Source organism: Oryctolagus cuniculus, chromosome 10 (assembly GCF_051225735.1).
Source record: "Oryctolagus cuniculus isolate XC-2025 breed Fujian yellow rabbit chromosome 10, ASM5122573v1, whole genome shotgun sequence".
NCBI lineage: Eukaryota > Metazoa > Chordata > Mammalia > Lagomorpha > Leporidae > Oryctolagus > Oryctolagus cuniculus.
In genome coordinates this window covers 37,432,165-37,576,343 of record NC_142876.1, presented here as the reverse complement: position 1 = coordinate 37,576,343, position 144,179 = coordinate 37,432,165, and the positions used below count along the sequence as shown (strand labels likewise).

At 37.8% G+C, this 144,179-nt stretch overlaps 1 long non-coding RNA gene across 1 annotated transcript; it reads left to right on the top strand.

Moving 5' to 3' along the window:
* The first annotated feature begins 30,538 nt into the window (after positions 1–30,538).
* Positions 30,539–120,829, top strand: LOC149123737 (uncharacterized). Its single transcript, XR_016215131.1, has 3 exons — positions 30,539–30,944; positions 32,763–32,804; positions 120,238–120,829. It is a non-coding gene; the product is annotated as an uncharacterized LOC149123737 (long non-coding RNA).
* The last annotated feature ends 23,350 nt before the right edge of the window (positions 120,830–144,179 follow it).

The window sequence follows — 144,179 nt, the reverse complement described above, 5'->3', positions numbered from 1 at the left end:
ATCCCCTTGCTTATGTAGCATTAAGCATAACTCTGGGTCTAATGCCATAAAACTTCCACAATTTTAGGATGCAAGGCTTCCGTTCTTTGCCCCACACATTACCCTGACTCTATGAGGCTGGTAGTGAAATCATCCAGCCTCGTTAATGATTTTTAATAGTAATATTTGGAGTGTTCTTGCTATCTATTCAGAAAGAATTCTGAATATCAAATTGAATAAACCAGGAGATATGGCAAGTTTTTAAGCATTTATTCAGTGAGAAGAGTAGACAGAAAAGTGAGGGCTTTATTTAGGGGAGAAAGAAGTCTAGAAGCATAAGCTGGGTCCATACCAAGCAGAGAGCAGGCTGGGAATCACAGGGAGCAAAGCACGTGGGCAGGAAAGCAGAGGCAGAGAGCGGAAGCCAATAGGCTGTATACCAAAAGGACAACAAGGGGAGGCCCACTGTGCTCCAGGTTTTTTATTCACTCCCAAGGGGAGTGGTTACAAAGTCTGATAGGCAGGTGGGTGTACAGGTGAGGTAGGAGCATGAGATCATGAAAGGGGCAGCCTGAAGGCATAGTCTCAGCTCACAGATCTAATCGGTTTAATCCTATCTGCCTGCCTACATCAGGAGGACTGCAGAGGAGCACTGTGCAGAGTATGCTATCTGCAGGAGTGGGGAAGGGAAAGGAATCAAGGTAGCTTCCCATCCCCAAGCTCAGAACTTGCTCAGAACTCAGTCATCTCTTCAGGTTGAAATAAAATTCAGTGGACTACTATGGAATTCCTTCTCAGCTAAAACTACAAGTGGCAGATTCTGTGGTTATTTCTTCCTACCTTGGCGTGGTAATGTTATAGGGAAAAAGGCAATAAAGGAAAGCAAGCTTAGTTTTTGTCTTGTTAGAAGAAAAAAAAAATTTAAGATTTAGTTATTTGAAAGTCAGAGTTACATGGGGTGGGGGTGGGGTGGTCTTCCATCTGCTGGTTTACTCCACAGTTGGCCACAGTGACCGGAGTGTGCCTATCAGAAGCCAAGAGCCAGGAGTTTCTTCTGGGTCTCACATGCAGGTACAGAGACCCAAGGACTTGGGACATCGTCTACTGCTTTCCCAGGCCATACAGAGAGCTGGATCAGAAAGTGGAGCAGCAGGGACTTGAACCTACCCCGATATGGAATGCTAGCACTGCAAGTGGTATCTTTACCCGCTATGCCACAGTGCCAGCCTCAAAAGAAAAATTTTTATACAGACAAGGCAGTGAGCAAAGCAAGATTTAAGTTTGAAATCTCCTGCAGCAGCAGTCAAGAGGGGTGCTCCAAGAGAAGAACACCAGAGAAACTGTGACTGTGGAGTCTTTTAGGTACAATTTTGGGAAAAAACAGAATAGCAGCTATCAATCAATTGGAGGGTGGGTATAAAACCCATCAAAAGGCCAGAATTGTAGTACTGTCTAGGTTGCTCATGATAAAATGAAAAAAACACCATCAGAAGAGTGTGATTGGTAACTTCTCTGTTGTATTCTCATGATAAACTAAAAACTCAGAGGGGTTGGAGCCGCAGCTCAACAGGCTAATCCTCCGCCTAGTGGCGCCGGCACACCCGGTTCTAGTCCCGGTCAGGGTGCCAGATTCTGTCCCAGTTGCCACTCTTCCAGGCCAGCTCTCTGCTGTGGCCAGGGAGTACAGTGGAGGATGGCCCAAGTACTTGGGCCCTGCACCCCATGGGAGACCAGGAGAAGCACCTGGCTCCTGCCATCGGATCAGCGCGGTGCGCCGGCCACAGTGCGCTGGCCGCGGTGGCCATTGGAGGGTGAACCAACAGCAAAGGAAGACCTTTCTCTGTCTCTCTCGCTCTCACTGTCCACTCTGTCTGTCAAAAGAAAGAAAGAAAGGAAGAAAGAAAGGAAGGAAGGAAGGAAGGAAGGAAGGAAGGAAGGAAGGACGAACTCAGAGGGGTGGAATCAATACTTCCTTGTTATTCTTGATAAAACTGAAAATCCAGAGGAGTGGGATTAGTACTTTTATCTTGCTAAAGGAAAATCTGGGGAAGAATCATACATTTCAAATCCTCTTAAAGAGACTTTCTCTTTCCTCATTCCCACAGAGACCCACCCTAAATGCATATTAGGCCATCTACAACCTCGTATAAGATGGCAGCTCACAGCTGGCAGCTGGCTGTGCCTCATGGCTGGCTGCAACAGTGTCTCTGTCTCTTTCCTCTTTTCCCAAGAAGTCTTTGTGGGTTTTTTTTCCCCACTTTGCTGAAAATTTCTGTCAGTCAGACCTCTAGAAACATAGTCCTCCTTTTGTTCTTTTCACATCCTGTAGCAGCTTAAGTTGTGGCTGAATAGGAAACTAAAAATTTTAGTTATTGCATGAAAGTGAATAGAAAAAAAGGAATAGTGGACTGTTAAAATGCTGAAGAGTAAAAATGTGTTTAGCAACCATGGAATTTAAAAGTTGTCTTCACGCTTCTAGATTATCAAGGTATTCTGAAACGTGAAATTGTGATAGATAATATACAGCAAGAACATAGGAAAGCAGAGACGAAATTAGGCAAAGACTTAAAATTGCAAACTTTTCTAGGACTGAAAAGATATGAGTTTGACAAATGAAAAAGCTAACCAAATAATTAATGTGATTTTTTTAAAAAAAAAGACCACCCATAGAAATATGGTGAAATTTCTTTCTCTCTGTCTCTCTCTTTCACTGTCTAACTCTGCCTGTCAAAAAAAAAAAAAAAAAAAGAAATATGGTGAAATTTAAAAACCACAAAGATAAAGAAAACCTTCTTATCATATCTTAAAGGAATAAGAAAGTATAAAGGATTTCAAACAAGCAACCTTGTTTGACCTCAGATTTTCATCAGTAATAGTAGGTGCAAAAATCCTGGTTCTCCTGTTTCTCAAGGAAAACTATATTGAATATTATTATTAATTTTAGACGACAAAATTAAGACATTTTCATTTTTTTAGGACATGGATGTTTTATCATCCATAACTCAAGTCTGGAAGAATTACCAGTGCATACTTTCCAAGTAGTTATAATAAATGAACCGTAGAGAAGGAAATGTAGTTTGAGAAACAGCAGTGAGCAAAGAAATCAATAAAATGTATTGCTAAGTCCAAATGAGCATTGATTACAAAATATTAACCTGAAACTAAAATCACATGATATTGATGTTAAATAACATCACTAAACATGTAACAGAGAATGATTCACTAACGAATAGTTATTTACAGTTTTTTTTCATTTATTTTTTATTGTTTTTTAAAGGAAACGGTTTATTGGTGGGGGAAACCCAGCAGACCAGATGGAAGAGGTGAAGAAGGGAAAGGGAGTATAAGGGAAAGAGATCAAGAGAGAGAAAGAAAGAGAGGGAAAGAGAACCATGTGTTCAGGAAAGGGTCCTGTTAAACCTTTGCTGGGGGGCCAGAAGGGAAGTATAAGCAGCAAATCCCATTAGGGTGCAGGTGGAGCTGACACCTGTGTTTGGGCCATGTGGTCACCTGGCTTCCAGCAATGGCAGTGGGGTCTAGCACCTAAGATGGTGTCTGGGGTGTAGATCACACTATAGATAAGATTGTGTCATTTTACTAACATTTCCCCACTTTTGTTTTTTATAAAGCAGGAGTTGTATGGGATTACATTAGCCCAAAAGTCCAGGAGGGACAGAGGGATGATGCTTTGTCTTCAGAGCCACTTTCTGCTGACATGGGGTGATGAGGTACTCTCTGTTGGCATGGGGCAATCTCTCAAGCTGCTGTTTCCTGGGTGGGGAACCGAGTATATTCCTGTAGCAGCATTTGGTTGACCATATGGTTGGTGAAGGCCTTGGTTCATTCCATTATCACCTCCTGTAAACATTTAAACAGACACTGTAGTATCAAATGGTGTGAATAGCAACCAATGATTCTAAGAGCGGCATTAACCAAGTATTGAGAGGATTTCATAGAGGAGAGGAAATGAGGGAGGTCTCTGGACCCTTGTGAAGACTGTTTGATGGTTGTGGTTTAAAGCTGATCCCAACCAAGACTGGGAGAAAGGCCACTCATCTTTTGCAGGTGAAGAGGTTTATCTGTAGAGAAATTCTGAACAATCATACAACATTAAGTGGTGGAGAGGACCATCAATACACACAGGTTGGGGGTAGAGCCATTGATGTTAGAGTAGAGGCTATGATTACAAAGGAATGAGGCTCCGAATGGGTTAAGCAGGGTCTAGAACAAAGGACAGAGTCATTATTGGAGGACCTAAGAAAGCTGCTGCCTAAACAAGAATAAGTTTTCCAATTGAGAGCAAATGGAACCTGACAGAAGGGGCCTGATAATAATCAGAATGACTTTAAGGCCTTGCCAATTTTGAGACCCAGAATTATCTTTCTCTTCACATGGGGTACATCCTAAGGGAAGTGTGAACCTCCTTGGGGAAGGCACCCGGTAGACTTCCACTACCTAGCTGGCCTGGGAGGAGAGCTGGCCAGGTAAATGCAGGTGGCATCTCTGACAGAAAAATTACAGTTCTCCCTGCAATGTTGCTGACCCTACTTAGCCATCCCCTCAGCAGCAGTGGTTACTTTGAAAGCTGGATTGAGTGAAGGACTTTTCAGCTTGAAGCCAGTGAGGTCTGTGGCTCTGATCTGAAGTCCATGGACACCAGTGCAGTTCCATTTCCAGTGACCCAACTCTTGGCTGATAGAGCTGCCAGAGCTCTTCATAAGCTGACTTCTGCTGAAGCCCTGGCTTTCCACATTGAAAACCAATATAGTAGACTGGGCTGTTGGGTCTCTTTGATGGCAGATCACTGTGTAAAGCAGCCATTAGTTGGCCTGCCACCTATCTTTACATTGCTTCTGATGCCTAGCTTTCTTTTCCTCTTCACTTATTCTTTATTCATACTCTTGATTTTTTTTTTCATTTTATCATTCTCTGGGCATGGAATTATATGGAGACATTATTTCCCAGAAATGCCAGTGTCTGTATCATCCCACTATATTATTTCAGCTTAACTTACTCTCATTTAATTGTATTGTAACATCACATAGATTATAAGCTCCTAAATAGTAGAGAATTTAACAATTTATTAATTTAACAGATGCAGTAATAACAAGCATTTTGAAGGTGTTTGTTAGATAATTAAAGGAAACGATGTAGTTTTCTGTGCTGGCTTGTGTAGCTGACAACATGGGCTTAGGTATAAGATGAGGCTAACGAAAGACATACAAGCAAATCATTTTTTTTACAAAATAATCTGTCTCTATAGTGCTAAAGAAAATAAAAGCATGACAACTCCAAAAAACTCCACTATCTTTATTGATCTGTCTCTACTGGTTGGAAAACATTGTGAGGAGACAAATGGGTTAATAGGCAATCAGTGGAAATTGGTGTGCAGAAGTGCCTAGCTGCCCATTCCTTGGGAGCTTCCAATCTTACCATGAGAATAGCAAGGGAGTGGTGACTCCACCCCTCTGAACTCTCAGCTTACCATAAAACAAGTTAGGCATCCCACACTTGTGATGGCCAGACAGGGTAAAATATTGCAAATCAGTTCTTTTGATGGGTTTTGTCCCAACCCTGTAACTGAATGTCAATCTGATTGTCAAGATTTTTTCTCCAAAATTGTACTTAAAAAGCTCCACTACTACCAGCTCCTTCTGGTTTTTTTCCTCTCTTGGAGCCCCCTCCATGCCACTCTGGCTGGAGGTCTCTGACTAATAAACCATGCTTTCAAACCTTCAAATCTTGCTTTTCTCTTTGTCTTGTATACTTGGAAATTCTTCTTCCATGTGAGACAAAGAACTGAATAATATTTTCTCTGCTGCCATTTCACCGGTAATAATATCACCTATTGCACAGATTTACACACAAAAATCAAGACCTTGTGAAATATCACAGCTATTATAAAAAGGTTCTTGAATCTCACTTGCACTATAGTCACCTGAAAATACCTGATTTGGGATATATACCTCTTTTTACAAAACTAATGACGAGAAACACGTAGAAAGATCCCAGAACCACATTATGAGTCAAAGAGGGAAAGAGATACTACTGGAAAAAAGATGTTGTCTAGCTGTAGATGAAAATGTACACCATCTAGGTGGCTATCACTAAGAAATGGTAATATGTAAAACTTTGCTATGAAGCAATGGTGTGAACATAAGTACATTCTAGAAAGTAATAGTGGGGTAAGAATAGGAAGAGAACCTCTATCAAAAATAGCTTAGGAAGTAAATAGAATTAAACACACACATACACGAGAGAGAGAGAGAGAGAGAGAGAGAGAGAGAGATGGGGGGAAACAGAAATACTAACAAAAGAAATAATCACAAATGAAATAAAATAAGATCCCTAGGAATAAAAATGAAAAAGAAAAATGAAGTACAAATAAAATAAAGGGTTGAGACTGGTGTTGTGGCACAGCTGGTTAAGCTGCTGCTGGAGATGCCAGCATCTCATACTGTACTACTAGCTTGAGACCTAGCTACTCCACTTCTGATCCAGCTTCCTGCTAAAGCACGTCAGAAGTAGAGGATAGCCCAGGTACTTGGCCCCATGCACCCAATGGAGTTCTGGGTTTCTGACTTCTGCCTGGCTAAGTTCTAGCTGTTGCAGTCATTTGGGGAGTGAACCAAGAAATGGAATATCTCTCTCTTTCTCTATGACTCTCCTTTCTCTCTGTAACTCTGCCTTTCAAATAAACTAACAAATTTATTTTAAAACAGATATAGGGGCTGCTGTTGTGTTGTAGCAGATAAAGCGACCACCTGTGATGCTGACTTCTCATAGGGTACTGGTTCTGGTCCTGGTTGCTTCATTACTGATCCAATTCCTTGCTGATGTGCCTGGGAAATTAGAGGATTGTAAGACTACTACAAAACACACCAAACACCGGAGTTAAAGGAAAGGTTTATTGTTTGGTGGGGAAAATTTGACAGGCTGAAGGGAGAGGGCAAAAGAGGGTGAGAAAAGAAAAGGATCGAGAGAGAGAGAGAGAGAATGAGAGCATGTGCGTGGGAAGCAGGGACTGTTATACCTTTGCAGGGGGTAGGCCAGTGGGAGCAACAAATCCCATTAGGGTGGGGAATGAGCTGATGCTTGTGGTTGGGCCATTTGGTCACCTGACATCTAGTGAGCCAGGATTGGCTTGGGACTGAAGCTTACTGTGCAAGATGACAACAGGGGCCAGAGCTTAAGATGGCTTCTGGGACTTAGATGGTGCCATAGATAAGACTGCAGCATTTTACTAACAAGGATGGCCTAAGTGGTAACGAGCTCTCTCTCTTCCCTTCTGCCTTTGAAACACATTAAAAATAAATATATAAGCATTTTACAAAGCAAACAAACAAAAAGACCAGAGCCAATCAAGATTTGACTAAAGAAATTCAGCAACAGTATTTCAGTATGTGATATCTACATTTAGCTCTAGACCTGTGGTTAAAATAAATAGCAAAACTAAGTGATGGGACAGAACACAAACACTTTATGACAGAGGACATAGAAATTATACAAATTCTACAAGTTGGGAAAATAAAAGGCAAAACAGTTGGAAGATAGAATCAAAATTATGGAAATACAGAACTAAAATACAAAAGTAGCTACTTATAAAGAAAGTTAAATGAGACAGATTTGTAGATAGTGGACCCCCAATAGATGTCTAACACTTTGAGACTGTTACAGAGATAATAAAACAAAGATATAATAGTACTCAAATATCAGAATTACAAACGCACAAACCAAACCTTTTTCTTAAGTTAAATAAAGCATTGGAAACCATTTAAAAAGGATTTAAAAAGGTATATTAAGTCCATCTGGGGGTCATTGTAGCACGGTGGGTTAAACTGCCACTGGTAACACCAGAATCCCATCTGGGTACTGGTTTGAGTAGCAGCTTTACCGCTTTTGATCCAGTTCCTCATTAATGTGCCTGGAAAGGAAGCAGAAGATGGTGCAAGTACTTGGACCCCTGCTATTTACATGGGAGGCCATGGTGAAGCTCATGGCTCTTGGCTTTGTCCTGGCCCAGCCCCAGCCACTGCAACCATTTGGGGAGTGAACCAAGTAAATCAAAGTCTCTCTCTCTATCTCCCCCCGCCACCTTCTCTTTCTGTCTGCAACTCTGCCTTCAAATAAATAAAATCATTAAAAAAATAAGTTCATGTATGTATTTCATATCAATAAATTTAAATTGATTTAAATAACTTTATAAAAAATTATTTTAGCTGTGATTTGATGTGAAAGCAAGACAGTGAAAATGCTATCTATCAGAACATATGGGATGCGTTTAGAGCAGTGATCAGAGGAAAATTCATAGCATTAAATGCTTTTACCAGTAAAAATTAAAAAATGGGAAAAAACACATAAATTCTCAGCTCAGAAAACAAAGCAAGCACCAAGAAAGCTCAAGTGAAAATAGTGGATGTAAAAGAATAAACTAAAGAGGAGAATAGAGAAACAACTCTAATGAATACATTAAAATCCTGTTTTGATGGGGAAAGGACTATAAATTTAACAAATTCACAAACCGATAACTATTTAAGAAATAGAGAAGTAAGCAAAAGTAAACAAACAAAATAAGACATAACAAGGAGGAGATAACCTATGAAGCAAATAGATATTTATGAATCACAACAGATGAAATGGTGGTCAGGAAAAACACACATGATATGTGAATAAGCAAATGTTACAGACAGGAAAAATGCTGCTATATATGACAAATATACATCTGGAAACAAGCTTAAGGAAGGCTACTCTCCTTCAGGAGTTTGTTTTTTCTGAAATATACATTTATAAATGTATATTAATTAGGGAAGCAGTCACACACTTACATCTAATACACACACTATAATCAATACTAGTTTATACTCTCATCTGAGTTTGGAATGTCTACTTGACCCTGTACATGTTGCATGGTATCCTCACATCCCCCTTCACCTTTAATACTGTGAGATGAATGAACACAGACAATTGCGGTACAGACCTATTGAAGAATGGGATGCATTCACCTTGCAAATATGCAAACCATTAATGACCACTTATGTGAAATTCCCCAAAGGCTGTTCATTAAGCCCAAATCAGGCTTCCTGCTGTGGCTCCTCTGAAAGAGATGACAGGCCACTGTGTCCTAGAAATGGGACTCCCACTGGGAGTGAAGGACATTCAAACTGACTCTATACCCTCCAGGTAGGTGTCCCATAAAAGGCCCCATGAGGGAGCATGACTTTCACATCTGAGTGGTATGAATATATTTGTCATTCCCATGTTACTCAGCCTACAGCAGTCCAATTACCTCTTTCTAAAACCACTGTATTTTACTGAAGGTCATTAATATTTGATGAAAAGCTATTGGCCGAAATGAAGGTATCCTTGAATACAACTAATAATTATTAAAGCATTACTAATATTTACTGAGCACTTACTGTGTGCCAGATACTCTAAATATTTTATTTGCATTATCTCATTCAATCTTCACAAGTTTCATAAAGAAATTGAAAGACAATTCATATGTGTCTGTTTCATGTTGTTACATTGTTGACAAATGTTTATCCCAAAGAATATTCAGAATCATCAGAAATTCGATTTGTGATTCAAAGCACCATCTTGGTGATGATTTTTTTCCCCAATGTTTCATATTATCATAATTAAAGGTGTTGCATGAAATTTGGAAAGTGATTGTAGGGACCTGTGATTATACTGAGCACATATTACAGGTTATGGAATAAGGTTATGTGTTTCCAAAAAGGTGAATATTTGACAATGTGTATCCCATATTCAACAAAACAATTATGACTCTCTATCTCTTCTTCTGGTATTAAAAGTAGCTTTGTTTACTAATGTCAAATGCCTACTGTACAAGAAGTGTAGACAAAACAATCTTTCCAGCTCTAACTCCAAGGATAACAGGAGAATAAAGCCTCCTTGGCTGCTGATTTGTGAATTTGCATGATTCAAATTAAAAGGTAAAACAGGGAGGGAGTATTTCATGTCTGATATGTATAAAAGGAAAGATATAAGAGATAAGTTGAAACTTTTAATCTCCTTAGTATTGAAAAGATATTTCCCTGTTATTTCTCATAGAGGTTTTTATCTCCCATATAGGCTGGCACTGTATATAGATGTACCTTAGGTTAGTGAAATCTCTAACACATTACACCTTATATTTGACTATTATTTTGTTTGTAGTTTTATCCAGTAGTCAATAAATCCATATTTTGAAGGTTACACATGCATAAACATTTTGTTTTTAAAAAAGAGCCATTGCTTATTCTGCAAAGGAGACAGAAAAATGGTATTCAAGAACTTAAGTGCACACAAATAGAGCACATAAGAACTTCCCAATGTTGATTGGCCTTAACTCTAAAATGATAGTGCCTGCAGAGGTCCTAAAGCTGACAAAGTCTTTGTGTAGATTGAGTCAAAATGATAGGGCAAGGGTAGACATCTCACTGCTTGATATTTAAGTGATTTGTTTGACTGGAAACCCATATTTCACAATATAATAAAGTAGAAACAGTGTATGGTTAAAGTCTGGCATTCCTCATTACATCTATGTGACTTGCGGAAATCTTTCTGAGGCTCAATAACTTTCTGTATAAGGAAAAAAAAAAGATAACCAACATTACCTGGCATTGTAGGAATTAAGTAAGCTCATATTTTTATTGTATTTAACACAATGTTTAAGCAGCTCTATATTTAAAAATCATTAACAAGGTTTTACCAGGTTCTTTCTAAAACACTAGTGAAGCTTGGGGAAAAAATCTTAATTCCTAGCCACTAGGAAAATACGCCATTAGTGTAAAACTTTAGCTTGGAGTTGTGTTGATGTCTTTGGCTTTGCTAAACTAAGCAATTCATGTACATCCCATTTCATGCCACAAGGACATGGCATGTCTAGTAGTGCTTCGTGTACATCTACAGCATCAACATCATTGTACAAATCCCTCTTCTCATTTATAAAGTATCTCACTCCATGAATGTTTATACCTATCTTCCTTAATTTTGCAGTTTTCTGGTCATTCAAGTCTACTATTCAGTGGTAGAAAAAAGCAGAATATACATCACTTTTAATCTTTTCAGTTACTACAGCTAATACATAATGATTAGTGGTGAAACTCACCAAAATGCAAAGTCTGATTCAGAAAGGATAAAGTTGTTGACCGAGATTCTGTAGTTAATATCAATCTCCCTAGTCCAAGGATCACATCTCAACTGTAAATCAGGATTGTTAAACTTGTGTGTGTGTGTATGTGAAGATCAAGGCAATAAATATTTTAGCCTTTATTGTAACTACTCTGCCATTGTATCACACAGATATCCATAGGCAATACACAACCAAGTGAATGTATTTCAGTAAAATTTTGACACTGAAATTTGAATTTCATGGAGTTTTACATACAAAGGAATAATAATTTTCTTTGGATTTATTCAAATATTTAAATATATAATGACTACTCAGGTTGTAGGTCATACAAAAATATAAAGTGGATCAGAAATGGCCTGAAAGCTGAATTTGTCAACAGCTGATCTATACATAAGTCTTCTCCTATAACCAACTAGTTGCACACTATTGCAATATCAAAGACATTCTGTACCTCTTGATTGAAAAAGTAAAAAAAAAAAATAGTTGATATTTCAGAAAGAGAACTTTTTTTTTTTTCTACATTTATGGGAGGGAGAGAAGGAGGGAGGGAAGAGAGAGAAAGAGAGAGAGGGAGAAAGAGAAAGAGAGAGAGACTGAGCCTGGTCAAAGTTGAGAGCAGGGAACTCAGTGTATATTTCACCTGGAAGGCAAGGTTGCAACTATAATAAGCCATTACCTACTGAATCCCAAGGTGTGCATTAGCAGGAAATTGGAATAGGGAGTGTAGTCAAAACTTGAAGTCATGCATTCCAATATGGGCATCTTAAACTGAGTCTTGACCAAAAGGCCAAATGCCTACTCCAAAAGAGAATCTTCCTTCGCAGCTCCTGAACTGAGTCTGCTGCCCTAAAAGTGGGTTTCCCTCATTCTACTTCAGAAGCAGAGTGAACAGGGACACCTGTTTATTCAAGCATCTTAGACTTATTAGTGGTTAAATTGCTCCTACCAAGGTTAGAATTCACTTTGCCACTCATTTGGGGAAAAGCTAGGCTGTCATATCTTTTGCTGAGTCTCTCGTAACATCTCAGCCTGAAATTATTAAAAATCTCACTAGTTAGACAAATTTCTCTCAATGGCATCATTTAATTTTCCATCTCCAAATGCCAATGGACTCAGAAGTAATTCACCAAACAAATCTATTTTAGAAAAGCACTTCTCTAACATTTGCAGTGATTTATCCCCATCAGCACAGAAAAAATATGTGTGTGCCCAGGGCTCTGGGATCTAGACAGAACTGGCTGCAGAAAGTGTGAAATTTCTTTGAAGTATCTCTTTTTATCTTATAAAATCATGCATATTTTGCATTTTATTCCAGTATGTGTTAGTGTTTGTTGTAGTCATAAAATGTTGAAAATTACTTCTCAGTTCATTTAAAAAAATTTTTATGGTAAAAATTGCAAGCCCCAGGAAATTGATATATGTTTCCTCTATCAATAGACATACTCACTCTGACACATCTGTGTGGACACACCAGTGTGAGAAGTTTGAACTCAGGAGGACTCACCAATTTCCCTGGGCTGGATGACTGGGACATCAGCTAGATACCATGTGCATAATTCTTCTAGTTTCTGCCTGCCACCTCCTCAATATGATATATGAGCATATGCATCACAAAGTGCATGTAAAGATGTCCTAATTTATTATTTAACATTGTATCAAATTACCTTGTCTTGATTTTCACTTGAATTTCATTTTCTCTGTTTATATTAGGAATAAGCTAATTCTTTGTCTTCAAATCAAATAGTGATGGTATATCTTTAATGCAGTTAATAACCATACATATGTTAAGTATATATATATAAAATGGATCAGAAAAAAATGATTGTGTCAACAACCCTAATCCTAGTCTGTACTATGATGCCATATGTCTTTAATTTCTCTTGTGCTGTACTTTATTGAAAAAGTATACTCAAAGTTGCACAGATTGCTTTTAATGCTTTGCTAGTTAATGTATTTTATTGTGTATCTGAACTTAAAATTGGTGGCCTGATGATATTTCCATTGGTTTTTTATCCTCCTGCTCACATCAATCCTCCACTCAAATCACTGAAGTCCTGTAAATGTGAAAATCAAGAGCAGCCCCATCATGTGACTAGTTTTCAGGTTTCAAAGATTTTAAGTGAAGAGCTTTTATAAAAAGAACAGAATGAGTTTGCTTTCTAATAGGATGATTGTTTAAGGCAATTTATATAAATGTTTAAACATTCTTAATTGGCATAAAGATATATATCACTACCCTACTATGCTGGTCCTGGCAGTGTTCAAAGACTTCCCTTTTGAATGACTACCAGAAACAACAGAAAGGAAACAAGAAAAAAAGGTGACAATTTATTACTAATGAGTGATAGTTTTCTTAGACTGTGTAATTAAAAAGTAGTAGCTAGGTGTTTTAGATAGATTATTTAGTAATGATTTCCATTCCACCTTCTATGGGAAGCATCATTGTGGTTCATGCATTATTAGACACAGGTAGAACTGGGTAGAAAATAAGGCAGCAGTTTGATAATTTCAGTTGTATTCACGGAGTGAGGGCTATTTCACATTTTGCACCAATTTGTTTTATCTAAAAATAGAACATCTTTTTTTTCTATTGCCAGAATTATCTTTGTTAAATATTATTTTTGCAAAGGGACTTACATATTTAAAACCTGTCCCATGTAGAATTTAGTTTGTGAAAATTTACCTTGTAGTCTATCTGTGATATGTGCTGTACTGAAGGAACACCTTGATAAAAAGTAAACAAATCACATAAAATCTTCTCATCACCTACAACGTAAAATTCATAGTTTAGGTTTCTAGTCCATGTGTAATCTGATCTGAATCCTCCTTAATCAGGATCATACCCAACACTCCACTTAGTAACATGTTCTAATGGCATTAGTAATGTAGTTTCCCTAATTTGGATATAAATTTTGAAGTAACAATAAGGAGACTGATGGTGGTATCAAATGAGAGAGTGTTTATTAAAAGGTCCTACTATACTTTTGGTTGAATACTGTAATCAATACACAATTCTTCTTAAGTGCTGAAACTTAACTGAAAAGTGATCACTGTTAAATATAAGAGTGGGAATAAGAGAAGGAAGAGATGTGCAATTCGCGACATGCTCAAGCTGACTTACCTCAAACGGTAGTTAGAAACATACCAAGGGATTCCAATTCAATCCCATCAAGGTGGCATGTACCAATGCCATCTCACTAGTCCCAGTGATCAATTTTTGTTCACAATTGATCATAATGATAGGACTAAGAACCAAAGGGATCACATAAACAAGAATAGTGTCTGCAAATACTAGCTGATAGGATAAAAAAGGGAGAGAACGATCCAACATGGGAAGTGAGATACACAGCAGACCCATAGAATGGCAGATGTCCTAAACAGCACTCTGGCCTCAGAATCAGCCCTTAAGGCATGCAAATCTGGCTGAAAAGCCCATGAGAGTATTTCAGGCATGGAAAGCCAAGGGAAAAAAAAAAAAAACATAGATGAAAGATCTCCACGAGTGAGATCCCAGTGGAAAGAATGGGTCATCAAAGAAGGAGGTACCTTTCTCTGAAGGGAGGAGAGAACTTCCACTTTGACCATGGCCTTGTCTAAATATGATCAGAGTCAGTGAACTCAGAGGGCTTCCATAGCCTTGGCAGCTCATGACAAGAGCCTAGGGTGATTACTGATGCCATAAACAAGAGTGTCAATTTGTTAAGTCAACAACAGGAGTCACTGTGCACTTACTCCTCATGTAGGATCTTTGTCCTTAGTGTGCTGTACATTGAGATTTAATGCTATAACTAGTACTCAAACAGTATTTTTCACTTTATGTTTCTGTGTGGGAGCAAACTGTTGAAATCTTGACTTAATGTATGCTCAACTGATCTTCTGTATATAAAGAGAATCGAAAATGAATCTTGATGTGAATGGAAGGGGAGAGGGAGTAGGAAAGGGGAGGGTAGCGGGTGGGAGGGACGTTATGGGGGGGAAGCCATTGTAATCCATAAATTGTACTTTGGAAATTTATATTCATTAAATAAAAGTTAAAAGGTCCTACTAGATGGGGCCAGCACTGTGGTACAGTGGTAAAGTACCACCTGCAGTGCTAGCATATCATATGGACCCTGGTTCTAGTCCCAGCTGGAGTAGCAAACCCACCTTCATCATCCCCATAGGCTAAGTTCTAGGATGTGAGTTGACCACAAGTCAATTTATTCTTCTGAAAATGATGCCTTTTCACTATCCCACAGATATGGATTAGAAGAGTGCTTATGATAAACTCCCGTCACATAAATTTCTGTCTCAGAGTTGGCTTCACAAAGAATTACCATCTACAACAATTGGAGTAAAGGAATCCAAGAAAATAGAGTGTAAAATAGAAGTCTATTGAAGAGTCACTCACCAATTTGCTAGCAGTAAGGGCCTGCTCATCACTGATGGTCTCCATCACATAGTAGCAGGACTATTGTCAAGTCTTTCAATGGTTCCAAAAGAGAATGATGTAGAGATGGAAAGAAATGCATAGTACAGAGTGACACATCTTGCCTCTGATAATTGGAGAAGAGATAATCAAATAAGCACATAGAATTTATTTTTTTTAAAGATTTATTTATTTATTTGAAAGGAAGAGTTACAAAAAGGCAGAGAGGGAGAGAGTGTGTTCCATCCTCTGGTTCACTCCCAAATGGCCATAATGGCCAGAGCTGGGCCAATCCAAAACTGGAGCCAGGAGCTTCTTCCTGGTCTCCCACATGGGCGCAGGGTCCCAAGAACTTGGACCAACTTTGACTGCTTTCCCAGTCACATTAGCAGGGAGCTGGATAAGGAGTGGGGCAACAGGGACCTGAACCAGTATCCATGTGAGATGCTGGCAGTGCAGGTGGCTGCTTTACCAGCTACGCCACAGCGCCGGACCCAAACACGATAGAATTTAAATGCTGCTATTGAACTATGGATGATCTGGTAAAAAATCAGTTCAAGAGAGCAGTTATTAACCATGAAAGGCTAAGTGGAAATTAAGAAGGTTTCCTTGGTAGGATATAAGGACTCATCTGCAAACACAGGAACAAATGTGGGATCCAGGCTCAGATCTTAAGCACAATTATAACAGAGATCAACCAAGGATAATTTTACACTCCATGAATGTCTGATATGACAAAGTCAAATCCTAAATGAAAAGAAGAAATGAGAAACAGGCATCGGTGCATCTATATTGATAAATTCATAAATCTATGCATTTCCAGGTGCCCTTGAATCATCTGACTACAAAATTGATGCAGGCCTCTCGATAATGGTTAGTGTCCTTACTTGCTTTCCCTCCATCATTTTTTCTTGAAAAGCAAGGCATGAAACACATTCTCAGGACTTATCCCACTTCCCTACTGGTCACTAGAGTAGTAATCGGAAAATTGTAATTGGTGGATATATCCAGTTTGACACATATTTTATATTGTGGAAGGAATTTGGAGAAATTTATAATTTTTTCTCTTTTCCTTGTGACAATATATCATGTACCTGAGCAAAGATACCACGTGAACACAGCAGCTACATTTGAGAAGACTACTTTATTGAGTACAGAGTAGTCTAATATCCTCCTCTAGCGTACCTCTGGTTGCTGTAGGAACCAGACTATGCAGTGACACTGCAGACTATGCACTTACACTGGTTGAAGTATGGTGTCCATTCTTCTAGAAACCCAACCTCTCTCTCATTCAATAGGTTCTAGATTTGAAAATGGAATCAAGTTCAGAAATAGACATAGGATCATGATATTTTTTATTAGGTGACACCCCTCAACTTGGTGACTGTCCAGTCAATTTATTTGTATAAATTGTTCTTAATAATATGTCTATAATGCTGCTAGCAAAGCCATGTTATATTAAACTATGAGCTTTTTGCTGATCTGCAGCAAGGTCCCTCCCTCTGGTCTGAGTCACCGCATCTATCTTGCTGCTCATTGCAATGGTTGTATCCACACAAGCCTGATTTCTTTTTCCCTTGAAAGCAGCACAACTATTAGGATATGCCTTAATTTCATTTTTGAAGCAACTTTGATCAATGTATCAACAATTTTATCAATCCAACCATGCATCTATTTACATGTTTTGCCAAAACAAACTTTTATGATAATATTAGTATTATTCTTTTGATTTATTTTAGGCTGGCATTGCTGTTTTTACCTGCTACTGATATGCAAATTGTATGTTAATTTTATTCTTGCCTTTAGATCTGACACTGAGAGTTTGAATGTTTTATGGTCTGTTTTTGTTCTTCAAAAAGCCCATCTGTACCTATACAGATTTTTCATAACAGGTGAGGCAATGCCCTTAGAATTAGGCATTTATAACACATAATTTATCACACAGAACTTGATCATATTGGCCATTGTCATAATTACAAAACTTTTCCTGACAGCTTATAAAGGGTTTAAAAAATCATAATTCCTTTAGTGGTTGCCAGTTACTTTTGGATATTCATATAAATGTTTCTACTTCATTGATACAGAGTTCCCAATTCTGTAACTCTTTACTTTTTAGCTTTGTAAACAATTAAACTGTATTATAAGGTTTTAATAATTTTGTAAGGCACTGATTGCTAAACAATATATATGCACATGTAGATAGACACATTTAAATAAAAGCTATATTAAAATATTCACCAATAATATATACAAGAAGTGTCATTGTAAATACTTAACTAAAATCTATGTAAATTTAACAATTCTGTTTTTGTTTTCTTTCCTAGGGATGCAGACCTGGTCTCTGAAGGCTCAGCCAACCCTTCAAAGGCTAAGACAATCTTTTCAGTAACTGCAAGATACTAACACTCCATATCTTTTAATGAATGAAAACATTCTTTTAAATTAAACTTCAGATCCAAGTACCAGTGATGTGTTTCAGGCAACTCAAATAAGTTTACAAGAACCAATCACTGAAGAATTTTCAGGAATTTTATATGTTGATTTATAACAATTCATTATTAAAAATTACAATTTGATATATAAAAATTAAGTAAACTATTCTATAAATATAGCAAATACTCACAATATGTTACTTTCATATTTCTTTTCTACATTTTATATTGCTTATGCTCTTATGTTTATTATATATTGTAGTAGGTATAATACTGCTAATTTCTTCTATACTAGGTGGTTCATTCAATATCCTTTTTTATTCTCATATGTTTATTTAAATAATTATGTTTGAAAGATATGTTTATTATCATTTATAAAATTATTTTTACGTTTTCTACTTGATTAATAAGTGACTTATGAAATCTTTATTATTTATTTAGCTTATATAGTTTGATCTTGAACAATTTCTCACAGTTTTATAGACCTATAAAAATCACTGATTTATTAGGAAACATTGAGTTTCTATTTAGTTAATAATATCTATATTTAATGAATGTTTTTTAGGTACCTTGTTAAGCTACTTGGACTGTATGCATTATGATACTTACTTTACAGACTGAACTATGGCTAAGAAAGTTTATACAAGTTGTCTAAGATGATAAAATCTGTAGCAGTGCTAGGTTTCAAAATCAGGGATGTTTCACCGAGAGGTTTATTTTTTCCATCCCTCTCTCCTACTGTGTCCTTTTATTTCTTTGAGTTATGTCTATAGAAAAAAAACAGTGAAAATATTGCCAGAGTAATGTGAAATTTTCAGATCATATTTGTGCCTTTTGGCATTTTAGGTCTCATCCAAGCAAAATTAAAATGTCACTCATTTTCAAGGTCACCCATCATTGTAGATATTTGTCATTGTCATGAACTGTTTAACCTGGAGTAGGTCCAGAACTGAACCTTAAAGTTATCTTCCAAAAGATAGATATCCTGGACTAAAACAAGGAAATTGGGGACAGGGTGAGAGGACACTCAAAGTAATGAAATATAGAGTCATTAACACTTCAGCAAAGTAACATAAACTGACAAGCACAGAAGGAAAAAAACTTCACTTACATTCCATTCTGTTGTGTTTGGTACAGCAGGGAAGAAAGGAAACTAAGGGCAATGCAGAAGGGCTGGCAAATTTGAAACAAATTAAAGGCAATAACCTTAAATATAGTGATAATAGGTCTGTGGGATTCACCACTGTAGGACATCTTTAAATCAAATAAAAATGTTGGACTCTGGAGTGGATAATTTAATGACCAATAACCTTGCTGGTTTTTGGCTGAAGAAGACACACAACAGCTCATAGACCTGATCTGATCAGCCCAAGGGCAAGGAGAATTTAATTTTCCCATGAACCAGATAAAGTATTCATCAGAATAACTAGAGCTTGTTTTCCCATATTATGAAGACATACTTTTATCCTGAATTCTTAGCTCAGGTATTAAACATTACTTTGCAATGGGCCCCATAGGAAGTGAAAGAATGGTATTAAGGTAAAAGATAACTTTAATTTCCTTTTCCAGTGGTGGAGGTAAATTGCATTGAACCATTGTACTACCATCTTCCAGTTAACAAAATTTACTAAATAACTGGCTCAAGGGTAAAATTCCAGTTGGTGACCTTAAGAAGATGATTATTTTATATACCAAGTACATATATAGATACAGGCTTATGTACACAGAAACAGTTTATTGTTTTTATTACTTTATTTACCTCATGGATCCTTCCATCATAATACATAAAAATACATATTTTTAAAGTCTTCTTAGTATTTCATTATACAAATAAAATATGTGTATTAATAAAAATTAGATATCTACAGTTATAATCTGGTTGAGGATACTGAGTACTCATTTTCCTTTGTTTATCCAATGATAACAAACATTATTATATGTACAACTCTGTATACACACACTGGTATATTTGTATACAAATTCCTTTGAATGGAATTACTAGGTTCAAGGGAATATGTGTGTTCTTCACTGATAGATGTTGCACACTGTCCTGTAAGGTGATTATACCAAACTGCATTCCCACTAACAGAAATGAAGATGCCTATTCCTCAACCTCCAAAATAACTTTTTTAGTATTTGTTATTCTGATTACTCAAAATTGAGGGTGATTACATTTTCCATTTGGCTGATATTTAATAGTGTGCATCTGAATATTCATTTTTTTAAAAAGATATATTTATTTGAAAGGCAGAGCGAGAGAGAGAGAGAGAGAGATCATCTGCTTATTCACTTCCCAAATAGCCATAATGGCAGGGTTGGACCAGACCAAATTCAGGAGCTTCCTCTGGGTTTCACTTGTGGGTGCAGGGACCCAAGCATTAGGTCATCCTCTAGTTTCCCAGGTGCATTAACAGAGAGCTGGATCAGAAGACGAGCAGCTGGGACTTGAACCGAACTAGTACCTATATGGGATACTAGGGTTGTGCATGCCTCAAAATCTAATTTTTTAAAAAAACTTTTTCTGTGTTGCCAAACCATTCAAAGTCTTTTTTTTCTATTTTGTAAAAATATTTATCTTATATATTTGTAAAAATTATCTCAAGATGGGTCAAGATAAATCCTGATACTATGAAGCTCCTGGGGAAAAAAAATGTAGGGGGAAACACTTGAAAACATTGATGTAAGTGATGCCTTCTTGGTTAAGATCTTAAAAGCACAGGCAACAAAAATCAACTGAAGCTTCTGCCCAGCGAAAGAAAATAATTAATCAAGTGAAACTACACTCAACACAATAAGAAAAAAATAATTTGCAAGGTACTTATCTAATAAAGGATTAATATCCAGAATATATCAGCAACTCAAAAGCTCAACCAATCAAGTTAAGAAATGTCAAAGAACCTCAAAAGACAGTTCTCAAAAGAACAAATACAAATGGCTAGCACATATATGAATAAAAAAAGGCTCAGTATCACTAGCCATCAGGTGAATACAAATCAAAACCACAATGAGATATCACATCACCCCTGTCAGGATGGCTACTGCCCAAAAGACTGAGTAACAAATACTGGTGAAAACATGGGGAAAGGGAAATACTTATACACTGTTGCTGAGAATGCAAATTAGTCCAGCCACTGTGAAAAACAGTAGTGGGTTTTCTTTAAAAAAAATGGAGTTGCCATATGATCCAACAATGCCACTACTGAGATATATGGGTACAATATAGTATCAAACAGACACCTACACCACCATATTTATAACAACACTGTTCAGAATTGTGATGGAATGAGAAGGCTGTGCCAAGATGGCACTGGTGACCGAGTGTCAGTTACTCAGGAAATGGTGGTGGAACTCACCTGGTAAAGGAGCCTGCCTAGCAACAGGCAGTGATTGGTTACGGTATAAACTACCCCTTGATCAGATTGGCTACCTCGGCTAAATAAGCTGCTGCACAAACTATTGTTTGTTTATTGAAATAAACGAGTCTGCAAGCTGCGAGCCTCTGGCTCACTTTCACGTGACTCCCAGTGTCTGTGCCGTACTCTGAGCCTCTTGCCCCCACTGCACTTCTCGCAGAACGAATCCACAGCAACACACAACAGCCAAAATATAGAATCAAGCAAGGTGTCAATCATCAAATGAATGGATAAATAAAATGTTGTATGTGTATACAATGGACTATTATTCAACTATCAAAATAACAAAATTCTATCATTTGCATCAAAGTGGTTGCAACTGTTGAATGAAACAAACTGGACACAGAAAGACAAATACCACATGTTCTCCCATATATGTATTGGAGCTAAAATTAAAAACAAAAACAAATGAAGGAAAAAACCCTTCATGTATCATTTATCTCATAAATATATTGTTTTGTCAAACTTCATTTTAAATCTTTGTCAAGTTTTTAAGAATGATACACTATCACAAGCCGGCGCCGTGGCTCAATAGGCTAATCCTCCACCTTGCGGCGCCGGCACACCGGGTTCTAGTCCCGGTTGGGGCGCCGGATTCTGTCCCGGTTGCCCCTCTTCCAGGCCAGCTCTCTGCTATGGCCAGGGAGTGCAGTGGAGGATGGCCCAGGTGCTTGGGCCCTGCACCCCATGGGAGACCAGGAAAAGCACCTGGCTCCTGGCTCCTGCCATCGGATCAGCGCGGTGCGCCGGCTGCAGCGGCGGCCATTGGAGGGTGAACCAACGGCAAAAGGAAGACCTTTCTCTCTCTGTCTGTCTCTCTCACTGTCCACTCTGCCTGTCAAAAAAAATAAAAAAAAAAAAAAAAAAAAAAAAAAAGTAAAAAAAAGAATGATACACTATCATAGTTTTTTGTTTTTGTTTTTAAGATTTCTATATTTATTTGAAAGTCAGAGTTACACAAAGAGAGGAGAGGCAGAGAGAAAGAGAGAGGTCCTCTATCCTCTGGTTCATTTCCCAGTTGGCTGCAAAGGCCGGAGCTGTGCTGATCCAAAGCCAGGAACCAAGAGCTTCTTCTGAGTCTCCCACATGGGTGCAGGGGTCCAAGGACTTGAGCCATCCTCTACTGCTTTCCCAGCCCATGGCAGAGAACTGGATCAGAAGAAGGGCTGTTGGGACTTGGACCAGGGTCCATGTTGGATGCCGGCACTGCAAGCGCCAACCCTAATATTAGAGTTTTAATGACCTGTGATTATTTTAAAATTTAATGTAAATGAATGAAGTAGACATCATTTAATTTAATTATTATTTATAGCCTGCTGAACTATGGTCTTTTATTTTTTACGTGTTGAACTCTTTATTTAGTGGACAATTAAACTTTTGAATGTAATGTTAATCAGAAATGTTATTTCGGAACTAGCATTGTGGCTTAGCTGGTAAATCTGCCTCCTGAGATACCAGCAACCCATATGAATGCAGGTTCATGCACCAACTGCTCCACTTTCAATCCAGCCCCCTGCTAATGGCCTGGGAAAAGCAATGGCAGATGGCCCAAGTATCTGCCCCTGCCACCCACATTAGAGACCCGGATGAAGTTCTTGACTCCTGGCTTCGGCCTGACCCAGCGTTAGCCATTGAGGCCATCTGGAAAGTGAATCAGCAGATGAAGATTGCTTTCTCTGTGTGTCTCTCCCTCTCCCTCTGTATCTCTGGCTTTTGAAATAAAAAATTTAAAAAAATAAAAAATAAGCTTAAAAAAGTTATCTTAAAAATAAAATAAATAAAATTGAAAAAATTTTTAAGATTTATTATATTACCCCTACCTAGCCTTTCTAGGTAATAATTTTAACCTATGTATTTCCCAGATCTCTTAATATTATTATATATAATACATAAAATCTTCCAACCTACTGAGATAGACAATTAAAAATAAGCATTATTTGGCTCTGAGTTTTTCTCTTTCATTGCCATCACTTATCTGGTAGAGATGAGATAGATATAAGGATGTCAGCACCAAACACAAAGGAGAAAATAAATAGCAAATTTATTAATTGAGTCATGTATCCACAGGCTCATTCAACATATATTACCTGAATATTCACTAGGTGTGAGATTTTCACTAGGTTGATGGATAAATTTATTTTTATTAAATCATACTTAATATATTTCTAAGGAGTTCTTAATCACAGAAAATATAATCAAGAAAATTTGTACATGTTCAGCATTCCTATAGTTAATTAATGTTGTTTTCTCATTGTACCTAATGAGAAGGCATCAAGATGCTGGAAATAATTCAAAATAAAACCAGGGAATCATTTTTCTGAGAGATTATCACATAAAGTGAACGGTAAACAGCACAGGTGGTGTGGGCTTTGAGTTATGGAGACCTCTATATTTCTGCTTTGTTGTTCATATGCACAGTTTCCATTTTCAATCCCTCTATTGTCACAATACGGATGCTGGATCTCCAATCATCATATCTTCTACCAGACAGCAAACAGGAAAGGAGATGTGAAGAAGAGCTCATCTGCTTTCAAGGAATGCAATGCCTTTTAAGGAGTTTTCCTGAATGTATCTCCAAATGGTTGCCATTTTAAAAACTTTTCTGAAGATTTATATATTTATTTGAAAGCAGAATTACAGAGAGAGAAAGAGAAGTGGAGAGATAGAGTTATTGCATCCATTGGTTCACTCCCTAAATGGCCACAATGGCCAGGGCTGGGACAGGCAAAAGCCAGGAGCCAGGAGCTTCATCTGGTCTTCCGTGCGGGTGCAGGGGCCCAAGCACTTGGATCATCTTTTGCTGTTTTCCCAGGTACATTGGCAGGGAGCTTCACAAACTGAGATAATCAGGACTCCAAAGGGTACTTATATGGATGCTGGCGTTGTAGGCAACCTCTTAATCTGCTACCCCACAACGCTGGCCTCAGGTTGTCATTTTTATTCACTAGGTTATTAACAAAGAAATGTAAGGAAGTGAACTGTTACTGGTGATGTTATTTTTACTGGTTTTGCCTTGTCTTATTCTGAGTACATTGATAACAGAAAACAGAATGGAAACTATGAGGCCAACACTGCCGTACTCAGATTGCATAACCTGCTAGGAGGCAAGGTTTCGATTACTTTCTGCTGGAAAACACTAGCAGGAATGAGACTCTGTACCCTCTTCTCAAAGCTGATACACTTTGCTGAGTCCGCTGTAAAAAAGAAAGCAGAAAAATCTGAACTTCACACCAGGGCCTTTAGGAAACTGTATCCCTGGGTGTTCTCATGTCTCACCTCTTATCTCTCTCTCTATCCTTCCTCTAATGCTCAACAAAAACAAGACGCTAAGGCAAAGCTATTTGTCTTTGCTTTCTCTTTTTCTGATAACTGCAATAATTCAGATCTTATGAATGGAAGTAGTTTTCTCTCTCCTCTAACCTGAAATTTAATTCTTTCTAGTTAAATAAGCCAAATTCATATTTTAGCACATCATTTAAAATGCCCGTCCATTAAAAAGCTCTGATTAACATTTTAAGTATTATTTCAAAAAATTTAAACCTTTGGCCTTACTCTGGCTTAGGAGATTTTCCATGACTCCTTCTACCCACCTGGCCTTTTCCTCACTCTGGCCTCTCCTTAGCAGTTCCCCTTGTTTCCCTTGTCATATCCTCCAGAGTCTAGTCCATGCATGCCCCTGATGCACAAAGGAGAGGCAATGCCAGTAAGTCCTGGTGCAGCGTCTTTTCCAGGGCAAAATATTTCCTCTGTCCCTAGGGACTGCAGCACACATCAACACATTCTGATGTTGAGATGTGTCTTTCATGTTTGCATTACTGTATGTGTTTCACAATATTCATGGCCACACTCAGAAGAAGCCCTCATCAGTCTTTTGGACACACAATATGCTTTGAAAGGGATCTGTTAGCTGAATTCAACTTCTTTTTTCCTTCTATATATTTTCATTTGCCATCAAAAGTTCACCTTCTCATTGTGTCTTCCTCTCAATTTCTAACCAAAATTGTATTTGCGCCCAAACTCCCAATCTGATATTCTGTAGAGCTATGATGCATCTCCCACAGAGGTCACAACATCCACAATTGGCTGACTATTAGCATAATGTCTGGGATGGATCTGAATTATCAGCTCCTTTTTAACTGGATGATTTCCACTGGGTTTTATTTTCTGTTTGCTTGTTAATACAAATGCCCATAGGCAGTGGCCCCAGATCAAACGTATGGGCCTAATAGAATCTAAAAGTTCATGTTTAATTTTGAAAATCATACTCCCTTTAGATTCCTAGTATTGCCAAAATTCATCTGAAAAGCAGAAAATGTCATTTTTCCTTCCACCTTCAAAAGCAGCTGAACAAAATTTAAATACATCTGGTTATAACAAACAAGCTAGAAAGTGCACCACAATTGGGACAAGCTTGTGCCCAGATCCAATTTTTATGACTGAGTTAGAAAGCCCTTGAAAAATGGGGCTCGTGGTGCAATCCCTACTGGGGCATTAGCTGGAGCCTCTTTGGCAAGAAAGACTGAAGTAATAAGCATGAATGACATTTTCCCAAAACAGGTTAAATACCCCAATAGAAATCTAGATGAAATTACACTTAAAGGTTCTCCCAGGGAGCTTGAGTCAGTCTGAAAGCTTCTCTTTGCATATGAAGTCCCTGTGTAACCAATCACATGATAAAATTGTGGTTGCATGTGCATGTTTTTATGAGCATTAATGCCACAGCTCTTGGAGCTAAGTTAATGGAATAGTCGTTAATAAAAGTATTTTGCTTGTTTTCTTATTTGTTTGAAATATCTCCTCTAACTGTAAACTGAGATTATTTGCAGGATATTTCCTGAGTGGTCATTCTCTTCTTAAGACTACAACTTGGTCACAGCAGCCATGTTTCACTGGAGCATTTGATCAAGTTTCACATTTACTTTGAAGATGAATGATATCCCTGGAGTAATGGGGTAGGTTCAGTTTACTTTTTGATCTTTCAAAGGATTCACTATTGTTTGATCCTTATCTCAGACTACAATAGGCTTACAGGATAAATGATTATTCACAGATAAAATCCAATCATTTTGTCCCAAAATTTTTTGCCATATTTACATAAAAAAATGTGTTATAGATAGATCATCACTTTTAAACCCCATGTGTTAGGTATGGAGATTTGATATAAAACCATAGTTGAAAGATGAATGCTTGAGTCATTTTATCATAAACTTTGTATGCTACTATTTACTACTTGCATGACCTTAGGCAACTTACTTAAACTTTGTATCATAGTTTCTTCATCTATAAAATGATCTTAGAGATGACTGTATCATGAAAACTGTCTTTTTACTCTTTTCTAACAAAATCCTCTACTATAAATCAGTGAGTTACCTCAGACTTCCCAATAGTCCATGATTGAAATATATGAATTTTAGAGTATAAGCCTATGTTTTGTTTATGGTATTCCTCTTCCCAGGACTATATTCCCCCTGCTTCCCATTGCCCTCAGCCGCACCCTCTTATTTATAAAGCACATACTGTAAGAGCAGGCCTACTAATTGACTCTCTCCAACACTTTCCACCTGTATCCTATTGGTCATTTTTAAGTGTCTCTTTCCTACCTGTGGTCTCTTTTCCTTCCAGTTACTGATCATAAATTGTATTCATGTGTTGCGTAAATATTTATCTAACAGCCTCCTTAGAGAAGGGTATCTTTTTTTAAATTTTTTTATTTCTGTTTCTACAGTTAGCAGTATAAGTCTGTGCTTCAATCACATCTGTGAAGAAATCTTTAATGGACATTCAGAAGTATTCAGAATGTAGTGTTCTTGCCTGCCACCATGCAAAGGTCATTTGATGAAAATATGATATCTACCTTTATATGCTAATAAATTTTAGAGATGATCTGAGGTCAAGGATTATAGCAATCACATTTAAATTTTGTTTTATGGCCGGTGCCCTGGCTCAATAGGCTAATCCTCCGCCTTGCGGCTCTGGCACACCAGGTTCTAGTCCCGGTCGGGGTGCCGGATTCTGTCCCGGTTGCCCCTCTTCCAGTCCAGCTCTCTGCTGTGGCCAGGGAGTGCAGTGGAGGATGGCCCAAGTGCTTGGGCCCTGCACCCCATGGGAGACCAGGAGAAACACCTGGCTCCTGCCTTCGAATCAGTGCGATGCGCCGGCCGCAGCGTGCTGGCCGCGGCGGACATTGGAGGGTGAACCAATGGCAAAAGGAAGACCTTTCTCTCTGTCTCTCTCTCTCTCACTGTCCACTCTGCCTGTCAAAAAAGAAAATAAATAAATTTTGTTTTATTTCATAAACAAAGATAGACTATATCATTGTAGACTTTTCAATATGTGGTCGTTTTCTATTCTATGTCCTCATCAATTCAACATTCATATTTGGTGGGGTGTGTTATATATTAATGTTAGCCGTCGCAAAACACACCAAACACGAACACTGGAGTAAGGGAAAGGGTTTATTGGGGAACACCCAACAGACCGGAGTGAAGGGGTGGCGAAGGAAAAAGAGAGAGAGTATAAAAGAGAGAGACAGAGGAGAGAAGATAGAGTAGAGAGCAAGCCGAGAGAGGAGAGAGCACAGGAGGGAAGAGCCAAGAGGGAAGAACCAAGAGAGCAAGTGTTCAGGAACAGGCCCTTTTAAAACTTCGCCTGAGGGTGGGCAGGGAAGCAGGAGCAGTGAATCTCATTAGGATAGGGCTGGAGCCTCGCTCAGGTAGCTGGCCCATGCGGCCACCTGGCTAAAACTGCACCAGTTTCCTAACAGGGTAGTTCCATAATTTTATATCAATGGCTAATTGGAGCCTGGTGATCTAAATCAGTCTTACCTACCCATTTGTAACACCAATCCATATTTCAGTTCTCTACTATATGTGTTGGAGAGAATTGCCTTAAATGCTGTTAACACTAATCCATTTACCACTATGAATATCCCATACTTGGAAACTTTACTCTGTCTTGATTTCTACTGGACACTCCTTTATATTTCTATGATAATTTTTTGATCTAAATAAATATTCAGTGACTTCACTGAGGTTAATTCTTTTGTCTTTGACAATTTTTTCTTTTTCTTGAAATACGTTCACCCTTTGACTAAGTTTGTTCTGGTGTGTGGTCATTTCTATATGGCTAAGCATTGTGTCCATCTCCTGCAGCTAACATCATTTAGCACAGTTCTATGAATATCCCAAACACTTTTTATGTCCTTGGTGAGAAAATAAATGCAGCATCAAATTTTAGTTGCTGTACATTCCATCAAATAAAACTGTTTACTAAATGGCACTTTGCAATCTTCCAGGAAATTATAAAGTTCTTTGTGATATTTTGTCATTGGAATAGCAATACATATAGTTGGCATCAATAAAGAGAAGCAATTGTTTTCAGAATAATTTTAATTATAATTTTGATATAGTAATTCCTAGTAAATTACTATTCCATGTATGACATTGTTACTATGAACATTGTAAAACTAAAGTCTTTTATGAACAAGCTCTATTCAGAGCTATGTGGTATATATTTGTAGCTTATCTGGGATATTTCATGTCTCAAAAGTCTTTTTTCTTTTGAGATTTAAAAGTATTTATTAGAGTCAAAGGCCTCCAGCTGGAGTGCCATGGAGGGGGGCTTCCAAGAGAGGAAAAAGACCCAAAGGGACTGGTGGCAGTGGGCTTTTTATGTACAATTTTGAAGGAAAAAAACCTTGACAATCAGATTGGCATTCAGTTACCAGGTGGCAGGGACAAAAACCATCAAAAGGCCTCATTTACAATTCTCCATCCTGTCTGGCCTGATAAGGGTGGTGTAGGTAACTTGTTTTCACAATAAGCTGTGAGCTCAGGAAGAACTCCCTTGCTATTCTCATGGTAAATTTGGAGATTCTGAAAGAAGGGTGGCCTGTTTGTTCTTGCTAAAGGAAGCAAGTATTTTACACCTCAAATGCCATTGGAATCTCCTGACTGTTAACCCATCTGACTTCTCACATTCCCACCTCCCAGTGATTGAAACCCTAACATCTGCTAGGACGGACTGGACACTGGACGATGATGATCACTTTGGCTGCTTTGTGCAGAAAAGGGGTGTCTTTAGGAAAGGGAGTTAAGACATGGTTCCAGCAGGAGGTGCCTTCTTCAGGGGGATGCAGTGCTAGCTTGCAGAAAACTGCTTCCATTGTGAGACCTGAACCTGGATCAAGGTGTAACTATTTTAATTAGGCCTCCATCTTGTAACTTGGGCCTGACCAGGCCCTGAACCCTAAGCCAGAAGCTCCTAAAAGTAAATAAATGAACCCCCCTTACAATAAACTCTCCTAGCAATAGCCGATTAACAGATAACAGAGAGAAATACCTAGAGTTTCTGGTGTCTTCGCAGGGCAGATAAGGTGATTGATAGCTACCTGAGACCCTGCAGTTCGGCACGTACACCCCATCAACTCGGACCCTATGCTTCGGCCAATCAATTCAAAAGGCATCAACCCCAAAGCCATCCAACCACCTTTAGTAGGTCCGTTCCCGCCACTGGATGCACTAATCAATTCTAGGAGATGTCCTTTGAATTTCCCACGGGATGAGATGATTTGCTAAATGGTACCATGATGTATAGAATGTCTCTGAAAACCCTGTAAAAACCCTGTTAACTGAAGAGTCGGGGCTCTCAATTCAGACCTGCTGTGTTGGTGTTGAGAGACCAGGCCCAGACCAGCAATAAAACTCTCATGTGCTTTACAGCAGTATCGGCTCCTTGGTCTTTGGGGATGACTGAACTGGGCATAACACCATCAGAGGTTTCTTGTGCATATTTTAATTTTTTTTTATGTCTGGAGAAAATGAATCTAACAAGCAGTTTAAACTCACAGGATCTAAAACTGAGGATAGAGTCATTATTAGAGGCCCTAAGGAAAGTGTCTAAAGGATGAGCAACTTTTTAATTGAGAGGCATATACAAAGTGACAGAAAGGGCTTGAAAATAATCAGGTGGGCTTTAAGGCCTTGTCAGTTATGAGGCTCAGACCTATCTCTTCACATGTACATCATAAAGGAGGTATCCTGTTCACTTTCATTACCTAGTCTGTGGGGAGCAACTCGGACTAGACTAAGTTACTGGAATTAAGACTTATTCTATGCATCTGCTCTCCCACAATATGGCGCTGGGAGAGAAGAAAACAGCTTCTACACAGCTGCCTCCAGTTCAGCCAATAAACTGTAGGACTTGCTCCTGATTGGAGGAGAGCAGAGTGCTCGGCGTGTGGGCAGCCGAGTTAGGATTGGCGGAAGAGGACTGTAAAGGAGGAGAGAGATGGCATGCACCAGGAACATCTAAGGGGAACACCTGAGGGAACACCTGTGCAGCCCCCGAGAGAGCCGGCCGGCGGTGTGCCGCTCCCCTGCGGAAGTGGGGAAAGTGGCAGGGGGAACCGCCCTTCCACGGAGGTGGAAGGGACGGCAGCCAACCCGGGAAGAACCAGCAGCAAACCCGGGGAGGGCCGAGCAGACGAAAGAACAGCGCAGGGTTTTGTGTCGTTCCTCCATGAAGAGGGGGAGCGACACTAGTCGGCCTGGGAGGAGAGCTGGCTTGAAGAGAAGGTAGGTGGCATTTCTAAAAGGAAAACATTTATTAGTTGATATACAGTTCTGCCTGCAATGTTGTTGACCCTACTTGGTCATCCCCTCAACAGCAGTAACCACTTTGGAAGTTGGGGCGAGTGAAGCGCTTTTCAGCTCAGAGCTAACAAGGTCTGTGGCCTTGACCTGGAGCCCTTCGACTCCAGGACAGGTCCATTTCCAGTGACCCAACTCTTGGCTGGCATGGCTGCCAGGGCTCTTCATAAGCTGACTTCTGCTGAAGCCCTGACTTTCCACATCAAAAACCAATGCAGTGGACTGGCCTGATGGGTCTCTTTGTTGGCAGATCACTGTGTAAAGCAGCCATTAATTGGCATGCCACCTATCTTAAAAGTTTTTATATCATGTTAAAACATACCTTTAGATGACAAGATAGGTGCAGATCATAATGAAAAAATAAATCATAGTTTGTTAAAATACTAAAAATATGTCACCCTCAAATATAACACAATGTTTTCCTTTATTTTAACCTATAATATATCACTAATATCTCCACATAGTGTTCAATCTAGTGGAGGAAAAAATTGGAGGAGCAGGCATGGTTTCCTTAGTGAAAGACATTGTTAGGTAGGAAGTCAGATATTACCTTTTATGTGTGTGACAAAGGCCAAAGGAGTTGACATCTGCATCAGCATCTCAAAGTCATCCAGATAACCTTCCAAGTGCAGCCCAGTATCTGTACTTCAAACCCCCTGCCCCTTCTACCTGATAACCATCCTTCCTCTAAGGCCAGGGACGGACGCCAGCCAGGCTTCCCTCTGGTAATTTCAGGGGGAAAACTCAGAAAGGAATTTTTTGTATTGACATCCAAAAAGTCCTTTGTTCTAGAAGAAGAGGGGAAGGCAAGGCCCATCCCCTTAAAAGCCCCCGGCCTCAACTGGACTGCACACTCAGCCCTCTGCCTCTCTTCTGAGCCGCCTGCCTGGCCTGGCCAGGTGTATTCTCTCCACTCAACCACGTAAACGCGCTCTCCCCCAGTCTGAGCAACTGGGCACTCTCTCAGGTTCTGACTGGAGAGGTGCCCATCCGTTCTTACGGATGTCCCTGCCCTAATAAACCTTGCTATTTGCTTTCAACTACTTTCTCACACCTGAATTCTTTCTTGCACGAAGACAAGAACCCTAGCATTCTCCAGTAACACCATGATGCACTCAGTTTTTTCAGCGGCTTTATGAGACTGTTTAGGTGACCTTGGCTGAGGCATGCACCCTCTTTACCTGTCAGTGTCCTAACTCCTCCGTGTTCCTCACATTCTCTCTGATCTATTCTTCAGTTTAGACTCCTCCTCTGCTTTCATTTCTTTTTGTTTTTTCTTTAAAATACTTAAGGCAATGAAATATAATTGTTAAAAACTTGCATCCATGGCATTTACATAAAGATAAGAGCATTGATGTGAAGCACCATAGTCATTTTTTATGAATAAAACGGAACAACTGTAAGAATATTTGAGCAAAAAATAGAGTGACAAGAAAACATAAGTAAAATTGGGCAAATAGTATGATTTGGGGAATGATAGCAAAAAGAAAAAATGATCCTGACTACAAAAAGGACTCATTCCTTTTTGAGAATTTAAAATAGAAGAAGCAAGAAGAAGAATGTCGGCATGTATTCAGATCAAGAAACAAAGGGAGGGAAGATTTTGGAGTAAAGTTCCCTATTTAAAAGTTCAATTGGCTGTGAGTCATCCTGCAGTCACAATGAGCCTTTGTACTTACCAAGTGGCTTTTGTATAAAGTTCTCACAAAGCAGAGCTGCAAAGAATGCCTGTTCTCTTTTCAGATGGACTACAACTAAATCAGAGAGAAGGGAGACAGAATAGAGGTAGGCTTTTGAATACTTCATTATGTCATTTCAGTCACTTTTTTTAAACATACCATTCGATGCATAGATTCGAAGTTCAAAATTCAATGAATTTTGAAAGGTGGTCACACCCATATAACCCTTATTCCTATGAAGACAGAGAGCATTTTTTCTCATCCCAGAAAATACTTTTCACTATAGTCAATCTACATGCCTAGGACACAAACATTATTTTGATCCCCTTTTTTATTATAGATTAGTGCAGTCTCCTCTAGAACTTCATATAAATTAAGTCATATAAAATACTCATTCAATTTTCTGGCTTTTTCATTCACCATAATATTTTTCAAAAATTTTTTTTGCTTTTAGAATCATGTGAGATTTAAGAAAAAACTGTTGAGATAACAAAAACATTTCCAATATACTCCACAACGTTTCCCCTATTAATTCTTTACATTAGCATGATGCATTTGCTACAACTAATGAATCAATATTGACGTGTTTTTAAGTAAAACTTGTTCTTTATTGAGATTTCCTATTCTAAGATCTCATGCAGAGTTTGGCCTTATGTGTAGTCATTATGTCTTCTTATGCATCTCCTGGTTATAACAGTTTCTTAGGCTTTGTTTCTGATAGTCTTACAATATTTTTGTCTGAATATAGTTGGTCTCAAAAAATGAGTAGGAAGCTATTAAATAACCCTGCTTTTCTAAATGAACTTATATAATATTGATATTATTTCTTCAATAGATGATTAATAGAATTCAACACCATGTCATTGAGATCCTTGGTTTTCTTTGTGTAGACCATTTTATTATAAATTCAATTCTTAGTTATGTAAAGAGCTATTCAGATATCCTGTTTTTTCTTGGGTCTCAGGATTTGTGACTTCTTAAAACCTTTTTAAAAGATTTATTTTAGTAAAAAAAAAAAAGATTTATTTTATTTGAAAGTCAGAGTTACAGAGAGAAATGGAGAGGTAGACAAAGACCTTCCATCTTCTGGTTCACTCCCCAGATGGCTGCAAAGGCCAAGGCTGGGCCAGGTGGAAGCCAGGAAGCAAGAGCTTCTTCCAGGTCTCCCATGTGGGTAGCAGGGGCCCAAATGCATGGGCCATCCACTGCTTTTCCCAGGCCTTTAGCCGGGAGCTGGATCAGGAGTGGAGCAACTGGGACATGAACAGGTGCCCATATCAGCTGTCAGCATTGCACGCAGTGGCTTCACTTGCTAAGCTACAACACTGGCCCTGATTTGTGACTTTTAAGAAATAAATTCATTTTTTTCTATCCTATAGAATTTTTTGGAATAAAGTTAATGGATGCCTTATAATACTTTTAATTTCTGCTTAATCATGGTGATTTTTGTTGTTGTTGTTAAAGATTTATTTTATTTATTTGAAAGACAGAGTTACAGAGAGAGGTAGAGACAGAGAGAGAGAGCAAGATTTTTCATTCACAAATGGCCACAACAGCCAGAGCTATGCAAATCCGAAGTCAGGAGCCAGGAGCTTCCGTTTCTCCCACATGGGTATAGGGGCCCAAGGACTTGGACCATCCTCTGCTGCTTTTCCAGGAGCATTAGCAGGGAGCTGGATTGGAAGTGGAGCAATCCAGACTCAAACCGGCACCCATACGGAATGCTAGCACTGGAGGTTGAAGCTTTAACCTGCTGCATCACAGTGCCAGCCTCAGTAATATTTGTTTAATTACTAGTTTTGCTTATTTATATTTTCTCCATGTTTTTATTTGCTTACCCGTATGGGTAGTATTATTGCATTCTATTTGTTGTTATTTCTTTTCTTTATTGTTGGCATCTTTTTTTTCTTGTTTGTTTCCATCTATTGCTTAATCTGAATTTAGTTTCTTTTTCTACCTTCTTAATGTAGACAATCACATCTGTTGAGTCCAATCTTAATTTGATTCTCTTCTAATATAAACATTTGGTGGTATAAATGTTATTGTTTATATAGTTTACAAGTATACCCTGTGTATAGTTTTAACTATATCACACAAACTTTAGTATTGTTTTTTGCTACCATCTGTATAAATGTCCACTTAATTAAAATTTGAGTAATAGTATTATTTAATTCATTCAAATATTGAATTACTTTCTATCAATTTCTCAATAAATGTGTGAAAGTGTCCAATTATAGTTAAAAATTTTTACATTTCTCCCTTCAGCTAATTTTTGCTTATTTATTTTGAAATTTTGTTAGATACATGATATTTAAGATTGCTGTGTTACCTTGATTAACTGGTGTTTTTATTATATACTAATTTACTTTTTGTTATTCTCCTTATACAAAAATAGCTTTATTATTTATTAATGTAACTTCTCTACCTTTCTTATGATTGTGGCTTACATAGTTATTTTATTTCATATTTCTTATTTTCAATCTAGCTATGTCTTCAGATTCAAACTTAACTTTGAAAATTAACATATATTTCAATCTTACCTATTTATTTAGTCCAAAAAATCTTTCACTTTGATTTTTAATCTGTTTAATATAATTGTTAGTATGACTTTATTTAAAGATCATATTACAGTTGGTTTTCAATTTGTTCCATCATAGGTATACTTATAATAATTTTATACAGTTTGAAAATAAATTCAAAGCATGAAAGATAAGGAATCTGAAGTAGATGATGGTTGTTTTATTTAATGAAAATCTCTCTCTGGGCAGGTATTTGAAGTAGTAGTCAACATACCAGTGAAGAGTCCTGCATCCCAGATCAGAGTGGCTAGATTTAATTCTCAGTTTTCACCCTTCACTCTTGCTAATGCAAATTATGGAAGACACCAGTGATAGTTTAAGCCAATGAACTCCTACCATCCATCTGGGAGACCTGGACTGAGATCCTGGCTCCTGGCTTTGATCAAAGCCCAATCCAGACTGTTGTGGACATTTGGAGAATGAATCAGTAGATGAGAGCTAGGTCTCTCTCTCTTTTTCTCTCTCTTTCTCAAAACAAACACTTTTTTTGAAAATTAACTTTAATATTAAGATAAAAAATACAAAATAAGTTTCCTAACTTATCAATGTTCTGTGGATGTTTTGCTTATTTATTTTTTCTGTTCTGCAAAATAGCATTCATAATTTTTTGTCACTGGACATCTAGTAAAACGGAATGTCGTGTAAACCAGAGTTTTAGAATTCTAGGTTTATGACAGTGATTGAGCCAATTTTAAAACTTATGCAATTTAGGAGTCTAAAGTATCAAGTGCTATTATACATTTCAAATAATCTAATCAATAGTCAAGATTTCATGAAATCTAATTGCTATTGAGAGTCATATAAATATGAAATCTATTTCATATTATTACCAAATGCTATTTTGTTTGTATTTTTATAAAGTATGTTTTAACTTATGTTCCTTTCAAAGGAGAATATGAATTAGGGACTTTTGGGCTAGTATTTAATTTGAGAGTTGATCAAAGGAGTAGAAGAAGGGACTGTGAGGAAAATGGAAACACAATGCAAATGTGTGTTTTGAAATGATCACTATAAAACACAGAGTCTGGGAGTGCTTGTAAAATGCACAAAATGTCTCCCCAGATTTTGCCCCATTAGGAATAGGAAGTCGAAGCTTTTATATACCAACTGGTGAAGACTACATGAAAGAGATATGTTTGCACCTGCAGGCTGCTCCCAGAGCAAGTGGGCTCCCTCATTATAGAGAAATTTTGAAGGTAGAGGGCACCCATGGGTCTAAACATTCATAGCATAATGTAAATCCAAGCTGACTCAGTTTCAACTGAAATTGGAACTGGGACAAGATAGTCAACAATATACCAAATTTTAGGTCAACATAAAATTTGAGCTCAAAAGCTGGGAGTAAGACATTAATTGTATAAAAAATAAGACAAATGATTAAAAAACAATATTAGATTACAGTAAACAAATAAAACTAGGAAGTTTTTATTAAAAAAAAAAAGCAACCTGGAATTAGAATAAGGAAGAAAACCCTTTTACATGAGAACTTGCCCATTTAAAAAGGACTGAGCGATTCCACCATGGTTGTGAAAAAACTCACCCTGGCCAGAACCAACCAAACGTGGGTTCAAATTTGGAGAAAGCAACAGGAAACTTAGTTGTTCAATCTGGAAATAGATCAGCATAAATTGCCAAAGCACAAATAAATAAAAAAATAATAAAAGAGACAAGAAAGAAAAAATATAGTGAGTGGATTTGGGGTATTTTAGATGCAAATGGGAAGATTTTTTTTCCATTTCTAATTTACTTATTTTTAATATAAAACGAACAAATTTAATGTTGTTCATAGGTAGAATTCTTTATTTATTTATTTATTTATTTTTTTGGACAGGCAGAGTTAGACAGCGAGAGAGAGAGAAAGAGACAGAAAGAAAGGTCTTCCTTTTTCCGTTGGCTCACCCCCCAAGTGGCCGCTACAGCTGGCGCGTTGAGGTCGGTGTGCTGCGTGGATCTGAAGCCAGGAGCCAGGTGCTTCCTCCTGGTCTCCCATGCGGGTGCAGGGCCTAAGCACTTAGGCCATCCTCCACTGCCTTCCAGGGCACAGCAGAGAGCTAGACTGGAAGAGGAGCAACTGGGATGGGATCCGGCGCCCCAACCGGGACTAGAACCTGGGGTTCTGGCACCTCAGGCGGAGGATTAGCCTAATGAGCCGCAGCACCTGCCCATAGGTAGAATTCTAATATGATGATCCTTCCCTTTCTTCTTCCCTCTTTCTTTCTCTTCCCTTTTTCTGTAACATTGCCTTTCAAATAAATAAATATTTTTTAAAAATAGATCTATCGTAGAATAAATACATTTGTTATGAATATAAAGATACTTGTGGGGCCAGCGCTGTGTAGTAGATTGAGCCTCCATCTACTGTGCCAGCATCCCATATGGGTGCTGATTCCAATCCAGTGTGCTCCACTTCTAATCCAATTCCCTACTCATGACCTGGGAAAGCAGTGGAAGATGACCCAAGTGCTTGGGACCCTGCAGCCATGTAGGAGATCTGGATGAGGCTCTTGGCTCCTGGTTTTGACCTGGCCCAGCCCTGGCCAATGTAACCATTTGGAGAGTGAACCAGCAAATGGAAGATCTCTCTCTCTCTTTCTCTAACTCCCTTTGTCTGAACTCTGCCTCTCAAATAAATAATTTCTTTAAAACACAGATACATGAAATATATAACATATGGATTATATGTCATTATTAATAAGCAAAAGCATATATACATCCATACATAATTCAAATACATGTCTTGTGTCTTATACCAAATTTAAATTTGGTTTAGTTTAGGAATCAACAATTAAAATACCTGAAGCTAGATATTTCGTAAGATATGAAATAATTACTGTTTAATAAATTTTAGAAGATTGCTCACATTTTTTTAAAGATTTATTTATTTGAAAGTCAGAGTTACACAGAGAGGAGAGGCAGAGAGAGACAGATCTATCCACTGGTTCACTCCCCAATTGGCCACAACAGCAGGAGCTGCGCCAATCAGAAGCCAAGAGCCAGGAGCTTCTTCCCGGTCTCCCATGTGAATGCAGGGGCCCAAGGACTTGGGCCATCTTCCACTGCTTTCCCAGGCCATAGCAGAGAGCTGGATCAGAAGTGGAGCAGCCAGGACACAAACTGGCTCCCATATGGGATGCCAGTGCTTCAGGCCAGGGCATTAACCTGCTGTGCCAAAAGTGTAGGCCCCCAAGACTTCTCACATTATACTAAGCTACTCAATAATTCTCACCATTAGTAAAACGCAAATTATAAATTAGTGTGATTAAGTATTTTGTTGGTTTCCTTGAGTTTTGTTCACGGTGGAACTTGTAAATCTCCTGTACTGCGAGAGATCCATTTTCTTGTTAGATTAACATTAATCTTTGACTATATGGATCAACCCTTTCACTTGGATTGGGCATTAACTGAATATTGAGTATTAGCAACATTGATGCTGTGAGCACAGTGTTTCACTTCCTGTGGTTTGAATCATAGCCACTTGTCAATACACACTGCAACTTTATGAATTCTAAATAAATTCTCAGGAAAATATTTTACCTAGAAAACACTCATATAATGAAGTATACCTCTCTGGCTTCAAATGTAAATACAATTTTAATTGGAAAAAAGTGGTGTCCTTGGATAATTTAGTTGCTCTCTTGTCCTGTTCTCCACTGAGTGCAAAAATTCATAAAAATGAGCAGTTCTCAATGTTAACCCTGTAGAGGGTAAAACCATTGTAACATTTCACTGCCCTCTACAGGATGCAAATGTCAGTTGTTTGGGTGGAATTCTACTTATTGCATAGAATTAAAGCAGTGAAACCCTCAAGCAAGGGTCTAGAATTTAAAACAGCAGTGGCACAGATAAAAGGATGGAAGGAGGGATGTAAATTGAGTTTTCTGTAAAATTAATGAATTTGTGAAGACATACAGTACCCAGTAAGATTCCACCAAACAAAAAAAAAGCAGTAATAAAAATGCCACTGTATGATAAGATGGCAATAACATATGAGAGATTTTATGAAATTTCCCAGTGAGTAAATGAAAAAAAAGGGAAACAAGAAAAAATTAAGAGGAGAAAGTGAGGGAAACCATTTTTTGGAAATGAGTCAGTGTTATTGTTTGATCTCATTTCTATCTTCTTGTTTAATTTCACCTGATTGCTCAAATGAAATGTCTGCAAAATGATGGATTAATTAGAACAGACAATCTTCCATTCCTTCAGCGAAACAAAGAGTTTTATCTTTGAAGATCCCATCCATAGTCTTCACTCTGAACTATAGCAAGTTTTGAAAGTCATTTACATAATAGCTAACAAAAATGTACTCAGCAAAACACCAGGCTTTCTAAACACGGGAGATAATTATGTTGGAAGAATGATATTCCATTGCCATTTCCATTTTCAAGATATATTTATTCTTCCTGTACACAGCATAGAACAACCAAACACATGTTGACATGTACTGAATAGGTGTACACCACCAGAGTGACGACAAGGTATGGGAACCCGGGTCCTAAGGGCAGGGATGAGGGAACAACTAAAGTGGACCAAAAGCCAGCAAGGAAAAAAAAATACTGCATTCTATTCCTGGCATATATATACCACCTGAATGGTATTTTTCATTATATCCTGCATTGGGAACATTCTATTATTCCACTGGGAAGTCATAGCAGAAGAGATATAATTATCAGCAGAGTAATGGGGATGCTCTTGCTAATGGCCAGCTATTCAAATATCTCAATATAATCGTCTTGCCCAATCTCTCCCCATTGCATACTCTTCTGGAGAAACTCATCATTTTTTCCACTTACTCCAGCATAATGAATTCATTTTGCATTTTCTTTGTGAGAAATTAAGAGGAATCGCAATATAATGTGTTGACATTTGAAATTCTGCACAGAAAAGTTTAGGCTGGCAATTTAGTTTAATCGCAAGCTAGCAGGGAAAGGCTGTTTATTAAATTAGTTCCTTGTGTACAGAACACATATTTTCTTTGTGAACTTTGCCTTTGTACCTAGGTTTGGATTTTTTCCTCTATTCTGTGTAAGTTACAGTTTTCTCAAAAGAAAAAGTAATGTGCTCTAAACTGAAATATTATGTGTTTTGAGATTTGGAGGTGATGTTTTTGCAGTAAACCTGTTGACACTGAACATGAGCACTGACTGAGAGGTCCTTGTGAAAAAGGAAAAATTAAAATAAGCAAAAAGTTACCTTTAAGAAAAGTCACCAAAGAGCCTGTTTCTTTTTCTGTGGCATTAAACCACATTGTTGGCTGCTCTCATAGCAAAGATACTTCCTCCTTATTGGATTCAAGCTAGCCTGATCCTTTGCACAAATCTGAGTTTCAGTAGTTATTTGCATATGCTCTTCCTCATTTTTTCTATTTTTGAGTGTCCATTCATTTGCTCCAGTAAGACTTGCAAACTGCTTATAAAATTGCCTTTCCATTTTCTCTAGCGGATTTTTAGATATCTGGGCAGGTGATAATATGAACCAGTTATAAAAAGCTGTTGGAATCAATGACTTGGACGACAGTTTTTCTTTCCTCTTGGCCCCTACTAAAAATTTAATTAAGTTTCAACATTTGGGAGAGGAGGGGGAAGAGGGCAAATCTAGGTGTGAAGGTTTTGCCATCAGTTGAAGGGGATCAGGGTGAAGAAAAAGTGAGTGCCACATTTGATTGACTTCCTATTATATCTCACAGTCTTGTGCTCATTTGCTTTCTTCTAAAACATTTTCATATCCAAAGAAATATTGTGTGAACCTAAAAACCTAACATCTTATAAAGAAAATAATCATTGAGGAAATATCCATCTCTCTAAATTTCTCCCATCCTTTCTGACAAGCATCTAGATTTGAACCCCACCTGGGTTCATGTGAGGCTGGTAGGAATGGGGATTAGAGAAAGGCAATATAACTTGACTTGCAAGGCCAATAAAAGTCAACCTTAGAAACCAGTATGCATTCAGTATAATTACCTTGGACAATGTGAGAAGCAAAGCCCACCACACCTTTGTACCCAGTACCATGTGATATAACCCTACTTAGCATCTTGTGGCTGGTACCTGGTCACTGTTCACTTGTAATATCCTTAGGTGTAAAAATTATTTCAAACCACTTTGTGTTCTTGTTTAAAATTAGTCTTGGGGCACATGTTAGGCACAGATGTTAATTCATCACTTGGAACACCTGCACCCTATATCCGATTGTCTGATTTGAGTCCTAGCTACCCTTCTGACCCAGATTCTTGCTATTGCACAGCCTGGGATTCAGTGGTGATGGATCAAGTACTTGAGTCTCTGCCACTGTATGTGATACCTGGATGGAGTTTGTGGTTTCTGGCTTTGGCCTGGCTGTTCTGGCCATTTGTGTAGTGAACCAGCAAATGAAAGATCTCTGATTCTCATTCTCTTTCTTTCTCTGTCTCTCTGTCTCTCTCTCTCTCTCTGCCTTTCAAAGAAAGAGAAAATAAATAAATTTAAAAATTAAAAAGAAATTGGTCTAGGATTCTATATACTCATTTATCTTAAAGTTCTCTTCCAGTATTTTACATTAAAATTCTTGTGAATGCCACTGTTCTTTGATTCTCATTCTGTATATTATCACTGATAATAAAATCTACTTCTGTATTTCAGTGATCAAATAACTTTACTTCCTGGACTGGATTTGTGCTGTAGGAGGTGTCACACCTGTAACACCAGCATCCCATATGGGTGTAGGTTCATGTTCTGGTTGCTCCACTTCCTGCCAGCTCCCTGCTAATGGTCTGGGAAAAGCAATAGTACTTGGGCCCCTGCCATCCACGTAGGATGATCCAGAAGAAGCTCCCAGCTCTTGACTTTGGCCTGGCCCAGTCCTGGTCATTGTGGTCATTTTGAGAGTATACCATAGGATGGAAGCTCAGAATCTCTGTCTCTCCCTCTCTCTCTCTCTCTCTCTCTATAATTCCAACTTTCAAATAAATAAATAAAAACCAATAATTCAACTTTTATAACCATTCTGATATGGTACTGGCCATTTTGTTTGATGGTGTTTTCTTTGCCTAAAATATGGAATATTCTTTCAGAAACACAGTCATGTCTTTACATATATATATATATATAGCTTACATATATATATGTATATGCTTACATATATATATGTGTAAAAAAAAAAGTATAGTGTCTCAGTTTGTGCTTGGAGATCCTACAGAAGCTAACAGGAGGTAGAGAGGAAATACAGAGAAGCCCACCACAACTCTTCCAAAGTATGAATGTAAAACTGGTGTGATTGAGCTGCATTGATGTGTTCAAAGTACAATCCAGGGCCTGCTTTCAGTACTCACAGAGCAACTAAAGAAAGTAGGGGATAACGAAGTGATTTAAAGTGCATATGTTTAACAGCATGCTTAGAAAAAATGAAGTGTGATTTATATTAAGAAAGGCAGTATGTTATTTTTCCAATAACATTTTATTACAAGTCAATCACCTGAGCACTAGTTTATTTTTTTAAAAAGATTTATTTATTTATTTGAAAGTCAGCATTACAGAGAGAAAGGGAAAGACAGATCTTTCATGCAGTGGTTCACTCCCGAAATGATTGCAATGGCTGGTGCTAGGCCAGTCCAGTCAGAAACTAGAAATTTCATTCTGTCTCCCATTAACAGGGAGCTGGATCAGAAGTGGAGCCACTGGGAATTGAACTGGCATCCATGTGGGATGCCAGCATTGCAAGCAGCGGCTTAACCACATACACCAAATGCTGGCCCCACAGAGTACTAGTCTTTTTTTTTTTTTAAGATTTATTTATTTGCTTGAAAGAATTACACACAGAGAGAAGGAAAGGCAGAGAGGGAGAGGTCTTCCACCTGCTGGTTCATTCCCCAGTAGGCTGCAACGGCCCGACACAGGAGCCAGGAGCTTCTTCTGGGTCTCCCATGCGGGTGCAGGGGCACAAGGACTTGGGCCATCTTCCACTGCTTTTCCAGACCATTAGAAGAGAGCTGGGTAGGAAGTGGAACAGCCAAGACTCGAACTGGCACCCATATGGGATGCTGGAACTGCAGGCAGTGGCTTTACCCGATACGCCACAGCACCAGCCCCAGTACTTAAGTCTTAATCTAGTCCTAACTTTCTATGTAACCTTTAGGATAGGAATCATAAATGCCTTCATCTCAGTGAAAAAAATGAGAGTTTTACACTTGTTTTTGTGACTACCATTTCCAATTGCTCTTATTTTTGCATTTTTTAGGTTTATGTATTTGAAAGAGTTACAGAAAGAGTTAGAGAGAGAGAGAGAGGGCTTCCATCTGTTGACTCACTCCCCAAATGGACACAATGGCTGGAGCTGAGCTGATCAGAAGACAGGAGCCAGAAACAACTTCTGGGTCTCTCACATGGGTTGAGGGGCCCAAGGACTTGGGCCATCCTCTGCTGCTTTCCCAGGTGCATTAGCAGGGAGCTAATTCAGAAGTGGAGCAGCCAGGACTCAAACCAGCTCTTGTAAGGGATGCTGGTACTGTAAGCTGAGGCTTTAACTCGCTGTGCCAGAGCTCTGGCCCCCCATTTCCAATTAGGACAAGTAGACTTAAAATATCTGAAAGCCAAGGTGTCAATGGAAAATTGAAAAAAAAAAGCTATAGTAGTTTTATTTTAAGTTATTCATTTTTAAGAAAGTTTGGATACCAATTAAGAGGAGGTGATATAATTAACTGAGAAGAGCTTTGGTAAAGAAGTACAGCAAATAGGATCAAGCAATCCTTCCTTTGGATTCACTGAGTATATACTGCCTTAAATATTACACACTCACATTTCAGGATGCAAACATGCACAAATATTTAAACTGATTTCTCGCTTTAACAATCTGCTGAAAGAGCAGGTATAACTCTACAAAAATATGATGCAAAGAAGTGAAAAACAGTGTAGTTCCATGAGGAAGCACAACAGAATTTCGATAGTGACATACATTAAGCAGTCTTGTAGGAACAGCTGGTGTCTGACAAAGGTTTTAGAATTATTAGGGGTATTAAAATGAACACAAAACAGGGACTTGCTCAATTTGGATGTAGGATAGACAGGGCATTCTGTTATATATGTCATTTAGTGATTATGTATAGGCAGGCTCTCAAATACTTTGTTCAATAATAATGGGTATGTGAAGGACACATCGGAGACGTAACTGAGCACCTTAAAGGATTCTAGCATATTTTGAAAGAATAGATGACAATGAATACCAAACACCCTAAAGTTATAGCTCACCAAAAATAAAGGATCTGCCCAGACATCCAAAACAACAGACTTTCTTTTCCATAAGATTCTACTACAGAGCTGTTCTTTGTCATGCCATAAGATAGAGTTCTGTTACACTATTATGTAGATGTAGGTTCTTGAACAGGGCAATTATAGAGGAATATAGAGATTGATCTTAATATCAAGCACCTCATAACTTTGCAATCACAATTTCTCTATAATAGTTTCATTTTAAAATATTTATTTATTTATTTATTTTGAAAGAGTTACAGACATACAGAGAGAGACAGATTTTCCAATTGCTGGCTAATTCCCGTATGGGATCCATACGGGATGCTGACATCACAGGCGGTAGATTTACCCTCTATGCTTCAAAGCTGAACCTTATAATAATTTCATTATATATTCAGTTATGTCAACATAGTTTAATTATAAAAGCATATATTATTTATATATATGCATAAATCACATTTTTTCAATTTATTTATTTGAAAGGCAGAGTTAAAAGGGCCAGTGCTGCAGTGGAAAAGGTAGAGCTGCCACCTGTGGTACTGGCATCCCATATGGATATGGGTTCAAGTCCCTGCTGTTCCACTTCTGATCCTGCTCCCTGCTGTGAGCACCTATGAAAGCAGAGGAAATTGGCCCCTCCACCCAGGTGGGAGACCCGGAAGCAAATCCTGGCTCCTGGCTTCATATTGACCCAGTTCCGGCCGTAGCAGCCATTTGGGAAGTGAACAGCAGAAGGAAGACTTCTCTGTCTCTGTCTTTCCCTCTCTGTCTCTGTAACTCTGCCTTTCAAATAAGTAAATAAATATGTTTTTAAATAAATGTAGACTTACAGCAACAGAGAGAGAGAGAGAGAGAGAGAGAGGAAGAGAGAGAGAGAGAGATCTTCCATCTACTGGTTCACGCCCCTAATGATTGCAATGGCAAAGGCTGATCCAGGCCAAACTCAGGAGCCTGGAATTCCATCTGTGTCTCTCATGTGGGTTTCAGGGCCCCAGTCAAGTAAGCCATCTTTTGCTGCTTTCCCAGGCAGGTTAGCAGGGAGCTGGCTGGGTAATGAAGTACCCAGGACTGAAACTGGCATTCAAATGAAATGTGGATTTACAGCCCAAGGCTTAACCCACTCTACCACAGCACCTGCATCCACCATTGCATTGTTTTTTTTTTTTTTTTTTTTTTTTTTTTTTTTTGACAAGCAGAGTTAGACAGAGAGACACGGAGAGAAAGGTCTTCCTTCCATTGATTCACCCCCCAAATGGCCTCTATGGCCGGCACACTGCACCCATCCGAAGCCAGGAGCCAGGTGCTTCCTCCTGGTCTCCCATGCGGGTGCAGGGCCCAAGCACTTGGGCCATCCTCCACTGCCTTCCAGGCCACAGCAGAGAGCTGGACTGGAAGAGGAGCAACCAGGACAGAATCCGGCACCCCAACTGGGACTAGAAACTGGGGTGCCAGCACCACAGGTGGAGGATTAGCCTAGTGAGCTGCAGCGCCAGCCCACCATTGGGTTTTATATAAGAAATATAATATATTTTTAAGTTAATATCTAAAATCCTTCATCAGAGTAAACTGATACAAGGATATAAAATAAATGAATTATAAATGTTGCCACAATAAGCATACAATTATTAAATTCTATTAAGCATATCTAATGAAATCTAAGTAATATTATTTGAAAACTGTTGCCATTATTAAAAACAGCAGATAACATGAATTTTCTGGATGACTTAAGATTTTTATAGTTTTTTTGTCCATGAATTTATATTTCTATTCCATATGCCCACAAAATTTTATTAAATTTAATATATTAAATTTTTATACTTGAAAGTTTTTTATTGATTATCCTATCATCTTTCTCTGAGAAAATATTTATAATGCAACTTAATATTTTATTTCTCTGACAATGAAACTATTCAACATTAAAGTTATCTTCTCAATTGAGTTATTATATTTATCACTAGTATACAATGGATCAAAACAACATAAACAGATCACAAATTGTGAAAATAATATTAAACATAAAACTAAAAGTTCATTGGACATGTCTTTTAATGAGAACATGAGACTATCTCCCCACATTAGTTCATAAATTGATGAAAAAATAGTAACATCAATACTTTTTTTACCATAAATCAATAAAAGATAATAATAATAAGGAATAGTTTCCTTATTATGGTTTCAAAGAGATAGTAATAATGTATAATTTAATTAGTAATGTGGAACTCACATATATAGACAATCAAGCTGTAATGTAAAAACAAATTGGTCCATTCAATTCATTCTTTGTTGTAAAAAAATTAACTTGAAAAATTAAATGTAAATGTTCTACTTACCTCAACCTGACACCACACTAGAATTTTAATTGTATTAAATAAGTTAACAGATGGAACGATGATAGATGATAGAAACAGATAGATGGATATTTAGATGGATAGAAGAAATGATTATTAAGCCATAGTGAAGATTATTTGTCATGGAAGGAGAGTTGGATAATGAGTTAATAGTACAACTGGATGCAGATAATTTGGGGAGATATCAATTTTAGAATAATTATATAGCATAGTATAGTAATCAGTTTCTTGAAATTATTGGTGCTCAGTTATCCCTAGGAAATACTTGGTGTATTTCCATAAAGGCATCTCTCAGTATGAAATATTCTTCAGGGGCCAGCACTGTGGGTTAAGCCACCATCTGCAGTGCTAGCGACCCAGTTCAATTCCTGGCTGCTCCACTTCCAATCCAGCTCTCTGCTATGGCCTGGGAAAGCAGTAGAAGATGGCCCAAATCCTTGGCTCCTGCACCCGTGTGGAAGACCCAGAATAAGCACTTGGATCCTGGCAGGTGAAGGATTAACCTACCATGCCATGGTGCCGGCCCCCAGGTCTTTGTTTCTTCACTTCAACATGGGTGCATCTCGCATTACTGAGCCCCACTCACACACCACATGCTCTAACTCTGCTCTACAATTGAATCCTTCTAGCAGATCTGCGAGATGTGATTATTTTCTACAGCTATGTAAAATTGAGTCGCAAGGAGGTTAAGTAATGTTCACCATTTCATTAAAGAGAGGGGGAAGGGCTGGAGAGCAGCCCAACCTGCCCAGTCCATGAAAGTGCATTCCAGTTCCTTGGCCACTTGGAACAATAAGGTCGTGGCTTTTGGCTTTTGAGGAATCTAGCGCACTAACTTTCTAAGATGCTGAGATAGTAGTGAGACAGTTATCAGTGATGCTACAACTTTAGCCTGAAAATAAAGCAGCTTGTGACTCAATTCGAAAATGTTAGCTCATTTTCCTGAAGCTTCTTCCTTACCTTGGCCATTACATTTTGAGGAACAGTAACATTTTCTTTTCCTTGTTTTACTTTAGGAAGTCAGAAAATAATCACTCTCTTCTTTATGCAGTCAATACAAGTAGCTGTCTGTATCTTTAGATTTTGCATTGGCAGATTCAACCAACTATGAACTCAGAAAAAGTTTAAAATATACAGACCTTCCTTTTGTTTTCTTATCGGTATTTTCTAAAAATCACAGTACAAGATATTTACATTGCATTTACATTATATAGGTATTATAAGTAATCTAGAATTTCTTTAAAACATAAGGGAGAATTTCTATAGGTTACAAGCAAATACTATGCCATTTTATGAAAGGGACGTGACCATCAACCATAGTAATCAATCCTCGGAAGTTATTGAGGAAAGACTACAATTTTTTTTCAAGTTGAATTTCATGATTTATCACCATATAATCCCCATGGCTGTTGATTTCTTAAAATAATAAATAATTTGCTGCTGAAAAATCCTCTCCCTTTTTTGTAGATATATATGAATATAGGTGTGTTGATGGAATTGGGGAAGTGAGGTGGAGAAAAAAACATTGGTTTAATTTTTGTTCTCTCATGTAAAAAAATATATTTTGCCTTGAGAGATTCTCATAACAGAGCAGTCATTTTTGTGCTCTGTTCTTTTCAGAAAGAACGACACACTAATTTTCACTTCAAAGCTTGACAGTTTGTAAACTTGTTTTACACTATTAATTTTGGAAGCCATCTTCCAATGTCTTTCAGGGAGAAATTAACAGCCAACTGTGTTTGGTTTATAGAAACAGAAAAACACTTCTGAAAAATAGAAAATTAAAAGAAATGCAATGGAGTTTTAAGTGGTTAAAAATCAAAGCCCTCAGTTGTAAAATATAACACATCAACAAAAAAATCAAAGAACAATAGTGCCTAACTCTGTGAAAAACAGCAAAATAATACCACAAAGTCAAAAGCATTTTTTTAGACAAACCCTGTAACACACAGTTGGCAGATGGAAAGTAGAATTGTTCCAAAAGCGTGCATTCACACGGACACACACACACACACTGGATACCTACTGCTTTGTTTCAGAACTGAAAGCAACCTAAAGTTTTAGTGGCTATTTTTAACAGACTCTATTTTAAGTTTTGGCAGACATATATTATGAACTTAATCACTATATTATTTTCTAAATATAAATACATTTCAAGAAAGGAAAAATTAAACACACATACAAAACAAAACCTTAGCAAACAAAAAATACCCTTGCTCTGTTGTCTGATGTTCTTCACAATTTCCTCTTAACACTATTCTGAATATTCTGCTCTTCAGCTGAAATAAGTATGGGGCTTCCACACAGGCCAGGCAGGAAATTAAGTAGATATTCAAATCATCTCTGAGCTCAACTTCCTGTCCTATGTCATCACACATCCTTCCCTGGGTCTCTGAGTCTGTAGAGTTGTTGTGTTCCTCACTACCTTTACCTGGCCCTTTCTTAATGCCATGACCTGACACTTGTTTCATATGGACTGTGTTATGTAACACAGTGGACAAACACTTATTGAGCAAATACTAAGAGAAACATCCTAGTAATAAATAGGCTAGTGATATTAGATAATTTTACATGGTGACATCATCTATAAGATCAAAATCTATATATTTCATAATGTAAAGATTGTTCATCATAAAGCATGCAGCACTACATCTCAAATTGATAATTAGATGTCCATAAGATTACAGCATTAGAAGTATGAATATGTTAATTCTGTTTCAGCTCTGTTGCTATGTTTGGTCTTGCCAAAAATGTAGTATATATATTGTGAGCCTCAAAATTCTTAATGAAAGATTGGGTCCAAGGGTATCTAAGTGCTTGTCCATTTCTTCTTCTTGTCTTTACCACATGGAGTATAATTATTCATATATATTTTAGACTATACATTTGTTTTGTCTCCAAATTCATACGTCCAGTTCTTATCTTGCAAAATGATGATACTAAAATCCAGGGATCTTTGAGAGGCAATTAGACTGCACTGTCATGAATTTGATTAGTGCCCTTATAAGAGACCCCAGAGAGCTTTCTGTCCCTTCTGCTATAGAAAGACAGTGAGAAGATTTCCATTTATGAACCATGAAGTGGGCCTTCACCAGACACTGAATCTGCTGGTTTCTTAACAACCAAGGCTGTGAGAAATGAGCATTTTTTTTTTTTTGCTTAAGCCACCCAATTGATGGTATTTTTATAGCAGCCTCAGTGGACCAAGACAATTTAGATTGGATAAAAGGCCATACGCAAACCATTTCTGCAAACAGCCTCTTATTTGTCCTTCATAAAATTATTTTGAAGAACTACTGAATTTATAGATGGAAAACTCCTTTGTTACTTATCTGTAAGGCATAACTCAAGAAATAGAGCCAGAATTTAAACTGACGTTTATCTGACCACTTTCTTGCTCATAGCTTCCTCCTGCCCTGTTTGTTCTATGAGTCCTGGAACAATGAAAGTTCAGAAAGAGAAAGAAGTTTGGAAAATCCTGGAAGGTCCATAGTGGAGTTAGAAATGAAATGGTACCTAATGGTACCTCAGTGATAAGTTGTCCAATTAGCCAGGATAAATAGCAAGGAAAATCAGTTTGAATAATGGCTTTTTCTAGGGAACAAGCCTTAAGAGGTATAAGAGCAAACCAAAAGGTGTACAGAATGAAGAGAAAAGGCATAATCCAACACAATTTTATAAAACGCTTAATAGAAAATTTGAGCCCTACATTTTATTTCTGTTCTTAAATTCCCTTTTCAAAGCACTTGGTACAAGCATGCCACAGTCTTTATCTCTGTGCCTGAGATTATATGCACATTATAATTTACAGTAAAAAAAGTTTATACTATAGCTATGAATCCCAAGATAATACTGAGATACAGGGGAGAAAAAAAAAAAGTAAGAAACCTAAAAAGCATGCTGAATAGGAAGCAAATCTTGGCCATCATGTAGTTTCATCCTGCACTGAGAATGTTATCTTCACGATCTTCAGGCTTTCATCAGGAAGAGAAAACTAAAAATAGAAAGTGTGGGTTAATTGAGTGGGATATATAGCTTAAAAAAAGAAAGAAACCTGCTCACAGCTTGAAGGTTTAGAAAACTCTCCCTGCCACAAGGTCTAAAAGAATAAATTACATCAAGAGCTGTTTTAGTGTTTTCTTTATTTTGGGGGAGTGTGGTGTGGAATGATGTGGAGTGACCTGTATTTAAGCGTCTTGACATTCTTGGAAATGGAACAGTTCTTTCGCGGTGTGTATGGTGACATCGCTCTACTCCTCCCCTTGCTGCTGCACAAAGCAGTTACTTTTATACAACCTGACTTCTCAACTCCTGTCTTCTTATTTTCTCAGCACAACAGGGCAGCCATCCATTCTGCTCTTGCTCCATATGACCTTTCTGCCATCCCTAGCCTTCCTGTTTTTTTTTTTTTTTTCTGGCTGTTTTTATCTCTACTTGAAGAGTTTAAATATATGAAGGTAAGGCTGGGGAAGACAACACTTGACTGAAAAGGAAAACTATAAAATCCTGCTGTGCCAGCAAGTGTTCAATATCAATATGCATGCCTATAACTTGATTCAGCAAGAACATGGCTGTGCAGATTCTAAAATACACATTTCAGTATTTGTTTAAACTGACTCTCCCTCCCTCCCTTTCTATCCCTTTCTCTCTTTTCCTCTCTCACTCTCACGCACACACACAGACACACACATACAACACTATCAAGGACAGAATAAAATATTGTGTCATTGTGTACAACTCAAATTTAAACAAAATGAGCATTTGCTGAACTCTGAGGACGCTTACAGGAGCAGAAGCAGAGGATACAAAAGGAGGGAGGAGAGGGTTAGATACATCTTTGGTGCCTACTTCACATTTCAGGTGGAGAGCTACACAAAGGAACTCGGAAACAATCACTCAAATCTTAATCAGGTACCATGCATGTACCAAGCACAATTCATGAAGCTCTAGAATGGTCTCTGCAGCTAGAAGGCCACACTCTTACCACACTCAATGAATGACCTGGACCCATACTTTTGGGAAGGAAATATTATTTTGCTAAATTGTATTTTCATCCTACAATGAACAAATACATGCTACCCCCATTTGCATTCCTGTCTCTCTTTTTAATTTTTTCAATTAAATTTGAGAAAATCACGTTTTTCTAAGGATCACTTTTCCTTTCTATCCAGGATTCCAATAGTAAAAGCATTTGTTCTCTTCTGAAAGATAAAATATTCTCAGATGAAATATTTTCTTCATTCTGTTTTTCTATCTTTCTTGACCAGAGCATTCACATAAAACCTTTTAGCTCCCAAATGTCCAACACAGAAGATCCAAACCACATGTGACAGTTAATCCCTTGAAATGTGACTAGCAAAAACTGAGGTGTACTGAACTACAAACTATATTTGTGCAAAAAATAAGATAATCTTATTAATTGTTGTTTTATATAGTTATACTTAAAATAATATTTTGAATTTACCGAGCCAACCCAATCTACCATCAAAATTAATTTCATCAGTTTTTTTTTTTTTGGGGGGGGGGCTGCTTTTTGATATGTCGTCTAGAGTACTCATGGGCACATGTGCCTTCTCTATTTCTGTTTACCTTATGGATTGCTTTTGATGGAGTATATTCTCCATTAACATCCTGGAAAAACTTGGCAAATTTTCTGATTCCTTGTATGTCTAACATGTGCTAGATGTTGGGCATTTGTCCTAATCTCTCTATCTCTAGCTGTCTAAAGCTCTCTCTCCATAAGACAGCGTCTGTTCTCTTAGCTTTAAAAATGTCCTGGATGACAAGGACTTGCTAATTTAAAACCTTAGGCAACAATCGTTTATGTAATTGGAGATGACTGCACCCAGCTTCCTGCTGGATGTATTTTCTTGAATGAGTAAATGAGAAACACCTTCAATGTAACTAGAATCCTTGGTACACAAGAATCCATATATGTAAATGTGCAAAGCCTTGTTTGTCTCTTAATCGTCTTGTAGTAAATGACATCAGGGAATATGATGTTCCCCTGATCAGAAAGCTAAGAGTTTTCCTCAGTTCCTTTCTACAATTTGTCTGAATATTCTGATTGTTCTATCTCTGAAATATATTTCCAAAATGACCATTCATCTCCATTTCTAAAGGAGTCATTTTTGTCTAAGCAATTGTGTTATAGGGCTATTTCTTAACTATACTTCTTATTTTTACTCTTGTTCTCTTCTTAGCCTTTCCTAACAGCCCACAGAACAGGTAGATGACCTACATCATTCTATACTAAAAAAAATCTTTATTTCCACATAAAATTTAGGACAAACTCCTAAACGGAACAGATATGACTCCTCACAGTGATAAGACTAACCAGACCTATTCAGAGAAATGAATCTACCTATTCTCGTTCCATTTGTCTTTGCACATTTGACTCTAGCCCCTCCTGGAAATCAGTCATTCCTTAGTCTCCACTCCAATCATCAAGTCCTTTCCTGCCACCAGGTTTTTATGCCTGCTGCTTTCTAGTCTCTGCTCCAGAGTTTTGCATGGTTGGCTGCTTTATGAAATTGAAGCTTCACTAGAATGTTACCTCCCCTGGGAGTTCTTCTGCTGACTACCCAATCTAAGATATGATAGCTACCATTGCTGCAATATAATGCTTTTGCATTCTATCACAGAGCTCTGTCTTTCCTTTGCAGTTCATTGTATGAATGCAATGTTGGGTTTTAAATGTTAAAGATCATACTGTCTTCAGACCCCTGTTTCTTGGTCTATGCAGCACTCCTGACACATGAAAAGTGTTCAATATAAATGTGAATGCTTATTTGCTGCTAGAAGATTGTTTTATAACACAAATACAAGTTTTATAATTAGTGAAACATGTTAAATGTCATATTTTAAAGCTTCTTTTTGAATCATGAAAAACAGAGGGGGCACAGATGAGCTTGTATTTATCATAGTATCTTTAAAGAAGTAGAAAAATCCTGGGCAGGGTGATAGCAGATACATATAGAACATCAAGCCTGGAGTGGATGTTTAGGCACAGTAGGTTAAGTTGCCACTTAGGATGCCGGCATTCTGTATGTATGCCTGGGTTCGAGTTCTCCCTCCACTTCCAATCCAGCTTCCTGATACTGCACTGGGAAGGCATGATGGCTCAGGTTTTTTGTTCCTGCTACTCAAATGTGATACCTGAATGGAGTTTCAATCTCCTGGTCTTGCCCTGGCCCTGCCCTGACTGTTGTGGGTATTTGGGGAGTGAATTAGCAAATGAAAGATTTCTTTAAGTCTTTCTCTCTTCTTCTCAATCTTCCTTTTAAACAAACAAATAAATAAAAACTTTAAAAGTATGGAGTCCATTTTTAAAAAGAAAAATAAGAACAAGACTATTATTTGCTTCATTGTGAATATACAGCTTCTTCAATAATGGAACCACAGACCCATTATTACTGGCAATTTTCATTAAGTCCTAAGGCTACCATGTGGAGGATGTGATTAGGAAAATGTAAGTATTGCATTTTTACCTATCCCTGTATCACTGTAGACATTTCTTACAATATGATTGTTGTTTAATTCTATACTCTTTTCTGCCCATCCATAATCAAGCGTGCACACACACACACACACAGAAACATTGGAAATAGCAGGAAAAATAATTTTGAATGAGAGAATCTAATGCTTGTTATCAAGTACTCTTCAGAGTCTGAATTTAGAGAAATGAATAATCCAACTTGAGGAATTTGTCCAGAAAAGAAAAAAAGAGGAGAAAAAAATGGGTCTTCGGTGGCATGTGGAAGCCATATGTCAGAGATTCAACTCATATCAAAGACAAGAAAGCAATTAATAAAGGTTGTATTACAGAAATAAGAATGGATGTGTGCTCAACTTACATAAATGTCAGTTTTGCTTGATGGCAGTGTCCATTGAGAAATAGAAATTGGAAATTTGAAATATTGTATTATAAATCCTGTAGAATGGTCCCATTTTTATATAAAAATTTCACCCAGCCAGTTTTATTCAGAGGTTGAACTTTTCTGTAGCTAATCTAAACGAATCACTGATCTCAAAGAATTGCTAAAGCATTAGTACAGCTATTGTTAAAAAATGGGTAAAATGTCTTCAAACTATAGAACTTGCTGTTTCAGTCTAATTCTAAACTCCTTTAAAATGTTCTTTCTGCCTCCTAAGTTGAAACTTGAATGGAGGTGGGTGGAGAATGATAAACCGGGAATTAAGATTCTGATTTTGCATATTCTTTTAAGAATTGTGATTTGCTTCTTCAGAAAAATCAGCACAAATGAGGTAATTTCTTTAAAATAAAAGTTATATGGCTGCAATTTGCATTCCATTAATCTGGTCTTTAAAAGTTATCTCTCTCTCCTCTTTCCAAACTGTCATATCACCCCATCATGTTAGAAAAAAATGCTCTCTCTTAAGAAGTATTGTAGTTTTAGAAGCAGAAGGGAATTGAAAGTTGTTTTAGTCAAATACTCTCATTTTACAAAACTGATTATAGAAGTTAGAGAATTTGCATGGGGTGCAAGGACTCAGCTCACCTAAATGGCAGTGCCAAACCTAATCAATCATTATTTCTGGAAGTGTTCTCAGTGACCATAAAGGTAGCAAGAATGAATGCTCTGCGATGGGTGTAAGGTAATAAATAGTCAGTGTTGGAGTCAATGGGACATACATGCCCATATCTGTGAGTTGATTATGAGCACGTATATTAAGTCTGGAAGTAACTAAGCGCCTGATTTCAAAACTCATTGTCATGATATATCATATTGACTTCTTAGTTTAGCTCCTTTAGCATTTAGGCTGAGAAACAATCAAAAGATGTTTTGCAATAAACCCTTACCAAATTACTTTTATTTATTTATTTATTTATTTTTTTTACAGGCAGAGTTAGACAGCGAGAGAGAAAGACAGAGAGAAAGATCTTCCTTCTGTTGGTTCACCCCTCAAATGGCCGCTGAGACTGGCATGCTGCGCAGATCCGAAGCCAGGAGCCAGGTGCTTCCTCCTGGTCTCCCATGCGGGAGGAGGATTAGCCAAGTGAGCCCCCACTTAATATTTTAATATTATTTTTGTGTTTATTTTATTTATTTCAAAGGCAGAGAGACATACAGACAGATCTCCCATCCATGGATTTACTTCTCAAATGCCTAAGACAGCCAGTCAAGGCCAACATGATTTTGGGACTAGAACCCAGGGTACCAGCGCTGCAGGTGGAGGATTAGCTAAGTGAGCCGTGGCACTGGCCACCAAATTACTTCTTCATATTTACATTTTTCCTAACTCATGTTTTTAGAAACCTTTTATTTAAGTTATACAAACTTCATGCATTTCATAGGCACAAACTTAGGAACACAGTGATTCTTCCCACCATACCTTCTCTCCCACCTACACTCCCACCCTTCTTCCTCCTCCTCCTCCTTTTCCTATTCCTACTCTTATTTTTCACAGATACTATTTTCAGTTAACTTTATACTCATGAGATTAACCCCACACTAAATAAAGAGTTCAGCAAATAGTATGAAGAAAAGAAAAAAAAAAAAAAACACTGTTCCTCAATAGTCAAGACAAGGAGTGTTCAAAATCATCACATCTCAAAGTGTCAATTTCACTTCTATAGGTTACCTTTTAGGTAATCTATTAGTTACCAAAGGTCTGGGAGAACATATTGTATTTGTCTTTGGGACAGGCTTATTTCACTAAGTATAATTGTTTCCAATCGCATCTATTTTGATGCAAAACACAGGACTTCATTCTTTTTTAAGGCTGTGTATTATTCCATAGTGTATACATTTCATAATTTTTTTATCTAGTCTTCAGTTGAGGGACATCTGGGTTGATGTCATATCTTAGCTTTGTGAATTGAACTGCAATAAACATGGAGGTACAGATCATTCCTTCATATACTGATTTCTTTTCATTTGGGTAATGTCCCAAGAGTGGAATGGCTGGGTCATATGGTAGGTCTATATTCAGATTTCTAAGGCATCTCCATACTGTCTTCCACAGTGGCTGCACCAGTTTACATTCCCACCAACAGTGGATTAAAGGAATTTTTTCCCCACATTATCACCAGTGTTTGTTGTTTGTTGGTTTTGGTATGAAAACCATTCTAACAGGGGTGAGGTGAAGACTCATTGTGGTTTTGATTTGCATTTCTTTGATGGCTAGTGATCCTAAGCATTTTTCCAAGTGTCTGTTAGCCATTTGAATTTCTTCTCTTGAAAAGTGCCTGTTCAAGTCCTTGGCCCATTTATTAACTGGATTGCTTGTTTTGTTGTTGCTGAGTTTCTTGAGCTCTTTGTAGATTCTGGTTATTAATCCTCTATCAGCTGAATAGTTTGCAAATATTTTCTCCCGTTTTGTCAGTTGTCTCTTCACTTTGCTCAGGGTTTCTTTTGCAAGAAATTTTCTCAGCTTGATGTAATCCCATTTGTAAATGCTTTCTTTGATCGCCTGTGCTTCTGGGGTCTTTTCCAAGAATTCTTTACCTATGCCAATGTCAATGTCTTGCAGGGCTTCCTCAATGTTCTCTACTAATTTGATGGTATCAGGTCATAGATTCAGGTCCTTGATCCATTTTGAGCCAAATCGTTTTTACTGAAAGAAAATATAGCTCTATATAATAGACTACAGAAAGAAGCTTAGAGACATGATGGAACAAATGTTTTCCCTTTGTACAAGGACTTGTTTTTACAGATAAAGATTTTTTTGTTTTTGTTTTTGTTTTTGATTTGATTGTATACTTTATTATTATTTAAAGGCAAATGATAACTGAAATTGAGTTAGTCCTATATGTGACCCAATGGCTAGAGTAATTTTTTTTAAATATTGTTTTTTAAAAATATTCCCAAATCCAAAATGCTTTCCTTCTTTCCAACAAGACTTCCCTGGATGTCTTTTCAAGTTATGTTTACCTTGAATCTATTTGAGAAAAAAAAACATTGTATTTCTTCCCATTATTCCACTTTAGACTAAATATATTCTCTTTATTGCGTGTTTCCTTCTGCATGAATATATCATTAATTGTGGACCATAATTTACACATTTTTCCAGAGTAGAAAACTAATTAGTATCCATTAAACCTTGTTCTTCATGAAGGCTAATCCCAGGACCCATCCTCAATGTCTTACTCTGTTCATGCTGCTGAGGCAAAATCAGCCCCTAATGTGGGTGGATTATAAAATTGTTTTTCACATTTCTGGCATTTGGGAAGTCTAAGATCAAGGTAGATTCAGTATCTGCTGAAGACCTGCTTCCTGGCTCATGGGTGGCTCCTTCTTGCTGTGGCCCATATAATAAATGAGGCAAAGCGTCTCTTTGGGGCCTTTTTAAAGAGGATTTCATGTTTGTAACTTGATCACCTCCCTGAAGTCCCATCACTTTGAGGTTATGGGTTTCAACATATGAATCTGGGAGAGACACAAACTTTCAGACCATAATAAATCCCTTGGGAAACTTGTAGCTGCTCTCACATCTACTGCATTCTCATGGTAGCAACCCCCAGACTAGCCTTCCTTCTTATGTTCACTACAGTGTTTAGCAATACTACTGTTTTACATTTGAAAGAATTCTTCTGTACATAGCACATGTCTTCTACTTTCTGTGTATTTTCTTATTGTTTATCCTATTAGGTATTGATCAAAATTTCCAAAGAAATTAAATTCTTCAAACATTCAAATAAGTTTTTAAAATAATTAAGCCTCAAATAGACTCAGAAGTGAAAAAGGCACAACCTTACTTTTTTATGGATTGGAAAGCCCTGAAGGCTAGATAGACAGGCTAATTGGTTCAAACTGACACATAGTGTACACCCTTGGGATTGGAAAACTCCGGTCTCCTAGATTCATTTTGTTATCTACTACCTCACTCACAATACACAAGCATCATTAAGAAAAGAAGAGTAACACCTTGAAGAGCTGATGCACTTTTGTCTGGACACGACACCCAGGCTAGGCATACAGAATGTCAGCTCTTAGCTTGTTCAAAACAGTACCACCTGAAATAAAGCAACAGGCAGTGAGGAGAGCTGTCAAGTCCCAATTTGCAGTTTCTAGCAAAGATCACAGCAAAAAACAGACTCCAGATTCAACTTGTCTTTATTTCAACTCCTCAAGGACTCGACACCAGCTAACTGCTGGAATTCTACACAAGCCTGCTGACCAGCTGTATGCTTGCTTCTCCTCCTGCCTGGTTACCCAATTAGTTCCTTGTTAACCACACACCTGCAGTGTTTTTCCCCTCAGGCTGTGATCCTCTCAGGGTAGCTTTTAACCCCTTCTGTACACATTGTTTAAAACACTATTAAGGTTCCCCCATGGATGCTTGACAGAATTGTTGGTGTCCCCTTGGTTGCCAAAGTAATTAGCTTACAGGGACATCTCATCCAATATAACTGCAAAATCAGGACTACATCAAATGCTCCTGCCTATGAAAGCTGCTGGGGCACTGGGAATGCAAGCACTATTTGGTTCAGGTAATCAAGTGACACAGCAACCAAGAGAATGTCAGAAGCAGGATATCTAGAGATTTCACTAAAAGGAAAGATAGGGAAATGGTTGTCTTATCAAAACTTTCTGAGCCCCAGAAATAAAATGCGCTGGGAAGCCAGAAGGAGAAGGAGGAGTCAAGGGAAAAGCCTTGGTGCCATGCTGAAGGCTTTTTCACAACTGCTCGTGCCTTGTTGCACTCCCGAAGCTTAGAAAGGACATGTGCTTTCAAGAAGAATGTGTGAGATTATGTGTGAGATTGTGCATTTGAGGAAGTTATGAGAAAAAGTGGAAGGAAGGTAGGCACTTTTATGAGTATCAGTTGATCATCAAATCATGTTATCTGCTCCTAGGCAACATTATGACTTAAAAATCAGAAACTAGTTAGTATTGGCCTTCTTTATCGACTTCTTCCTAAAATTGAAATGACATTAGGCAGTAAGTTTCTTTAAGCATACATTTTGTGATATGAAAATCTATACCTATAAGAAGAATACATATAGCCAACTTCATTGTTAAAGAAGAAAAGCAGATTCAACCTATAAAAGAAAAAATAATCAGATCTTAAAAGGCGGTGTGTTGGGGGCGGGGTCCAGTATGTAATCTGGCAGTTAAATCTGAGTATCTGGGTTCAATACCAGGCTCTGGTTACTGACTGCAGCTTCCGTCTATTGCAGACCCAGGGAGACAGGAAAGATGGCTGTAGTAGTTGGGTTCTTTTCCCCCTTTTTTTTTTTTTTTTTTTGGACAGGCATAGCTAGACAGTGAGAGAGAGACAGAGAGAAAGGTCTTCCTTCCATTGGTTCACCCCTCAAATGGCCGCTACAACCGGTGTGCTGCACCAATCCAAAGCCAGGAGCCAGGTGCCCCCTTCCGGTCTCCCATGTGGGTGCAGGACTCAAGCACCTGAGCCATCCTCCACTGCCCTCCCGGGCCACAGCAGAGAGCTGGACCAGAAGAGGAGCAACCGGGACAGAATCTGGCGCCCCAACCCGGGCCAGAACCTGGGGTGCCGGCGCTGCAGGTGGAGGATTAGCCAAGTGAGCCGCTGCGCTGGCCAGTAGTTGGGTTTTTACCACGTATGTGGCAGACTTGGATTGGGCTCCCAGCTCCTGTCTTCATCCCTGCCCAGTCCAGGCTGATTTGATCATTTTGAGGAGAAAATCTGTGGCTGGAAGCTCTCTTTCTATCTTTTTTTCCCTCTCTGTGTCTCTTCTCAAATATACCAATGAATAAAAATCAAAAACAAAACAAACAAAGAAAAAACAGTCTAAAGAAGACCAAGAATTTGGAAAAATAAACTTTGTTATTTTCATAAGAAAATCTTGCATGTGTAATTTTAGAGTCAGGTAACAACTGTCACATAACCAGAGAGAACGAAGCAGAGGCCTGGCAGAAAATGGATACAAAGTCTGTCAGATTTCACAAAGGACAGAAAAGCACACTCTGAAAACTAAAGCTCAACGTGGTGGCATTGATAACCACTAAATTTGCCTAATTCATTATTGAATAGTCTGTTCATATTCAAAGTGGTAAAATTGATAACTAGTTTTCATCAAACACATTTAAGTAATATGATTTCTGTTCCTATTACCAGACTAACTAAACATTCTAGAAATTTCAGTAGAATTTTGCTAGATTTCAGAAAATATTTTCTCATAAAATATTTTTGAGAGAGATAAAGAAAAACATTGACTATTTGAGTAAATTAAGGGCCAGTTGAACACGTGTCTTTTTTTTTCATTTTCTCAAAGAAAGCTTTTATTTAAGGAATACCAACTTCAAGCATTTCATAAGTACAATTTTAGGAATATAGTGATTCTTCCCACCATACCTGCCCTGCCTCTCACGCTCCTCCCCCTCCTCCTCAAACATGTTTCTTAAAGAAGTGTCAGTCAAAAGGGAGATCTCAGGCCTGCTTTATTTCTTTACACATACATGTGTCAGTGCCTGTTTTGCTAGATCTGTGGCATAGAGCAATGAATAAGATCAAGATTGGCATCGAATTTTACTGACTTGCTTGGGATTACAAAAATTGGCTTATTTTATTAAAAAGTGAGCAGAGAAATAGAAGGTTATTATTAAATGTTCATATTTTCACAAAATCTGATGTTGATGAATAAATCATCATTTTAGGCAGAAAACAGTTCAGCTAGAATAATGCATCAGATCTGAGGAAAAGGTAGTTAATAAGAATAAAAGCAAATTTGAAGTCTATGTTAAAAATCTAAATTAGGAGATATATGTTGATATCTTGAAATTTTAGATGACCCCCCACAAACAAAAGAGGTTAGCATGTTATTTCACTATCCATATAACTAATGAAATCTTAAATTATATAAACAAAGGCATGGTTAGTATTTAAAACAAGAGAGGATTAAATACTTTGGTTAGACCAGTTTGGAAGTTTTATCTTCTTTGGGGCCAGAAAAATTAACATGTGAGCATTAATCTGGGGAAAGTGAAAAAGGGTAGTAATGGGAATTCCATTACATGAGAACCAGTCATATGATTTGGGACATTTGAATTAGAAAATCAACAAGAATCATGCACATTTGCTGGGAGTGATATAATTGCTTTAAATATACCTTCAAAGAGGCAAGTGTTGTGGTGCAGCAGGTTAAACTGCCACTTGGTATGCCCACATACCATATCAGAGTACCTGGAAGAGAGTCTCACCACTGCTTCTGATCCAGCTTCTGGTTAATGTGAATGGCAGGCAGCAGATAATGGCCCAAGAACTGGGCTTCTTGCCACCCATATGGGAGACCTGGATGGAGTTCTTGGCTTCTGACTTGCATTTGGCCAAGACCCAGACTTTGTGGGCATTTGGATTTGGCAGATGCCAGCAGATGGGAGATTCTCTCTCTCTCTCTCTCTCTCTCTCTCTCTCTCTCTCTCCCCGTCCCTCAAATAAACAGATAAATAAAACATTTTAGAAAATTCCTTCAGAATAAAATTATAAAATTATAAAATCTAATATTAAATGGTACAAATTAAAAGATAAAAATGTAGGTTCTAGTAGTAAAACACACACACCTTTACTAACCATGTAGGAAGAGAAAGGATAATAGGGATAACGTTTAGTAGAGTGGATACTGAAAATGCCTAAGTGCTCTCTGAATGGCAATAATTCAGAAAGACTTCTCAATTAGGTAGAATTTTGACCTAGTTGATATTTAAGATCCCTTCTAGTTTTCTAAATCTAAACCTATGAGATTATATAATGGAGATATTTCCTTTCACTCATTTGACTTCAGATGAATGCTTTCTCCTGAATTACTACTCTATACTCACCAGAGACAAAAAGTCATTAGGTAAGAATGGTTTCTCCAATTTCTGTTGCTTGATCTATGGATGTTATCATTGTAGAACTCAAATTCAATAACCAGTAAGCAAGCATCTCCATCATGCTACATTTTACCTCTTTGATTGTACTTTTCTAGACCAAAAACATAACCCTTTTGTTCATATCAGAATAATGTTTTTGTTTCTATTTATTCTAAAAATAATCAAAGTCCTTCTAGCCAAATTTTAGTTTTTTGTCAATTAAGCTTGCAATTTCTTTTCATTTTTTTAAAGATTTATTTATTTACTTGAAAGTCAGAGTAACGCAGAGAGAGAAGGAGAGGCAGAGAGAGAGAGAGAGACAGGACCTCCATCTGCTGGTTTACTTCCCAGCTGGTTGCAATGGCTGGAGCTGCGCCAATCCGAAGCCAGGAGCAAGGAGCTTCCTCTGGCTCTCCCGTGAAGGTGCAGGGGCCCAAGGACTTGGGCCATCTTCTATTGCTTTCCCTGGCCATAACAGACAGCTGGATGGGAAGTGGAACAGCCGGGACTTGAACTGGCGTCCATATTGCCAGCACTGCAGGCAGTAGCTTTACCTGCTATGGCACAGCATTGGCCCTGTAATTTCTTTTCTTAAGAGTGAAATAATCTCTTTATTTTATTTTTAATGCAAAGAAGCAGACAGATAGAAAGATCCTCTATCTTCTGGTTTATTCTTCAAATGCCTGGAAGCTTGGAATTCAATTCAGGACTCCTAGGTGGGTGGCAGGGACTCAACTTTATAACTTGAGTCCCCTCTGCTGCCTTGCAGGGTGCACATTAACTAGGAATGGAGCTGGGATTTGAAGTCAGGAACTCTGATATGGGATTCAGATGTCCCAACCACTGTTTTTTTTTTTTTTTTTTTTTTTAAGATTTATTTATTTATTTGAAAGGCAGAGTTACACAGAGAGAGGCTGCAATTGCCAAGGCTAGGCCAGGTCAAAGCCAGGTCTCCCATGTGAGTGCAGAGGCCCAAAGACTTGAGCGTTTTCTGCTGTTTCCCAGGCATATTAGCAGGGATCTGGATCAGAACTAGAGGAGCCAAATGGGATGCTGGCTTTCTTCACTAAGACATAGCTCCTGCCATCAGATTGTTTCTTATATTATCTTTGTTATCCTCATGAGTTGTATCTATTTCATTATGGTGTAGTTTTAGAAGATGACAGATAAAAATATTTGATCTTATATTAAAACATGCATCTCTTTTAAAAAATTAACTTTTGGAGCCCAGCGCTGTGGTGTAGTGGATAAAGCCACCGCCTGTAGTGTCGGCATTCCATATGGGTGCCAGTTTAAGTCCCGGTTGCTCCACTTCTGAACCAGCTCTCTGCTATGGGTTGGGCTGGGAAAGCAGTGGAGGTTTGGCTCAAGTGCTTGGGCCTTTACATCCATGTAGGAGACCTGGAGGAGGCTCCTGGATCCTGGCTTCGGATTGATGGAGCTCTGGCCATTGCAGCCAACTGGAGAGTGAACCAGTGGATATAGAAGACTCTCTCTCTGTATCTGTCTCTCTCTCTCTCTCTTTTTCTCTCTCTGCCTCTCCTTGTCTCTCTGTATAACTCTTTCAAATAAATAAGTAAATCTTAAAAAATTAACTTTTGAATTTTTCTGTTGCTTTCATTAATCATATATTGCCACATATGTAAGTATATGCATTAGGTCCAAAAATTAATGATTAAATTAACTAAAAGAAAGGCAAACAGGTCAAAATCCTAACAATGTAGATCTTTGTTCAGGAGAAATTACATATTATTGTATTATTTTTTTCTTTCTTTTTATATTTTCTAGATATTACAAATGTACTATGCTCATGATAAAATTCAAATAAAATAGCAAAAATATATTCCATTTTTTCTTCATTATACATGCTTGTTTATAATTAAAGAAATTATTAACAGAGTTCTAGAGGATAGCAGAGTAGGCAGACACATCAGGAAATCTGTTTCCTGCATATATAATAATTCTACCTACTGACATAATCTATGTCAAATAACTATTTTGTAGGATTTGAATTTATTAAAGAGTGATAAATATGAAGGAGTGTTGAAAAAATCCATAGGAAATGTATATTATGATAAATTATGAATTATTTTTAAAAATTCACAGTAAGACTAGCTTGTTATATGTCTGTACAGGATCTAGTTTGCGACACTAAGAAAAATAAGACACAGGGTTGAAAACAGCACTTATCAGACTAATCTGAGCTTTGACAGAATGAAGGCAAGAACAAGCATCAACTTTATGTTGAAGCCTGGGTGAATGAAGGATGAAATTATTGATGCTCCATGAAAATTTTATGTGGACAATATCTTGAAGAAACCATATAAATGGATTATATAAATATAAATTTATTATTATTATAAATGGATTATTCACTTTTACAAAGGACAAGATAATGTTGAATATTAAGTCCATAGCAGCAGACCATCCACATGCATTTACCAGGAGAAAATTAACCTTGTTTGTGCTATAATTAAAGAGCACCAACAATTGACAACAGAAACACTAACTAACACCAGAGCTGTTTCAATTGGTTGTGCTTATATAATTATCATTAAATGGCTAAAGTGTAGCAGACTTTCAGCTCAGTGGTTGCCAGAACCATTTTTTTTTTTTTGCACAGATCAGCTAGAGAAAAAAATTAGATATTTAATAGAAAGCTTCAACTAGTGTCAAGATCCTGAAGCTTACTTCAAAGAATTATAAAATGAAATGAAATATGACTTTATTAGTACGAACAAACACTATCAAAAGAATGGCCATCAAGAAGTAGAAATAGTCCAGTCAAAGCCAAAGTAGATCACTTAAAATTAAATGCTATAGCAATAGATTCTTGATACATTCACAGAATTTTGCTTGTTGATTCTGTGGTGAATCACAGAACAATAATATGTGCTTATTAAGAATGCTTTGAGAAAGCCAAAATTGTAACAGAAAAAATGCCTGAGAAAGTGCCACCAGAGTGTCCTTTTCCAGCATGACACTGCTCTGCTTCTTACTCCCATCAAATAACATCAGTTTATATGAGTTTAGATGGGAACTCCTTAGATATCCAACTTGAAGTCTGATTTGACTTCTGATATCTTTCAGTTTCCTAGTTTAGTGTTCCTACAGGATAAAATGTAACAACAGTGGTTAGTAACTCACAGCTGTCAGAACAGAAAAAAAAATCCCAATAAAGGTAAATACATGAGCAATTACTAAAAGCTAGTATTACTGTAACAGTGACTGGCCACTCCACTTTTTGTATTCTACATAAGTTAAGTGATAAATGAATATAAAATATTAGTTTATTTTTGAGGTACACATTGTATAAACTGTAATTTTTGTGAAGTAAACAAATGAAAGGGATGGAGATGGAATTGTAAAGGAACAGTTTTTAGATAATTTGAAATTAAGCAGAAAATTCAGATTACTGTAAAAGTTGTAAAATTGTACATTTCACAATGTAAAGACAACTCCCATGGAAATCTCAGAGAGAAAGTTGTAGATTATGCACAGAACATCTCTGTCCTTAATGTGTTGTGCAATATGAATTAATGCTATAACTAGTACTGAAACAGTATTTTACACTTTATGTTCTGTGTGGGTGCAAACTGATGAAATCTTTACTTAATATATACTAAATCTATCTTCTGTATATAAAGAGAATTGAAAATGAATCTTGATGTGAATGGAATGGGAGAGGGAGCGGGAGATGGGAGGGGTGCGGGTGGGAGGGAAGTTATGGGAGGAGGGAAGCCACTGTAATCCATAAACTGTACTTTGGAAATTTATATTTACTAAATAAAAGTTTAAAAAAATAAGAAAAAAAGCTTAAACATTTCTCTCTAAAATTAAAAAAAGCATAAAAGAAGGGAGCTATATAGGAAATGAACAAAAAAAACCACAAGGCATATAGAAGACAAATGGCAAAATGGCAAAATAAATCCATCCTTGTCAATACCACATTAAGTGTAAATGGATTCAATTTTTAATCAGAAGAGATTGACAGAATGGCTTTAAAAATCACCATGCAACTATGCCTATAAGAAACAGACTATAAAGACTGAGATACAAATAAAGTAAGACAGAAAGGACAGGAAAAACTTTTTCATGAACATAATTACCAAAATAGAGCAAGAGTAGCTACACTAATATCAAACTAAACAGATTTTAGGTCAAAAAAGATTAAAAGAGAAAAAGAAATAAATTATTTATTAATAAAATAATCAATGTAAGGCTATATAACAATTATAAATATTTGTAAACCTGTAACAGACCATCAACATAGATTTAGCAAAGTCTGACAAAACTGAAGTGATAAGCAGGCAATTCTATAACAGTAGTTGATGACATCAATATTCCATTCTTAGTAATGCTTAAAACCATCAGATAGCAAATAAATAAGGGAATAGAAAATCTGAGCAACATAATACTCTGATAAGATCTCACAGATATATACAGTATACAGTGACTATAAAAAACACAATGATGGGTCTCCCCAAAATTAAAAATACAATTATATGATCAAACAATTCCACTTACATGCATATTTCCCAAAGAATTTAAACCAGGGACATCATGAAATATCCACATATCCATCACCATGGCTGTTATTTACAATAGCAAAAACATGGAAGCAACTCAAGTTGAAAAGTATGGATAAGCAAAATGTAAGATACATACATACACACACACACACACTGGACTATTATTCAGCCTTAAATAGTTAGAAAATTTTGGCCTCTGCTGAACATGAATGAAACTTGAGGACATTGTGAAATAACCTAACCACAAAAAGAAAAACACTTAACAATTCTACATATATTAGTTATCTAGTCAAAATCACAGGGACAAAAAGTAGATTGATGTTTGCCCACAATGGACTAGGGTTGACTGGAGAGTTACTGTTTAATGATCACAGAGTGCTAGTTTTGTCAGATGAAATGAGTTTTGGCAATGGATGGTGACGCTGGTTGCCTTATACATGTGTTCAGTTCTAGTGACAGTAGTTTTTGTGTTATGAAAATTTCATCACATTTTTTAAAAAGGAAGTAATTAAATATTTAAAATATAGCAAAATCAGTTACCTTAGTTTTTCTATTTAAAAACTCAGAGTGAAGTTTAAAAAGTGTTTCAGAGTTGTAAAATAAAACTATATGTGTATTATGCTTTGAAAATTTATTGAAAATAATGTACTTGCACAATATAATTCAGAGTGAATTAAACCCAGAATTGTGATAGTGTCACGATCACTTTATTTCTCTCAAGGTTATTTATTTCAAGCACTAGTGCTAATATATAGCCTTCAGATCATAGGGATATGAAATTAAGCCCTGACAAGCTCTGCTGAAATGACTTGGACTTGAAAGAGTTAATAGTCACACTCTGGCTTCCAGATTTTGGTGTGAGGGTCTCCCTTGAGGGTGGTGAGCCCCATGCTCCACATGTGTTAAAATGTTCTCCACAATAATCCCTTGATTTGTCCTTGGTGGGGGCTGGAGGCAGTGGGATCCCAGGGGAGGATTATTGTTAGCATTGTTATTTAAAAACAGAGTAAACAAATAACAATGAATTCACTATAGGGAATGTACTGCCTTGAGCTTTGAGATAGGGGGATTCAAATGGGATTTTCAAAATTATATTGCTGGTTTTGCTAACAGAACAGATGTGGATTTAGAAAAAAAGTATGTAGGTTGCTGAATGATGTTCTCTAAAACAGCTTCTCTCTCCTTCCATCCCCATCCTAAGTGAGTAGCTTAATGCACACAATACATTTTTGTGACATTTTTACCGTTTTTGATAGTTGTAGTATGTTTCATATTACTTGATCCCATCTATTCCCGTCTATTTCCTTTCATTAAAGACTCTTCAGACTTTCCTTCAGCTTGTGTCATTAAGCATTTGGATATACATTTTTAGTATGTGGTAGGAACATCAGATATTTAAATATGTCATTTGAAATTCTGCAACTGAAAAGGTATTCCACTATATCTGGAAGGGCCATTTTCCTAATCTCATGCTTGGACAGCACAATTTTTAATGTAACTAATTAATTATTCATTCTAAAGATGATTTATGATTTATTTAACCTTCTTCCCACTTTGAACATTTGGATTATTTAAGCTTTTCACTCAATATGTGTGTGTATATATATATATATTTTGACATATGTACATGTCTGTGTGTATGTGTGTAGGAAGAGAGAAAGACAAAGGATCATAGACAGAGACCTCAAAATATAGTGAAATTACCAAGCAAATGGGAAAAGCAAAGGCTATTTATTCAGAGCTGTCCAAAGCAAGGGAGTCAGCCACCATCATCTATGTTTTGACAGAGACTGCTAGGCAGAGGACTGGGGAAGCCTCATAGCAGACAAAAGGAAAGAATTAGGCATTCTCTGAGGAAGGCTCTTCACGTCTGGAAGCTGGGGAGCTAACTGCAAGGGGAGCAGGAGCATCCTGTGTGATTAGTTAGGTGTCCACTTTTGGCTCTCTGGTTTGTCACAAGTTGGAAATGTGGATAAAAATTGTGGAAACCAGTCATCTGCTAATCAAGACTTGATTGTTTCTGACTGATGGTTGCAGAAGTTGTTATTTGGTCTACTGGATATTATTACAGACAGTATTCTGGTTTCCCAGTCTGTTTATGGAGAAGGGGTTAGTTTCCTGTAAAGGTTGATGCAATTGGGGGTGAAAGTTCAGTATTTAGGTTCATGTTCTGGCCTACTCTGTTCATATATTCAGTCTTCCAATATACAGAGTCTTTAAAATGAATCAGAGATATAACCATTATTTGAATAAATTGCTTACATTCCAAGCCAACATAAAAGTCTCATTTTTTAAAAGATTCATTTATGTATTTCAAAGGCAGAGTTATAGAGAGGCAGAGAGAGAGAAAGAGGTCTTCCATCCATTGGGTCACTCCCCAGTTGGCCGCAATGGCCAAAGCTGAGCCGATCCAAAGCCAGGAGCCAGGAGCTTCTTCCAGGTCTCCTGTGCAGTGCAGGGGCCCAAGTATTTGTGCCATATTCTACTGTGTTTCTTAGGCATTAGCAGAGAGCTGGATTAGAAGTGGAGCAGCTGGGACTAGAGCCTGTGCCCACATGGAATGCTGATACTGCAGGTGGCAACTTTACCTGTTATGGCACAGCACTGGCAAAAGTCTCAATTTTTAAATGATATTATACAGACCTCATCAAATGTTCAAAATGCAGCAAATTGTAAGTCAACATAAAATTTAAAAATAGTAAAGAATCAAAGAATAAAAGAAGAGAAAAAATTACAATGAGTAGAAGGAGTTTGTCAAATGACAGAGAGGCAGATATTGGGCTAAACAGTTAAGATATCACTTGAGCTGCTGACCTGGAGTGCCTTGGTTCTGCTCCTGATTCCAGTTTCTTGCAAATGAGCACCCCAGAAGGCAGCAGATGATGGCTCCAGCAGTTAAATGCTTATCCATTTGGAATAACTGGATTGAGAATCCACCTCTCAGCTTCTGCCTGGCCAAGACCCAGCTACTGCAGACATCTGGGGAGTGAACCAAAGGATACTAGTTCTGTCTTCCTGTTTGTCTGTCTCTGTCTCTCTGCTTCTGAAATAAATAAAATATACACATTGGATTAAGATGGTGGAATAGTGAGGAAGCTTACTGCTCTAGTCTAGGAGAAGATAGTTTAAAGAAAAGGAGAGAGAGTGTAAAATTAGGGAAGAGTTAGGGAAAAAACAGCAGAGGAAATTCCACAAAAATTGGAGGGGTACTATGGGCTGACATGGATGGTGTAGATATGAACAACTCGACCCCAGTAGCTGAGAACCTCAGCACTAGTCCTGGAATGAGATAAGACCAGTCTGCAGTTGCTTAAGCCACTGGCAATAAAGCTGCTGGAAGAGCCTGAAGGGAATGCAGTTTGGAGCCCTGTGGGGGACAGTGTACCTGCCAAACTAGAGGAGAAACAAAAAGAGGTGGCCTCAGTCACCCTGCAGTGGCATACTGTAACAAGCTAATAGATGGTGGGCGCCATTTTGGACATACATAACAGCTAAGCCAGCTCGTGTCTGCACACCCATAAACCAGCAGAGCAGAGACACCTGAGTTTGCAGGGGAAACTGACAAGGGGCTCAGTGCTCATGACTGTAGGGGCTTGTGTGTAGGGACTGTGAAAACAATGTGGCTACATGAGAAGGCTCAAGATGTGGCTGGGACTTTGGCCAGTCACTGTGTGAGGCTCCACATGCTCAGAGCTCCCTGACTTCCTGGTGAGCGTCACTGCTGAGGAATCTCTGTTTATACTTAGGACTGCACAGATTCTCTGTGGTTCTTCTGGCAGCACAGACAAATATACTCACTGGGGCTAGCACCCAGACACTGGTCTCCTTTGAAGAGAGGAGGTGAGCTGAGATTATGTAAACAGAGCAGAACAAACCTCCCCTCTGATTAGAAAAGAGAGATTTATCACACCCAACTTGAGTATCACCTTGGACACTCCATTCAACCTGGAACACTGAACAGAGCTCCCTGGTTACACCCACCACATGCCTCTAGGTATTCATTGAAAAAGTAGACATGCCACTAATCCACAGAGGAATATTCCAAAGATAAAAACCACCACAGGGAAAAAGCAAAGAAGAAACCAATGAGTGTCTCCACAAATGCTGAATAATAAATGCAGCGATTCAAGAAACAAGAATAAGGAAGAAAACATGACACCCCCAAAAGAACACAGCACTTCAATATTAGAATGTGAAGAGGATGAGATTGAAGAAATGTCAGAAATGTAATTCAAAAAATTGAAAGTTGGTTTATTTAGAAGTAATCAGAAACAAATGCATGAACTAATGAAATCTGTACATGATATAAAAGAATTTCTTCCACAAAATTGAGATCTTAAAGAGAAATCAAAATGAAATCCTGGACATGAGGAATTCAATAGAACATATAAAAAATCCAGTGGAATGCCTTAACAACACAATTGGTGAATCAGAAGAAAGAATACCTGACGTAGAAGACAAATTGCAGGAAATTATACAGTCAGACCAAAACCAAGAAGAAATTAGAAAACTAAAAAACACTATTGAGAATCTACAGGATACTATCAAATGACCCAACATATGGGTCCTGTGAATTCCTGAAGGTGTGGAAACAAAGAACTCCTAATAGGCATGACCAGAAAAGAGCTTCACCATGACACATTCTAGTCAAATTCTCTACAGTAAAACATAAGGATTCCAAACTGCATGAGAGAAACATCAGATTACTTTCAGAAGATCTCCAATTAGACTAACAATGGACTTCTTATCAAAATCCCTACATGCTAGGAGAAGATGGTGAGATATATTCCAAGTCTTAAGAGAAAAAAAAACCTTGTCAACCCAGAAAACTGTAGCTTGCAAAGCTTTCATTTATGAATGAAGGTGAAATAAAGACCTTCCATGACAAACAGAAATTGAAAAAAATTGTCATTACCCATTTAGCCCTGCAGAAGATGTTTAAGGATGTTCTGTACACAGAAACACAGAAACATGATCATCACTACAAAAGAAAGTAAAGGCAGGAAATGTCCCAGTAAAAGTACAAAGGAAATCCAAAGTAAAAAATAGGAATATGTATGGAAAGATGTGGGGCAAAATTGTTATTTATTAATAGTCATCTTAAATGTAAATGGCCTAAACTCTCCAGTTAAAAGACACAGACTGTATGAACGGATTAAAAAACAAAATATATCTATTTGCTACCTATGCATCTCTCCAACAAAGATGCACACAGACTAAAAGTAAAAGGACAGAAAAAGATATCCCATGCTAACAAAAACCAAAAACGAGTTGGTATAGCTATCCAAATATCAGACAAAATAGACATTAACACAAAAACTGCTAAAAGAGACAAAGAAGGTCATTGTGTAATGATTAAAGGATCAATTCAACTGGAAAATGTAACTATTACAAACATATCTGCACCTAATTACAGAGCACCTGGCTTTTTAAAATAAATGTTAATGGATCTAAAGGGAGACATAGACTCAAATACAGTAGTAATGAGGAACTTTGATATCCCACTTTCAGCAGTGGACAGATCAACCAGACAGAAATTCAACAAGGAAACAACAGAGTTAATCAACACTATAGACCAAATGGACCTAACAGATATCTACAGAACTTTCTGTCCTACAGCTGCAGAATAAACATTCTTCTCATTAGTGCATGGACTTTCTCTGGAATTGATTTCATGCTGGGCTGTAAAGCAATCTCAGTAAGTTTTAAAAAATCAAAATCACACCATGCATGTTCTCAGACCACAGTGCAATTAAGCAGGAAATGAGCAACTCAGGAATCTAGAAGATAGGTACACACATGGGCCGGCGCCGCGGCTCACTAGGCTAATCCTCCACCTAGCGGCGCCGGCACACCGGGTTCTAGTCCAGGTTGGGGCGCTGGATTCTGTCCCGGTTGCCCCTCTTCCAGGCCAGCTCTCTGCTGTGGCCAGGGAGTGCAGTGGAGGATGGCCCAGGTGCTTGGGCCCTGCACCCCATGGGAGACCAGGAAAAGCACCTGGCTCCTGGCTCCTGCCATCGGATCAGCGCGGTGCGCCAGCCGCAGTGCGCTGGCCGCAGCGGCTATTGGAGGGTGAACTAATGGCAAAAGGAAGACCTTTCTCTCTGTCTGTCTCTCTCACTGTCCACTCTGCCTGTCAAAAAAATAATAATAATAATAAAAAAGATATGTACACACATGGAGACTGAATGATGTGCTCCTGAACGAACAGTGGGCCAAGCAGAAATTAAAATAGAAATCAACAAATTTCTGGAAACAAAGATGACAATACAACAAATGAAAATTTATGGGATCCAGCAAAAGCAGTATTAAGAGGAAAGTTTATAGCAATTGGTGCCTACATCAAGAAATTGGAAAGGCACCAGATAAATGAACTATCAATGCATCTCAAGGATCTAGAAAAAAAAAAAAAAACAGCAAACCAGACCCAAAACTACTAGGAGAAGAGAAATAATTATAGTTAGAAAAGAAATAAACTAATTTGAAACAAAAAAATAGAAAATATTACCAAAACGAAGAGGTGGTTTTTTAAACAATAAGCAAAATCAACATGCCATTGTCTCAACTAACCAAAAAAGAAGGAAAATACAAATCAATAAAATTAGAGATGAAAAAGGAAATTTACTATGCAGAAGTGTGAAGCAAGACCCCTACCTTACACCTTACACAAAAATCCATTCAAAATGGATTAAAGACCTAAATGTATGACTTGATACCATCAAACTATTAGAGAACTATTAGGGAAACCCTGCAAGGAATTGGCACAGGCAAAGAGTTCTTGGAAAAGACCCCAGAGGCACAGGTAGTCAAAGCCAATACTGACAAATGGGATTACATCAAATTGAGAAGTCTCTATACTTCAAAAGAAATACTCAGCCAGGAGGCAACTGACAGAATAGGAGAAATTATTTGCAAGCTTTAACTGATAAAGGATTAATAACCAGAATATGTAAAAGAGATCAGAAAACACAACATCAAACCAAACAGCCTAGTGAAAACATGAGCAAAGGACATAAACAGGCATTTTTCTTTTCTTTTCTTTTTAGGTTTTAAAAAAAAGATTTATTTATTTATTTGAAAGCCAGAGTTAAAGAGGGATTTTCCATCCTCTAGTTCACTCAGCAAATGGCTGCAACAGTTTCACTGGGCCAGGCCAAAGCAGGGAGTCTGGAACTTCATCCAAGTTTCCCTCATAGGTGCAGGGGCCCAAGCAATCAAGCCTTCTGCTGCTGCTTTTCCTAGTGCATTAGCAGGGAGCTGGATCAGAAGTACAATAGCCATTACTCGAACCAGCGGCTGATGGGATACCGGCAATGCAAGCAGTGGCTTTACCTGCTATGCCACAGCAATGAGCCCCCAATAGTATTTAAATGTCAATTTTTCCCTCAGGATATTTCAGTTGGATGCATTAAGTTTGGAAATCATGAAATTACTCAGTGAGACTTTCAATGTGGAACAAATTTGCAGCCCTTCCTTGTCTTGTGCTCTTGATGGATCCTCATTTGTGTTTCTTCACCTTTACATTCAAATTCTCCATTTCTTGTAAGAAAATTGCATAAGGTCCTGCTGTGTCTTTTCAATGTATCACTTCTGAAATAATTGGTTTATCCATCACTAATGACATGAACTTTCATTACTTGTTAAGTTGTGTCAACTGTTTTGAGTTCATTTTAACGTTACTGCATTTTTTCTCCTGAAGATTTATTTATTTATTTAGAAGCAGAAATACAGGGAGAAAAGGAGAGAGCGAGAGAGAGAGAGAGAGAGGGAGAGAGCGCTTTCATCTGCTGGTGCACCTATCAAATGACCACAACTGCCGGCGCTGGGCCAGGCCAAAGTTAGGACACAGGAGATTCTTCAGAGTCTCTCATGTGGTTGCAGGCGGGGGCCTGAGTACTAAATGCCTTCCTCTGCTGCATTCCCATGTGCATTAACAGGGAGGTGGATCAGAAGTCGAGCAACCGGGACTTGAACCAATACCTATATGGTGTGCTGGCATTGCAGTAGGAGGCTTAACTTTCTATGCCACAGCTTTGGTCCCCGCTTTTCCTTTTGAAGTTCTTTTGTGAGGAAAAGTTCTTTTGTAGTTGTATCTGAATATCATGTTTGTCATGAAATGTTTGTGTGTATTGAAAACTGTCAGGGGAATTGTCAGCCATGAGCTCACTTGAAACTCAGACCCCTTTCCATTGACTGGAATCTGATGTCTTTGGCAGATCTATGTCTCTGTAAGATTGTCCCCTGACTTTATTTTAGATATTCTTATTTTAATTTCCAGAATCTGTATTTTAAATTAGCTGCAACTGTATGTTCTATGACCTTAGGGTAAATCCTTTTCAACTCTCATATTCCTTCTAGATATAATAGATATAGGTTCTGCTTGTCTTAGAGGTAAATTTTGACAAGCAGGAGATATACTTGGAAGAATACTAGTGTTCCTTCTATTTAAGTGGTTTGCAGAGTATGGATCACATACCTCTGGGGATCAGCAATACTATTTAAGGAAGGACACAACCGTTTTCATAATAAAACTAAGACATCATGTTTTGTTTTCACATTCACTCTCTTATGAGCATGCTATAAAGTTTCCAAAGACAACATGAGTTGTGATATTGCAAAAGGTTGAGGATGGAAACATACATGAGAATTGTTATCTCCTCTTCAATTAGCCATTACATGGATTTGTAAAAATGTAAAACAATTATGTTGTTCTCATTATTTTATATAATTACTTTTGTAAAAATGCTATTGACATTAACATTTCATTAATTCTTATAATTTTATTTTAAAATTTATAGCAATTAAATTTTTCTCAGTTTTAATTTCTAAGATAAAAATATTAAGAGATAAGTGCACATGAACAAAGCAGCAATATGATAAATTTAAAATAAAAAAATTTTATTATAGGGGCTGGTGCTGTGGCGCAGTGGGTTAAAGCTCTGGACTGAAGCACTGGCATCCCATATGGGCACCAGTTCTATGGCACCCATATAGGCCCGGCTGCTCCACTTCTGATCCAGCTCTCTGCTATGGCCTGGGAAAGCAGTAGAAGATGGTCCAAGTTCTTGGGTCCCTGAACCCACGTGGGAGACCCAGAAGAAGTTCCTGGCTTCAGATTGCCAGAGTTCCGGCTGTTGCGGCTATCTGGGGAGTGAACCAGGGGATGGAAGGCCTCTCTCTCTGTCTCTACCATTCCCTGTAACTGTATTTCAAATAAATTAAAAAAAATTTATTATAATAATGACCATACTGTACCTATATACTCCTTACATTTTTTTTAAAATATATATTTTATTTATTTGAAAAACACAGTTGCAGACAGAACGCAGGAGAAACAGAGATCCTATCTGTTGCTTCATTCACCAATTGGCCACAACAATCAGGACTGGGCCAGACTGAAGCCAGAAGCCAGGAGCTCCTTCTGGGTCTCCCATGAGGGTACATTGACCCAAGGGCTTGGGCAATCTTCCATTGCTTTTCTGGGCACATTAGCAGGTAGTGGAATAGCCAAGACTCAAACCAGTGCCCATATGGGATATCAGCACTGTAGACAGTCACTTAACATGCTATGCCACAATGCCAGCCCCTACTCCTAATATTTCTAAGGCACATGGGTTTGAATCATGACAACAAGTTCAACCTTTACACAACCCACTTTTTTTTTTTTTTACTCCAGAGAGGCACTGGTATTCTTTCAGTTCTTCTGAGGAGCTAATTTCTTTCAAAACACAAGGTTCTCACACGTTATGTTTTTGTTGTTGTTGTTGGGAATGTTCTCCCTTAATGACTTGCCTGGTTTTATTGTGTTATCTCTCAACTTTCCTTTAAAAGACTCCAGGTTCTTGGAGTTGTCATCACTGTATTATGGCTCATCCAACTTTGAATCGGAGCTGTCTCATTGTCCTTTGAAACAGCTTGTCCACATTCATATAGAATTTGTTCATTTAATAAGCATAACAGGGAGGGAAGAGACTTGAAGAAATAAGTTCTTTGGTATGGAAGACACTTCTCAAGGTGAAAGTCAGCAATAGAGCTCACTCTGCTCTTGTTTTTTTTCCCATTCTCTCCCCAAACTCAGGAATTTTCAGTCCCATGATTGATTGACTCAAAATTTCTATCATGTTAGCTATTGCTATGGGAAAATTCTGAAATCGTGACAGATTTGATGTCTTAGGACAGCCTTTCCAAGTACATTTAAGTATTTTACACCAAATTACAGACATCTAAATAACAGGAGAAAAAATTTTTCTTTCTCTCTCATACACACACACATACACACACACAGTGACATTATATCTAATCTACAAGAATTAAATTATATGATCAAAGATATTGTTATTGATTATTAGTTATGTATGAAAATCCAAATATTGATATCATCTGGGCTATTTTTAGCCTTATCTTCATCATCACCATACAGGATTTGTTGATTGACAGGTGAATCCAATGAAAACTTCTCAAAGAATGAGCCTATAATATTACAATAATGAAAGGTTTATTACTACATCTTGTTGATTTCTGGAATAGTAGCAATCTTGAAATGAACTTTACAAAAGAGTCGGCTTATAAGATTGAAGAGAAGGGGGAAATCCAGTCAAGGAAAATGCTTTAAAAGCAAAACAAACAATGCAGTAATGTATCTGGCTTGTTTGTAAATTTTATTAATCATTTGGGATAATTGAAATAGATTTGTATTTCTACACTTCAAAAGAACATGGGACTCATGAAAACTTTATCAACTGTCACCAGAGTGGGTCACAGACTACCCTGAGAGGAAAATGTGTATTTTTCCCTCTCTCCTTCCATGTACTCCTCAGTTTTCCATTTAAGAAAGCACATACATCAAAAATGTCAATGTTTTCACACTATCTGAAGTCATGAAGGAAGTGATTTAACAAAACCATTAGCATTAAAGTGTATTTACTTTTGGTGTTTATCTCTCCTAGAGAAAATTGAATTTTAAAATATAGACTTGATGCAGGAAATTCAAGAGAAGGGAAAAATCTAGTAGCAAGGGAATGTTCAGTTTCTCTTCAATGACATCACCCATCTGCTTCCCATTCTTCATCCTTGGTTTTCTACAATTTAAAACTCCAGCCAATGGTCACTACACCCCTTTACTAGTGAACTTAAAATTTTTGACACATATTTGCCAATATATTCAACTCAAATGTTTTCTCTACACTTCTATATGAGTAGCATGTTGGTGGGAAAGTAAAAATTTTGAGTCCAACAGAAGTGAAAATGAATCTTGCCACATTCCCTTCTAGTCTAGAGGTCCCTGAACAGTCACACTATCAGTTGATACTGTTTTCCTTTGTGGGGTTGAGAACAGCTTGTGCTGATTTGAAAATTAGAGACTATGTGAGCATTCTGAAACTTAACTACACTGAAAAATATTACAGATGTATAATAGGTAGTACAGTTATATAAATGTAACATAGATATTTATATATAGCCTATGATTTTTCCTTTATATATAATATTCTCAACATGTTATACACAATATGTAGCTGCCCCTGATTCTTTTTCTCTAAGTGCAAATCTAAGTTATCTATCCATCAACAAAGGCTGAGTTAGAAGTGGAACAGCCAGGACATGAACCAGCACCACAAGCAGAGGCTAAGGCTACTATACCACACAGCTGGCCCCAAAAACCAGCTTTTATAAACAACTGTGCTGGCCTTATTTGTGTCTAGCTGACATCACTATCATACTTATATAAACTCAGTGTCCATATTGATACCATCCAGAGCTCATGAAGTTCTTTCACTTGTTTCTATTTCTATATTATTTTAGATCATTGAACATTTATTAGCCTATTTTCATAATACCATTATCTAGCATGCACCAACCCCCAATTAAATTATAATGCTTTTGAGAGGAGGGAACTTGCTACGCTTCTTTCAAATTGATATAGGCAAAGCCTACATATTAAAGACACTCCAAGTGCTGATATTGCTGTGAAGGGTAAAGTGAATGTTTGTGACATCAGCATTCCATCTGGGCTTTAGTTCATGTTCTAACTCTTCCAATTCCAATCCGGTCCTTGCTGAAGGCCTAGGAAAGCAGTGGAAGATGGCCCAAGTTTTAGGCCCCCGCACCCAAATGGGAGACGCAGATGAAATTCCTGGATCCTGGCTTTGGCCTGCCACAATTCTGGCTGTTGTGGACATCTGGAGAGTGAATAAGAGGATGGAAGATTTCTCTCTCTCTTTTTCTCTCTCTCTCTCTCGCAGTCTCTCACTCTCTCAATATCTTTGACTTCAAAGTAAATAAATAGCTCTTAAAACAAACCATCCAAAACATTTGATACATTTTATTGAAGTGAGGAGAGACACATTTACTGTTTCCCATCCATTGTGAAACCCTCTATACTCCTTAGGGATGCCAGTTCTGCCATGCATCTAACCATGCAACACTGCAAATGCTTTGCCATTGATTTAGAGATTGTGCCAGTGTGCCAGAATAGAACAAACTTTTATTTTCACATAGCCAGTGCTATAGTCTCCCTTATTCTGAAGTAAAATGTGTCCAAGTATGATTGCTTTTGAAGAGAAAGTATCTGCAAAAAGAAGCTGGAATGATTTTGCTTTTGTGCAGACTGCATTTTTTAATCATCACTGTTTGCCCCTCCAGTGCGTCCGCCCATTTCTGAAGCCAAGCTCATGATCTGGATGCACCATCATGGCTAAATACAGTATATCATTTCAGCAGGCTCTTCACATTGTGTTATTGTTAATGATGCTTTTTATTTACCAGAACCATAGGCAATACGATATAACTCTCATTCAGTGAGCCCGGCAGGAGACTTTTTAAAAATGTAATGCATTTGCTCTAATGTCTCTGATCAGGTGGATCCATCCTGGAAAAACTCCAAGTTGGATAATTACATTTTGCTACCTATAATTTCCACCACCCCTTTGAGAGCTTGTAGCATTCTTCTTTCAAACTTAACACGTGTGCTGTTCGCAGAACACTACATTTGAAAGAAAAGGAAAGAAAAGCAGTTAGGCTTAATCTTAGGGAGGTGAGGAAAGAACAACAACCAAAAATAAACAAAACAAAACAAAACAAAAGTGGAGTGATAAAAATAAGGCCTTCTAACTTTGGGATGTTCTTTTTCCTCATTGCTTGAAGACAAGTGCCCAGCTTCCCTCTTTTCTTATCTCCCATCTTTAATCACTCTTTGAAACCTAGTGTTCTCATGGTATTCTAATATCTCCAGTGATAAGAGAAAACCATATAATAAAAACACTCCTAACAAAGAATACATATGGGCCGGTGCCGCGGGTCAATAGGCTAATCCTCCGCCTGCAGTGCCAGCACACCGGGTTCTAGTCCCGGTTGGGGCGCTGGATTCTGTCCCGGTTGCCCCTCTTCCAGGCCAGCTCTCTGCTTTGGGCTGGGAGTACAGTGGAGGATGGCCCAAGTCCTTGGGCCTTGCACCCGAATGGGGGACCAGGAGAAGCACCTGGCTCCTGGCTTCAGATTAGCGAGGTGCGCCGGCCTCAGCGGCTATTAGGGGGTGAACCAATGGTAAAGGAAGAACTTTCTCTCTGTCTCTCTCTCTCACTGTCCACTCTGCCTGTCAAAAAAAAAAAAAAAAAAGGGAATACATATGTATGATATTCATGAAGAAATATATATGATAAAATTATTGTGCATGGGTTTCAAAATTTTCTGCAGTTAAGAAAATATTGCTTAGCTCCATTTTCAACACATTTTTAAGTACCCTTATATTGTTTGAGTAATTTGTCCAGAGATAAAGGAGATAAAAATGGTAGCCATGGGAAGATCAAGACATAATACAAAAGCATATACTTTCAAAGTCAGAATTTTAGAGCTCTCATAATATGGGGAAAGAGACAGTCTCAAGTGGTGACTTCAGTCCCTCTACCTGGAATTTCTTCTGCTGCCTACACACAATAATCACACTGCTATTTATCGTAGAAAGAACACTGGATATATTTTTTTTGTCTCTAGTAGGTTACAATAGCATACAAAGCTCCTTGCATATAATGTCTGATATAATCAAAGGGAATATTTTTAAATGTTTTTAATATTTTACTATCTTTAATATAAGGAGCAACAACAGTCCCAACATCAACACTCCCCCTCCCCCAGAAAAGCACATGATCTAAGTGATGGAGGTGAATCACTAAATTTAGTAATAAATCTTGGGTCAAAATGTATGACCTTAAAATCTTTAATTTTATTTAATACAAGAAAATATTATATTCATTCAGTTCCAAGAAGACAACCACACTTCCCTCACTCCCCTTCTCCTCCCCAACTCTCCTCCCGCCCTCCCTTCTCTTGAAGAGTTTTTGCAGACATTATTTTTATCGATTCTATATTCACAGGCTTAATGCAAAACTAATCATAATATTCAATGATTTAAAAAGTGAGAAGATCTGGGGCCGGTGCTGTGGCATAACAGGTAAAACTGCCGCCTGCAGTGCTGGCATCCCATATGGGTGCCGATTTGAGTCCTGGCTATTCCATTTCCCATCCAGCCCTCTGCTATGGCCTGGGAAAACAGTGGTAGATGGCTCAAATCCTTGGGCTTCTGCATCAGTGTGTGAGACCTGGAAGAAGCTCCTGGCTCCTGGCTTTGAATCAGTGCAGCTCCAGACATTGCAGCCAATTGGGGAGTGAACCAGCAGATGGAAGACCTCTCTCTCTCTCTTTCTGCCTCTCCTTCTCTCTCTATGTAACTCTGACTTTCAAATAAAATAAATTAATCTTTAAATTAAACAAAAGAAAAAGTAAGAAGATCATAGTTCCACAAGATCATTAAACCAGGGCGAAAAATGACAACTGTGTTCCAAAATAACCACTTAATTCCTATACATTTTTTGGTATTCTATATTAATCACCACATATCCGAGAAAACAGATGGTATTTGTTGTTGTGGGGCTGCCTTATTTCACTAAGTATAATGGTTTCCAGTTGCCTCTATTTTGTTGCAAAACACAGGATTTCATTCTTTTTTATGGCTTAGTAGTATTCCATAGATTACATATACCACATTTTCTCTATCTAGTCATTAGTGATGGACATCTGGGTTGATTCCATACCTAACCTATTGTGAAATGAGATGAAATAAACACGCAGGTAGAGATAACTCTTTCATATGCTGATTTCGTTTCATTTGGGTAAATTCCCAGGATTGGTGTGGCTGGGTCATATGTAGATCTATTTTCAGATCTCTGAGGAATCTCTATACTGTCTTCTATAATGATTGTACTAGTTTACATTCCCACGAACAGTGGATCAGGGTACCTTTGCCCTACATTCCTACAACCATTTATTATTTTTGATTCTTAGATGATAACCATTCTAACTGGAGTGAGGTGATACTTCATTGTGGTTTTTATTTGAATTTCCCTGATGGCTAGTGATCCTGAGCATTTTTTCATGTGTCTATTGACCATTTGTATTTAATTGGCTGTACATGTCCTTTGTCCATTTCTTATCTGGGATTGTTTGGTTTGTTATTTCTGAGTTTCTTGAGCTCTTTATAGATTCTGATCTTTTAAACAGATTTTTTATTTATTTATTTGAAAGGCAGAGTTACAGAGAGGCAGAGGAAAAGAGCGAGAGGAGCAGTCTTCCATCAGCTGGTTCACTTTCCAGATAGCCGCAATGGCTGCAGCTGAGCTGATCCAAAGCCAGGAGCTAGGAACCAGGAGTCTCTTCCAGATCTCCCATGTGGTTACAGGGGCCCAAGGACTTGGGCCATCTTTTACTCCTTTTCCAGGCCATAGCAGAGAGCTAAATCAGAAGTGGAGCAGAGGAGACTTGAACTGGCGCCCATATGGGGTGCTGGCAATGCAAGCAGCAGTTTTACCTGCTGTGCCGCAGCACCGGCCCCAGATCTTCCCACTTATATGAGGTGTTGGCACTGCAGGCTGTGGCTTTACCTGCTGCACCACACCACCATCTCCTACATTCTAAATATTAATCAATTATCAATTGCATAGTTTGGAAATATATTCTCCCATTTTGTTTATTGCTTATTTAATTTGTAGAGTGCTTACTTTGCAGTGCAGAACCTTCTTAGTTTCATATAATCCCATTTTTCTATTTTTTCTTTGATTGCCTGTGCTTCTGAGGTCTTTCCAAAGAAGGCTTTGCCTATGCCAATGTCTTGTAAAGTTTCCCCAGCGTTCTCCTTTCATTATTTGATTGTATCAGGTTGTAAATTTTAACCCATTTTCAGTGATTTTTGTAATATAGTGGTCTTGTTTCATATTTCTGCATGTGTAGATCAAATTTTCCCAGCACCATTTGTTGAAGACTGTCCTTTCTCTGGGAATTTATTTTAGTTTGTTTGTCAAAGGTTGTATAGTTTTAGATTCATGGATTAATTTCTGAGGTTTTTAATCTGATACATTGGTTTGTGTAGATTGTAATGACTCTGGTTTTGTTTTTGTTGTATAAGATTGTTTAGATATTGGTGATATCTTCCTTTTCCCTATGCATCCTAGCATCATTTCTTCTAGAGCTAAGAAGAATGTCATTGATATTTTGATTAAGATTGAACTGAATCTGTAAATTGCTTTCAATAGTATGGGCATTTTGATATTAATTCTTACAATCCATGGACATTGAAAATTTTTCCATTATTTTTGTATCTTCTTCTATTTTTTCCTTTAATATTTTGTAATTTTCATTGTAAAGATCTTCCACATCCTTGGTTAAATTTGTTCCAAGATATTTAATTTTTTGTAGCTATTGTGAATGGGATTGATCTTACAAGTTCTTTCTTAGAAAAGACATTGTTTGCATATTCAAAGGCTATCAATTTTTGTTCATTGATTTTACATCCTGCAATATTACCAAACTCTCTCATGGGTTCCAATAGTCTCTGGGTGACAACTCCATGTGTTTGAGTATTTTCTAAAGTTTCTTAAATTGTTCATTTGCAGCTTCATTCCACTGTGGTCAGAAAAATATATAGTATGGGGCCGGCACCATGGCTCATTTGGTTAATCCTGGCTCACTTGGTTAATCCTCCACCTGTGGCGCCAGCATCCTATATGGGTGTTGGGTTCTAGTCCTGGTTGCTCCTCTCGAGTCCAGCTCTTTGCTGTGGCCCGGGAAGGCAGTGGAGGATGGCTCAAGTGCTCGGGCCCCTGCACCCATATGGGAGACCAGGAGGAAGCACCTGGCTCCTGACTTTAGATCAGTGTAGTTCCAGCTGTAGCAGCCATTGGGTGGTGAACCAATGGAAGGAAGAACTTTCTCTTTGTTTCTCTCTCATACTGTCTAACTCTATCTGTCAAATAAAAAAATATATGTTGTGCTTTCAATTTTTTTTAATTTTCCAAAACTAGTTTTATGGGCTTGCCTATGGTCTATTCTACAGACAGCTTCATGTACTGCTGAAAAGAATCTGTATTCTGTTACTGTTAGATGAAATGTTCTATCGATATCAATTGGATCCATTTTTCATAGTGTAGATTAGCTCTGTTGTTTCTTTGTTGATTTTCATTCAGTTGATATTTCTACTGATGAAGGAGATATGCCGAGGTCCCCCATTATGAGAGCGTTGGAGTCTCTGCCTCCCTTTAGATCCATCCTGGCTATTTTAAACAAATAGCAGGCACACTGACATTGTGTGCATATACATTTATTATAATTCACATCTTCCATTGAATTCATCCCTTAATCATTACATATGCCCTTCTTTAACAGATTTTGTGTTAAAGTCAATTTTCTCTGATATCAGGATGGCTACCCCAGCTAATTTTTGCTTTATATTAGCAAGGGATGTCTTTTTCCATCCATTTAGTTTCAGTCTGTCTGATTCTTTGTTGGTGAGGTGTGTTTCTTGTAGGCAGTAAATAGATGGGTCTTGATTTAAATGCATTCAGCCAATCTGTATCTTTTAACTGGAGAAATTAGGGTATTTATATTCATGGTTATTATTGATAAGTGAAGAATTTGTTCTACTATTTTCCCATAAATATTCCTATTGCTTGCTTTGTATTTCCTTTGTGCTTTTACTAGATTTTCTGTCTTCATATTTTTTCATAATGATGACTGTCATTGTTTGTTTCTACATGTAGCACACCCTTGAGAATCATTTGTAAGGCAGGGTGAATGGTGATAAATTATTTAATTTACTTTTTGTTATAAGGTCTTTATTTCACCTTCATTTATAAGTGAGAATTTCCTGGGTGGGTGCAGTATTCTGTGGTAAGTTTCTTTCTTTTGAGGCTTGTACTCTGTCTCTCCTTTCTTTCTTGGACTGTATGTTTTCTGATGAAAAATCAGCTGTTAGTCTAATTGAGGATCCTCTGAGGGCAACCTGGCATCTCTATGTGCACGTTTTAGAATCTTTTCTTTACATTTTACTTGAAAGTTTGACTATAATGTGTCATGGTGCAGAGCTTTTATGATCCTATCTATGAGGAATTATATGTTCTTCTTGTACTCAGATGTCCCTTTCTTTCTCCAAATTAGGGAATTTTTCTGCTATTATTTTTCTGAAAATGCCTTCTAATTTATTTGGCCTTTCCATGGCTTCAGGAATTCCTAAGGCTTAAGTTTGGTCATTTGACAGGTCCTAGTAATCTCACACAATATTTTCAGTTTTGCTAATTATTTCTTCTCTCTCTTTCTCCTCCTCCTCTTCCTCCTCCTCCTCCTCCTCTTCCTCTTCTCCTCCTCCTCCTCCTCTTTTTCCTCCTCCTCCTTCTTCTTCTTTTGTATATTTCCAAGGATTGTTCTTCTAGTTTGGATACGGTTTCTTCTGCTTCATCAAGTCTATTGTTGAGGGTTTCCACTGTACTTTTATTTTAACAAATGTAATTCTTCATTTCTTTTTTTTTCTATCTCCAAATTTATTCTAAGGAATTAGTTGGAAGATGATGTCAAGATGCTTGTACAGAGATGTTTATCCCAGTATATTAAACACTTTTCTCTATCTTTTTTTTTTAGTTTTTTTCTTTTCAACTTTTATTTATTAAATACAAATTTCCAAAGTACAACTTTTGAATTATAGCAGCTTTCCCCCCCATAACCTCCCTCCCACTTGCAACCATTTCATCTCCCACTCCCTCTCCCATCCCATTCTTCATCATGATTTATTTCCAATTATCTTTATATAGAGAAGGTCAATTTAGTATATACTAAGCAAAGATTTCAACAGACTGCACGCACAAAGACACACAAAGTATAGAGCACAGTTTGAGTAGTAGTTTCACCATTAATTCTCATAGTATAATACACTAAGGGCAGAGGTCTTACATGGGGTGCAGGTGCACAGTGACTTTCACTGTTGATTTAACAATTGACACTCTTGTTTATGATGTCAGTAATCACATGAGGCTCTTGTCATGAGCTGCCAAGTCCATGGAAGCCTCTTGAATTCAACAACTCTGACCTTATTTAGACAAGGCCATATTCAAAGTGGAAGTTCTCTCCTCCCTTTAGAGAAAGGCACTGCTTTCTTTGATGGCACGTTCTTTCTGCTGGGATCTCACTCACAGAGATCTTTCATTTAGGTCATTTTTTTTTTTTTTTTGCCACAATGTCTTGGCTTTACATGCCTGCGAAACTATCAAGGGCTTTTTAGCCAGATCTGAATGCCTTAAGGGCTGATTCTGAGGCCAGAGTGCTGTACAGAGCTTTTGCCATTCTATGAGTCTGCTGTGTATCCTGCCTCCCATATAAGATCATTCTCTCCTTTTTAATTATATCAATTATTTGCAGACACTGGTCTTATTTATGTAATCCCTTTGATATTTAACCCCATCTTATTGATCAATTATGAACTTAAACTGTTCACTTTAACAAGTAAGATGGCATTGGTACATGCCACCTTGATGGTATTGAATTGGAGTCCCCGGCACGTTTCTAGCTATACCATTAGGGGTATGTCCGAGTGAGCATGTGCTGAACTGTACATCTCCTCCCTCTCTTATTCCCACTCTTATATTTAATAGGGATCACATTTCAGTTAAATTTAAATGACTAAGAATAATTGTGTGTTAATTAAAGAGTTCAACCAATGGTATTAAGTAGAACAAAACAAAACAAAAAAACTCTAAAAGAAATAAAATAGTAAGTTTTTCCTAACAGTCAGGACAAGCGCCGATCAAGTCATTGTTTCTCATAGTGTCCATTTCACTTCAACAGGTTTCTTTTAAGTTATTTGTATCCCCTAAATAACGAATCATATCATCTGCAAAGAGGGATAGTTTGACTTCTTCCTTCCAAATTTGTATCCATTTAATTTCTTTTTCTTGCCTAATGGCTCTGGCTCAAACTCCCAGTAATATATTGAATAATAGTGGTGAGAATGGGCATCCCTGTCTGATGCCAGATCTCAGTGGAAATGCTTCCAACTTTTCCCAATTCAATAGGATGTTGGCTGTGGGTTTTTCATAAATTGTTTTGATTGTATTGAGGAATGTTCCTTCCATAACCAGTTTGCTTAGAGTTTTCATCATGAATGGGTGTTGTATTTTATCAATGCTTTCTCTGCATCTATTGAGATAATCATATGGTTTTTCTTCTGCAGTCTGTTAATGTGGTGTATTACATTGATTTGCTAACATTGAACCATTCCTGCCTACCAGGGATAAATCCCACTTGGTCTGGGTGGATGATCTTTCTGATGTGTTGTTGCATTCTATTGGCCAAAATTTTATTGAGGATTTTTGCATCTATGTTCATTAGGGAAATTGATCTGTAAATTTCTTTCAATGCTGCATCTTTCTCTGGCTTAGGAATTAAGGAGATGTTGGCTTCATAGAAAAAATTTGGGAGTATTCCCTCTTTTATGATTGTTCTGAATAGTTTGAGAATAATTGGAGTTAGTTCTTCTTTAAACATCTAGTAGAATTCAGCAGTGAATCCATCTGGTCCTGGACTTTTCTTCGTTGGGAGGGACTTTATTACTGATTCAATTTCTGACTCAGTTATGGGTCTGTTTAGGTTTTCTGTGTCTTCATGGTTCAATGTAGTTAGGTTGCATGTGTCCCAGAATCTATTCATTCCCTGTTTGCTGGCATACAACTCTTTATAGTAATTTCTGGTGACTCTTTTTATTTCTGTGGTGTCTGTTGTTACATTTCCTTTTTCATCTCTGATTTTATGGATTTGGGACTTTTCTCTTCTTTTTTTAAGTAGTTGGGCCAATGGTATGTCAATTTTGTTTACTTTTTTCAAAAAAACAGCTCTTCATTTTGCTGGTCTTTTGTAATTTTTTTTGATTCAATTCTGTTGATTTCTTCTCTAAATTCAATTATTTCTCTTCTCCTACTAGTTTTGAGTCTGGTTTGCTGCAGTTTTTGTAAATCCTTGAGATGCACTGATAGCTCATTTTTTGGTACCTTTCCAATTTCTTGATGTAGCCACCTATTGCTATAAACTTTCCTCTTAACACTGCTTTTGCTCTATCCCATAAGTTTTGTGATGTTGTTTTGTTATGTTCATTTACTTCCAGAAAGTATTTGATTTCTCTTTTTATTTCCTCTATGACCCACTTTCATTCAGGAGCATGTTGTCCAGTCTGCATGTGTTTGCATATGCTCTAGGGATTCTTGAGTAGCTAATTTCCAGTTTCATTCCACTGTGGTCTGAGGAGATGCATGGTATAATTTCAACTCTTTTGAATTTGCTGAGACTACTCCTTCTCAGCGTTTTGGCTAAGAGCAAGTGTGAATTTGCTGAGACTTGTTTATGGCTTAGTATGTGGTCAATCCTAGAGTAGGTTCTATGTACTGCTGAAAAGAATATGTATTCTTTAAGTGTAGGATGAAAAGTTCTGTGGATATCTATTAGATCAATTTGGTCTATAGTGTTGATTAAATCTGTAGTTTCCTTGTTGATCTGTCTGGTTGATCTGTCTATTGCTGAAAGTGGAGTATTGAAGTTCCCCAATACTATTGTATTGAGTCTAAGTCTCCCTTTAAGTTCCTTAACATATCTTTTAAACAACTCAGTGCCCTGTAATTAGGTGCATACACATTTATCATAGTTACATCTTTCTGTTGAATTGATTCCTTAATCATTATATAGTGCCCCTCTTTGTCTCTCTAAATAGTTTTTGTGTTAAAGTTTATGCTGTCTGATATTAAGATGGCTATGCCAACTCTTTTTTGGTTTCTGTTGGCATGGAATATCTTTTTCCAACCTTTCACTTTCAGTCTGCATGCATCTTTGTTGGAAAGATGTGTTTCTTGTAGGCACCAAATAGATGGGTTTTGTTCCTTAATCCATTCAGCCAGTCTGTGTCTTTTAACTGGAGAGTTGAGGCCATTTACATTCAATGTGACTATTGATATGTAGTGATTTTGCCCTGCCATTTTTCCGAAGATATTTCTAATATATGCTTTGAACTTCCTGTGATCTTTTACTGAGAGATTTTTCTTCCTTTACCTTCTTTGTATTAATTGTATTAATGGCTTTGTTTCTGTGTTTTTGTGTGTAACACATCTTTAAACATCTTTTGCAGGGCTGGATGAGTGGAGACAAATTCTTTCAATTTCTGTTTGCTATGAAAGGTCTTTATTTCACTTTCATTCACAAATGAGAGCTCTGCAGGATATAATATTCTGGGCTGGCAGTTTTTTCTCTTAGTACTTGGGATATATCTCACCATTACCTCCTAGCCTGTAGGGTTTCTAATGAGAAATCTTCTGTGCTTCTGATTAGAGATCCTCTCAGAGTAATCTGACATTTCTCTCTCTTTTCTTTATGTTTCACTGTTGAGTTTGATCACAATGTGTCATGGTGAGGATCTCTTTTGCTCAAGTTTATTGGGGGTTCTATGTGCTTCCTATACTAGGATGTCTATTTGCTTCTCTAAACCCAGGAAGTTCTCTGCTAGTATCTCAGTAAAAAGGCCTTCTAATCCTTTCTCTCTCTCCTTGCCTTCAGGAACTCCTAGAACCCAAATGCTGGGTTTATAAATAGTATCCTGTAGATTCCCAATAATATTTTTTAGATTTCTAATTTCCTGTTCTTTTCTTTTGTTTAACTGTATACTTTCCTGTTCTCTATCTTCTAAGTCCAATATTTCTCTTCTACCTCACCGATTCTGCTTTTAAGGCTCTCAAATGTGTTTTTCATTTGTTCTATTGAATTCTTCATTTCACTTTGGTTTCTCTTCAATATCTCAATTTCATGTTCTACTAAATTCCTCATTTCATTTTGATTCCTTCTTTTTTTTCTTTTTTTTATTTTTTTATCTTTTATTTAATGAATATAAATTTCCAAAGTACGACTCATGGGTTACAATGGCTTCCCCCCCATACCGTCTCTCCCACCCACAACCCTCCCCTTTCCCACTCCCTCTCCCCTTCCATTCACATCAAGATTCATTTTCGATTATCTTAATATACAGAAGATCAGCTTAGTATACCTTAAGTAAGGATTTCAACAGTTTGCTCCCACACAGAAACATAAAGTGAAAAATAATAGATGATATTTTTTAAATGATGATGAAATCAGATCAGACCTATTGTCATGTTTAATCCCAGTGAGAGTCAAGTTGGGAATTGATAATTTCTTTTTTTTTTTTTTTTTTTTTTTTACAGAAGATCAGTTTAGTATACATTAAGTAAAGATTTAAATCGTTTGCACCCCCATAGAAACACAAAGTGAAATATACTGTTTGAGTATTCGTTATAGCATTAAGCCTCAATGTACAGCACATTAAGGACAGAGATCCTATATGAGGAGTAAGTGCACAGTGACTCCTGTTGTTGACTTACAAATTGACACTCCTGTTTATGGCATCAGTAATCTCCCCATGCACCAGTCATGAGTTTCCAAGGCTATGGAAGCCCCTTGAGTTCTCCGACTCTTATCTTGTTTAGACATGGTCATAGTCAAAGTGGAGGTTCTCTCCTCCCTTCAGAGAAAGGCACCTCCCTCTTTGAAGACCTGTTCTTTCCACTGGGATCTCACTCACAGAGATCTTTTGCCAGAGTGTCTTGGCTTTCCATGCCTGAAATACTCTCATGGGCTTTTCAGCCAGATCCAAATGCCTTTAGGGCTGATTCTGAGGCCAGAGTGCTATTTAGGACATCTGCCATTCTATGAGTCTGCTGAGTATCTCACTTCCCATGTTGGATCACTCTCCCCTTTATTTATTCTATCGGTTAGTGTTAGCAGATACTAGACTTGTTTATGTGCTCCCTTTGACTCTTAGTCCTTTCATTATGATCAATTGTGAACTGAAATTGATCACTTGGAATAGTGAGATGGCATTGGCACATGCCACCTTGATGGGATTGAATTGGAATCCCCTGGTATGTTTCCAACTCTACCAATTGGGGCAAGTCAGCCCGAGCATGCCCCAAATTATACATCTCTTCCCCCTCTTATTCCCACTCTTATGTTTAACAGGGATCACATTTCAGTTAATTTTCAACACTTAAGAATAACTGTGTGATAATTACAGAATTAAACCAGTCATACTAAGTAGAACAGACAAAAAAAAAATACTATGAGGGATAATGTATTAAGTTGTCCATTAGCAGTCAGGGCTATGCTGATCAAGTCACCATTTCTCATAGTGTCCATTTCACTTCAGGAGGTTTCCTTTTTTGGTGTTCAGTCAGTTGTCACCGATCAGGGAGAACATATGGTATTTGTCCCTTTGGGACTGGCTTACTTCACTCAGCATGATGTGTTCCAGATTCCTCCATTGTGTTGCAAATGACATTTTGATTCCTTCTTAAGATTTCATTTTCACAAGAGAGATTTTCTGTCCTGACCTGTATGGATATCTGTAGTTCATGCATTTTTTTAAATTAGACAGGTAGAGTTATAGACAGTGAGAAAGAAACAGAGGGAAAGGTCTTCCTTCTGTTGGTTCACTCCAATAATGCTCTCCACGGTTGGTGCTTCACCAATCCAAAGCCAGGAGCCGGGTCCTTCCTCCCAGTCTCCTTTGCAGATGCAGGGACCCAAGCACTTGGGCCATCTTTCACTGCTCTCCTGGGCCACAACAGAGAGCTGGACTGGAAGAGGAGCAACCAAGACTAGTACCTGGTGCCCCAACTGCGACTAGAACTGGGGGTACCAGTGCCACAAGCAGAGGATTAGCCAAGTGAGCCATGGAGCTGACCCATGCATTTGTTTTTGATAGCTTCTAAATGTTCTTATCATAAATTTTTTGAAATCTGTATCTTGCATTCCTTCTAGCTTATCATCTTCATAATCTTGTATTGGAGTGTCATGTTCATCTGGAAGCATCATGATATCTTCCTTGTTCTTGTTTCCTTTGTTTCTGTATTTTATTTTATTTTTTATTTTTTTGGCATGTGGAAATATTCTTCGGTTTCATCTTCTTCCTTTTTTTTTTTTTTTCCACTGTGGTGGTACTATGACTCTAGATTAAGTGGACTTTCTGCTTTTGGTGAATCTCTACAGACTAGTGGTAGGTGTGGCCAGAGAGCTCTGTTCAATTTTTCAGGGTTAAGGGTGTGCCAAGGGTGACTCACCCAGGATTGTCATGGTAAATCTTCTCTCTCTCTCTCTCTCTTTTTTTTATTCAGAAGGGAAGTAATTCTGCTCAGCTGAGCTCTTCTCCTTGATGGCAATCAGTGCCTGAGCACTAGCTCCAGAGGGTAAAATATTTGTCTGCTCTGTCCCAAGGACCACATGAAGGATCTGTGCAGTCCTCCATGTAAGCTCAGATTGCCACGCAATGTCTCTCACTGCGTAGCCAAGGCTGCCTGAATTTGTGGCTTCTCCCACCGAGACTACTCATGTCTCAGCCACACCGTGAGTTCTCCCACACACCCTCAGTTTATTTTTCCACAGTTCCTTTTCATAAGCTCCACACATTCACTAGGTCTTAGTCTCCTGTTATTTCTCCCCACCAGAGTCAGGTTTTTCTGATTGGCTGAGGGCAGGAGCAGCCCTGAGCTGGAACAGCTGTTACGTATGTCCAAAATGGCACCAGCTCTATTGTCTTGCTTGCTTTTGTAAGGTGAGAGGAGAGAGAGAATCATTTCCATACTGGTCCCTTTTATTTATTTTTTTCTCTCCTCTCATTAGGCTGGTGTACATTCCCCCACGGGGCTTCAAGCCTTGTTTCCTCTAGGCTCTTCCTGCCACTTTTCCGCCAGTGTCTCAGGCTACTGCAGTTTCATCTCACCTCCCTTTCCAGTGCTGGAGTGGAGGCTCCTTGACAGCTGGGCTCCCAAGCCTTGGGCACCCGTGCCCTCCACATAGGTCCACCATGTCCCTCTAATTCTGGAAGAGTTTCCACTGCAGTTTTTTTCCCTAACTCTTTCCTGAGACTACAGTATCTCCACTTTTATTAAACTATCTTTTCCTGGACTATCAGTGAGCTCCCTTCCTTATGTGGCATCTTGTAGCCTCTGTCATTTCTAATATTTAAATTTGATTTCTCTTCAATTACTCAATCTCTCACCAATGGATTTCTTTATCTCACTATTTTGTTTTTCTGTGTTTTTGACTAAGTTTATGATCATTCTTTTGAATTCACTTTCAGGCTTTTCATCAACATCAGTGTCTTCATATTTTAGTATTGAAGAGTTGTTATGTTCCTTTTGGAGAGTCATGTTGTTTTCCTTGTTCTTGTTTCTTGTATTTCTGTATTTATTTTTATTTTATTTTTTATTTAGTTGAATGGTAGAGTTATAGACAGAGAGAGAAAGGTCTTCCTTCCATTGGTTCACTCCCCAAATGGCCGCTACAGCCTGCGCTGCACAAATCCAAAGCCAGGAGCCAGGTGCTTTCTCCTGGTCTCCCATGTGGGTACAGGGGCCCAAGCACTTGGGCCATCCTCCACTGCTCTCCCAGGCCACAGCAGAGAGCTGGACTAGAAGAGGCGCAGCCTGGACTAGAACCTGGCACCCATATGCGATGCTAGTGCCGCAGTTGGAGGATTAACCAAGTGAACCACTGCGCCAGCTCCCTCTGTATTTATTTTTAGACATTTGTGGAAAAACTTGATTTTCTCTTCTGATGGCTTTTATCTTTGAACTGTACTTCTGTAGCTTCTGCTCCTTCCTTCAGTGATACCCAGAGGATATCACTAAGTGAGCATGCTGTGTGGGGTCAGAAAACTCTAGTCAGCATTTAAGGATGGGGTGAGAATACAGGTTGACACCCAAGTTGGGTGTAATAGATCTCCATTTTCTGTCATTGGAGGGAGGACAAGATCAAATTTCCTGGTGGAATCACTGTCTCAAGTCCTCTCTTCCAAGGTGATCAACGCCTATGGTTGACTCCCTACCAATACATCATATGAACACAAAGGATTTGTATGGTTCTCAGTGTGAGAAGAGAATCTCTGCAACGACCCATGCCAATCAGGGAGCTCTGAGCTTCTGAGACCAGATAAAGTGGTTGCTCAGAGACCAAGCTACACCCCATGCCCTACAGTTAAGTCACAGCATTCCAAGTCACAGCATACAAGTCTCCCACAGTCATAGGTTGCAGGTTATCTACTTTCAGCCCACCTCATTCCTGTCCCATCTTTGGAGAGAGCAGAGGCATTCCAAGATCCAGTGCATTTGGTTCCTCTGTCTTGGCAATTTGAGCCCTGGAGTCTGTGACAAAGTGGTGGAAAGGGAGAGCCTCACAGTCCTAAGTGGGTGCCCAACCCCTGCCAACCCTTTAGGCCAGGAAACTCAGATGTATTCCTGTGGTAAAATCCCCTTGCTGTACTTGAGACACCACAGCTTCTATTGGTGTTAAGGTGGTGCTTTCTGCCTCCTGGTTGCCTGGCACCCTTGTGGGAGGATGGGAAGAAAGAAATGTGCTTTTCTTTCATGGGGTTAGGTGAGTACCCTGCCCCTACTAGGGCTGCAGGCCAGACTCAAAATCAGTAAGCTTGCAAGTTTCTCCCTCAGGTAATATCACCAGAGGTAAGGGCTGCCACAGTCTGTTTACTCTCAGAAGCTGGCATCTCCTTCAGGGTCCATCTGCAGGAGTCGCTGGTGGTGCCCCACTCACTGCTGCATGCTGTCTTCTTTATGTAGAATTTCTACTCCAAATTTCTCCCCAACTCTCCCCTGGGAATGCACTGTCTCTTCTTTTTTTCTGTTATCTTCCCTTTGCCAAAATCAGCATGTCTTTTCCCTATTCAGCCATCTGTAATCACTCTGAAATATTTAAATTAACAAGATTTTTTGTATAAGTCCTTGTGTCATAATCAAAGGAAGGAATGGATTTTTAATTTTTAAAATGTATTTAATTATTTGAAAGGGGAAGAGAGAGAAAGCTACTTTCCCCTGGTATACTTCCTAAATGCAGCAGTTAGGGCTGAGCTAGGCCAAGAATTTAGCCTGGTTCTCAAACATGGGTTAGAGAGACCCAAGTATATAAGATATCATCTATTGCTTCTCAGGGTGTACCTTAGCAGAATGCTGAAATTGACAGTGGATCAGTGACTTGAACCCAGACATTCCAGCATAGAACATAGGGTTCTCAAGTGGTGTCTTAACCACTACTCCAAAATGTCTACTCCAGCAATGATGTTTAAAGGAAAAATTTTCTTATGGGTGGGGAGAGAGCTTCCATCTACTGGTTCACTCTCCTTTTTCCATTAAACTTTTATTTAATGAATATAAATTTTTGAAGTACAGCTTATGGATTACAATGGCTCCCCCCCCCCATAACTTCCCTCTCACCTGCAACCCTCCCCTTTCCCACTCCCTCTCTCCTTCCATTCACATCAAGATTCATTTTCAATTATCTTTACATACAGAAGATCAATTTAGTATATATTAAGTAAAGATTTCAATAGTTTGCACCCACACAGAAACACAAAGTGAAAAATACTGTTTGAGTACTAGTTATAGCATTAAATCACAATGTACAGCACATTAAGAACAGAGATCCTACATGAGGAGTAAGTGGTTCACTCTCCTAATCACTGAAACAGCCAGATTGGGTCAAGGGTGAAGACTAGATCCAAAACCCATCCTGCTCTCCCACGTGGGTAACAAAGGCCCAAGTAGTTGAGCCATCATCCACTGTCTTTCCAGTCATGTTAGCAGGAAGCTGGACCAGAAGCAGAGCATCTTGGACTCAAATCAACACTGGGATATGGGATGCCAGCATTGTAAACGTTGGTTTAGTCTGCTGAACCACAATGCTGAAAAGGAAAACATCTTTGAGTATGAAGTGTCTGCCTTGAGTCTTTTCTTGGTGTTTCAAATTCTTTTAATAGGTATCCTTAATATTGCCTCTTCCTTTTGCGAATCTGAGTGCTCAAAGCACTCCCAAGATCTACATCAGTCCACCCAAACAATTTATTTGAATCTCGACTTCAGAATCACATATAGTTTACTGGAGAAACAAGTGGTCAACTGAGCATGAGAGCTGACATCACTACAATGGAGGAACTTGCCATGTACTTTGTGGGATCTAATAAGTATATGGTGGACTAGTTGTTCAAGCCTAATGAATGTAGATTATATTTTGTATTTTTCTAATGTGCCTTGATTTGATGCAGAGAATTTCCATACATGTCATTAGGTAACATTTTTGTATTTTGCATTCCTGATATGGCATATAGGTACATGACTCTTTTGCCCAGAAATTATTTGAGGCGAGTTGAGCAGAGTGATGGTTCCTCTGATGCTTTGGATTCAGACCAGGGCCAAGTCACTCTTAAGGGAGTTGACAGGTGGTGGACTGAATCACCCATCATTCAGATGATCTAGTACAGGAGCTAATATTTTGAGTGAGATGACAATTTACATTTTGAAAGTTCTACATGATAGGTGTTATAGGACATAAAGCAAAAATATTCTCAATGACATACATATTTGGGAGTCATACTACGTAAAATTTTAAAAAAAGAGGGAAGGGAGAAAGTATTAGGAAACTGATACTTTGTTTTGATTCATTTTGCAGTCTAATGAATGACCCATGCTTCACTTTGGATTTTATATTCCAAGTCACCTATTCTGTTGCTCATCTGATTTGACAGTCCTTGGTCACAAGCTTCGCTGGTAAATTGCCTTATTTTGGCAGAAAATTTGGTTTATAGTCTCAGTTTAGCTCCAATAAATGTACTACTGACATATTAATATGAACTTAAATATCATGTTCCCCTGGGTTCTAGTAATTTTACAGAAACACACTCCACTTATAAAATATCTGAAATCTTTATCTGGTGATTCTTCATTTTGAATGACTCTGAGTATCAGAGTCCTACTATATTCCTTTCTACTGTCTTTTATAATTCTATTATTTAAGTTTTTTTATATTTAAATTTTTTGCATTTTTTAAAGCACAACTCAAGAGCCTTTTCAACATTAGCCATTGCAATCTACCTCAAAAAAAGCTTTGAAGATTTTATTTGCTTATTGGAAAGTTAGAGTAACAGAGAGTGAGGCTGAGAAAGAGAGACCTTCCATCTGCTGGTGTACTCTTGGCTGAAGCCAGGAGCCAGGAGCTTCTATCAGGTCTTCAATGTTGGTAGCAGGGTCTCTCAAATATTTAGACCATATTCTACTGCTTTTCCAAGGCCATTAGCAGGGAGCTGAATCAGAAGTGGAATAGATTGGACATGAACCGGTGCCCATATGGAATCCAGCTGTAACAGGCAGTGGCTTTACTCACTATGCCACAATGCTAGACCCTCTCCTTCAAAATTTTACCCATGCTTAGAGACTTAATTTACCTCATTAGAACAAAAATTGGCCATAATATTCTCCCTCTTTTTTAAAATAAGATTTATTTACTTGAAAGGCAGAGCAGAAGAGTGGGGTGTGGGGAGTAGAGAGAGAGAGAATCTTTCTTTTTTTTTTTTTTTTTTTTTTTTTTTTTGACAGGCAGAGTGGACAGTGAGAGAGAGAGACAGAGAGAAAGGTCTTCCTTTGCCGTTGGTTCACCCTCCAATGGCCGCCGCGGTCGGCGCACTGCGGCCGGCGCATCGCACTGATCCGATGGCAGGAGCCAGGAGCTAGGTGCTTTTCCTGGTCTCCCATGGGGTGCAGGGCCCAAGCACCTGGGCCATCCTCCACTGCACTCCCTGGCCACAGCAGAGAGCTGGCCTGGAAAAGGGGCAACCGGGACAGAATCCGGCGCCCCAACCGGGACTAGAACCCGGTGTGCCGGCGCCGCTAGGCGGAGGATTAGCCTAGTGAGCCGCGGCACCGGCCCGAGAGAATCTTTCACACATTGCTTCACTGTCCAAGTTGTCACAACAGCTGAGACTGGGCCAAGCCAAAACCAGGAACCAGAAACTCCATCTGGGTCTCCCACGTAGGTGGTAGGGATTCAAGTTAGAGCTAGAGCAGAAATGCAGTGGTATCAACTCAAACAATACCTCTGGCAAGGGAAGCCCATGTCCCAAGAGGTGGCTTAACCAGCTGTACCACAATGCTAGCCTCTGGCAAATATTTTCTGTAAAATATTATACATTTTGAGCCAATGTTTTGGTGTAACCAGTTAAACTTTCTCCTGTCATACCAATATTCTATATGGGCAACATTTTAAGTCCTACCTGATCCACTTACAATAAGCTCCCTGCTGATGCACCTGGGAAAGCAGCAGAAGATGGCCCAAGCCCCTGGTCCCCTGCCATCCATGTGGGAGGCCAGAAAGAAGCTCCTGGCTCCTGGCTTTGTCCTGGCCCAACTCTGGCCAATTGTGGCCATTTGGAAAGTGAAACAGCAAATGGAAAACTTGTTTGTTTCTCTCTTTCCCTCTCTGTCTCCCTCTCCTTCTCTCTCCCTCTCTCTAACTCTACCTTTCAAATAAAATATATCTTTAAAATAATTGTGGGTTTTGAAAGTTGTATATAATTACATATGATCTGTTTTTATTCTGTCCCATTTTTTTTTATTTTGTTCTGTTTTGTAGTTGTTTTTCTAGCTCTTTGAAGCTATATTAAAAAATTGAGGCCGGCGCCATGGCTCACTTGGCTAATCCTCCACCTGTGGCACCAGCACCCCAGGTTCTAGTCCCAGTTGCTCCTCTTCCAGTCCAGCTCTCTGCTGTGGCCCAGAAGGCAGTGGAGGATGGCCCAAATCCTTGGGCCCTGCACCCGCATGGGAGACCAGGAGGAAGCACCTGGCTCCTGGCTTCAGATCGGCGCAGCACTAGCTGTGGCGGCCATTAGGGGAGTGAACGAATGGAGGGAAGACCTCTCTCTCTGTCTCTCTCTCTCTCACTGTCTAACTCTGCCTGGCAAAAAATTTTTTTAAAAAAATGGAATGCATGGATCATACAAAATCCCTGATGGTTGTATTATAGAATGAGACTATATTCATGTTCTATAAAGAGGTCAAGAAGACTGAAGTGAGATGATGAACCATAACTGCTAAAATTTAAGGTGATAAAAATCTCAGTCTTGAAATTGGTCATTTTTACTAGATTACTACTTTTTGAAGGAAATTGTAAACACTTTCCAACTTTTCTGTTTTGTACTGCAAATAGAGTCGATATATATCATTGTCCTTCTACAAAAATCTAATTAGTTCCCCACATGCCTTTTATTTTTCTTTTCAAATAGGTAGAGTATGTTTATAGTTTCTTTTCTGAGAAAAGCTCATCTTGAGGTGACTTGGAATTGGACTGGACTTCATAGGTAGTGCTTGTGTGCACCTAACAATCCAAGCAAGGAAATGAATTTTTAAAATGCCTTCACACTGATGCTTTCACACTGGACTGTTTTAGATTCTGAAGTGTTTTGTTTTGTCTGTGCCAATTCAGATTTAAACAAAGATATTAACATCATAAGCCATGTCATTTGTTTTTCAGTGGAAGAGACAAAAGAAGCATTAAAAGAGAGAGCAGAGAAAAATACAAACAAAAATAATTCTAGCTATTGACTTTATTGGATTTCCTCAGTAAACACCTGTGACAACATTATTGGCTACCAAGTGTTATAAATCTATATTGATATCTACAAAAGTTAAGCCAGGGAGGTGCAATAATGTTTGAGACACTTTCTTGACTTCAAAGTTATTGACATGGCATAGGGAATCTTTCTACCGACAAAAAACATTTGGATATTTATATCATTTTTGGGCACACATAATTATCAAAGTAAAAAATTAGCATACTATAGATTTATTTAATTTATTGTATGTGGTTGCCTAGCTGAGGCAAAACCAAATAATTTTGCGGGCTTATATGGACTTATGGGCAAGATATTCTTCATCCATGATAGTCTACAATCAGTCAACTAACTTGGAAACCATTACTGTCTTCCATAAAATTCAGAAACAATAAGAATGATCTGCTAAGAATTTTTTTTTCCTCCAAGTTTATTGAAAAACCAAGTCAACAAACACACTCATACACAGAGGGTTCAATTTTGTTATCTGACAAGATTTTTCCAATTAGAAAAATTATATATTACCTTAAGTTAACTTCAAAAGGCATGTTGAGATAATGGGTATCATCTGTGACTAAGAGAGAATATGATTCTTGCAATATTGAATAGATCATTTGAAAAGATTTTGTAAGAATTTTCTGATAATGCATTTAGTATCTCTTTTAGGTTTGAGAAATATTTGTTATAACTTAAAAATTCAAATAATGCTGCAAGTTTTCTTTCAGTACACTGATATTCCGTTGGTGCATAGTGCAAGGTTTACCCATTGTAGGATTCTATAGATCCATGTCCACCAATTGATTCAGTTTTAACCCAAGGCTAACCTTGAACCTCATAAACCCCTCTTACCTCAAATTTGTCATTCTGGGGGCTGGAACTGTGGCATAGTGGATTAAAGCCCCATATAGGAACCTGTTCAAGTTCTGGCTATTCCACCTCTGATTCAGCTCCAAGCTAATGCATCTGGGAAAGCAGCAGAGGATGGCCTAAGTCCTTGGGCCCCTGCATGCACGTGGTAGACCCGAAGATCCTGGCTCCTAGCTTTGGATTGGTTCAGCTCCAGCTGTTACAGCCAGTTAGGGAAGTGAATCAGCAGATGGAAGACTTCTCTCTCTGTCTTTCTCTCCCTCTCCCTCTGCTTCTCTATAACTCTGCCTTTCCAATGAATAAATCAATATTTGAAAACATTTTTGTCACTCTGAATACATGAGAAAGGAAAAATACAGTGTGTCTTTCTGTGTCCTATCCTAGTCTCATTGTCTTTACATCAAGTCAGAAAGGTTTCTTTCTTTTAACCAGCCATGATCAAGGAGTTCCTCTAACCAGTCAACCATTCAGGTTGCTTTCCCTTTATTCTGAAAAGTTGTCTTTAGTTGTGGGTTTTTTTCTTTTTTAAATCAGGATTTTCAGAAAAGAGTCAACATGATAGTAAACAGTAAACAGTGTAGTAAACAGATCAGGAGGTAGCGAGTGAATTAGCAGAATCATGTAGAATGCTAGGTAACACCCCCCTTCCAGCATTTTACAGACATATACACACATCCACATAATCTCTCACACACACACACACACACACACACACACTCTTTCTGGTAGTCATCACTTTTTTTTTTTTTTTTTTTTGACAGGCAGAGTGGACAGTGACAGAGAGAGACAGAGAGAAAGGTCTTCCTTTGCCGTTGGTTCACCCTCCAATGGCCGCTGCAGCTGGCACGCTGAGGCTGGCATACCGTGCTGATCTGATGGCAGGAGCCAGGTACTTATCCTGGTCTCCCATGGGGTACAGGGCCCAAGGACTTGGGCCATCCTCCACTGCACTCCCGGGCCACAGCAGAGAGCTGGCCTGGAAGAGGGGCAACCGGGACAGAATGCGGCACCCCGACCGGGACTAGAACCCAGTGTGCTGGCGCCGCAAGGTGGAGGATTAGCCTAGTGAGCCGCGGCACCAGCCAGTAGTCATCACTTTTAAACCCTAACCAGAGAGGGTTCATAATAACCAGAGAATGTTCATAATTCAGGTGCTGTATATGCAGTACTGTACAAAAGCCTTATCACAGAGGTAAGAACTGAGTGCAGAGGTAAAGGAGGAGTTTCCCACAAGGTAGGAAATAGGGCAGCATGGCTTCTCAGCCTTCTGGCTAAGATCCAGTGTAGGAAACAGGACAGGGAATAGAGATTTGCAAATGCAGTAGAACAATCTTTCTGTTGTTGCCTTTTGGTTTCATGTATCTTATGTTAATATTAAGTATTTAAATTTTCACTGTATTCATTCATCACAAATATTATGAAATCTTACAGCTAAATGTTTGAAATTAAAAGTTTTAAAAACCATGAAGTATGAGGACGTCAGAGCAAACTTTCCAATTTCACAACTATCTTGAAGAAACTGCACAAAATGGCTATTAAAGATTTATTTAATTATTTGAAACTAAGTGTGAGAGAGAGGGAAGGAGAAGCAGAAAGAGCAAATTTCCATCTGCTGGTTCACTCTCCAGATGCCCACACAGCTAAGTTTCGTCTGGCCAAAACCAAGAACTGGGAGTTCAATCCGTGTTCCTCATGTGGATGGCAGAAACTCAAATACTTGAGTCAACAATCATTGCCATCCAGGGACACTAGAAGGTAGCTGGATTGGAAGCAAAAGACCAGGACTTGGTCTCAGTCAAAGTGAAATGGTATTCTAGTGCCCAGCACTCATCCCAAAGACAGTTTTAAAAAGTCTGATGAAATGGCACTTCTCTGGAAGCATATGGTATGAGGTCCCTTAAAAGCAAAATCAATTTTCAATTGTTGGTCTAAATTAATCTAGCATTCCAAAATTCCAAACTCCTGTTTATGCTGACAATCTAACCAATCTGAGGCATTCCTGTCTAATTTCTCATTGTTTTAATTTAATGTGTTTTCATTGGGAATTCTAACCCTTAGGGATTATGAGTGACAGGCAAACCAAGGAGCATTGTCTTTGCTAAAACTCCAAGATCCTCATCAAATAATGGTGAAGACTGGGCACTTTCAAATGTCATTGTCCTCTGTGATGTGTGGACTAATTAAATGCAACACTAGCATGACATCAGTGGTAGATAATTTTCGGCCATAAAATGCCATTCTCTCCCATTAACTTGAGGATTGTTGGAGGTTTTTGTCTCCATTTCACCAGACAGAGTACAAAACATTGTGACATGCTTAATATTTCTTCCGCCAAGATGTCCACTCCGATTCCTCACCCTTTACAGAGTTGTTGATTTCATCCTGCATTTAGCTGCCAAAAAAGCGATTGCGTGTTCAGCACCAGTAACAAAGTGAAAATGAATTATGCATCAGAAGGAACTGCATTTGAGTCAAAAAACTTAGACTTCAGCATCTTCAAATTACAATATGATTTAAGAAGGAATACATTTAAGGAGATAGCAATGGACTGAGGTGAAAGGGTCAGCATTGGCCCGGTTTAATATAATTTAGCTTTCAATTATTTATTTTTTAAAGAGCTACTAAGCACACTGAATCTCTTTAATGGCAATGTCAAAAGTATGGAGACTGGAGAAAAGCCATGAATAATAGTGACAGATTGTTATGCATGGTAATGTTATAGGGCCTGCTGCAAAAGGAAGCGCTCACCAGAGCAAGAAGTGCAAACAAGGATCAGTCTGCCATGAAAGCAATGGACAGGGTTCCCTTCCCCGAGCCTTGATGAGAACTGAATTCCACTTACTTTGATATCTAACTGGCTTTGTCACAGAGGCCGTTAAGCCACTAGTTCTGTGAGCACTCTGCACTAATTTTTTTGACACTTGGAGTAAATGACTGTTTGTTTAAATTGTCCACCTTTAATTTTATCAACAGTAAAATTAATTCAATGAAACATCTTCACTCATTCTTTGTGCAACCATGCAGTGATCAGAGCAATGAAAATGAACTAGAGGACACAAGGCAGCATCCTCATCCTTCAGGGAATGAATCAGTAAATGAATAGAAGTGAACGAATTGAAGAAATGGATTTGTCGAAAAGAGGATAAATAAGAATTGAAAATTTTGGTGAAAATGAAAAGTGCTCATTAACACAGAGAAGCAAGGAGAAGGCGTACCAAGCAGAAGAGCCTGAATTAAGAGTAGGGATTCCCAAGTTCAGCTGTTGACTGACTAAGAAAAAGTGAGTGAGGAAAACATGAGATGTTGAGATTAGACTTAAAGTTGGGTCACAGAGAATCTTCGAATTCTACTCATCCAAGAGACAGACTATTCTGCCTGTTGGGGACCTCTTTGTTAAAGAATAATCTGTCAATCCTCTTCTGATCATGTACCTTATGCTTGTGTCTATAATAGCAGCTAGTGGAGTAATTTGGAAGTAGATGAGAGTTGTCTCTGGCCTTACAAAAACCCTTTTGTGATGTGATGCTACTTCCTTATCACCAATATTCAGAGCTTCCAAACTTCTTTCATCTCATCATTGGTGTTCAAGGCCAGGCCTCTGCTAGCATGGTGAGTATGATTCGTATATTCTATGATGTGTTGTGTTGGAAGAGCACTGGAAAAGGGGGTATTTCACTGCTATATGACCCGGACATCACAGCTATTATTTAACATGTGAGCAGCTGGCAGATTTACAACCACAGAAAAAGATGTGAGGGAACAAAATAAATCATGTTGTGTCTTCGTTTTTCTCTAGCTCCAATGATTCCACTTTATTGTGCGTTATAGTTTTCCAAATATGTCTTTCCTCAAGGGCTAAAAACCTTTAATATTGACTATTGACTATTGATCAAATTTTGACAGCTTTAAATTTTCTATATGGACATAATAACCAAGTACCTTGTTACATTCAAATTTCTGGTTGAAAATATTTATTTTTTTCTTTTTTCCCCTTCCTGGTTTGTGGCTCCCTAAGATTATCCACATTTTAACCCATATTTTATGGGTCAAAACCACACACACACACAAAAAACACTTCTTCCTTTAGAGTAAGCATCAGCAGACTATCGTTTGTAGGCAAAATTTGACCCACCACAAGTACTTGCATATAAAGTTTTATTGGAACTCAGTCATGCACAATTTTAAAAAAGACAGTCATTTGCTGCTTTTATGTCAAAATTGCAGAATTTAGTAGTTGCAACAGGAACCATTGCCAATTGGATAAACTACAAGCATATATACACACACAGCTATACTTTCAAATCACTGATTTAAGCAATTTCTTATGTTTCTGGTCATTCTAAAAAATTATAATCTAAACTGTTACTATCTTAAAACTTATTCTGCCACCATCTGTACTTCTTTTCTACAAAACATGAAGAGTGTTAAAGGAATATTTTAGGAAACAATGTGTGAGAAAAGGAGGCTAATTTTTCCCAATTGCACTTTAAAGTGCCTAATCTATACAATGCAGGACCAACTTGTAGCTGCATCAGAAACTTCATATGGAAGAGAGACAAGTAGACAATGGCAAAGGCATGTCCATCTACTATTTCCCTATAAGATTGAAAGGGAAAGAATCAGTGTGCATTGCCAGGGATAGTCACTGGATCATTGATTGTTTCGTATCTTATTTGCACACTTGTGACTGAGGAAGGGAGTAGTTTCATGGCTGTCTATCCTATCTGTTTTTATCTTTTTGGGAAGATTACATGACACACATGTTGAGAAATTATTGCTGCTTCATTATGAAGATGCTACAGCCAAATGTCAATGTCAAGTGAGAGAGCCAGAGAGTTCTCAAGTCACACTAGGTGCAATTTGAAAAATATATTTTAAAAATAAATTAGCAAAAAAGAAATAAGTAAAAATGTGGCAACAGATACTTCATGCTTGCTATCTAAATAAAAAAAAATCTTTCTGATTAAATATCCAAAGTATAAATCTGCTCCATATTAGCCTTTTCCACCCTTGATTAGCCACATTCTAAAGAGTAGGGCTTTAATTTTTTTCTATGTGGAAAATAGAATTTTCAATACATAATTATGTTCAACTGCCTTAATTTAAGAAAACCAAAATGTGAGATTAAGAGGGAATGAGCCGGCGCCGTGGCTCAATAGGCTAATCCTCCACCTTGCGGCGCCGGCACACCGGGTTCTAGTCCCGGTCGGGGCGCCGGATTCTGTCCCGGTTGCCCCTCTTCCAGGCCAGCTCTCTGCTATGGCCAGGGAGTGCAGTGGAGGATGGCCCAGGTGCTTGGGCCCTGCACCCCATGGGAGACCAGGAAAAAGCACCTGGCTCCTGGCTCCTGCCAGGATCAGCGCGGTGCGCCGGCTGCAGCGGCGGCCATTGGAGGGTGAACCAGCGGCAAAGGAAGACCTTTCTCTCTCTGTCTCTCTCTCTCACTGTCCACTCTGCCTGTCAAAAAAAAAAAAAAAAAAAAAAAAAAAAAAAAAGAGGGAATGAGAAAAAAGGCAGTGAGATAATAATTTTAAAATAACATTAAAAATAAATGGAGCTGCAGGCAACACTAAATACTTTACAAAAATCAATGAAGGTCTCTTGCTTTCAAGATTTGCTCTGGAAGTTGTTTGGAGTTTGCCCCTCTCTCTCTTGGGGGCAGGGTTGAAAAGACTCTTAGAAAAACTTGCCCTAATACACTGTCACCACCCTGATGCCTTGGGATCCAGATCCCAGGTCCTAGAAGAGAATAGAAGGATTACATTTGACTAATAGCCAAAGCATTAGCTAATTGGTAAAGAGCTTGCTGGTATTGGTATAATGTCTTGCCCCCCCCCTTATATACTAAAATAAAAAAATCATCATTGATAACTTAGTATACATATGAGGGGATTTCAAAAATTTGTGGAAATGGGGGCCATCGTTGTGGCATAGTGGATAAAGCCACTGCCAGCAGTGTAGGCATCCCATGAAGGCACCCATTCATGTCCTGGTTATTCACTTCCAATCCAGGTCCCTGATAATGGCCTGGGAAAAGCAGATGATCAAGGCCCAAATGCTTGGGTCCTTGCCACTCACAGGTGAAATCTGGAAGACGTTCCTAGCTTCTGTATGGCCCAGTGCTGACTGTTACAGCCATTTGGATTATGAACCATCAGATGGACAGTCTCTGTTTCTCTGTCTCCCTTTTTCTCTGTGTAATTATGACTTGCAAAATAAATAAATACACCTTTGAAAAATTGTGTAAATGAAGTTAGATACATTTATTTTGAGGCAAAAATTGAAATCCATTTTCATAATATGCATTTTTCATAAACATTTTGAAGATCTCTCATGTATTTTTTGTGTATACATACACTTGCTTGTAGAGATGTGTGTGAGAGCACAAGAGAGTTCTTTCATTGTAATTAATCAATTAATTCTTAGCAATCAAGGTAACTTATCAAAGATAGCTTCAGCTCTGTTAAGAATCATTTTAGGATTCTCCTTATGTTGGTGGGGCTTTGATAATATTTTTTCCTCTATGCTTCTCTTAAGAGCCATACTGCTTTTATCTGTTAAGCTGAGTCACCCATTCTGCATAATTAAGACAGCCATCTGCTTGATGTTAACATGACAAAGAGTTGCAACTGCTCAAATGGAGTGAATACCACATGACAGGGAAGTCAGAAGAATGTATGATGTAGAATAGCTCATGACTAATTCTGATTTCTCTTAGTAATACAATCCCCACATCTCAGATTGTTGTCTGGGCCTCACACTACTAAGGGGACTTGAAACTAGAAAGAGATCATGAAAGAGAAGAAATTCATCTTTTTTTTTTCTCTTTTGTGTAGGGAGGAAAATGCCATATCTTCCTCACCCACTAAAGGTGTTATGGTTGATATTCCTATAACAAAATTCAGAATAAGAGAAAAGGATGACAAAATTTTGCTACAGAAGTTTTCATTGATATGGGCGCCTTTACAAAGGAATATACAAAGACCCAGAGAAAACTTTCTTTTTTATCATTTAGTTTGATGAAAAGTTGTCATAGGAAACAATTAATGGAAAAAATGAGCACAACTTAATGGTGATAACCTGAGAAGTAGTGGGTGAGGGATAAAACAAGGCTTGCATATTCAGATCCTTCTTGGGTTTAAGACGTGGCTCTTCTTTCCTCTAGATATAGGGCAAGACTCTTCTGGAAAGAGGAAAGTATGATCCATTTTCAAGTGAGGTAGGTGAGAGAACTTTTACAATCATGCTTCACACAGAAACATGATGTAGAAAGTCATGATGACCTGATTGCTTTTACAGTTTATACATTACTAGAGGTCATGTTTTCAGGTATTAAACTCTCAATCTTGAAACTTCCTTTTCATGTAAGCGTCATTCAGAAAAAAAAAAATATATTTTTAGCATGGATGCATACACTTTCTCCATGCCACAGTGATATTTAGCCTGACACCTATTTGATACATAAGTCCCTCCAAGAAACTGCCCAATAGCACTTTGCTTATTTTTTCTTCAGGGAGTCACAGTAATAAAAAGATAAGTTCTTTGGTAGTATAACAAAGTCCCTAAGTATGATACCTAATTTTGGTGTGGATTGTGTCATCAGTCTAAATAAGTAGCCTATACCAAAACACTGAACTGGCCTCTAAATTTGGCAGACAACCGAAAAAACTACCAAAGTCTACACTTGTTTTGGGGAAATTGCTGGACATTTCCTGTAGTGAGGAAATATAGTTTTCCTGTACATATTTAAAGTGTCACTAATGCCTGTCCCTTTACTACAATACTTTCAATTTCAGAATTTTTAGATTTTAAAGAAACAGTAGAATTTTTAAAACAGGTGTAAATGTCACTTCCTCTGTTTAGGAAAAGAGGAGTGGAAGAGGAAGGATTAAGAAGGCAGAGTAGGGAGGGAGCTTGATGCTTTAGTCTAGGAGAATATAGTTTTTTGTGTTTTTTTGTTTGTTTTTTTTGTTTTTTGTTTTTTGACAGGCAGAGTGGACAGTGAAAGAGACAGAGAGAAAGGTCTTCCTTTGCTGTTGGTTCGCCCTCCAATGGCCGCCGCGGCCAGTGCACTGCGGCCGGCGCACCACGCTGATCCGATGGCAGGAACCAGGTACTTATCCTGGTCTTCCATGGGGTGCAGGGCCCAAGCACTTGGGCCATCCTCCACTGCACTCCCTGGCCACAGCAGAGAGCTGGCCTGGAAGAGGGGCAACCGGGACAGAATGCAGCGCCCCGACCGGGACTAGAACCCGGTGTGCCGGCACCTCAAGGCAGAGGATTAGCCTAGTGAGGCGGCGCCGGCCGAGAATATAGTTTTAAAAGAGTACGATCTCAGGGAAGAGTTAGAAAACAGCAGAAGAAACTACGCAAATTGGAGGGACATTCTGGACCTACATGGAGGGTGATGACAAGCACAACTCAAGACCCCAGCAGTCAAGAACCTCTACAACAACAATGGAGAGTGAGATGAGACCAGAGTGCAGCAGCCCAAGCCATTGGCGAAAAAGCTGCAGGAAGAGCCAAGAAGGAATCTAGCTTGGAGCCCTGTGGTTAATAATGTACCTGCCAAACTAAAGGAGAAAAAACAGAGGGGAGAGCACATTTTCTCTCCCCAGAGCACCCTGCAGTTGTGTCCTGTAACAAGCTTCTAGAGAGGAGACACCATTTGGGACATGTGTAACAGCTGCACTAGCTTGTGTCAGTGCCCAACAACCAGCCAAGTGGAGACTCCTGAGTCTGGTGGGGAGAGTAGACAGAGGACTGGGTGCTCATGACTGTGGGAGGCTTGTGTGCCAGGACTGTGAAAACACTGAGGCTGTGTGGGAAGACTCAAGATGTGGCTGGGACAATGGGCAGTGATGTGGCTGAGACATTGGGCAGTCACTGTGGGAGGCTTTTCATGCTCAGGGCTCCCTGGTTACCTGGTGAGGGACATTGCTGGGGAATCTGAACTTACATTGAGGAATATTGAGGAAGGCACAGATCCTTTGTGTGGACCTTGTGGCAGAGTAGACGAATTATATACCCACTGAGGCTAGTGCCCAAGCACTGGTCTCTTTTGACTCCTAGCTGAGTCTATAACAAACGATAGAACGAACTACTCCCCTGATTTAAAAAAAAAAAAAAAAAAAAAAGGAAATTTGCCATAATAAACCTGAGTCTGTCACATCAACCACGCCCTTCACCCTGGAGCACTGAACAGAGCTCTTGGGCCACACCCACCACATGCCTCCAGGTATTTCCTGAAAGCAAACACTCTACCAATCCACAAAAACATATTCCAAAGATAAAAGCTGCCACATTAAAACAAAAACAAAGAAGAAACGAATGAATATCTCCACAAATGTTAAATAAGAAATGCATCAATTCAAGAAATAAGAATAAGCAAGGCAAGATGACACCCCAAAAGAACACAAATGCATAAACTAATGAAGTCCATACATGACATGAAAGAAAATTTCTCCCACAAAATTGAGATTTTAAAGAGAAATCAAAATGAAATCTTGGAAATGAAAAATTCAATAGAACAAATTAAAAAATGTAGTGGGAAGCCTGAACAACAGAATCGGTGAAGCAGAAGAAAGAATATCTGCCTTAGAAGAAAAAGCACAGGAAATTATACAGTCAGAACAAACACAAGAAGAAGAAATTAGAAAACTAAAACACATGGTTGGTAATATACAGAATACTATCAAAAGATCCAACATGCAGGTTCTAGGAATTCTGGAAGGTGTGGAAAGAGAGAAAGGAATAGAAGGCATTTTTAGTGAAATAATAACAGAAAACTTAGTTAAGTACTTGGGTCCCTGGTACCCAATGGAGAGACTCATTGAATTCAGTTTCTTAGCTTGTCCTGATCCAACCCCAGCCCCAGTCTCAGCTGTTGTGGGGATTTGGAGGGTGAATAAGCAGATGAGAGCTCTCTCTTTCTGTTTCTCTCTGCCTTTGAAATAAGGAAAAATAAATAAAAGTTTACAATTAAAAAAGCAAAATAAAAAGAAAAAAATACAATGTGAGAGAAGTAGACTTTCTTGAGATCACGTGAGCAATTAGGTAGTGCATGCAGCCCTTCCCATGTAGGTTTGTTGGTGTTACTGTTGTTATCTCCCCCTCACTTGTTGTAGAAATGATCTATGTAAGATTTACTCAGTGTCATTAAACTGCCAAATTTGAATCACATCCACATATACGTAATCTTACTGTGAGAGATTAGACGGGTCAATAGGCAGTTAGGTTGGTCCAAGTGGAAAAGGAGGAAAGAGGAGTCCCTCTAAGAGGGTGCAAAATGCCTGCTTCCCCCAACAGTTCTCTTCAGCAAGGTCAGAGTGCTCTCCCACTCCTTGGGAGCTTCCAGTCTTATCATGAAAATAGCAAAAGAGTAATTTCACATTTCTGATGGTTTTTTGTCTTATAAGCAAGCTAGACAGGACATGCAAGATTACAAACCCTGACTTTTGATGGGTTTTGCCCTACTTTCTGATTGTTAATTGCTATTCTACTTCCCTTCCTTCCTTCCTTCCTTCCTTCCTTCCTTCCTTCCTTCCTCTCTCTCTCTCTTCCTTCCTTTCTCTCTCTCTCTTTCTTCCTTTCTCTCTCTCTCTCTCTTTCTTTCTCTCTCTCTCTCTCTCTTTCTTTCTCTCTCTCTCTCTCTCTCTCTGTCTCTCTCTCTTCCTTCCTTCCTTCCTTCCTTCCTTCCTTCCTTCCTTCTTTTTTCCCCGATTGTGTGCTTAAAAGTCTTAGACCATCAAAGTTCAGGGGGTCTGCCTCTTTTTGAGCCCTCCCTTCTGGTCATTACAGCAGGAAGTTTTCAACTTAAATTAATCTTGCTTGTTCCTCTGCCTTATCTGTGTGAAATTTTGCTTTCACATGAGATTAGGAACCAAGGTCATCTTTCTCTGTCACTTTTCACTTATAACATTACCTCCTTAGATTAGGATTAGTTTTTACCTTCTAGCAACTCATTTCCTGTAACTTCATAGGGAGGATTTAGCCAATTACATGAGAATACTTTTAAAAATTTATGGAAAACTGAATTAAATGATAAATTTATTTTGGTGGGAAATAGTTTTGAAACCCATGAATAGTTTTTCTTAATATTTCCAATGAACTTTTTGAAGGCCCTTTATTTGTATGAGTTCCATTTTTTTTGCATTAAAATAAACTTATCTTTTAATTTCATTTGCAGTCAAGTTTTTGGAATACCACCCTATAATGTATTTCATGTACAAATCTAGCCAATAAACAGCAGAGTAGACATTGATTAAGTATAGGAGATGCTAATCATAATGACTTTTACAATTACACTAGCAGAAAATAACCTTCTCGCTGCCCTAAGGATTCCAGATACAGTCAAAGTTGGCATGCAGAGAATGTTTGAGTCTGTTACTGAGATACTATTGATCTATTAGGATTAGCCACAGGGACCAAAATCATGCAATTCAACCACTGGAAATGGATAACCATGAAATGACATTATGAGAAAGTCTTTGCTTCTTAGAAAATAGAAGGGGTGGGGGTTATAATTGTTCTTTCTCTTTTGTTCCATCTTTCCGGGGATTGTTTCATCAGCATATTTTTAAAAAATGCCTGGAATGTAGATGGCTCTTGCCTGCTGAGCTAGTCAAAGTGCTTTACATACATTATCTCTCATTTGTCCTCCTCTAATCCTCAGAGTTTGATAGGTGTCAAAGGAATGTCCTTTTTATTTATGTTTTTTCTTAACTTGAGGGGGAATCAAGGTTACTAGATTGATACTACTGAAGGAGAATAATTTTCCAAGATGGCATCCAGCTACAGTATTTCCTTAAAATTCAAGAAAAGAAGAGAAAGTCCTTATCTGATTTGTTTTACCACTGTTAAACAGTAGGTACCCTCTTTCTTCTTCTGAATCTGTTCTTGCTTTTCCTGCCATGAAGTGAGCCATGCAATTTTTCTGGCTTATGAGAAGAGAGCAAAGCTGGGACTCAGATAACAACACTCCGAGGTCTGGTTCTGTGGTGTCCTGAGTACTTTGAACTGAAGGAGATTGGAAGGGCCTAAGAAATAAAGTCTCTTTCTGACCTTTTCCTTCCCTGCTTTTCCTGAACCCCCTCACCCACCCAAGCTTTCTCCCTCAATGCAGGCCACAGAAAATAGAATCCTTCTCCAGAGAAACCAGTCATAAAACCTAGAAATCTTACTCTAATTTTACCCTGCCTTTCTACATATGAGGTGATAGGAGGAAATTCTCTGACCTATATTATCTGCGAGTAGTTTGGAGTAGTTCCTAAGTTCTTTGTTCCAGAAAGAGTATGGCCTTGCATGTAGGAGAAGGGAATTCCACACAGAAAAACCAGTAAGAATACAAATAGACAGGACTTTCTGTATTTTTTCTTTTTTATTTAAAGATTTATTTATTCATTTGAAAGGCAGAATTACAGAGAGTCAGAGAGAGAGAGAGAGAGAGAGAGAGAGAGACAAAGTCTTCTATCTGCTGGTTCACTCCCTGAATGGCAATAGCCAGAATTGGGTCAATCTGAAGCCTGAAGGCAGAAACCAGGAGCTTCTTCCTGGTGTCTCATGCAGGAACAGAGGCCCAAGGACCTGGGCCATCTTTCACTGCTTTCCCAAGCTGTAACAGAGAGCTGGATCAGAAGTATAGCAGCTGGGACTGGAACCAGAGGACATATGTGATGCCAGCATTGCAGGAGACAGTTTTACCTGCCATACCACAGCTGGCCCCATCTGGATTTCTCATCAATCTATTATAATTAGTCTATTACCTTTTTTTTGTTTTAGTTTTCAAAGCATCATTTAGTGAGTAATTTTCTTTTCCATTATTTTTCTTTTCAAGAGCTTTTACATGAGATGGATGTTGAACACCTTTACAGTATCTGTTAAAATAACCATGTGTGTTTTCTGATGTAGCTGATTGATATAACATATATTATATTAATAAGTTCACATATTTTCAATCCTGATATGAAACAGTGATTATTCTGGATTCTTTAAATTACTGTTTAATTGGGATGTGCCGGTGATGTGGTGCAGCGCTGTGGTGCCCTGGCCTGAAGTGCCAGCTTTCCATATGGGTGCTGATTCCAGTCCTGGCCATTCCACTTCCTATCCAGCTCTCTGCTGTTGCCTGGGAAAGCAGTAGGAGATAGCCCAAGTCCTTGAGCCTGTGCACCCACGTGGGAGAACCAGAAGAAGCTCCTGGCTTTAGATTGACGCAACTCTGGACATTGTGGCCAATTGGGGAGTGAAGATTTCTCTCTCCCTCTCTCTCTCTCTCTCTCTCTGCCTCTCTTCTCTCTGTGTAACTCTGACTTTCAAATAAATAAATAAATAAATCTTTTAAAAAAAGATTTTTAGTATTCAGCTGAGGATTTTCTTTAGTTTCCATTTTTTTTACGAGACATAAGAATATCCTCCACTTAGTAAACTAAAATGAAATGCATCTTTGAATACAAGTTTTACTGTTAACTCTCACAATACAACTCTTTGAGGACAGAGATCTTTCACGGGAAGTTAGTACACAGTGACTCCTGTTGTTAATTAAGAATTAACACTCTATGTATGATGTCAGTGATCACCTGAGGCTCTTGACATGAGCTGCCTAGGCTATGGAAACTTTTTCGAATCCACAAACTCTTGTCTGTATTTAGACAAGTTCATAAGCAAAGTGAAAGTTCTCTCCTCCTTTCAGAGAAAGGTACACCCTTCTTTGATGACCACTTTTTCCACTGGGTTCTCACTCACAGAGGCCCTTCTCATAGGATATTTTTTTTTTTTTTTTTTTTTTTTTTGCCATAGTGTCTTGGCTTTCCATGCCTTAATGCTCTCCTGGGATTTTCAGCCAGAATCCCTTAAGGGCTGATTCTGAGGTCATAGTGCTGCTTAATGCGATTGTCATTCTATGAGTCTGCTGTGTGTACTGCTTCACATGTTGGAACAATCATTCCTTTTTAATTCTATTATCATAACCAGACACTTAATCCTATTTATATGATCATTTTAACACATAATCCTATTCGTGTGATCACAATGAGGTTTCACATCACTCCAGTTAGAATGGCTGTCATACAGAAATCAACAAACAATAAATGTTGGCAAGGACATGGGGAAAAAATGTACCCTAATCTGCTGTTTGTGGGAATGCAAGCTGGTAAAACCACTATGGAAGACAGTATGGAGATACCTCAGAAATGTGAATATACACCAACCATATGACCTAGCCTTCCCATTCCTGGGAATTTACCCAAACCAAAATAAATTAACATGTGAAAGTGTTATCTGTATCCTCATAGTTATTACAGCTCAATTCACAATGGCTAAGTCATGGAATCAACCCAAATGCCCATCAACTGAGGACTGGATAAAGAAATTATGGGATATGTACACCATGGAATACTACACAATGGCAAAAAAAAAGTGAAATCGGATCATTTGCAACAAAATGGATAAATCTGGAAAACAACATACTTAATGAAATAAGCTAGTCCCAAAGGGATAAATACTATATGTTCTCCCTTACCTACAATAACTAATAGAGCACCTAAAAGGCCATCTGTAGACATGAAATTGACACTTTGAGAAGCAAAGACTTTGAACAGCTCTTGTCTATACTGTTGAAGAATAGCTTTTTATACTATTTCTTGAACCCTTTACTTAACATATATTTTATCATATGTGTATAAAGTTAATTGAAAATCGATATTCGTCAAAGATAAGAGTAGAAATAAGAGAGGGAGGGGGAAAAGAGGTGGGAGTGTGAGTGGGAAGAATCACCATGTTCCTAGAATTGTAATTATGAAATGTATGAAGTTTGCAACTGTATAACTGTATAATCCTGCATATATTCCTATGAACTTTCTTCTAACAGTACAAATTAAAAATATAATTCTTTTACCTTTTTGACTCATCACATTTCTACACCCTGTTATTTCTTCATTGAATCTGGAAATAAAAGTAAACCATTTTCCATGTCTTTCTGTCTTAATTTTTAATGTTTCCTGTGTCTTATAAAGCTTTGATTAAATAAATTTATTATAGTTTTCTCTGCATTTTGTGATAGAAGTGAGGGTCATGGCCCTTATGATAGATGAGGAAAAGTATAACATCTTTTTGTTCTATAGTCTGCTTGATGACTCAGAAGATCATCCTTAGTTTTCTACTTCTTTGCTTTTCTTCTCCATCCATGAATACAATAGAGTAAAGCATTCCAGCTCTAGGAAAATTCACACAGAGATATGCACAGAAATATGTTATCTGGTTGAGGTAGAAATATGGTCACTGAGAATTGAAAGTTACTTATTATATATATATATATATCAGAATAACCTTAGCTTATTCTCAATAATACATTTTACTTAGGTAAGACTTAAAGTAGATGTAGCAGGCCTAGGGCTGTTGCACAGTGGGTTAAAGCCCTGGCCTGCAGTGCAGGCATCCCATATGGGTGCCGGTTAGAGTCCTGGCTGCTCCACTTCAGATATAGCTCTCTGCTATGGCCTTGGAAAGTAGTAGAGGATGGCCCAAGTGCTTGGGCCCCTGTACCCGCATTGGAGACCCAAAAGGAGCTAGTGGCTCCTGGTTTTGGATCAGCTCAATTCTGGCCATTGCTGCCATCTGGGGAGTGAACTAGCAAATGGAAAACATCTCTCTTCTCTCTGGCTCTCTCTCTCTCTGTAACTCTGTCTTTCAGATAAATAAAATAAATCTTAAAAAACAAAAAAGAAGCTGTATAAATAATACTCTGCTATTTAATATATCCATATGTAAAGCCTATGATTGCAAATAATAAATTTGTCTATAGCCATGTCACCCTGAACATACCCAATCTCATCTGATCTAAAATAATAAATTGTAGCTAGTTTTCTTACTGTAAAAATCACATATGTAAGTTTAAAATAATTATCAAATACAAAGTACCACCAAAAAGAAAATAAAAATAGTCTATTTGCCCAAATCCAGTGATGCACCATCATTACTGAGGAATTTCATGGTAATTCTTAGCAGAATGAACATCAAGCAACACAAATGTTGGAATTTCATTTTTTGCTGTCTTTTTATTTCACATGATTTTGGTTTATCTTGGTATTTGCACAATCTCTTAATTCATTTTTTGTATTTATAATGTTGACATTTTAGCCTAGTAATTATTGGGATTTTCAAAAATTTTAATCTTTTCTAATTTTGGATTTGTATTTTACAGTGTTTCAAATTTGTGGTTCTAACTGTGTGGAGAAATAATAATAATAATAATTCTTTCTGAGAATACCTATTTCCTCTTCTCATCATGAATGATTAACATCTTTTATGTGAGCTTTTTGTAAACTACCACCAAATGGAATTATTCCAATTGTCTTTCCTAGAATCCAAAATATAGTAATTTCTAATGTGAGAGGATTTTTCATGTAATTTCTTTTTTTTTCTTTTAAGGGAAAGAGTTTATTGGGTGAAACCTGACAGACCAGAGGGAAGGGGCGAAGAGGGAAAAGAGAGAGAGGGAAAGTGTAAGAGAGAGATCCAGAGAGATCAAAAGAGAGAGAAACAGACAGGAAGAGAGATTAGGAGATGGAGAGAAATAGAGCCATGTGTTCAGGAACAGGTCCTTTTAAAACTTTGTGGGGTAGGGGGCTGTAGAGAAGTAGGAGCAGGGAATTCCATTAGGATGGGGTGACGTTGACACTAGTGGTTGGGGCATGTGGCAGGTAATTCCTTTCAATTGCTTGTAAATTTCAGAAGAATTAATAATCAATCTAAAGGAAGATAAATCTAAAATCAATGTGATAAAAATAAACATTATAAAATTCAAAATTTATATTCACCTAAGTTAAAACTCTAATTTTTCAAGTGTTTTTAACTTTATATTAAGTTTACTATTAAAATATAATTAAATATGTATTTAAACCATTATGAATGCAATGGTCAGGCTAATATAATAATTGAATTATTGAATAATAAAGTCTAAAAATATTTAACCTTCTATAATTTTGTATGATACTCAAAATTTCTGAAAGCAAAAAGAATTAGATCAAATAACTGGGGTGAGACGATCAAACCTTAGTCAAGATTTTGTTCATATGTATTTTTTGTACACATAGATAAGCTTAATAAACTTTTATTGCACTTGCTGGCTATTTTTTGTTTGAGGCCAATATTATTCATGCCTATACTTTCTTTCCCGTCACCATCATATACTAATATAAATTCATTCCAGGGCAATCTATTTCTTTGGATTAATGAAAAGTAAAAGTAGATATGAGTTTGGTAGTTACACTTACAAGGAAATTTTGTTAGCAAAGAGAAAACAGAAAATGTACATATAAATACTTGAATAAATCTGTAGTAAGCTATTCTTCTGATATGTTTAGATCAGAACTTACTATGAGGTTGACTAAAGACTGTTGAAAATGCAATAGACTTTTAACTTCTCTGTCAGCTCAATCCTGCTTCCTTCGGTAGCTTAAACATGATGGTCATAAAATTATTACCCAATTAACCACCTGCAAGCAAATTTCAGGCTCAGAGTCTAAGTCTATTTCCTGATGAACTAGTGTATCATTTAAAGCATCTGTAGTGGACTGCTATAGCAAATAGCGTTTAGAATGTTCCATTAGAATTAAGACTGTTTCCTTTGCTAGAATTTTTGGACTAAATTAATAAAAAATCCTTGCATTTCCAAGTATTACCAAGCTCACAAATCACCCTAACTTGTGAGTTTTTGTAACATGGACTGAGTTTTGACCCTGAGTTCCCAGACCTCATATCTGAATGAAAGAATAAGAATAGATAATGACTGATCTGGGAGAATAAGTCATCAGATGAAAGACCCTGCAAAATCCTCTCATTGTTTTTTGAGTTGTCTCCCTGTTTTCTGAAATTTAGAAATTAAATTTGGCTATGTTGTTTAAGAAGGCTAACTAGAGAATATCTAGAACAGAAAAAGAGACAAAGATGATCTAAACCATGGAGGAAGAAGCATCCAATTTCAGGTGAAGCATGCAAAGAAGCAATATAAAGAAGTATACTTAACACTAAGAAGCTGAAGTAATATTGGCTATATAAAGATATAACTCATGTAAATTTTAAGATATGAATATTGCTTGTTAACAACACTGCTGATTCACAATTAGAAAAATATGTCCTGTGTGGTCCTGAATGCACAGAAGAAATGGTGTGAAGGTAACCAGGACCAGGATGTTGCACCAGATACTTGCACTGTGATGAGGTTCAAATAGCTGACAGTCAAGGACTTGTCCTTCTTTGATTTTGTAACATTGCGGAATAGGACCAGGAAGCATCTCAGTTTGAAGAAGATATCAAAACAATATGGTAGTCTACACGAAAACAGAAATATATGTACCAACTTTCTTCAAGTCAAGTGAATGAGTACCTAAATCTGTGCACTAGTTTCAACAGTTGTGTATGTGGATACAAACGTTCTGTGAATGAAATAGCACTGTAATTTTGATTCATTTATTTTCACTGTTTTAAAGCATTACATTGTATACATAGATGACAATGTATTATTTTCTTAGTGGAAGGATGAATGCAGTATTTCAATTATTTTCATTGTTAGTACACACAATGTTATTATGAATGTTTTTGTGCAAGTCCCCAAGTGCATATATATAAGAAAATTTCTCTCTGATATGTAACTATGAACAGTATGGCCTGACCTCAAGGTATGATAATTATCTATTTAAATAGAAAATGCTGAATTATTTGTCAAAGTGATTTTTTTCACTGAGGTTCAGAGAATTACTCTCCGAACTGTAAGGCTGAATACCTTTAATTAAAGGAATAGGATTCAGAAGGAAGATCTTTGTGACCTCCTCTTGCTCTTGTTTCTTTTGATTTCTTTCTCTCCAAAAGCAGAACAACTGAACTTCTCTCTTTCTCTCCTGAAGCCAGCCATAAAAGCTAGAAATATTACTTTCTTCTTCCCCTACTTTTTTTTCTGTAAAAGCTGGCAACATAGAAGTTCTTTGACTTACTGCTGTGGTTTGTTTATGGCGTGCCCCCTCTGAAACTTATGTTGGAATTTGATTGTTGTGGTGTTTGTAGGTGGGGACTTTAAGAGGAGATTATGCCATTAAAACAGATCAACTGAGACTGGGGAGTGAGTAAGCTCTCACTCTCCTGAGACTAGATTTTTTTTTACCAGGAGAGTGGGCTGTCACAAAGTTGATCCTTGCATTTTATCTCTTTCCCATGCATCTGCTTGTCCTTCTGCTATATACCATGAGTTGAATAAGCATGAAGCCCTTTCCAATGTCATGCTCTTGAACTTCCCTACCTCTAGAACTATGAGTTAATAAACTTCATTCTCTATAAATTAGTATCTCATATATTTTATACTAATATAAAACAGACTAAAACCTCTCTCTTCTCTGACAGTAGGTCATAAGATGCTTCCAGAAGGACTCCTGCCTTGTACCTGGGCAGAAGAAGGGCTACATAGAGAAGCCAACAGGATTCTAAACAGACAAGCATTCCTGAATTACCTCACTCAGTCTATGACATTAGATCAGACATTTTTATACAATCACATTTTTATGTTGCTTGCATGTTTCATTGAATCTAGGTCTAAAATAGTATTGGGTCTTCAGCCTTTATTTCTGAAAGCTCCCATATCATGCAGAATTTTGATTAAATAAATTTGCTCGGCATCATTCTTGTTAATCTATCCTTTGTTACAGGAAAGTCAGGACTCCTATGATGGGTGGGGAAAAGTATCACAGCTCTCTTCCTCTTTATTTCCAGCACTATGTAAACATTAGTTGCTCCTAGACAGCACAAACACTTTTATGATTTTCAGATGTTTTATGAGTGCTTTGGGCATGCAGTACTCTGTAACATATTTTCTTCTCACTGTGCTGATTGTTGAGACATTGAGGGTCTTCTCATATAACTATATGAAATCTCTTCTTTTTCTTAAAGATTCATTTATTTGAGAGGCAGACAGGCAGAGAGAGAGAAAGACACATGCATACACACACACAAACATACACACATATACAGATCTTTCTTAAAAAATTATTTTATTTATTTGAAAAACAGATTTACAGAGAGCAGTAGAGCTATAGAAAGATGTCTTCTATCTGCTGGTTCACTCCCCAAATGACCCCAAAGGCCAGAGCTGAGCTGATCCGAAGCCAGGAGCCAGGTGCTTCTTCTAGGTCTCCCACGCGGGTGCAGGGGCTCAAGGAGTTGGGCCATCTTCTACTGCTTTCCCAGGCCACAGCAGGAAGCTGTATAGGAAGAGGAGCAGCTAGGACTTGAACTGGTACCCACATAGGATGCAGGCACTGCAGGCGGTGGCTTTAACCCACTGAGCCACAGTGCGGCCCCAGATCTTTCACTGAGTGATTCACTCACCATTTGACTACAAAAGCCAGGGTTGGGTCAGGCCAAAGCCAAGAGACAGGAATTCTTGTTGTGGTTCCCACATGAATGGCAGGGACCCGAATACTTGGACCATCACTTGTTGATTTGCCAGATACATTAGCAGGAAGCTAGACTGGAAGTGGAGAATCTGGGACTTGAACAAGCACGCCACTGTGGGATGCCCAGCATCACAAATGGTGGCTTAAACCACTACCCTTTCGCTTTTCTTTTCTGTGGAATGTTAACTAATTGCTAACATTAGTATGTGCATGTGTGTGTGTGTGTGTTTCAAAAATCTTTTCTCAAAGTAGTTGTTTGGTATAGCAATGATGAAGCATTGGGACACTTGCATCTACTTGGTTTTCTACATCTACACAGGATTTTTGGATTGACTTCCAAGTTCATTTGGGGCAGCCCTGGCTGTTAGAGGCTAAGCCAATAGAAAGCAAGTCTCTGTCTCTCTCTCTCTCTTTCTGCCTTTTACAAATCAATTCTGTTAAAAAATTAAAAAATCTTTTTCTCCACTGAGTAATAGAATTTTATGTATTCTAGAGCTAATTTTTGTTAATAATATGTGTATGCAATATCTTCTTCCAGTGTGTGCAAGCCATTATTTTCTTATAACTTTTGATTAATTGAGAATATAATTTTAATAGATTAAAATTTAATGATTGTGCCATTTTTGGTTTGTATTTAAGTCTTAAGAGTTTTTTTCTAACCCAATGTCTTTAAAACACGGCCCTTTACTCTTTTATAATGTTTGTAATTTACACATCTACATTAAAGCTTTAAAGTTATCTCAATTGTTCCTGCTAATATTGTGGGGTAAAAATCCAAATATATGTTTTATCTTATAAGTGATTGTCCTGGAAAAACTTTTGTCTTCATTCTCTCTCCCACTACCTGTATGCCTGGTCATTAAACAACTTCCCTGGAGTCCTCAGTCTGTTTGTAATTCTATATGATTCTTTCTGCATACTAATACACCCTGAGTTTCCCCCTAGATTAATTATTCCAACTTCCAAATAAATCTTGATATTTGGTAGTGAATTGGCCACTTTTGGTATCTGAAATGTATTATTTATTCTTGTACTTTGATCTTCCATATATATTTTAAAATCAGAGCATAACATTTGGAAAAATTACCCACAAAAACCTGTTGATATTTTTACTGGAATTGAATTGAAGCTACACTTTATTCTGAGAAAAAACACTTCATTTAATGATGTATTCTTACAATTGTAACACTGGACATCACTCCATTTATTTAAATACTTTCTAATGTCTTCTAATAAACACCTACAACTTTGCCCATAAAGAGCTTACACATTCTGTTTTTTTAAATATTCATAATTGCATTCAATTTCAGTGATAGTATAGTGCGTTCTTTTATTTTTCACATTTCCAATTATGCCTACTCACAGAAATGCCATTTATTATATATTTGAATTTTAATGTGGCAATTTGCTAAATTATCTTATTAATATTTTCCATAGCTAAATGTCCTTAGAAAAGGTAATCTGACAATTTTAATGGAAACTTTAAAAACCTATGAAAAATGAAGGTAAAAATAAAAAGCTTGAAGATAGGCAAGCCTTCCAGGCAACATCCTTCCAGTGATGGAAAAAATTTACAATAAAATCTTCATGAATGTATTTTTACAAATCCAGCTTTTGTAATTTTCACTAGGATGTGTCTACCGCTAAGAAATTGTGTTCTGCCTTGTTCAGATACCAGGTCCCATTCTTGCTGAAATGATGCTTTGGGGTTTATGATAGATAGGAAAGTAAAATCTAACAAGTTTACTGCCCCCCACCATCCCTACTTCAAAAGAAACTGTTCTGTTTGATCCTTTTCCTGAAGTTCCTATTGACAGGGCATCAATCATTTTATTTATATACCACTTTTCACAGCACTAGAAGTGCTTCATCGAACTAGTAACATCCCAGTTCACAACACAAACTGACAAATTATTTGTTCAAAAGGCAAGCTTATCAAGCCAGTGCTGCCTACCTTCCCATGTGCAGAGCAGTCCGGCTGCACGCGAAATAAGAGTAGAATCTGGTGCTAATGTCAGACTAGCTAAGGCATTGTGAAAGTCTCTGCAAGGGCCTCTTGGATTTGCAGGTTATAGGCTCCTGGGCGTCCTAGAGGCCATAAGCGCCTATAGGTAAGAGGATGTATTCGATTCTCCAGTAGGTTTTCGTAGATGTCACTGATATAAGACCAATTCTTGGGTTGAAAATTATCATGAAGTCTGAACCATTCCAGGTGCTACACTTGGTAACTAAATCTGAGTGACTAAGTTTATTTTAAATAAATATAGACACAGATGGAATTTCTTTGTTGCCAAAAAAGGCAATCACTCCTTTTAAAAAATCATATTTCAACATGAACATGAATACTGTGCTCATGGTCAGGATAATCTTCTCTGTCTATCTGTAGTCATTGTCTCTTCTCCTCTGCTTTCTCCATGACCTTTCTTCCTGATCATTCCTACAACACTTCCCTTTTCTTTCTCAAAACCGGATTACACTTGCATGATTTATTCATTTTCTAATTAGAATAATCCAGTCAACATTTATGTTCCTTCAAATATTTTGTCTTAAATAGTAGTATAAGTAATTTAGTATTTTGATATATGGGCTTATATTGCATGTAATAGATATGAATAGTAATTGTGGTTTCAAAATATATGACCATGAATTTCTATTTGAGTTCCACAAGCCAACCCTGTATTCATGGTATTCTGTGTATAGCATCCCACATACATACCATGAATATATTACATTGTTACATTATTTGCACATGGTTTGAAAATATTTTTGTCATTTACTTATGTCCATCCTATTAAAAACTTGCTAAAATGTCAAAGCAGAGGATGTACATCCTTGTTCTTGTTTTCTTCATAAATAAATAATAACTTACACATAAAATAGGTTCTACCTAGTAATTTCAAAGTAACTGGAACTAAGAACTATAATTTTGGTTTATAATTTCCAAAGTGTAGAAAAGTGTGGCAACATGCTATTTGTACATGCTTTAATGTACATAGTACTTTTTGCAAATAATTGTGAATATTAATGTTATGTATATATATTGATATTATCTGTAAACAAACATAATATATTTATTGTGTGTAAACTTTGTTTCTACTATAAAGTTAATTGTAAGATTAACTATGTGTTTCAATAGTTATGTGAGAAAAATATATGTGCAATTTATACTGAGTTTTAGTGAATTTATTCTTTAGGAACAAAATCCAATAGTTTTCACAAAAGAAATTTGGCCTGAAAAATATATTTATAGTATCTAACTTGTGCAAATATTTTCCTGTCAACAAATTCTACTATTAACACGAACATTTATAGTCATAAAACAACCTTTCAGCCACATTTTACTAAGCCCTACAGCAGAGGAAAATCAAATGCAGATGTGGAATGGGAGCCAAACAGATGCTGAAAAACCCTGTCAATATCCTAAAGGAATCCATTTCCTATCAGAAAGAAACTTAATTTCTGCTATAAAGAATTTGATTATGTATTGTTATACAAAATGTGATTAATGTTTTGTGGTGATTAATCAACTGCAAAATATATAATTATGCCATCTGCATTTTTCCAGCTTCTTGTCACTTAACAAATTCTGCAGGAGAATTGGGAGGTGGGGTGTTAAGAATTTGTGGCATTTGGAGAGCTTTAAAGCCACAGGGGGTTGAGTCTGGGGAACAGAGCAACTTAAAGGTCTGGTGCTTATTCTAATGGAAAAGTAGTAAAGATCATAAACACAGAGACCCCAAAGCCCACTGGCTCCCTACAGAATGGAAGACTAATAAGAAGGCCCACAGCCTCCCAGAAACAGCAAGAATTAGCTCTCTTAGATAAATCCTTATTTGCTATTTACTTCAAAAACAGGATGCAAACTTCATCTTGGCCAGTGGAAGTAACAGCCTTTGTGCTGATCAAGGTTTATCATTCATTTCAGAACACCAATAAAGTGAGTACATTTGCATTTCTATTCCCTTACAATCCAAGATGTAAGACTGTGATTAAGGTTATGCTGTGACTCATCTTCATGTCTTTCTAAAAAATGAAAATTGTAATAGTTGTATTTACACATGTGTCCCAGTTGGGACAAGTTTCAATATAGTTGAAAGTTGCTTATTAGGTTGAATCCTGTGAATACCTAGGGTTTTAATATATTATTTTGACCTAGATAATGCTAGATAATATGTTTCATTGATTTTTTTTTCCAGTTTACTATTGCTTTGGGGTGCACATTATGTAGAAACAGCCTAAAATGAGTTCTGTTTCAAGTTCCCGTGGTTTTTAATAAGAATAGCATTCTATTTGTGTACTAAAGGATAGCACTGAGAATTGGAGTGATTTTCTTGAAGCGTATGTCCTTAACCTGGATATACATCAGAATTCTATGAAATCCATTTTTAAACATAGCATCTTGGACACATTTGCAGCAATTAAGCTGTAAGTACTCTGTGATGGGGTGGCATTGGTATTTTCAAAAATTTCCAGATAATTTTCATCCAGGATAAATATTCAATAGGGCAGTAGTTCTTTAAGTGCTGCCAGATCACCAGTATCAACATTATCTAGATGCCCTTTGAAAATGCAAATTTCCATGCTACATTTGAGACCTACTGAATATGAAATTCTGGGGATGGGGTTAGGTGATCTGTGATGCAATGGACCATATAACTTGAAATATACACTGATTGTTCCTCAAACGTCAGCTTGCATTGGCATCAGAGACTTGGGTTCAGAAACTTTAAGGTGAAACTCAATTATTTGCATGTCCGACTATCACTGCCTTCCATGTGACGCTGCTGCTCCACTTTGGGAACTACTGGACTAAAGTTCTCTAGCAAATGCAAGCTGAGATTGATAGGCCAATGTACTTACAGATGTTTTCAGTCTGTTATGTATTACTCTTCTTAATCAAAGAATTATTCTTGATTTAAGGAGAGCTTTTGGTTTCAAACCCCATCCAACAACACTCAACAGTCTTTGTCTCACTTTTAGAACAAAAGTCCTATGTGGACTGGAGCTTGCCTGTCCTGCTCTTTACGTAGGGCTCGGAGGGTAACATAGTTTAGCGCTAAACAAACACTTGAAGAATGCGAGAGAAAATGAAATTAATGTTGACTGAACTTACCAGTAAACTTGGTCTAGCTTAAGGTTTGACTCATCCTTTTAAGTAGCTGTTTTATTTCATTAACAAGCTTTTTGGAATAATGTTAACTATATGTATTTTTGTTAATAATTGAATCTACATTTGACAACATGCAATAAGCAGATGTCCACTGACTGTGGATTTTTGGTTCTGAATCAGTTGTCATGAAGCTAAGAAATATCAGTTGATGCCACTCCTGTAGTTATTCTCCATAATATCCATAATATCTATAAACCTTTAATCCTTTCAGTAGTAAAAATATCAATCTGCCATTAGCAAACAGCACAAAGCACAGTTCTTTTTTAAAAAAAGCTTTATTTTTTTATTTACTTGAAAAGCACAGTAACAGAAAGATAAAAAGAGAGAAAAAGAGAGAGAGGAGCAGGAGAGAGGAGTGGGGAGAGAGAGAGAAAAAAAGAAAGAGAGAGAAAGAGAGAGAATCTTCTGTCTACTGGTTTACTCCCCGAACAGCTACAATGGCTAGATCTGGGCCAGGCCAATACGAGAAGCCTGGAGCTTCTTCAGGGTCTCTCACATGGGTGTAGGAGCCCAAGCATTTGGGCAATCCTCCACTGCTTTTCCAGGTACATTATCAGGGAACTGGATTGGAAATGGAGCAGCTGGGTCTGGAAATAGTGCTCATATAAGGTGCTGGCATTGTAGGCAGAGGTTTAACCTGCTGTGCCTCAGCATCAGCCCCAAAGCACAGTTCTTCAGTGATGAAGGGAAACTCTCTCTTTCTTCTTTCCTCCATACACATGCTCTGATAATGGAAATAATACAAATGGAAACATGGGAGAATCTCTATAACAGCATAATTAGGCTTGGGAGATTTTTACAAGATTATGGGTATCATATACTTGAAGGATGGAGGGGAATGATAAGTCATCATATGGGGGTACATGGCTTGTAGAAGGATCACTTCTATCTCTGTTTTCTTTAATATTTCAGGAAGATGATAGCAGGGAGCTAATTACTTAATATGTTATATCCACTTATGTACAAATACAATGTATTTAGCATATTTACCAAGATCTCAAAAGATATCAGAGTCTGTTCAATTTAGCATATCTTACCAAGACTTCAAGAAGACATTTGATTTATCAAATTAGTGAGTGATGTGTGATCTGGGCCTCATGCTCATGTTGGTAGCACTGATTTGATCTCTGGGAACTCGTTCTATCTGCAAAGAATGTTGTGGCAGGTGAATGAGCAGAATGGAAGGCAATTTCAGAATAACTGATTGGAAAAAGTGAAGAGACAGAAATTCCTACATCTAACCAGGTAGGAGTTCTTAGTTAGGGACCCAGAGCCAAGTATGCCTTCAGACTAGGGTTTTTAAGGACATATGTATTGGTCACCCATTTTTTCTCCTCTTTTTCCTCTTCTGTGAAATTGTGGGTGGGGCAGTTTTAGATGTGGAATTCTCCTGAACAACCCCTGCGGAAAGTATCAGCCATGACAGTTCTTATCTAGTGGAGAAGCAAATGACTCCTTGAGTCCAGTGATTATGACCCTGTCTGACCCGCTATATTTCTCCCTCAATTCAGTGAGTTCCTTTATATAAAGAACAGGCAAGGAGACCTTTGGCTATAGGAGACACACAAGAGGCTGGGTCCTGCCTTCAAGATTTGCTTCCTCATTTCATTGCACATAAATTCATTTTCTTTAAAATTTGTTATTTTCTTCAGCCCCTCTTACACACTTAGGCTAATATCTACTTAACTGACTTAACAAAACAGCTAATAATGAGACAATATTGCTAAACTTCGATAAGCAGTATTATATCTCATTGAGATTCCTTAAAGATAATAGATTGATTGTTCATAATTTGGAGATTATTCCCAATAAAATATGTTTTTAGAAAAAAACCAAAAGGATAAAAATGAAATGATTCATGAAAAACTTTTTAGGAATGAGAAACTAGTAAAACAGATCATCCTCATGCAATCTTTCATAATCTTATATAATAATAAAATAAGTGAATATGAAACATATGGCATTTAATATGAAGCAAAAGCAGTCATATATTTAGCAAAAATATTTCTTCAAGAAGAAAAGAAATGAAAAAGGACAAAAGCTTTGTCAGTTACAAGTTGGGATAAACTGGGCCTTAGGCATAAAATTAATGAGTGACTTTCAGAACCACTCTGTGAAAGGTTAGAAAGGCTTTGAGAATCAGGAGTTATCACACATTCTTAGTGTAGAACTTTCCGTTCTATGACTTTGGAAAATTGAATCTTTTTGTAACAACAAAATGTTGGAAACATCCATTGGGAGAGAAGCATTTATAGCTTGCACATATTGATAAGTGAATGAAAGAATGTTATTTATATCAGTATAGACCAAAATTAAACATTTGAATATTGACTGAAAAGAAGAAAGTTGCAGAGTAGTAAATACAGAGTGAAATTAAAGTGAGCAGTGCAATGCTATGCATGACTTAAAAACAGATTAACACAGTAGACCCTTCCAACAAAGGAAGAGACTGTTTAGCAAGGCATACAAACGTAATTTCAATTATGAATGTAAAAATTGACTTGGCAAGAAGTATCAATAACATTTAAATATGCAAATTGTTCTTTTTAGAGCTTAATTTCTAGAGGTCTATTAAAACACTTTAGTTTTGGAATATTTTATAACTTAGAAATCTGAAGAAACAAAGACATTTCCACTATGCATTCTGCCTCAGAATGAAGCAAAAATGTGTTAATTCCATCATTTATTTCTGCAAGTACTTACTGACCTCTGTGAATAGAGTACCAGGTTGGTGTTTTTTATAGTTAAATTGATATATGTTCCTGTTCAAAAAAAGTTTGCAATTGCAAAGTCTCTCCTGTTGAAAGAAAATTGAAGAGGCTGACTTTCTAGGTAAAGTTTCCTACTTCTTACGGTATTTTTTAGTAAACGGTTCTAGTTTCTGTCAATAATGCTCTCTCTGTGCTGTAAAACTTCCATATCATTTTAAAAAGAAATTCAACTCAAAGAAAATCAAAGTATACTCATTTTTAATTCTGTGGCTAATATTGAAAAAAGGTTATTTCTATGCATTCCTATCATTATAATCTTCTTTGAAAGAACTAACTGCTAATGCTTTATTATAGAACTTCAACTTTCCAAAGATACTGTATCAGGATAACCAATTAAAGAAGATCGTTAAGGAAATACATGGCAATTAAATTTACATTCAACAGATAGGACTTGTTGAGAGATAAGAAGAATCATTTAAATGTAGGCTATTTATTTATTTTTACATTTTATCATGTTGATTATCACAGCATGAGATATTCTTTTAGATTAAAAACATTGTGAAACATTAAATTTAAAAAATGAAAAAGCCAATATGCACAATTAAACAATTATCATTCTCAACCTAGACTCACAAATGAAAATAAATAGGTAAGACAAGAGCACATAAACACTTAGGGGGCCTCAGTTATATTCCCTGCCTCTGTGGCAGCTCCATTAACTTGAAACCTTGGGTTGTTATTAAGAAATTACAATCTTGCCTCAGGAAGGCAGTAGAATTATGCTTGTTCATAAGCCTGGGATCTATCTTCCTCATCATGAGGCTAGGAATTCTCCCTTCAGAAGACGAGGAGATGTGTTGAACATGTGGCATTTAATAAACCTACAATCCATCAATTTTCTCTCAAACTTCCTACTAATTCCATTGAGTGTGTTGTAAGTTTTCAACTTGATGCAAAAACTGGGCTTCAAATGCATAGCAATGTTGGAACATAGATAAAGGAATAAATAATAGCAGTGGCAATACCAAAGTACTTTCCATAGGCTGACAATCCAAGTTATATACTTGCATGAACCAGAAACAAAACCTGTGCAGAGGAAGTTGAGCACAGATATGGTGTTAGGCATGCTGGTCTCCAAGTCTCTGAACAGATAATGGCAATAATTTTCAATAATGAGTCATCCGCCTGAAGCCAGATAACACAGAAAAAATACTCTTCTTTTTTTATTTTTTTAAAACATTGAGTCATGTAAGATTGTGTATTTATTGGTTTCTATGTGATGCTTCATTATAAATATACATCATATAATGTCTAATCAGTATAAATATATTTATATCTCCAAGTATTTAACATTTCTTTATAGTGGAAACATCCAAAATCTTTCCTTCCAAGCTTCTTTTTTAATACATAAACATACAGTACATTAACATTATCTGTAGTCACTCTCCTGTGTCTCGCTCCTAGCTAACTTTGAATCTGGCTTGAAAAACCAGAAACTTGAGAATCTAGAGAAGCTTGTAGATAAGATCAAAGCTAAATGAACATAAAATGCAGCAAATCACAGCTGGCTGAATAAAAGGGAGTGCAAAATCCCTGATAATTAATAGGAAAGAGTGCTAAACCCCAGCTTTGAAGACCAAGGCCCAGCATGAAAGTAGAAGGACGAGTGAGAAAATGGAAGAAGAAACAAAAGAAAGATAAATAAATAAAAAGAAAAATACTTGTACACATACAAAACTTTGTGCTATGTTGGCTGGAATTGTGGTATAGCTGGTAGAGCTGCTGCCTGTGATGCCAGCTCAGTGGGGGTCAGTTCCAGGCCTGGCTGCTCCACTTCCAATACAGCTCCCTGCTAATGCACCTGGGAAGACGGTGGAACGTGGCCCAAGTCCTTAGGCTCCTGCACCCATGTGGGAGACTCCAAGAAGCTCCTGGCTCCTGGAGCCAAGCTCCTGGCTTGGTCTAGCCCTGGCTTTTGCAGCCATTTAGCGAGTGAAACAGAGAATAGAGGATCTCTTTCTCTGCGTGTCTCTCTCTCCTTGTCTCTCTGTATCTCTGCCTTTTAAATAAATAAGTCTCCCCAAAAATCATAAGCAATGTTGTCATTAGTAATATACTTTTTTATACCAGTGACCCATATTTGTATGTATGTATATCACAATAAATAAATCTGAAAAACATAATATTGTGACAAAGTTGAAGAATTTGTTCTTTGTGATGTGAACTCTGTATATCTTAAAATATATAAAGTCAACGTTTTACATCCTTAAAAACACAGACATATGTAGATAAACAGACACACAGTATTCCATAGTTACTGTTGCTGTGTTTCTGAATGAGTCTACTTTTGTAAGAAAAAGTTGTGAACGGGACTTGTGAAAATGTTTATTTTATTAGCTTAGTATTTAAGAGATTTTGTTAAAAAATATTGTTCTCTCTGATTATATAAAGTTTTTTTATTCAATTATACAGTTTTAGTTGATGAGAATCCATATTGGATGTGTTTATAACTGAAAAGAAACAGCATTGTTTTTTTCCTAAGTTTTTCATCTCATGCTTTAATTGTGTCCTTGAAAGTAAATTCTCCTGTAGGCCCGTGGCCTGGAATTCCATATGGGCTCTGCTTTGTGTCCTGGCTGTTCCTCTTCCAATCCAGCTCTCTGTTATGGCCTGGGAAAGCAGGAGATGACCCAAGTGCTGGGGCTCCTGCACCCACTTGGGGAATCCTGAAGAAGCCCCTGGCTCCCGGCTTTGGATTGCCACTGCTCCAGCCATTAACCCATTTGAGGAGTGAACCAGCAGATGGCAGACCTTTCTCTCCTGTCTTTCCTTCCCTCAATCTGTAATTCTACCTCTCAAAAAAATGAACGAATTCTTGAAAAAGTAGATTCTCCCACAAATCTGTTTAAATGTTAGATTTTTCATTTATTATATGAAATCCACATTGTTATCTCAATAAAACAATGTATCATATTGTCTTATTTTTCTGTTAGCTTCTAATATGATGTCTAAGCGTTTCACCTATGAGAAACACATAAATAGCTGCAATATGCAAGATTATGTATGATAATAAAAACCAATGAAATGACTCCTCTGTGCCAGAGACTTTTTTTTCTAGTTTATTGGGGATGAAGATATTCCCTTATTTTTTTTTCTTTATCCATTTATTTGTCAATGGATACCTTGGTTGATTCCATATCTTAGGTATTATGAATAATGCTGCACTAGACATGGAAAAATGGTTATATCTTTAAGGAAAGAAAATTGTTGGATCATATTTTTAATATTTTTGAGAAACTTTCATACTGTTTTTCATAATGACTATACCAAATTGCATTCTTACTAAGTGTACTAGGACTCCCTTTTCTCCACCTACTCATCAACATATCTTGTCTTTTGTCTTTTTGAAAATTGTTTTTCTAACAGATACAGAATGATATTTAATCAGAGTTCTGATTTTAATTTCTCTGTTAGTGATACTGGACATTCATACTACTGTTGGCCATTTGTATAGCTTCTTGTGAGGAATGTTTATTGAGTTTTGAAGAACTGTAGACTAACAGAGACTTTAGAGCAAATTGTATGAAAGCCTAGTTTGGGGACCTTTTACACACAAAAACCCTGTGCAAAGTGGAAGAGCTGGGGTAAGGGAGAGTGTAGGAGAATGACGCAGCGTCAAGGTGATGGGAAAAAATGTGAATCCATTGGAGTTATTTTACTTAGGACTAGGGTCTTATTAACTATATTCTGAATTAAACTATTATTTATATGGTTTTTACTTTCACAAACACTTAAGATATAAATAGACTAGATGTTTATTCTGATGTGGAGTAATTAACAATTGAAATCAAACTCTGAATATGCAGGTCACTGGAAAAGTAACTTTTTAAAACAATGCAAAATAGTTCCTTCTGTGGCCTAGGTCTGCTATTTATTAAAAATGTTTGATAAGTTTTGTTGAATAAATAGATTAATTGGATTTGTCACACGAGGGCATCATGCCCCATTTACCCTGAGAGCTAGATTCCATCAGTAGCATCAAATGTTGTTTTGGAGTTGCAGGAATATCTATCATGATGACAATTCAAAGATTAGCTTTATGTATGAAAAATATCTCTTTTCATTAAAGTCCATTATGCATTGTCCTTATTGGTTTGTTTAGAACTTTATTAAGATACTTTCAGGTAGACTTTATTTTGATGTTTAAGGCAAACTTTTTATTTACCCCAAATTTACCACTCCAAGAATATTAGGAAATGGTTTATTTTTATTGAATAGTTCAGGAGCCATTTGCACTTTCTTTCCCACGGCATATACAACACTATTAAACCTCAACTCTTGCCGTTAATATTTCATCCTCAGTCAATTACTGATTCATTCACTTCATTATTCAGTCACTTAATAAATGTTTATTAAGTTTCATTTTATGGCATAAAATATTGAAGGCACTGGGGACATAGAACAGACAAAATATTAAAATATTTCTGCCTTCACAAGGCTGTCCTAAAGGGAAGGCAGATAATAAATACAAAAAAATAAAAGAAAATAATATGGATATGTACACAATCACACATTTATCTATCACCTAACTGCTTATCCATATATCTATCCTAGATATCTGCCAATTATTCCAGATTGTCAAAATTGCTTAGGAGAAAGTAAATCTGTCACGCATGGTAGGAAGATTGTGTATGTGCATGTCTTTGTGTGTGTGTGTGTGTGTGTGTGTGTTGGAGGGTGGAAGGAAGTGATGGTGGCAAGCAGGTGAGAGTTTAGACAGTGTGACAGACAGGCCTTTATAAACATGTGGATATTTGAGTGAGAACAAAATCTGTGTGACTACCAAAAAAAGATTTTTATGAGTAGTGGATTGAGCAAAGGCTTGGTGTACCTGGTATACTAACACCGGAGACAATGCCTGCTTGCAGATCACTGATGGCTTTCTCAAACTCTGGTGCCAATTGTATCTTTCTTTGTCTTTCACCTGCTCCACTTGCTTAGTAGTCTTCACATGACTCTCTTGAGTTATAAAAACTAAGACTACAAGGCCATATTCTGGCTTCAAATGCATTTGAACACTTGAAATTTAGTTTCTTTCTGCTTGAACCCAGAAATGTTTAGCCATTGACTTCTCTTCAATCCTCCCCACCTAAAAATTTTTCAATCAAATTCTCCTCAAAGTTTGAACAGTTCAAAATGTTTTTGACCTCTTCAAATATAATATATTATTTGTTCATGTTAAACGGAGTTATACATTTACTCTTAAAAAGGCATCCAAGCCTCCATAAGGAAAGTTGGGGTGTCTGAGTTTTACTTGTTTATAAAATATTTATTGTTACACTTTATTTTCTGACTAGGGAAAATATTTAAATAGAGAGGATAAAAGTAAAAATTTCAACAACTTATTTTGGCACATCGTACAGATTGAATTTTAAAAAAATGCTATTTGATTATCATGTGGATTGTGTGAGCAAATAATCCCTGATGTATAAGGACTTTTTTTTTCAATGAGCATAGATGTACCATGAATATATGCCTTTGTGACCGAATCTTTTTGAAAAACTAGACATGCTTTTGAATTCGCTTACCTTGAGTGAACTGTGACTACTCAAAACTTAATTCAAAACTCCTGTCTGTATAGTAATATTTGTAAGATTTTTATATTCATTCAATCAATTATAAAAATAGTAGTGAAAATCCTGTCTGTCTATTCTGTCTATTCATACATTGCCCTAAACTGTATTCAACACTGAGGCTGGGAAGCATGTTGTATCTCATTCTATCAATTGGCTATTTGTTACCTCTGTTTTATCAGCATTTCAATGGCTTTTCTGATTATAATAACTTTATATTCATATCAAATTTAAAATCTCTCTGTTTAGCTCTGAACAATATCCTGTTATTTTGAAATTTACTTAATTGGGTTATAATTTTTATGAAGTATAATGATTATGATTACATAATTCAATGGGTTTTTACCCATGAAAACAGCACTGCATTTAAGACAGGAAACATTTTTATCACCCAAAAGACTATGGTCCCTTTTTAGTCAATCACCACCTACCTCTGGCCCCAGGCTACTGGTTCTCTTCTCTATCACTGAAGATTAAATTTGTCTTTTCTAGTGTTTCATATTAATGGAATGATAGAGCAGGTGCTCGTTTGTGTCTGTATTCTTTCAGTCATAGTATTGCTTTTAGATTGATCCTGGGGCTGTGGCTGTCCGTAGTTTCTTTTTTATTTTCCAGTAGTATTTCATTTCATGGCATATCACAATTTGTTTATCCATTCATTTATTTGGTAGACATTAGTAAAACTGTTTCTGGTTTAGAGCTCTTATCTTTTCCACTTAACAATATAATTCCTCTATAAGAAACTGTGAAACTCCATTCCAAACTGATTGAACCATTTTAAATTTCTATCAGCAAACCCTAAGAATTTCAGTTACTGCACATCCTCGCGAACATCTTATGTGAGCATGATGTATTTATGTGTCTGCCAAAGCCAGAAGACAGGAACTCCATCCAGGTATCCCTCATGGGTGGCAGGAGCCCAAATACTTGCTCCATCTGCTGCTGCTTTTCCCAGGGCATTAGAAGGGAGCTGGATCAGAAGTTGAGCAGCTGGAACTTGAACTGGCACCAATGTGGGATTCTGGTGGTAAGGCAGCAGCTTCACCAGCTGTACTATAGTGCTGGACCTGAAATTTTATTTCTATAATGCACATAAACAAGGGTACTTCACAAAACTCACAGAAACTGGAACTAAATACAAATTTATTTTGGTGCAAAAAAATTTTTTTGACAGGCAGAGTGGACAGTGAGAGAGAGAGACAGAGAGAAAGGTCTTCCTTTTGCCGTTGGTTCATCCTCCAATGGCCGCCATGGCCGGCATGCTGTGGCCGGTGCACCACGGTGATCCGAAACCAGGAGACAGGTGCTTCTCCTGGTCTCCCATGCGAGTGCAGGGCCCAAGCACTTGGGCCACAGCAGAGAGCTGGCCTGGAAGAGGGGCAACCGGGACAGAATCTGGTGCCCCGACTGGACCCAGTATGTCGGCGCGCAGGCGGAGGATTAGCATATTGAGCCACGGTGCCAACCGGTGCAAAATTTTAGTTATTTGATATATGCCAGATGAGCAAGCTGAGAAGGTATGAGCAATGCTACTTTAAAAAGTTCCTGAAAAATGAAACAAAAAGATGTTTATTTTGAATAATTATGAAATTCATACATATTGTTTCATCATGTGCATTTTCTATGAATTTTTAGAAGATCCTGCATGTGTTTTAATGAACTGTAATTGTTTGAACTCAACATCTGGGTTACCATTTTTCCCAAAGTCAATGTCCTATTGTTCTTCTTGGAGATGTTTGGCTCAGTTACCCATTGCATCCTTAGGTTGAGGTAAGCACCTGATATGACCCAACTGTTTGAACCATGACTAGTTATTACCTTTTAACTTGACCAATAGCAACATGAACATTTAAATGCATTGAATACATTTATGGAAAGAATGGCTGACTAAAATATCTATTTCATAAATAATATTTCTATGTACTTGAACAATGTTAATTTTTGTATAAATAATTATCTTTTCTCTTTTTTATGAATGTTTAAGCTTTCGGTATTTCATGTAAGTAGTTAGGTTATGAATGTATTTTAAGCCCATGTGGTATTTTGGTTTAGTTTTGGTTTTTAAAATTATTTATTTATTATTATTTATTTAAAGGAAAGACAGAGACAGAGAACAATATTCTAACATCTGCCTCACTCTCCAAATACTGACAATGACTAAAGCTGGGCTAAGTCAAAGTCAGGATACTGAAACTCAATCCAGATTTCCTACATGTATATCAGGGATCTAAATACTTGAGACTTATGTGCTGTCTCCCAGAGTGTGCACTGATAGGAAGTTGGAGGTGGAAGTAGATCAGAGACTCAAGCATTGGCTCTCTAATTTGGGATTCAGGTATCTCAAATGGTAGCTTAACTGATGCCTAACCATTTACTACTCAGTTTTACTTTGGAATAATTCCTGCTTACATAATGTCTCCCCTCTCTCCTTTTCTTCTCCTTGCTTTGTCCCTCCCTTCCTTCTTTACCTTCTTCCAATTGCTTTTCCTTCCTTTTTGCTTCTTTGCTTCTTCACTTAAACAATTCATATGCTGCTAGTTTAAACTCTATTCCTTTGATTATTTTTTTTGACAGGCAGAGTGGATAGTGAGAGAGAGAGACAGAGAGAAAGGTCTTCCTTTTGCGTTGGTTCACCCTCCAATGGCCGCCATGGCCGGCGCGTTGCGGCCGGCACACTGTGCTGATCCAAAGGCAGGAACCAGGTACTTATCTTGGTCTCCCATGGGGTGCAGGGCCCAAGCACTTGGGCCATCCTCCACTGCACTCCCTGGCCACAGCAGAGAGCTGGCCTGGAAGAGGGGCAACCGGGACAGAATCCGGCACCCCGACCGGGACTAGAACCCGGTGTGCCAGCGCCGCTAGGTGGAGGATTAGCCTATTGAGCTTCGGCGCAGGCCGATTAATTTTACTCATTTATATTTTATTGTAATATTATCTATTTTACTGTGAATTTAAATTTTATGTAGAATTTATAAAAATATGGAACATATAATCTTCTTATATATGCATGCTTTTATCCTTATTGAAATTCAGATATTGTGTAACTCCCTTATTTATTTAAATGAAAATAATGTACTCATATTTCATCAGTTAATTTACAAAACTTTGAAATTTCTTTACTATTGTCAAAGATTAGTGGATTGTAGATGTATGTATTAATTCCTGGGGTCTCTAATCTCTTTCATTGGTCCACATGAATATTCTTGTGCCAGTGCCAGGCTATTTTGATTATAAAATGTCTGGAAATATGGTATTTTGATGCTTCTTGCTTTATTTTTATTGTTTAAGATTCCTTTAGCTATTTGGGGTCTTTGATGATTCCATATGAATTTAAGGGTCATTTTTTCCAAATCTGAGAAAAATATCTTTGGCTTTTTGATTGGGATTACACTGAACTTGTGCATTGCTTTGGTTAGTATGAACATTTTGATGGCATTAATTACTCCAATCCATGAACATGGAAAATTTTTCCACTTTTTAATGTATTTTTCTACCTCTTTCTTTACTGATTTATAATTTTCATAGTAGAAATATTCTTAGATTGATTCTAAGGTTTTTAAATTTTTTGTAGCTATTGTGAATCAGACTGATCTTACCAGTTACTTCTCAACCATAAAATTATTAGTGTATACAAAGGTATTGATTTTTTTTTAAACTTTTATTTAATGCATATAAATTTCCAAAGTACGACTTATGGATTACAATGGCTTTCCCCCCATACCGTCCCTCCCACCCACAACCCTCCCCTTTCCCACTCCCTCTCCCCTTCCATTCACATCAAGATTCATTTTCGATTATCTTAATATACAGAAGATCAGCTTAGTATACATTAAGTATGGATTTCAACAGTTTGCTCCCACACAGAAACATAAAGTGAAAAATAATAGATGATTTTTTAAAATGATGATGAAATCAGATCAGACCTATTGTCATGTTTAATCCCAGTGAGAGTCAAGTTGGGAATTGATAATTTCTTTTTTTTTTTTTTTTTTTAACAGAGGATCAGTTTAGTATGCATTAAGTAAGGATTTCAACAGTTTGCACCCCCATAGAAACACAAAGTGAAATATATTGTTTGAGTACTCGTTATAGCATTAAATCTCAATGTACAGCACATTAAGGATAGAGATCCTACATGAGGAGTAAGTGCACAGTGACTCCTGTTGTTGACTTTACCAATTGACACTCCTGTCTATGGCATCAGTAATCTCCCTATGCTCCAGTCATGAGTTTCCAAGGCTATGGAAGCCCTCTGAGTTCTCCGATTCTTATCTTGTTTAGACAAGCTCATAGTCAAAGTGGAGGTTCTCTCCTCCCTTCAGAGAAAGGTACCTCCTTCTTTGATGGCCTGTTCTTTCCACTGGGATCTCACTCGCAGAGATCTTTTGCCAGAGTGTCTTGGCTTTCCATGCCTGAAATACTCTCATGAGCTTTTCAGCCAGCTCCGAATGCCTTTAGGGCTGATTCTGAGGCCAGAGTGCTATTTAGGACATCTGCCATTCTATGAGTCTGCTGAGATTCTCACTTCCCATGTTGGATCACTCTCCCCTTTATTTACTCCATCAGTTAGCGTTAGCAGGTACTAGACTTGTCTATGTGCTCCCTTTGACTCCCAGTCCCTTCACCATGACCAACTGTGAACTGAAACTGATCACCTGGAACAGTGAGATGGCATTGGTACATGCCACCTCGATGGGATTGAATTGGAATCCCCTGGTATGCTTCCAACTCCACCACTTGGGGCAAGTCAGCCTGAGCATGTCCCAAATTATACATCTCTTCCCTCTCCCATTCCCACCACCATGTTCAACAGGGATCACATTTCAGTTAATTTCAACACTTAAGAATAACTGTGCATCAATTACAGAATTAAACCAGTCATATTAAGTAGAACAGATAAAAAAAACTACTAAGAGGGATAATGTATTTAGTTGTTCATTAACAGTCAGGGCTATGCTGATCAAGTCACCATTTCCCATAGTGTCCACCTCACTCCAACAGGTTTCCCTCTTGGTGTTCAGTCAGTCGTCACCGATCAGGGAGAACATATGGTATTTGTCCCTTTGGGACTGGCTTATTTCACTCAGCATGATGTGTTCCAGATTCCTCCATTTTGTTTGATTTTTGAGTGTTATTTTATATCCTATAACTTTGTCAAATGCTTTTATTAGTTTCAATAATCTTTTAGTGAGTTTTTTTGTTTCTGCTCTTTATAGGATCATATAATCTGCAGAGATAATTTTTTAAAATATTTATTTATTTACTTAAGAGACAGAGTTACAGAGAGAGGGATAGACACAGAGAGAGAAAGGTCTTCAGTCTGCTGGTTCACTCCACAAATGGCCACCAATGGTCAGAGTTATGCTGATCCAAATTTTGGAGCCAGGAGCTTCTTCTGGGTCTCCCTTTTGGGTGCAGGTGCCCAAGCACTTAGGCCATCTTCTACTGTTTCCCAGGCCATCATCAGGGAGCTAGATTGGAAGTGGAGCAGCTGGGACTAGATCTGGTACCCAAATGGGATACTGACACCACAAGTGGTTACTTAACCCACTACATGCCACAGCACTGGCCCCTGCAGAGATAAATTGACTTCCCCCCCTCCCCATTTGTATTCCTTTGATTTCTTTCTCTTGTTTAATGGCTCTTCCTAAGACTTACAGAAGTATTTTGAATAGTATTGATGAGCATGGGCATCCTTGCCTAATTACAGATCTTATTGAAAATGGTTCCAGCTTTTTCTATTCAGTATGAGGATATCTGTGTGTTTCTCAAATATTGCTTTGGTTGTATTGTGCTGTTTCCCTTCTATATCCAATTTGCTTATGGTTTTTATCATGAAAGTATGTTGTATTTTACTCCCTGAAAAAAAGGTGAAAGTATGAAACAAGACCTCTACCTTGCATTCTACACAAAAATAAACTCACAATTAATCAGGCATCTAAATCTAAAACCTGAATCCATTAAATTACTAGAAGGAAGAATAGGGATAGATACAGGGATATCGGTAGATTTTGGGATAGACAAAATCTTCTGGGATAAGACCCCAGAAACACAGGCAATAAATAAAAAGACAAATGGAATTGCATCAAGCTAAGAAGCTTCTGCACAGCAAAAGAAACACTCAACTAAGTAAAGAGGCAAGTGGCAGAATAGGAGATAATATTTGCAAACTGTACGTCTGATAAAGGATTACTATCTAAGATATATAAAGGGCTCAAGAAACTCAACAACAAGAAAATGAACAATCCAGTTAATAATGGACTAAGGATATAAGCATGCATATTTCAAAGAATGAAATACAAATGGCTGGCCACCAGACACATGAAAAAATACTTGGTATAGCTAGCCATCAGGGAAATGCAAACAAAAACCAGAGTGAGATTTCATCTCACCCAAGTTAGAATGATTTACATACAGAAATAAAAAAAATAATAAATGCTGATGCGAATGTAAATTATTACAACCATTACAGAAGACAGTATGGTGATTCCTCAGAAACTAAAAATAGATCTATCATATGACCCAAGAATCCGCTGTTTGGAATTTACCTAAAGGGGATGAAATCAATATATGAAAGAGTTGGCTGGCGCCGTGGCTTACTAGGCTTATCTTCTGCCTGCAGCCTGGCACTCCAGGTTCTAGTCACAGTTGGGGCACCGGTTCTGTCACTGTTGCTCCTCTTCCAATCTGGCTCTCTGCTGTGGCCTGGGAGGACAGTGGAGGATGGCCCAAGTGCTTGGGCCCCTGCACCCACATGGGAGACCAGGAGGGAGCACCTGGCTCCTGGCTTCGGATCTGTACAGCACACTGGCCTTAGCGGCCATTTGGGGGGTGAACCAACGGAAGGAAGACCTTTCTCTCTGTCTGTCTCTCTCTCACTGTCTAACTCTGCCTGCCAAAAAAAAAGAATGAAATCCTGTTTATGCATAAAAATGGATTTAGTTGGACACCATTAATCTTAATGAAATATGCCAGTTCCCAAAGATAAATATTATGTTTTCCCTGATTTTTGGTAACTAATATACAGCATAGAAAAAAGTCATGTACATGAGTAAAATTGACTTTTTGAGATTAGATTATTGCTTATATCCCTTGTCTCTTGGGGAATTGTAGATTTTCCACTTACCACTTGTAGAATTATTTATTTAGTGGAGGCTTAAGCTTATTATTATAAAGTAAATATCTCAATAAAAATTAAAAGAAAAATAACAAAGGAGGGAGTATGGAGCAGGAAGTGCCATTATGTTCTTAGAACTAAATATATGAAATACCTAAATTTATTTATGAAATACATGAAGTTTATTCTCTTTATTTAAATAAAAAGTATACAAACAGCAATTCCTTACTGTTATTGACTTTTTCTCTTCCTAATTCACCAATTTCTACTTTCATTTTCTTTTTTTTTCTTTTTTAGGTTTATCTTATCCTCTTTTTTTAAAATATTTATTTATTTATTTGGAAGTCAGAGTTACAAAGAGAGAGAAGACACAGAGAGAGAGAGAGGTCTTCCATCTGATGGTTCACTCTGCAGTTGGCCACAATGGCCGCAGCTGCACTGATCTGAAGCCAGGAGCCAGGAGCTTCTTCCCAGTTTCCCATGCAGGTGCAGGGGCCCAAGCACTTGAGCCATCTTCCACTGCTTTCCCAGGCCATAGCTAAGAGCTGGATCAGAAGTGGAGCAGCTGGGACTTGAACCGGCACCCATATGGGATGCCAGTGCTTCAGGCCAGGGCATTAACCCACTGCACCACAGCACCAGTCCCTATATTATCCTCTTTTCTATCACTTTGAGTTTATAGCTTAATCAATTTATTTTGATTAAATTTTAGTGATAGGTTATGCTTATTCATTTTTTCCCAGACAAAAATTCCACAGAATCCTTGATTATAATCAACCCTTAGTACCATTTTTTTGTGATGCAATCAATTTCGCTTGTCTTTCTCCGCTCCTTATTTCAGGATATATACTGATCAACATGTGTAGCTGCACCCTGCTTCTATGACGAAAAATCAGAATCATTTTGTTTAAACAAGCAGCATTCAGTGATGATATGCACTAGATTTGAATTCAATTAAATCTTTGGGAGTTCTTTTGGAAATTGGATGAGATGATGTACAAAGTTCATGATCATTTTGAAAGCCCAACCTATGCTTTAATGGACACTGATCTTTTGGATTTAACATCAGAGTTATCAGTTTCCCTCAAGTCTGTGTCCTGTTGTTCCTCCTGGAGACATTGGCTCAGTTTTTATATTTTATGTTGATATATGCTTCTGGTATGACCCATGTAGTTATCTTTGCCATGACTAGTTGGTAATTTTTAATTTGACCAAAAACAACAGCAAAGGATAATTCATTAAAACAAATATAAAACAGATGATAGAAGAGTAATACATATTTCATAAAAAGAAAGAGTAGTAGGTTGGGGTGAAGAAACCAAATGTCTAGAGGCATGAAATAAAATTATTAGTGTATGTAGGAGGCACACAGAGAAAGAGAAGCTAGCATTGTTTGCATTGAACAACATCCAAAACATGAACTCATATCTACCTGCTTTCTTGACTCCTGAAGACAATTTAGAAATGTAAGTCCTTTTTCACAGCAACTTTCTTCCGTTTGGCCCCTGACCAATAGCTAAATCCATTCCCAAAGATACTGGTCTAATTCCTTCTCCTTGGCAAAAGAGCTCACTGCTCAGTCTCTTTTTCAATAACATTTACCTGCTCCCAACAGGATTCACCCAAACAAGATTCCAAGGATTCTAAACAAGATGTTCTTCTTTTCAGCACGTCCAATTTGGCTCAGTATCCCTGTAGTACAGTTCTAGTGTGATTCAATACAATTCTGGAATAAAACCAAATGGTGCTTGTTTCCTATTTTTCTCTGCTGTCTGGATGTTTCTAATCTCACAAGGAAAAGTTCTGACTTATCTGGGATTTGCATTATAAATTATGTCTACACTTAAAGGTATAAAAGTTGAACGATTTTTGGACACATTAAATTCACCTACTAAATTGAGATAGGCTATAATGGTTTCAAATTTGGTTTCAAATTTGACTAATATATAATTTGTGCGTGCAAAGAACTCATGTTGTACTCAGTTATTCTAGGCTAAATATTCTAAATAATGATATGTACTGATAATCTGTTTAATGGTTATATCAAAATGATGGCATGTGGTACCAGCATTTTGGCTTAGCAGGTTAAGCTGCAGCTTGTAAGGCTAGTATTTTAGATCATAGCTCCAGTCCTGCTTCTGATCCAGTTCACCTCTAACGCATTTGGAAAAGTAGCATAACATGGTCCAAGAACATAAACCCCAAGAATATAGATCCACATGGAGTTCCAGGCTCCTGTCTTAAGCCTGGCCCAACTGTGGT